The sequence below is a fragment of the Triturus cristatus genome, chromosome 7 (assembly GCF_964204655.1).
Source record: "Triturus cristatus chromosome 7, aTriCri1.1, whole genome shotgun sequence".
NCBI classification, from domain to species: domain Eukaryota; kingdom Metazoa; phylum Chordata; class Amphibia; order Caudata; family Salamandridae; genus Triturus; species Triturus cristatus.
This window is the reverse complement of record NC_140590.1, coordinates 673420813-673564991: the sequence shown is the minus strand read 5'-3', so window position 1 is coordinate 673564991 and position 144179 is coordinate 673420813. Positions and strand designations below refer to the sequence as shown.

The 144179-nt window shown below is 46.7% G+C and overlaps 1 long non-coding RNA gene across 2 annotated transcripts; it reads left to right on the top strand.

The window, feature by feature from the left end:
- Positions 1-54841: 54841 nt before the first annotated feature.
- LOC146810325 (uncharacterized) lies at positions 54842-134495 on the top strand. 2 transcript variants are annotated; one of them, XR_014965665.1, is made up of 5 exons: positions 54842-54931; positions 55215-55267; positions 122930-123016; positions 133652-133733; positions 134453-134495. It is a non-coding gene; the product is annotated as an uncharacterized LOC146810325 (long non-coding RNA). The 2 variants fall into 2 exon arrangements; XR_014965666.1 differs by lacking the exons at positions 122930-123016; positions 133652-133733; positions 134453-134495 and adding exons at positions 55576-55679; positions 56054-57518.
- The last annotated feature ends 9684 nt before the right edge of the window (positions 134496-144179 follow it).

Here is a 144179-nt window from a genome sequence, read left to right as displayed (position 1 = left end):
TAATGCTCAGTGAATTGCCGTGATATTCCCCTTGTGTCTTGGTAGAGAGCTCCGCTCAGTGCGCGTATCTCCAATATGTGTGAGACGCCCCTCGTAGGCCTAGTAATGCCCGCCAACGCTCGCCCCGGTCTTTCCCCCTCACAATATCGGCGGGCCCTCCAGTGCTTCCCTCTGAAATTGGCTTCTCTTTCCGCCTCTTTCTCATATTGCGACAGCTTGTCCCTAAACTCCTTGTGGGATGGGCCCATCGGCCCTCGGGCCATGGCAGATTCCAATTCCTTAAGTTCGGTCTACAGCTTGGCAAGAGTGCTACGTATCGACTTCAAAACTCCAAAGCTCTTGGAGATGTAAAACCCACGAATCGTGACTTTAAACGCTTCCCAGATAGTCTCAACACTGGCCACCGACCCCTTATTTCGTGGAAAAAATTCCGCTATCTCCTCCCCCAATTCCGTCTGAAACAGTGGATCCAATAATGCCGTGGGTTGCATACGCCATCGTGGCGTCGCTCTACCGTATCCCGGGATAGCCACCTGCACCAGCACCGGACAATGGTCCGAGTAGGACCGCGGCAAATGCACCACCCTGCCCAAATCAACCGCCAGTCAACGGGACAACAAGCAGTAGTCGAGTCTAGCCCAAGTGTTAGCGTACACCGTGAAGTGCGTTCCCTCACGGACTCCAGCATGCGCAAACCTCCAACTATCTATTAGGTCACCTTCCACCATTATGCCCGCCACCGCATCTCTCGCGTGTCTGTTATATTGGGGGCTACCATCCGATCTGTCCAGCCCAGGCGACAATGTGATGTTGAAATCCCCACCCCATATGACATGCATGGATCCAATATTCAGTATCTCGCCCCACAATTTGGTGTAAAACGCAGGCGAGTCCACATTAGGCCCATAACAATTGACAATTGTAAACGTATCAGTTCCCAGTCTGCCCCATAACACTACAAATCTCCCCTCATCATCCACTCGTTCACCCAGGCGTACAAACAGCACCGTTTTTTTAATCAGAATCACCGTACCCCTGGCATATGCAGAATATGAGGAGAAACATCGCACTGCCGCCCACCTATTTGCAAAGGTGTAAGTAGACCTGGGGCCAAGATGCGTTTCCTGCAACAGGGCGACCTGCACTTGATGCTGGTCCAAATAGGCCACCACCTTACGACATTTTCTCGCATCATTCAGCCCACGGACATTCCAGGACATAACCGTTAGTCTAGAGCTATGACTTTGTTCTGTCATCTCCGTTCAGCCATGCATGATCCAGCCCACCACCCCATCCCATCCCCATCGCCCGCCCGGGGGACCCGCCATACCACTCAGTCTCCCAGCTACTTCCCGCCAATGAGGCCACAAGGACCCTCGCCGCATCCGCACTGTACATTCCCAGCCTTTTCCCCTTCCATAACCGACCGACACCACACCATTTAGTTGCATTACTCTCAGTTCGCCATTGCCAATCATACAGACATACATTCCTACCCTGGTACCCCCCCCCCCCTCCCACTGTAGCAACCCCCAACCTGCCATCAGCGTTCCCTCCCCATCCCTCCCATATTTCCCCCAATAACTAGGGCTAAAACAACCCTCAATTTCAAAAACATGTGCTAGGGTACTTCCCATCGGGTAACGTATCTAGGCAGCACCACTATGACCCCTCGCATGACAGCCCGCCCGAGCCACATCACATGTAGCCCAGCCCGGCAGCCAGGAGGGGGCGTCCGGCGCTATAATCGGAGACAACCAGTGGAATACCGTCGACCCCCAATAATGTCCCTTTACCTGTCACAGAAATACAGTCCTGCATCGCATACTACGAGGGACCCCCCATCCTAGGGACCCCGGAAACAGCTTTTAGTACCCTATCCCCGTGTCCTCCCCCTCTACTATGCCCACCTGGAGATCCTTTCAAAGTCCATCAACATTAAGTTCGTATAACAGCTCTGGAGCAGTGCCCCATTCTTACCGATGAGTCAATATGTAGACACAGTACTGGCCACTCACGGTTCCCCCTCAGCCAGCCGCTCCTGACTAGGGGCCAGGTCCTCATCCGCCCCTGCGTCCAGCCTCCGAGTCCATTTGATCTGCTTGAGAAAATCCTCCACCTGCTGCGGGTTGGTAAAGAATTTCTGTCTCCCTTGGTGCGTGACCCGCAGCCGTGCGGGGTAGAGCAAAGCATAGTCTATTTGCTGGTTGCGCAGTTTAGTCTTGACTGCAAGGAATCTCCTCCGTTCCTCTTGGACAAGCGGGGTGAAGTCCGGGTACAACGTGAAGGAGTTGCCCTCATATGACAATGACCTCACACTTCGCGCCGCCCTTAAGGCCGCGTCCCGGTCCCGGTAATTCAGCATCCGGGCTATAATCGGCCAAGGCGTCGCCCCCGGCTTCGGTCTGGGTCCCAGGGCCCGATGCGCCCGCTCCACTATGAAGTGTGTAGAGAATATCTCTGATCCCATTGCCGCCACCAACATCTTCTCAACGTACTCCTCCATTTTACCCACGTTGGTCGTTTCCGGGATACCTACTATGCGTACGTTGTTTCGCCTACTCCTCGCTTCCAAATCCTCATTTTTAGCCGCGATGACACGTAGGAGGTTATCCATTCTGGAGAGCTGCGTCGAGTGTTGGGTAACCACATCCTCCGAGTCCGATATGCGTTGTTCCGCCTCCTTCAAGCGATTCTCGTGCGCATCCACCTTATGCACTACCGCATCCATACGCGACGAGAGTCGGTCTACCTTATCCGCGATGGTCGCGAAACCTTGGCGCACCTCGGAAAGTACTGCTTGCAGATTCAGCGCCGCGTCCGCCGCACTCCCTGATGTTTCCGCCGTCTCGTCCGGGGGATGCGACTTCTCTTCAGGCGCTATCACTTTTTTACCCGCCGCAAACGTGAGTTTGGGCTGTCTGGCATCCGTTTTGCCCATCGTTGGCACGGAGGCAGAGGCTTTCCACACCACCAGCACAGGCCCCGCCGCCCCGCGATCTGGCCTCGAGCGAGTCGCCCCCGCCGCTGCACCAGTGTCCCTTGCGCGTCGCAGGCCACGTGTGTTCAAGCTTCACAACCACACGATCAGGGGGAGCCAGCCGTATTCCTCAGATCCGGGGGGGCAGCATGCCCACAGCAGTGATACCTATCACCACGCTGCCTTCCCTCCGCCAGGCCCAGTGTCCATTCAGGAGTGTCTCTGCTGCGTCCAATGCGCTGCGTTGCAATGCCCTCCCGGCGACCAGGGGGGGAGGGGATCGATGCCCCCGCTGTCCCCGCTTCCAAAACTATTCCGGCCTCAGAGGGCCTTCCCCCGGCACCAGCAGCGCGAGGCCAGATTCGGGCACTCTGTCTCTGCGTTCACTTCGGGGGACAGGGGGGGGGAGGAGTCACCCCCGTTCGCTCTCACCCGGCTCTCTGGACGTCCGGTGTGCTCCGGCAAGCCCTCCGGGTCTCTACGGTGCCGGGGGTCCTGCCAAGTCGTCTCCGCCGCTCGCGGCCCTCTGCCTCGTTGCCAGCCGCGGCCTCGCCTGGCAGCCGGATCCGAGGTCCTCGCACAGCAGTTTCCGGCATCGCAGCCGCCGCAACTTTCGAAGCCTCGCGCTGCGATGTCCCAGCCGCTAGGAGCTTCCGCTCCCGTCCACACACTCTCGGCAGCTTCCTGGACCTTTGAGGGCACTGACGGCACCCAGGTGTGCCCGCTAACAGGATAAATGACCGGAGTAATGGCACCGGACAGCGGGAGCCTTACAAGAAGGCGTCCATTCGCTAGCGCGCCACCTAGCGTCCCCAAAAAATGTTACTCATGTTACAAAAAAAAAAATTCTCAGATCACTAGATGAACCTACCATAAAATGAGGTTAATGTAAAGATGTTTTTGAGAACTTGGCAGCAAAATTTGTAGAATTGGCATAAAGACACTGGACCTCCACTACTTCCCCAAAGCAGATACCATTTCAGAAAAAGACATCAAGAAGTGGGGTGGGCTTTGCAAGAACAGTGGTGTCGATGTGTTGCAGAGTCTTGTGGAAACCGATCTGCACAGCATAATGGTCATGAGCAACGTTGAGGACAGATAAGATGCAACAGTGGAAGGGTGAACCTGCCTCTCGGTGGATGGGTTGTGTCTAAAAGAATAAAGTTAATTTGATTTTAGATTATCTCCGAGTGCTAAGTGATACTTTACTTCAATGTGTCTTTATTATATATATTAATATAGATATTTAGTTTCAAATCCTTTCCACTTGAATTTTCGACACATTCGATACACTCTGTAAGTGAAATTTAACACTTTATTAAGACATTTTTAATTAGATCAGATTCTTACCATGATAAGCTAGTGATGTGCAGACATATTACTTTATTTGTACATTGACGAGATATATGCAATTTTTTCCTTTTTATTGAAAATACCCTGAATGTCCTGTGCGTGTGTGTTCATGCAGTGGTGTTTGTGTACCGCAAACGTAGCTGGTGAGTAACATTGTTTATTCAATTGTTTCTGTTCAATCAATGAGTCTGTCGATCTCTTTTGGTAGGGCTCATTTGAATATTTACACTGTCAGCCTTTACAAAAAATATACTATCATTATTTAGACAAGAACAAGGGATATCTTTTTCTTTTTTGTCGTCTTTTCAGGGTTGACACATGCATTAATTTTCGACGATGTAAAATTGTAACTTTTTTAAATGATCGCCGAATCATAAAAAAAAAGTTCCTGTTTAAAATGCTGTTCCTTGGTTGCTTTACCTTGAGTATCATCAGCTTTTCGGGCAGGAAATTATAATTTTCTGTTCGTGAACCTTTCCCATGGATAAGCTCAGTATAAAATTATAGAAGAAGTAATTGATTCAGGTCACGACGTAATCGTTTTTTTTATCCCATAAAAAAATAAAGGGAAATGTAACCTTTTCATTTGCAGACTGCTGCGAAGGTTTGCAATGGTTTGACGTCAATAAGCTCAGCTCTGCCTAGGCAGCACAATGTGGTTTGAAAATAGATATTACAGTGTACTCTCCGTGCGGAACCGGAGCTGCAAGTCCTCCGTGTGCAATGAAAAAGGAGTTGACTTTAGCCCACTAACATGCGCACAAAATGGGCGTGGCAGGAAGTTAGAATGGGTTGGAATGAGAGAGAGGCAGAACCTACAGTGCCTTCTTGTTTCATGTTGAGATGGTGAAACGGCAGCGCCAGTCCACTAATCTGCCAGATGCTTCTTCGGAAAGCTCTCAAAGATTGCTGACTGAAAATGTTGTGCAATTATTGTGCTGGGTCTCATTACGTCAATGCGCACAGGAAGGACATTTAATGATGTTATGGTATGGATATGATCTGTGAAGAGCTTCGGGCTGCCCAAAGTGCAGAGGCAGGTGGGGTCCATATCCAAAGGGAAAGAGAGATTAAACGTGGAGACAAGATGGGACAATGAGGACAGAGCTTTGTGGATGTAGTGGTTTGCCTCAAAGCACTGCTAGTGTGGCGCCTCTGGCATCAGATCACAGCTAAGGGTGGAGAAAGCGGGAAAAGTAATGGGGAAATAGAAGAGCAGGGAACGGGAGAGGCCAGGAGGCATGAATAGGGGAGGGGTGTATGGGTACACCCGCAATGTCTTTGCAAGAGTCTCATTGCTGCTCTGAACTCTTCCATGTATGCAACCTATTTCTAATGCATGAGGCCTCCTTGACCTTTGACCTGTGATGTATAACATTGATTCAAATATGTGACATATTCATTTCTAATTCAGTGCCTGGTCCTCGTCAGTACATGCCAGTAAGTTGCCCAGTAGAGTAGCCTGTGTATGGAGCCTGCCTGGATAATTGCCATGAGGACTCTGCAGGCAGGCGACACACACACAGGCCTCCCTACTGGGATGTTGCTTTCAAGAGTACTTTCAGAAATCTCTGCACTGTATTCATCTTAATGCAATTATCGTTAAGATAATTACATTTCCTGACTGCTCACAGTGCTCCTACAAGCAACCCTTATTTTACTCTGCAGCTGAAACAAGTATGGGCAATGTCAATAGGTCTGGCTTATGATGAACGTGCCTTCTGTGTCTCTGCTGGGTTTAGGCACTAAAGAAGTTATCATACATGTATTCTGTCTCTCTTATTTGCACTCATGCATCCATTCGTCCATCCACGAACTCATTCTTGCATCCACCCTCTCATACAACCGCAAAACAACCATGCAAACTCTAAAACATAAGCATGATAAATTAAAAGAATACCAGCATAGAAAAGATAACATGCTGCCGCCTAAACATGGCAGGCATAGGCTTGCAAGAACAAAACTAAACATAGCAGCAGGTGTCCATCTTGCTGAGGTATTGTAAATAATGTATCATAGTTTTAAAGTTCCAGCATGGCTTCCACATTTAGAACCAACGTATTGGCCATCTTGGGATAGTAAAACAATGATGCACTATAGACAATAGCATTCCATGATGGTCTCTGGTTTAGAGGAACTGGCCACAAGAGATGTGGGTTACTGCAGATGAAATGAGCAGCAAGCATGTGCCCCATGAGTGCTTCCTGGACAACTGTACTATCGTCTTAAGAAAAATAAAATAAAAAGAGGAGTGTTAGACCTGGCATCTTTTAGCGTGTTTCCCCTATCTTTTTGCTTTCTGTCCTCCCGGTATTGACACTTTCTCACTGCTGTTCAGCGTTAAAAAAGTGCACGTGCTTCTATTGTAAATTGTGTTATAGATTGATGTTTTCATGATTGGCATATTTGAGTTACTAGTAAGTTCCTAGTAAACTGCACTGAGGGTGCCAGGGTCTGTAAATCAAATGCTGCTAGTGGACCTGCAGCACCGGTTGTGCCACCCACACAAGCAGCCCTGTAAAGGGTTCTCAGACCAGCCACTACAGTATCTGCAATCAGTTTGTAACTGCAATGTCGACCTGGTAAGTGCACCCACTTGCCAGGCCCCAACCTCCCCTTTTCTTACGTGGAAGTCACCCCTACGGTAGGCCGAAGGTACCTCTGTGGGCAGGGTGCTGTGTATATTAAAGGTAGGACATGTATTGGTGTGTGTGACATGTCCTGGTAGTGAATTACAGTGTATTTCGTTTTTCACTATGGAAAGGCTATCTGTCCCATAGGATAGAATGGGAGTTTACTTATAACATCTTGTAAGCATATCTTCCCTTTGGGACAAGATAGGGAAATGGGGTTTAGTATTCTTGAGCTCAGAATATAAAAATGCATCTTTTAATAAAGATGATTTTTGTGTTCTGTGTTAGAAAATACCACTTTTAGAAAGTAGGTATTTTCTTGCTTAGCCATCCTGTGTGCCTCTGCTGGGTTTGTGGATTGACTGTCTGGCTTTGGAGTGACAGGGGCTGGGGATGTGCATTCTCTTCAGACAGCCACTGCGGGGGTCGAGGTGTGTCCTGTCTTTCCTGGATGAGTCGGGTGATTTCCTTGCACCTGAACCGGCCTGGTCTGCCTTGGACAATGCTTTCTCTACCTCCTGCTAGAAAGCGGGCCAGAGAGGATAGATCTGGTTTGGGCTGGGCATAGACACTCTCTTCCCAAAAGAACAAAGAGAAACTGAGTATAAATATTGGGGCCCAGACCTCCGAATTTTAGATCTCGCTGCAATCCAGGAACCTGCCAAGAAGAAGAGCTGTAAAAAATGCCAGGAGTACTGTCCTTTGCTGTGTTGTTGCTTTGCTGGGGTGGCTTGCAGTTGCTTCTTCTGCCTTGGGCAGTGAAAGGACTGGACTGAACTTGCTCACCTTGTTGCTGAGTATCTCCAAGTGCTTGAAGTATAACTTGCCTCCTGTTCTGTAGTCTCAGGGACTGCAAAGACTTAACCGAGCATCTTCTTGCACCATGGCTTGTGGGCCTCGCACTCCGCACTGCCTTGATTCACTTTGCTGCCCTGGTCTCACCAACACCGTTGCTGCCTACTGACTTCGACACCCGTGACCGCACCGTGGCTTGGGGGCACCGCTCCTAAGTCTCACGACACACTGCCCCATCTCACACCGCAGTCCGGACCGACCAGCCCCAGCTCTCCACAACCAGCTCTGTCGTCTGCACCGTGATCTGCCAGCACGGTAACGAGCACCGCCTTCACTCCGCACAGCCCTGGTCTCACCGACGCAGCTGGACGACTGTCACTGAGCCACTGCCTGTACCATGCCTTGAGGGCACCACACGCCGCACTGCTACACTTCACATCACAAACGCAACAGTTGCCATGACCGGCTCGCAAAAACGTGATTGGATACAATGAAAACGTTCTGTTTACGAGTCTGCCGGCACGACAACTGACGGGGTCAGACAGAACTGTTGGATTCTGTTGATTTCAGCACCTCTGTAGCACTAGACAGAGCCACCAGCTTAAAGGAACTGCATTTTTAAGGTTATTCTTGCAAAGTGCATATGTTTAAGTACTCTATGGTGGGTTTTTATCGTTTTGGTCTTGTTTTGAAAATATAAAGTATTGGATAGTTTTCTAAACTGGTGTGGTGCCCTTTTGTAGTGTTTTCGCTGTATTACTGTTGGTTATGTGCAAATGATTTACACACTGCCTCTGAGATAGCTTGACTTCTCGTGCCAAGCTACCAAGGGGGTGAGCAGGGGTATTTCAGGAGTGTATCCCCCTTATCATGATTAGGAAGAAGGATCCCTGCTTGGACAAATGTGCAAACCATTGTCAACTAGAGGCCCCCATTTCCAACATTGGTTGTCAGCGGTGAGGATAGGACTTGCATTTGCGCTTGACTTACAGTGATTGGTGAACACCACTACCATATCGCAGACCATTACGTACCACATACTGTTTTGTTTGTATTTTTGTGATCACATCATTTCGGAACTTAAAATTCCTACTGCATCATGCCTGATACAGCCGCATCATCAACTGCATCCCTAGAAGTGGCCTTTGAGGAGGAAAGGTTGGAAACCTACAACATGAAGGAGTTGAAGGCTATTTGTAAAAACCTAAAGGTCCAAGTCAGAGACCTCACCAGGAAGGAGGACCTACAAAAGGAGCTGACGACCTTGTTAGCAGCCAGACATGCCAGTGGGCAGTATGGATATTTTAGTTTGGAGGCAGAGGAGCCTGTTTCTAGGGAGGATGTGCTGTTGGGACAGGGGGTCCCTCCAGGCCAGGCAGCAGTGGTTTGTCCCCAGAGGAGCTGGAGGACAGACGGGAAGCTAGGAGGCATCAGATAGAGTTTCAGAGGCTCAAGATGGAATCACCAAAGGTGGTTTTAGACCATAAGTGTGGGCTCAAAGAGCTGGAGTTAAAATATAAATCCAGCACAGATGGTGGCAGTAATTCCACAGTACAATCAGACAGGATTGTGCACATTCCCAAGACTGTAGGCAAAGTATTTAACAAGCATTAAAAATGTAATAGCTCTCGCCTTTGATTAAGTTAAAGCCATTTGCTTTGTTAATGGTATTGTATAGCAAAGCAAATGGCTTTAACTTAATGAAAGGCGAGACCTATTGCATTTGTAATGCTTTAAAAAAAAAAAAAAAATCCATCTGCATGCATGGTACATGCCAAACCCAGCCGTATTCCTCAGAGAGTTGGTGAAACGGCTGCTGTCATTCCTTCTCATGAGGACGAAAGTGGCTTGCTGGTGACTACAGTGCACCGACGGGAGTATGGTAGTAAGAAGGGGGAAATAATCTGTAAAATGATGTGCCCTGTTGTGAAAGATTTTTACCCCAGAGTTGTTTTTTTTACAAGAATGCCATTACAGTGTAGCGCCAAGCACTGATGGAACGCACACAGGTACAGCACCAAGCACTCATGGTAATAACACACCATTTGTGTTAATTGCAAAGTGATGCAAAGTTTTATATTTACCAGTTGTCAGCCAATCCTTATCTTGAATATTTTGCAATAATGAACCGCCGAGCTTAGCAGTTCCATGGCCTGCATTTGTGTTACTCAAGATAAAACGTATAGAACGCAGGCTTTGAAAACAGTTTATCTTTCCATATGTACTCTCGAGAAGAGCCGCAATCTCTCCAACTTTTATCTCTTCAGTACAGAACTAATGCTGTAGTCTGATTGCACCAAGCTTCAATGTGCTCATCCATGTAAACGCCGTCATGCACAAAGGTGCGCTGGCTATATGTGTAGGGTGAATGTTTAACCTTCTGTATTGCACAACAAGCGTGGGGAATAAATGAGAGCTTATATCTAGGGAGTAGAAGAAACCTACAAAGAGAACCTAATTTCCTATCAACCATCTGCACAGAAAGTAACATCACTGGATTTCCGATCATCCATCGTAGAGGAAGTGACATAACTGGTTTCCGTTTCCCGCCCACGGCACCCCGCACTCCTCCTCTTTCCCACAAACTACTTAATGGCAGCTGCAAAATGGATGATGAAAGGATGCGTGCAGCAGGCACAGCTGCGTCTATCTGCACCTGCACCGTGTCCAGCACCAGGGACCCTGGTTCTGTCTCAAGCTCCACTACCATGCTGCACTCCTCTGTGGTTTCAGGCCTGGCTGCCGCTCACCGCACTCCAAACCAAAGGGGATGATGGACGGAGTGTTGAACATTGCAAGCCATCACCCCCAGTCAACTGATCTGGGTTTAATCCATCATCATTCTTTAGCTCACTCCTCCGCCCCAGTTCAGACATGGCCATATGTAAATCAGTCTGACCCTGTGCCTCATGGGAACAGTTCAACCCGAACTGCCAAGCCATGTCTTCCCTGGACCGGAAACAAGCACTGTCTCCTGCAAGTTCTTATGATCAACCACTCCTACGCCAACAGCATCCAGCAGCCCACTTGCCAATAGCTCAAACTTGCAAAATGCGAGACCTATTGCATTGCAAATGCTTGTTTTTTAAACTATGGGAATTACAGGAAATTAAAGAGAAGAACTTTTTAATTAAAAAGTTGTCAAGAAAAATACAATCTTCCTCTTCATCACCAAATTTGTTTGTAAAGCCCCAAGAGATACAGTGGAACAGATCTGCCACAAAGTACAATAACACATGCATTTGCAATGCAATTGGTCTCCCATTAGTGAAAGTTGGAGTTAATGGTGTTGTAAATGACAATGTCTTTTGTTGATGGAGTGGATGTATGTAGTGTGGAGTTTAATTATATGGATAGGATTGAACTTGTTTGTTGTGGAATTGTGTGGGGTGGAATAGTGTGTGTGTGTATTTGTGTAGTGGAATTATGTGGATAGTAATTATGTGATATTAAATTAGCTGGAATTATGTAGAATGGGATTGAGTGTTATGGAGTGTAAATATGTGTATTGGTATGTTGTCTTGTGGCATGGTATGTAGGGAATTTAAAAATGTTGTGAGCTGTTGAATTGTGTGACATGATGTTGAATTTTGAGTTGTGGATTGGATGCATTTGTTATGTAAGAGTGTTGATTTGAATTATGTGGTTTGTTGTTGAATTATGTGGTGCAGAATGGAAATGTGTGGAGCTGAATTGTGTGGCGAGGAACTGTGTGGTATTTTGAGTGAAATTATGCTGATGAGAATTATGTGGCATGGTGTGGAGTGTATTTGTATGGATGGTTGCTATCCGGTATAGTGGTTTTATGTGGGATGTATTTATCTGGTATTTAGTAGAGTCTAATTAGGTGGCAATGATTAATGTGCACATATGTGCAAAGGCTATATTGAATGCAATTTATTATCCTTTATGAATAACGGTAAAAACAGCTGCAGGAGGACTGTCAAAATTATATGTGTTTGAAGGGCCTGTTGTAGCCTTAGTAAGTTGTTGGATGTAAAGTTACCAGACAGAAACCGCCACAACATTTCCCAAAACTAAATAAACACAGATCCTGGAGATGCTGCCAGAAAGAGTACTTAAATGAAGGGTTTCAGGTGATATTGCAATTTGGATGAAGCACTTTAAACCATCCCTTGCCCAAGACTTGGAAAATAAATAACTTTTTAAACATAATTTAGGTAGCGAATGCAGATTTAATGAATAAAGCTTCAGCAGCATTTCACTGCCCTGGTGACATTACATGTGAAGTCTAATGGCTCACTGTAGGAGGGTGGAGTAGCAGACGCAGCCATAAATGTCGTCAGGGAGCTCATTTATGGAAAAGAGCCACCTAGCGAAGCTAAAAGGCCCAGCTCAGCAGGCGCTCATGTGAGAAAATACATAGCTGTTGTGTGTGAACAGTGTGGCAGAGCAAAAATAATACAGAGGAGCAGGACAGCATGCCAGGTCCGTCATGTGGGGGAAGTGCATGGAGCAGAGAGGCACAGTGGTGAGAGAGCCATAAAAGCACAGATGTGGGGGGAAGAGCAACAGAAGGGAGATCTCTGAAACAGCCCTGCCGCTGTGCATCGGGGTTGAACTAACACCAATTAAGTCATTTTCTCCTCATTCCAGCACAAAAATGAGAAACATTGAACAATAAATCTTACAGGCTATAAATGAATGAATAGTGCGTTAAACACAAAACATGTACAACAAAAAGCACCCGTAAATGGTGCCTGAAAATAAAGTGACCATTGCGTTTCAAAATCAGAATGTTTTTATTGTATTTTGCACAAGCACAGTGGCACACAATAATGGGTGCAGACTGCAAATAAACAGCGTGCTGAGTGGTGAAATTTTGAAGAATGAATACGAACCGCTGCAGTGCTGGGGCCAAGGGGCCCTCTGTTAGCCTCGGTCGGGGGCACACACGAGTGCACCATTAAAGACCCCAGCAGTGGGGTAGCAGAGGGGGCTGCGAGGATCTTCAGCAGTAACCTGAAAAGTGTGAGGAAGAGCAGCTACTTGCGCAAGCACACAAGAGGTTTTTCGTGCAGCTGGGGCAGGGAGAGACGCCTGAGGAGTCGGACAAAATACTAGGAGATTGAAAAGAAGTGGCACAGCAGGCCGCCCATGCGTAGCATTTCGCTCGACTCCTCTAAGTAACAAGATGAAAACAAATGCAAAACCATGATGGAGAAGTGTTTATTACAGTTTTATATAGTGCGAACTCCACACAAAGATATTGGATCACTGTGCATGAGCACTGGTTAAATTACACAAGATCACATTCATGTTTTGAGGCACGGGGAGAAATGATCTGCCCAGAATCACAGGATTTTGAGCACGCCGAGATTCAATCATGGTTCTCAAATTCCAAATTCTGCAGTTCTGGTTGTAACGCCACAGTCAACCCTGCAGCTGGACAGACATGGAGATTAAGACGCCATTAAATGGAGCCTTGCTGGTCGTCGTATACGACAACTTGTGTTTTGCTGCTTCTGTCATTGCATACAGATATATAATACTGATAAAGCAAGTAACATTACACCTACAACAAGCCAGGGTTATTGGCTTTGCCAATGGTTGTTGTTTGTGTAGGATAAATCAGCAACAGCTACGGCTTCCTTGTATATAACATTGAAAATGATTCTGTTCTGAAATGATGAGACTGAAAGAACTATAACGAGCCTCCTTGAAGTTACCTCAAAAGCAATGACGAGTGGCACTGCTGCAGAGGTAAGATTTTTCTTTTCAACCCCAGGGCAACAAGCGCGTCCGATTGTTATTGCAACACATTACACGAATGGGGAAAAAAGTGCTTAGCTAATAATTAAAGGAGTGTGTTTACTGCCGCCAGTAAAGATCCAGTCCCGGTGGGCGGGGCCAAAAGTGGACAGGGCGGCAACAAGGAGGTACTAAAAAGCCTCCTTAACAATAGAATGGCAGTGTTTAGCCTAAGCTATGACGCGTGCCAATGGGAAGAGGCGGCGGGGCATTAAGTCCCCTTCCTCAACCGTGCTGATTTCAAGAAGCTCTGAAATGCTGAGAGCAGCGCATGCGCGCTGCTATCCCCAGCCGAGACCTAAAAGGGTGATTACATACAAAGGTGGTTTCTGGGCTATGAGGCACGATACTCATGAATGGGGTCCCTGAAAAGCATTGAGGGACATGATTGTGGCCTCATTTCTCAGACAAAGGGACGGACACTTTGTTGGCTTTGGGAATAGGTACAACCTCACCTACACTGACATAAAGGAGGCCCTTCTCACAAGGTATGGTCTCACTCCTGATAAATCCGGGGATCAGTTTAGGTCTAGTAAGAAAACTGATTCCCAGACATGGTTGGAATGTGTGGATTATTTCGGCAGGGCAGTGGTTGTGAGCCCTACCATGCCTGTAGATTGTCTGCTAGGAAACGACCTGGAGCAGTCCTTATGGGAGAATGTTGAGCTCAAGTCTCACTTGGAGATGCTTGGATTGCCAGAGTGGGCATGTGTGACCACTCGGTCGATGGCAGCCGGGAAGAGTGATCAGAAGGACCTGGAGCCTGAAACAGTGGCCCAGGTTCTTGCCAAGAGAAAGGGCAGGGGTGTGGGAAACCCACCCCTGAGGTTCCCATGGTCCAGGATGAGGCTGACCTCGAGGGGGATGCCCCAGTACCTACAGGGGAGCAGGTAGATGAACTGGGGGACTTATCTGAGCTGACCCATTGGCTGCAAGAAGGTGGTCCCAACAGGGAGGAATTATGCATGGAAAAGAAGGAATGCCTTCTCTAGAGGGTTTGCAGCAGCAGGCTGCAAACCAGGCAGCTGGTGATTAGTCTGGATCACACTGGATTTACTGGGAGAATGGTTTCCTAAATAGCAAGCCTAAGGTCGCTGAGCTTGGATCAGCTTGTGTGCTGATGGTACCCCTGCGTTTCAGGACCTTCCTACAGGGTTTTGCTCATGACGTGCCTTTGGCAGGACATTTGGGGCAGAACAAGACCTTTGACAGGCTTGTCACCCATTTCTTTTGGCAAAAGCAGTCAGATGAACATTGCAGGTCTTGTCAAACTTGCCAGGCAAGTGGTAAGAGTGGGAGGAAGGGTAAAGCTCCTCTCCAACCTTTTCCAGTTGTAGGACCCCCTTTTAAATTTGTTGGGATGGTCAACGTGGGGTCACTAGATCCTAAAACAGCCATAGGCAACAGGTACATCCTGGTCATGGAGGACCATGCCACCCGGTACACAGAGGAAATCCCTCTAAGCACAACAACGGCACGAGTGGTAGGCCGGGCATTAATGGGGATGTTTTCCCATGTGAGTTTCCCCAGAAAGGTGGTTTCTGACCATGGAACCAATATCATATCCAAATATATGACATCCCTGTGGGAGGAGTGCATTGTGACTTACTAGTTCACCACTCCTTACCACCCACGAGGGAATGGTTTGGTGGAGAGATTCAACCAAACATTGAAGGGCATGATTAAGGGTCTAACAGAACCCATGAGGCATAAGTGGGATGTCCTCTTGCCATGCCTTCTCTTTGCATACGGGGAGGTACCACAGAAGTTATTAGGGTTCAGTCCCATTGAGCTTCTGTATGGGCACCCTGTGAGAGGACCCCTCAGTTTGGTCTAGGAAGGCTGGGAGACAGCTCCCAGGAAAACACCCCTAGATGTATATAGCTGCAAGCTGGCCTTCAGGAACCAAACTCCATGCTTCAGGAAACTCACTTGGGTGAACCTGGAAGCAAGCCGGGAAGAGATGAAACACTGGTAATTCCACTCTGGTAGAGTCTCAGCCCGGCCAGAAAGTGTGGTCATGGCCCCAGTTTAACCTTGTGCCTTGCAGGACAAGTGGACTGAGCCTTTTGAGGTGGTGGAGTGCAAAAGTAATGTCACCTACCTGGTGAATTTGCAGACTCCCAGGAACCCTTTGAGGATCCATCATGTGAACCCCGCCTCAAGCCTCACTTTGAGAAGTCCGAAGTGAGCATGCTCTTGGCGACAGAAGATGGGGTGGAAGAGGAGAGTAAACCTCTCCCTGACCTCCTGTCTGCCAACGAGCACAATGGGTCAGTGGAATGTGTGATCCTCTCCCCTACACTGATCCCAGAGCAGCAGAGTGATTGTCACCATTTGTTGGGGCAATTTGCCACATGGTTCTCCCTGACCCCCAGGTGTTATTCACTGGTGTACCCCTGACATGGACACTGGTGACAGCCCTCCTGTGAAACACAAGATTTACAGGTTGACTGACCGGGTCAAAGCCAGCATTAAAGATGAAGTTTCTAAAATGTTGGCTTTAGGGGTGATCGAGCACTCCAGCAGTCTGTGGGCCAGCCCTGGGATCTTGTCCCAAAGGCTGCTACACCCATTGCCACTCCTGAACTGCAGTTCTGTGTGGACGTTCATGAGCTCAATGCCATCACCAGGACTGATGTGCACCGCATTCCCAGAGCTGATGAGCTCATTGATCAGTTGAGAGCTCAGCATATTTGACTTGATGTCTGGGTACTGGCATAACCTTAACCGAGGGGGCAAAGGAGAGGTCACCATTTTCAACCGCAGAGGGGCACTACCAGTTTTGGGTGAAGCCCTTTGGGTTGAAGAATGCCCCTGCTCCTTTCAGAGGTTGGTCAACCAATTCGCAGTGCAGACTGACTCTTCAGAGCATGGTGTGGGAGCAGTGCTCTCACAACTGAACAATGAGGGACTAGAGCAGACTGTAGTCTTCCTTAGAAGGAGACTACTCCCCAGGAAACAGAGGTGGAGTGCCATAGAAAGGGAAGCTTTTGCTGTGGTTTGGGAACTGAACAAGCTAAGACCCTACCTGTTTGGGACTCACTTCCGAGTTCAAACAGACCACAGGCCCCTCAGATGGTTAATGCAGTTGAGAGGTGAGACCGCAAAACTGTTGAGGTGGTCCATCTCCCTACAGGGAATGGACGTTATGGTGGAACACCGCCCTGGAACAGAACACACCAACGCTGATGGTCTGTCCAGGCTCTTCTGCCTTAGTGAAGAGAACTCCCAGGTAGTCACGTAGGCTCAAGGTACCCCTGTGGGCAGGGTGTTCTGTATATTAAAGGTAGGACTTGTACTATTGTGTGTGACATGTCCTGGTAGTGAATTACAGTGTATTTCGTTTTTCACTATGGAAAGTCTATCCGTCTCATAGGATAGAATGGGAGTTTAAGTTCTAACATCTTATAAGCATATTTTCCCTTTGGGACAAGATAGGGAATTGGGGTTTAGTATGCCTGAACTCAGAATATAAAAATGCACCTTTTAGTAAAGATGATTTTTGTGTTCTGTGTTAGAAAATACCACTTTTAGGTAGTAGGTATTTTCTTGCTTAACCGTCCTATTTGCCTCTGCTGGGTTTGTGGATTGACTTTCTGGCTCTGGAGTGACAGGGACTCGGGATATGCATTCTCTTCAGATAGCCACTGGGGGGGTTGAGGTGTGTCCTGCCTTTCCTGGATGAGTCGGGGCTGTACTGAATAGAACTGGGCTGCATTTAGAGTTAGTGGGAGGAGATATCCTTGCACCTGAATGGGCCTGGTCTGCCTTGGGCAATGCTGTCACTACCTCCTGCCAGGAAGCTGGGCCAGAGAAGACAGAACTGGTTTGGGCTGGGTACAGACACTCTCTGCCCAAAATAACAAATATAAACTGAGGATAAATATTGGGGCCCAGACCCCAGAATTTTAGAACTTGCTGGAATCAAAGAACCTGCCAAGAAGAAGAGCTGGAAGAACTGCCAGGAGGAGTAATACCCCTTTCCTGTGTTGTTGCTTTGCTGGGTTGGCTTGCAGTTGCTGCTTCTGCCTTGGGCAGTGAAAGGACTGGACTGAACTTGCTAAACTTATTGATGAGTATCTCCAAGAGCTTGAAGTAGAGCTTGCCTCCTGCTCTGAAGTCCAAGGAAACGCAAAGACTTCACAGACCTCTGGGAACTGCCTCTGGATTGGAAACGTGGTTTCAGTTGCCACGGGGGGAGGTAAGCAACTCTGTTGCTGGCTCTGTGTCCTGAAGGCACCACAGAGGGCACCGCTGCATCTTGCACCGCATCTCTCATCTCACCGATGATGACGACCGCCGCAACTGAGCCACTGCTTGCACCCTGACCTGTGGGCACCGCACTCTGCTACGCCTCGCTTGACTTCACTGCCCTGGTCTGACCGACACTGTCGCCACCCGCTTACTTTGACACCCATGACCGCACGTTGCATGGGAGAACCAATCAGAAGTCTCACGATGCACCACACTGTAGTCTGGACCGACCCAACACCAGCTCCCCACAAGCAGCTCTGTCACCTGCACCGTGATCTGTCAGCACCACAACAAGCACTGCCTTCACTCAGCACTGCAGCCCTGGTCTCAGCAATGTCGCTGGACGACTGTCACCGCGCCTTCAGGGCATCACATGCTGCAACGCTATGCTTTACATCGCAACTGCAATGGTTGCCGCGAGTGGCCCACACCAACATGATCGTCCGCAACAAAAAGGTACTTTTTACGTATTTGCTGCCACCACGACTGACGCGTTGGACAGAACTGTTGGATTCTGTTGCTTTCAGCACCTCAGTAGCACCAGGCGGAGCTACCGACTTCAAGGAACTGCATTTTTAAGGTTATTCCTGCAAAGTGCATATTTTTAAGTACTTTATGGTGGATTTTTATCATTTTGGTCTTGTTTTGAATATATAAAGTATTGGATACTTTTCTAAACTGGTATTGTGTCCTTTCGTAGTGTTTAGAGGGGAGTCTTTTTGGAGAAAGTTAAGGCGTTGGTTTAGTTGGGGAGATTGTAGCAGTAATAGGCAAAGGAGGTCATCTAGATGTTGATGGATGTGGATCATCTGGACAAAACTGGCAGATGCACCTTCTAAAAACCTCGTCATTCCCATCCCTATTTAGAGGGAAGGCGACTGCTGGGTTTCTGCTTGTGAATCCTTAGCCAATTGTGACCAGTCGAAACCAATGACCAGGTAGTTCCTCCACCACTTGAAAACTGGGTTACAGTGATGCCACTAGATTTCTTTTACCACAATTCTATGCAAGCATGGTAGAACCAGGCAGCGAAAACAAACAATTGTCACAATTCATAGCTCACAAAACATCTTATCTTATTGATCGGAATACATATCATGTTACCATTAACACTTTCAATAAGACAACTTCGAACATGGTATTGTTCATTGATTTGAGTATGCGTTGTTAAATGACATTGGGGCAGATTTACAAGCCTTCTGCGCCTCATTTACGCTGCCGTTGCGTCACTTTTGTGATGCAGCGGCGGCGCAAATCCTGCGCTATGGTGCGGGGACCTTACAACGTGACGCATCTGGGAGATGCGTCACTTTGTAAAGCCCTGCGCCACATGTAGGTGTTCCTGCGCAGGGGGGGGGCGTTCCGGCGCAGGAACGCCTCCTAAAAGTGGCTGAGTGAAATCTACAAAATTTCACTCAGTCACTTTTAGGCCCATGCTGCGTCAAAGCCCTGCGCCTGCCTGAAGCAGGCGTAAGGATTGACGCTGCATTAGGAAGATAAGGCCCCCAGACCATTGCTGGAGCTGCGTCGCGCGTGCGACGCAACTCCAGCAATGCGCCACTTTTACGGCACAGATGCGTCACGCATCTGTGCCATTTCTGCCCCATGGTGCGCCGCATTGTAAATACAGCGCATCGATGGTGGCGGAGCTGTGGCGCACAATAACTGGCGCATCACTGCTGATATGCAGGGATGCGCCAGTTATTGTAAATATGCCCCATTGTATTTAACCCCTTCCCCGCTCATGACGGAACCAATCCGTCATGAGCCACGGGTGCGCTGTGCTCATGACGGAGTGGTTCCGTCATGCTGCGGCCGTTGGCGGCCGCTCCTCCCACGCGGCGCTAATTCCCCGCCTGTGCGGGTGATTAGCGCAGTGGGTGGAGTCAGGACGGAACCACGCCGTCATGTGCACAGCTCACCCGTGACTCATGACGGCGTGGTTCTGTCATGAGCACAGCGGCGCCGTCAACCCCCCCAAACCCCCCCAGCGCTGCGGCGGAATTTGTGCCGCAGCGAAGGGGTTAAGGTTTTGGAGAGACCCGAAGCATTATATTTGTTGTGTCACTTATATTTGCATGGCTGTTTTACTGGTTATGGATTGCATAGCCAAGCATAAATTAAGGTTATAGAACAATCCTTACCATATCTTTATTTGAACTGTAGATTTTTTCTGGTGAATTTCTGTATTTTTTGGTGACATATTGCATTCAACTTTTAAATAAGGTTGCAGTGGTAGTTGGCAGCAGAGCCTGCCCATAGACCAAGCCACATGGTCAACCTGCTGCAGCAGCCAACCTCACTCAGGGGTATATTTACAAGAACTGGGGCTAACTAGCGATAGCATCAGTTAGCAGCAGTTTTCTTAACGAAAGTGATGAAAAGTGACGAAAGGCTAATTAGAGGCAAAAATACTTTTCTGCCTCTAGATTCAAAAATACCCCATACGTCCACAACCAATGATAAAAATTAAATAAAAACAATGGCTGTGCAGGATGGAGCAGCCAGGGCTAAGATCAGTACAGGTAAACAACCCCCCTAAACCTCCCAATAGCCAGGATGACCAGCCAGAGTCCCAGGGGAAGGGGAGTGCAGATTCAGGGCTCTATTTATGTAAAGAAGTGCATCGCTGGGGAAAACCGGTGCTGCATCACTTTAAATAGCGCTTTTCCCGCAACACCATGGCTGCTGAGCCTTTAAGTGTGGGCAATCCCTGGAGGCCTCGCTGGGCCTGCGTCTGAGACCCAGAGTGGGAGGCGGAGGTGCTGTGGAGTTGCTGTGGCCTGACAGTGGAGGTGGGCTGCGTCGGGACCAAGCCCTTGGACTGTAGCAGTAGACATTGAGGCATCGGTGATCGCCCTTACCTGGTGTTCAAGTGTGGCATGCCATATGGAGACACGTTGCTGACCTGTGTGAGAAGACCGCCTGGCACCCCTTGGAGCTGTGATCGGTAGAGGCACTTATGCGCACCAATGTAGGGAGGTCTGCATCGAATAACACGCACCACCACTACACCGGGGTGCATGCAGGAGATTGCCAATGGTGGGCCCTGCCTCTCTACACCACAGGCTGGAGGATGTGGTGCTGCCCTGACGCTGTGGAGGGTGAGGCCCCTGAGCTGTGCCAGACTTGTGTGGTGGGAGCACTGCAACTTCATGTGTAAGGAAGCCCTGTTGCATCACCTGCATTGGGAGGTTCCCCAGTGGACTTGGTAGCGGCTGCTGTACCCAGGCTTGTGAAATCCCACCTGGCTGAGGCTCCTGCTGGCTGAGTCACAGATTTGGAAAGAGCGCAACAGATTGACCCCCGGTGTCAATGTCCAGGTGAGGAGACGATGGGATGGGGAGCGAAGGAGGCCTGAGGGGCATGTTGGACCCAGACCTTGCACCTGTGGGTGGCGCACACTGTGCGCTGAGTAATCCCTGCGCTACGGAGGATGCACATTGCTGAGGACACTGCACATGACTGGTGCAGGACTTCATTAACTGGCTCAAGTTGCTGAAATCGGCCATTGTTGGCAGCGGGTGCCGGTTTGGGCCTAGACACTTGGGTATGCATCTTGATCTTCCATTACTCGCTAGTGAACTGGGGAACATGGAATCTGGTTGCCACTGTTAGATCAGAAGAGGCAACCGGGTGGTGCTGCCTTTCGTCATCCCCTGGTAGTGAGCTTTTGGGTTTACAGAGGACTATCCCTAAGTGAACTTGCTCTTCCCACAGCACAGCACCATCTGGTAGCTGCTGCTGCTGTCCCCATCTCCTGCTGCTGGTTCCTCTGACCCAGAGGTCAGGTGTTTGAGGCCCTTCTCCCGCACAGGCTCCTGCCTGTGTCTCATCATTGGTGGTTCAGTGGTAGAGGGTCACTGGTGCGTCGAATGCACGCCAAAGTCAAGCCCGTCTGCGCTATCTGCGCATGTACTGTGTCCCGTGCCAAGGACCCTGCCTCCCAGTCACTACACCGATATAACGCTAGCACCCTCCTCGCCCTCAACCCTGTACGCCATGCCGCCTGCCATCTAGCATCACTGAAGAATATCCTTGTACCTTTCACCTGCCAAAACTGAAAACACACCTCTTACACATCAACACACCTGCGCCTCTTGCTGACCAGCAGCGCACCCGACCGGCTCAACTGCCTCCTCCTCAACGTGTGGTCCCCCCACAAACACGACGTCAACTCTTCAGACATCTGCTTCTTCACGTAATCCTGGACCAACCTCTGCTCCAGACCAGACTTCGCCATCCCCGATGGCTACATCACCCGCAGGGACCACCCTGACCGCCTAGGTGTAGGCTTTGCCATTGTCTACACAAGTACACTCTGACTGACCACGCACTCTAATGACCCAACGGCGACCATGGAACACCTCCACTTCCAGATCAGGACCAAGCCCAACACCACCCTCAGCAGTCACTCTTGTCTACAGGCCCCCTGGTCCATGACCCCCATTCACCAATGCAATTGTGGACTTTATCGCACCCCAGGATCTAGCATCTCTACAGCTTACTCAGGGACTTCAACTTCCACCTGGACATCCCCAGTGACCAGAACACTGCTACTCTCCTGGAGAACCTTACAACATTGGACTCAAGCAGCTAGTCACCACACCAACCCCCATAGTCAGACACACACTTGACCCTGTCTTATCCGCCGGCAGGAACATTCAACTACAGCCACACCACAAAACTCTCCTGGGCCGTCCATCATTGTATACATCACGCCTACACCACACCCGCCATACACCACCGTCATCATTGCCCCCTCCACGTTGCTGCTGGACCACGCCCAGAGAAGAACTTCTCGTCAACACCCTCAGCACAACCTCTCTGCCAATGCTTACAGAAACCAATGCCACAGTGACCAAGCTCCACCAATGGATCTCTAACTGCGCAGACACCCTGGCACCCCTCAATAAAATCCAGGCAAACAACACTCCATGAAGGCCAACTGGTTCACTCCCGCACTCCACTAGTCCAGCTGCACCTGCAGATGTCTCGAGAAGAGATGGAGCCACAACACCAGCTCCTCAACACAGTGGGGCAAGGGTGCCTGCGTTGGAGCATGGCAGCCATTGTGTGCCAACGTAGGGGAAAAAGACAGGGGACTTATTTATGAGCCCCTTCTGACTGTTTAACCCGCCGGGGCATCATTTTCTTGACGTACTTGCATCGTGAATATTGCACCACGTTGCTCTGTATTTACAAAGTGACGCATCTAGGTATATGCGTGACCTTGTGAAGCCCTGCACCACTTTATACCTGCGTCAGGTATGATGTATGCAGGGTGGATGTTCCCACGCAACAAAGCTTTGTTGGAGTGGTGCTGTGAAATCTATCAGATTTCACTGCAACAATCCTAGGTCGCCACTGCTTCAGAACCTTATGCTTGCCTCATGGCAGGCGTAAGGGTGACGCAGTGCCATAGGGATAGGCTGGCCCCATGCATTGCTGGAGTCACATCATACATGTGACACAACTGCAGCAATGCATGACTTTAGCGCGGACAGATACATCAGAATTCCAGACGTATCTGTCATTAATTGCGACACGGAGTGCTGTACAATAAATATGGCGCATCCATGGTTTCTCAAGAAGCGCGCAGAGAAAAGTGTTGCAACGTGTTTTGACGCATCGATGCAACACTTTTCATGAATGAGGCCCAGGAATGCGCCCTATTATATTGATAGTGTGCATTCCTGCCCTTTTGTTTTGTCGCAGGGCAGCACAGAAACATTCCTTGCAGGGCTGTCCAGCACCATAACCTCTGAAATGAGACCACAAATGTTTGACCCAATTTTAAGACCCGCTATATTCTGGTCTTTAAAACTGCCTCTAATTGGACTTAGCGGCAGTTTTGGGGGGTTATCGCCAGACAGAAATTTCATTGTAAATATCGTGAAGTGGGGTTAGCTGCAGTTTTTGAACGGGAACGCCCACCTTGCATCTCGTTTTTGTTAAGTCCCGCTAACAGAAGTGGTGAGCTTGAAAATTCATGTTTACGATGGAAAAGTGCTGCTAACTGTATTTAGCGGCAACTTGTAAAAAAGGCGATAAAAAAAGCTGTTGTAACATCAAAAAATTGACACTACGGTGGCGTTGAGTCCTTGTAAATATGCCCCTGAGTGTGGCCTTCAACTCTGCACAGTATGTGATGGCCAAAGCTCAGATAGCAAGGCACTTTACACAAATCACCACTGGGAGATAATGCCTGCTGTACAGCACGGTTAAACACACTGCAGGTGGCGAAGCATAGATTTATGATAGTGAGTTGGATTCCTTATAGACTTGTAGGACCTTGTTGGGCCTCCCATGTCCCAGTAGAAAGGTTTGTGAACCTTGGAGCCTACTGCCAACAAACGTGGCAAGGAGTCCTCAAACCCTTTGGCATGATGTCCTTTAAAAAGAAAAAATCAAAAACATTCCAACGAGCTAGAGATGCTTTCAGCCCTCTGTGGCTCTTCTCATGTTTTTTACAGGATGCAGGGACTGAGCTCCACGTTCTCTAATGGCAGCCTAAACATTATGTTGTGTTCAGCCAATCAGAGCCTTTAGTTCTACAGACCCATTCTTGTGGTCGTAAATCCAAAGTTAGTGACAGAAGCGAAAATATCTCTCATCCAATTCCACAGTAGGTTGAGAGTCTGTCCACAAATATCCACAGGTCTAAATATACGAGTAATTTCTAACCCTTTCAAGCACACCCATCATATTTTCTTTAATGTAAATTTAGTAACAAATACTGAATGGGTTTACACCATATTAAGCAAAGTCATTTGCTTGAGTAGCATGCAAGCTTAGGTCAAGTTTGATATAATATACATATATATTCTTTTTCATTCAAAAATATGACCATTTACATCATAAAAACAATTCATAAGCATAAAAACAGTTAAAATTACAATACCGTAATTCATTAAAAAAATTGTGTAATAAAACAGGCTTGCTCATTATCCAAAATAAATATAAAATATATAAATCCGTTTTCTGGGGCAAGGTTGGGATGTATTAAGAAGCTAAATTCTCAGAGGCAATCTTAATCATTTTTTACCTCTTTCACCAGGCAAAGAGCAGAAATCTCGAGATTGCAAATACGAGCCACCTTATAGTGTCTGACCTGAGAATACGTAGAGCTTCACTGGGACGAGTAAAAGATAATAAGCAGCACACTGGAGTTATCCAAGTTTTCCTAAGATCAACATAGGAGGGAGAACAAAAGAGAAAGTGATCAAGAGTCTCAGGAAAAGTGTGACATGTAGGGCACAGTGGTGTCACAGACACATTTTTCCAGGTGCTTCTTCTTGCAATTAAGGGGAAAGCTCTGTATCTGAATTGAATATACAGGGCTCTTGCCAGGGGGGTTCAATGTCATCCAGAAACATTTCAAAGCCAAACCCTCCTTTAAAATTTAAGAAACTCGCAGTTAAGGTGCCATGTGCAATACATTCTAGACTTTGTGAGTCCATATACTCCCAGTACCTTTTTTGAGAAGGGGAACCATTGATTTTAGAATGGACCCAGGCTCCTCCCAAAAGCACCCCAACCCTAATTTTAAGAACCACTCCTTGATCTTATTGAGCCACTTAATTCGACCTGTTTGTTTATGCATAGCAATCAGCTCTTCCAGGGCCTCCTTCACCGGGACCTGTGTGTAACTAGTCCATATCCTAATCCAGAACAGGAGTGCCCTGAGGATAGCAAAGTGGTCTATAGGTTTTAAACCAAGATCAAGTCTTAGTGGCAGTAGGGGAGTATTCACAGGCAAGTTCAGGATCGCTCTAATAAATTTATTTTCAGCAAGGACTAAATCCTTCAGATTTTCCAGCCCCATAACTCAGCCCCATGACGGGCTGCTCCTAGACCTTTTGCCCTGTGAAGTTCTAAAATAGGCGAAATCATCCGGTAAGGAGACACCCTGACCCTCTGAACTATTGTGCAATCAGCATGCTGGAGGGTCAGAGTGCTCTTCTCAATTTGTGATGTCCAAGCCAGCCTATCTCTAATACGTACTCCCAAGTAATCAAAAGACTTCACCTGCTCAAGGGATTGCGTGCCCAGCATGAGTTTACCCTTGTGGGATTTATAGGGATTAAAAGTCATGTATTTAGTCTTGGAGCAGTTTATTTCTAGCCCCCTCTCCTTACATGCTTTATCAAATGTATTCAAAAGGTTCTGGATCCCTTTAGGTGTTCTAGCAATAAGTAATGTGTTGTCTGCAAAAAGCAGGCATGGCACTACACTGCCTGCTAGTTACGGGGGCTCACCACCACAGTTATACAACTCTCCTATTAGGCCATTAATGTAGAGAGTTAATAATGTTGGGGCAAGGACACAACCTTGGTGAACACCTTTCCGAACCGATATGTCATTTGTAAGTCTACCATCAGAGTTCCTCCTGACCTTTGCGTATGTATCATGGTGTAGCCGGATCAGGATATTAAGTATGTAAGATGGGACTCCTAGTTCGCTCAGGGCTATCCAAAGTTGGGTATGATCTATAGAGTCAAAGGCCATTTTTAAGTCCACAAATACAACGCACAAGTGGCCTCCTCTGATGGACACTTCCTTTCAGATTAACAAGAGAAATCTAAAAACTTGGTCAGTAGTACTTGTGGAGGCCCTGAATCCTGCCTGTAAATTTGACAAAACGTTATTTTCCTCGATCCAGTTTTGGATCCTAGATAAAATGATTTTACAGAAGTTTTTTGGGAGACATCTATAAGGCTGATGTGTCTATAGTTTCCGGGAGACACTTTATCTCCCTTTTTACGGTTTGGAATAATCTCGGCAACCTGGATTTCGCCACCAGACATAATGGCGTTAAAAACCATTTGGAGCAGGGGTTCCCATATTGTTGGTTCAGCCTTGTACATGTCTCCTGGGAGCTTATCTAGGCCCGGGGTTTTCCCATTCTGTAATGAGTTTATAGCTAGGATGGTTTTGTCTAGAGTAATGGCAGTCTCCTCGATTATTACTGAATCTAAGTGTCTCGTTTGTGGGCCTGGGTCATATGGAACCCAATGTCCTGCATATACCTGCTCAAAATATTCCTCCCACACATGGGGCTGTGTATGGAAGTCAGTTTCTATTTCCATGTTGGGAGAGCCTTTTGACAGACGGTGCCAGAACAGTTGGCTATTCTTTTGCTTTGAGGCTTCTATAAGCATGCACCAGTTTTCTGACTCCCAGTCCCTTTTTGCCTTAGTTGTGCCAATTTGTATAGCTTCCTGTTATTTTTTATGTCTGTAGGAGACTTCAACTTCACCGCAACAATTAGGTCATCCTTGGCTTTTTTGCAAGCCTCGTTAAACCAAGGAACTATTTTCCGCGTAAGTCAATTACATTGTTTATAAAATAATGGTCTTATTGTGGTGGTCAGTTGCAGGAATGTGGCCCATGATGTCATCTATCCCAGAGGCAATATTACTCAAATCTGCTCTACCTCCGAATATATTTAAGGAGGAGCATTTGGATCAGCCAATATCATGTGCCATTTAACTATTTTGTTACTATTGCTAATGATTACTGGGGCGCTCTTAGGCCAAGGATGTTCGTACAATAAAGCTGTACCTGACAATGTGAGAATCAGAGCATTATGGTCGCTATCTACCCGGATTAAAACAGCCATACCTTTAACACTAGTCCAGAGTTCCAGGTCGACGAGGATATAATCAATCCTGGTCTTGGTTGCCCCCCTCTTGAACATGTGGCATGCTTCTCTGTCAGAATCTGTCCAGCCATGGCATGCTCGGACCCCAAAAGTAATAGTAAATGATAAAACCTGTTGCTCCACCCTACTGCATTTCATAATGGGTGGTGTCTGGAGCTTTGCAATCCCCCTGGCTTTATCTCCATCTGAAATAAGGTCTTGTATGTAGTCAACAGGTTCAAAGGTTGTATTGAAGTCATCTGCAACTATAAGTCGGTGATTGCCCTTGGCTAAATCAAGGTAGTTAGTTAGTATTGTTATTGTGCCAGATAACTTGTGGGGACTATTAAAGCGATTATAGATGTTGAATAACCTAACTTGAAAATTCCCTTTACAAGAGAATAATTCCAGCCCAAAAATTCCTCAGAGTCGAGGTGTAGGACCTTAATTTTGCAGGATAATGTGTTTTTGACCCAGATTAGGAGGACACCCGCAGGGCGGCCAATGGTTGACTGCTTGGCTTCAATGCTGTATGTAGTAAAACCCACCCTATGAATACGTCCTACCGCCCAGGTTTCTTGCAGTAGGCTTAGATGGAAATCATCCATTCGCTTGCACCAATCAGGATCAACTAACTTGGACTTTAAGCCTGCAACATTCCAAAATAAGGTTTTCAAATACTGGAGTTCTATATAGGTTCCTGAGTGTGTCCTGTGATGTTAGTTTCTCCCCCAGACTCTAGTTGGCGGTGGAAATTCTCAATTGCTGGGTCATCTGGGGAAAAAACTTTGTTAGTGTGGAACTCAGGGGTTTCATCAGACTGCAAGGCGGATGGTTCCTCAGGAGTGACGGATGGGAGTGAGGATACTTTGGGTAGTCAGTCTTGTGAATCTAGATCGCTCAGAGGATGGTATCTATTTCTTGTTTCCAGAAAGGGGAACTCCTGGTACATAGAGGGCATCCTACTAGGTGGCTTAGTGACCAGGGTGTTCGCCCCTCTGGATTCAAGATGCCTGTAAAAGAACCCAAGTGGTAGAATATAGATCCCAAGGCCCAACCTCTAGTTTATTGAGTATAGCCCCCTACCAAGCAGCCAACTAGCTAAGACTGGAGATCTGCAGTTTATGACGATACAGTCTCCAGAAAAGGACTTGCATAGCGGCCCAACACAACTAACCCGCCTTAGGAACAAAATGTAATGATAATTCGTGTTTAAAAAGTTTGTGTTCTGTAATAGCCAGTGGCAGACTCTGTTCTTCAACTGGGTCTGTGATTCAATTTGGTGATTCTGCAGCGGGGGAACATTGGTAAGAATTGCCACGTAAGGACAACACTCACGTGGAAGATGGAGAGTCACCTTGTCATCTCGATTAACTAAACCATTTTTGTGAGGGAATAATGAGGGTGTTTGTTGGTTGGAGCCAACAATGATCCGAGTAGTAGTTGTTGCGGGTGGGGGACTAGACCTACTTTTAATATGGGGCGAGCATGTTTTACCCTGGTGTCTAGTGCATGTGGGTCCTGGGTGCTTTATTCCTGTAACGCTGGTAGTATTTCTAGGAGGACAGGTTAAAAGATCGTCGCCTATTACTGAGGACTCTTCTACGGGGTTTGTACCCCCTCCATGATCTGGTCCCCCAACCGGCACTTTCCTTTTTGCCCCACCCCCTAGTGATAAATCAACAACCAAAGAATGCATTAGTTGCACAGTTGACTCCAGTTTATCAAGTCTGGCTAGGATAGGAAAAAAATCTTGGTGATTGTATCTTCTAAAAAGATGTTAGTGCCGCGGTGATTAGCGGGGTTAGTTCCTCGGGGTAAGAGGGCAATGGTGAGTTGGAGTCATTCGTGATGGGTGACCCTTGTAATGGTTCAACTGGGACTTCTGGGTTTGGGGCCTGAGTCTTTTTCCTGGATCTTGTCCGTGTACACCATGTGGGCTCCAAGTGTTTTACCTTTTTTTTCTTTTTGCCTAGCGTGTCATGTACTGGTGAAACTGGGGGTAGTGAACAAGGCTGCTGTGCAGGAGATGAAACAACTAGACCCCTCGTCGATGCATAGCTATTATGACCAGTATCATTCATTTGGGTAGCCTGTGCATCAGCCACAACAGGTAAGTCAATAATAGGGCCAGCAGAGCCCCCTCCCACAGATAACCATCGTTCTGCGACCTGGATCTCCTTATCAATGACCTTTGCCGCCCGAAGTAAAAAACAATCTACTGAAGAGTTAGACAGAGTTTTGGCGTGGCCGCCTCCCCCACAAGTGATATAATTCCATTCACCCTTTTTTGTACCGAAGAGTAAAAAGAATTTCACGGAGACTCATTAATCAACATGAAAGCTATTAGAACTTGAAAACACCCCCCTCCCTTTTCAGCTTTGATTTCCGTTGATGGATCAGCATGAAACTTCCCACACCCACAGAAAACTAAACAAATCTAAAAGTCTGTCAAATTGCATGTGAATTCGCCAATTGTCACCACAGTTATTAGCAAACGAACATTTGTTCAATCCCTGTTTTTAAGCATGCACACTTTATAGATCTTTATTCTTTTAATTCCTATGTATTCCTACTCCTAAATAATCCTACTAGTTCTGCCTCTTACTCATACTATTTACTTTCACATTTACTCCCACTTATACCAACACTTACTTCTACTTATGCCTCTTGTTACTCCTAACTACATCTGCTCTAACCTCTACTCTTCTACTTACTCCTACTGTTACTCTTGATCCTACTTGTTCCTAGTGTTCCCCTCACAATTACTCATACTTTTACTGCTGCTCCTACCTTACATCAATTTAAATCTACTGCTACTCCTATGCACACCTACTCATACTCCAACTCTTACTTTTAATTACTCTTCCTTAGTTGTAGTTCTCTTTCTCCATCTTACTCCTATTCGTATTTCTGCATATATATATTCACTTATAAAACCATAGGTTTCAGGGGTGTTATAGTTAGCTGGACTTTTCACTTGTACAAAACCATTGAAATTCCCCCGTTATAGTTAGTTCAGCTAACTATAACTCGCGCGCCCGCAATGCACTGCTGATGACGTCACATATTACATCACTCATGACATGGTCAGTGACATCACTCATGACATCACTGATGACATCTCAAATGACATCACTGATGACATCACTGATGACATCATCCAGTGAATGTGTGTTTTTCTGAAAATTAAATATGTTTTATATATGTATATCTCAAGGTCGATGGAAGAATAAATGGGTATATAAGTGTCTAAATGGATGATTTGTTTTTGAAAAATTGATTGTGTAACTGACTGATTAAGTGTATCATAGTGAATACATGGCTTAGTGAGTAATGTTTAAATATGTAAATATCTGTATCAGTCTCTCACTTTGTGTATAAGTGGCTGCATGGGTTGGTGAGTAGCTACATGGGTGTCTATATAGGTTATTAGTTGGTTTTTTGAGTATCAGTCTGAGTGACTGCATGGTTCGGTGGGGGGGTATTACGTAGTGCATAGGTGCATGAATGAGTGACTCACTGTTTGTATGGTTTGAACACAGCATGTGTGCAGGACTGTATGGGTGGATGAGTGTGTGTATGGGTGTGTTAGTGAGTGAATGACTGTCTCAATAGTGTCTTTATGAGTAACTACATATGTTTTAAACTAGTATATGTGACTATTGGTGTATATATGTGAGTATATGTGAGAGTGAGAGATTGAAAGAGTTCCTGTATGAATAAGTATGTGTTTCTATAAGTGATTGTTTAAAAGACTAAGTATGTGTAAGTTTCCGTAGAAGTAAGTATGGTGGTGTGTGTATAACTGTATATGCAAGTAAATGTATGTTTGATTCTTTATTAGCATGAGTGACTATGTGTGTGAGTAACTCTATGGATGAGTGGCATTTGTAACAGGATGTATAGGTGTATGAGTACATATGATGAGTGAGTACATGTATGAGTGACTGTATAGGACTGTTGGTGAATGAGTGGATGTGTATGTGGATCTTAGAATTACTGAAGAGGTTGTTGTAACTGGTATTGGTATGTCCATTGTTTTGAAAATTGTAGTCTCTATTTTTGAATGTGTGTATCAAAGGTTATATTAGGGTGAGAGGAGGTCTGCCACTCTATCACAAGGATGATGTCATAAGTGATGTCATCAGTGATGTCATTTGAGATGTCATCAGTGATGTCATGAGTGATGTCACTGACCATGTCATGAGTGATGTAATATGTGACGTCATCAGCAGTGCATTGCGGGCGCGCGAGTTATAGTTAGCTGAACTAACTATAACGGGGGAATTTCAATGGTTTTGTACAAGTGAAAAGTCCAGCTAACTATAACACCCCTGAAACCTATGGTTTTTTCAGTGAATTTCTGAGGTTTTTTAAATGCTAATTCCTAACTATAACGTGCCTGAAACCTATGGTTTTTTCTGTGAATTTCAAAGGTTTTTTAAATGCTAATTTCTAACTATGCCTACAGAGATAGGACATGTGAAGAAAGAAGAAAAAATGCACAGAAAGAAACAAAAGAAGTGCAGAAAGAAGCAACAGAAGTCCTCAAATACGAAGATAAGTGCAGGAAGAAGGATAACGTGCAGAAAGAACAAAAAGAAGAGCAGAAAGAAGCCTTGTTGCAAAATCATCCTGTACCCTCAACTTTTTCAGACGGATACTGGTGGTAACTGAGTCTGACTAACCAGTCCTAGAGCCAGTGCTATGTTAAAAGACACTTAGAATACAGTGAAAACACCTACATACACTAGGGAACATTATGCGTTGGGGTCCCCCTGTGATTAGCATGACCTCCTCTGTAAGCCCCTAGTATATAATAGGGCATGGGGATTAAAACTACCTCTTAAAACAGGCCACAGGGCGTTTTTGCACACGTTAACTCAGGCCCCGTCCCCTCCATTCACCACTGTGTAAACACGCCCTGTGTCCATTTTTAGTTGGGAGATTAAGTTCATTTGAATCCTGAGGGTCCCTAGGGTCCAACTAGCCCACTAGGTACCTCCAGTAAGTGCCACAGAGCTGCGTTGCAGAGAGGTGTAAAAAGTGGCACGGCCTGGACCACCTCTCTGCAATGCAGCTCAGTGGCGCTTACTGGAAGCACTTGGTGGGCTAGTTAGCCCCCAGGGGCCCTCAGTATTGAAGGGAAATTATATCCCCAATTTAAAACGTGCCATAGTGCGTGTTTGCACACGTCACCTCAGGCACCGTCCCCTCCCTTCACCACTGTGTAAACGCGCCCTGTGGCTGTTCTAAGTTGAGAGATTAAGTCCCCTTGAATCCTAAGGGTCCCTAGGGTCAAACTAGACCACTAGGTACCTCCAGTAAGCGCCACAGAGCTGCGTTGCAGAGAGGTGTAAAAAGGGGCTTGGCCTCAGAACACCTGGCTGCAGCGCAGCTCCCTGGCACATACTGGAGATGCCTGTTGGGGGCGCGTTTGCAGAGTGCTGCACGGAGGGGGCATGGCCTCCGGCACGATGCCAGTCTTTTATTTATTTTAGTTTTTTAAGAAGGGGGGCTGTTTGGTTCCCCTTCTTATTCTAATTTATTGGCCCTGATGACCCCATCCCCCAGGGCCAGTCTCCTAATTATATTTTTTTGACCCCAATCCCCAGGGCCGGCCACTGTCTTTTATTATTTTTAAAAAATATATATTCATAGACACACCTAGGACATGCTGGACAAACCGTACGTACCTATCACCATGACGATTTGCGTGATATTCATTAAAAGGCGACTATGCATGCAATGAATCCACGTGGAATGTATTTACACCACTAGTGAAGCTCTGACATGTCTGATGCCCTACCGTGCCTAATCCTGGTAGACACCCTTGTCGTTTATTTATACAAACATGGGTAGCTATTGACGGGCACATTTAATACACATGCACACCAAGCCATTCAAAGGGGATTCGACAAAAATTCGACCAAAACTATGCAAGAAACCCCCCTCACGGTTAATAAAACACACATCCACTGCCGGATGTGTAATACTTTTTATTTTACTCTCTGCAAAGGGGACGAACATCACTTGAGAGTCACAGCGTGCTCCTGACAGAGCCCAATGCTGTGTTACACCCACCATTGCCTGCCGAGTGCCACACACCTCTGTGTTGTATTCCACTAGCTAGTGCATATGCTATGACACTCTCTAGCCCATGTGCACTGTAACACCACCCCGTGAATATGTCATGCCACACTTGTCTTCGCACGGGTTATATTGCCCCATCTAACGTGCCTTTCTCGATGCCTATGTTATAACGCACAGTGCTATGCCATACATATTACAATCTGGGATCCATATCTTTGTCACAGTGCATATGCAACGTTACACTCCCCAGCACATATTTTATATTACAACTTTAGAGACTAGTTAGGTTACACAACACTGCCCTGTGCATATTACACTCCAAGGCGCATATCGCATAGCACGCGCTAGTGCCTGTGCTATCTCGCGCTCTCCAATGAATCTGTCATTGCGCACAATGTATTGCATATTATATTTCACGCCCGGTTCATCTTATATCACACTTTTTGGTGCATAGTTTATACCATACACTATATCTAGTTTTCATTTTCAATCGTGCTCTCAGGACTATGTTCTATATAACACTGTGTTCACCTACCCTTTTCACGGGCATTACATTTTGCGATAGGGGTAGAGGGTCAGGGGGTGTTTCTGCCAAGTGAGCCCGGAGTCACAGTCACAAACGTCCTCTTCTTCCTGAATAAAAGTGAGATTATGCTGCATACTTGTTCATATTTTAAGTAGTTCGCTCAGACACAATGTTTTAAAAACAATAAAGTTCCTAATACCCGCCTTCTCTGAACAGTTAGCTTGCTGCCCCATCCCCTTCCTCCCTATCCTCTGTTGTGTGAATCCATGGACTAGCCTCCTCCCTCCTGCCATGCATGGTCTGATGTGCTGCCACTGCCCTCAATTTATTATGATGTACCAGTCCACTCCTCCTGCCCTCCATTGCCCAATTCTATGCCCTATCATTGACCTCCTGCTTAAACTCTGTGCTTAGCTTGCTGCCCCTATTCTCCTTCCCCCTGCCCTCCGATGTCTTTGTGCATGCCCCTGCTCCATCCTTTTTGCCCACCATGTGACCTGCCACTCCTATCTACTCTGAGTGTTCTGTTGAGCTGCCACTCCCCTCCCACCTGCCTAGCATTGTCAGATGACTGTAACCTGTCCCTGCCACCTCCACCCTGCCTGTCCACATGCCATGCCCCTATCCTCTTCCTCCTGTCCTACATGGTCCATTGTACTGCCACACCCTTCTGCCCTCCCTGGTCTGTTGTGCTGCAACTGCTCCTCCTGCCTGCCCCGTGTGGTCTGTTGTGAGGTCCCTTCCCCTGAACTTTCTTGTCTGTGCACAGGTCCTGACCCTCCCTTCTATCCTCCATCGTCCTTTGTGCATGCCCCTCCACCCTCCTTCTTGCCCATCATAGCCATTGTGCTGCCACTAACCCTCCCACTTGCCATGCATGGTCTTCTGTGCTGCCATAGCCCCTCCCACCTTCCCTGTGTGGTCAGTTAGCTGCCCCTGACCCCCTCCCACCTTCCCTCCATGGTCTGTGTGTATGCCATCACAGTCTCACTGTTGCTCTTCATGGTGTGTCTTGCCTCTAGTGCCCATCCTGCCTGACCTCCATGGCTATCTTGCTGCTCCTGCCCTGCCCCCTTGCCCCCAGCCCTACTCCCTCCCTCCTGGCTTGTCTGTTCCATTGTAATGCCCCTGATCCGTCCCTCCTGCTCTGTTATGCTGCAGCTTTCTCTCCTGTCTGTCCATTATGGTCAGCTAGCTACCATTGCCTCTTGCCCCTCTGTTCTCTGTTGTCCATGTGCATGGTCCTGTCCCCTCCCTCTTGCTTTCTATGGATTGTTGTGCTGCACTCCCGTCCTGCATGCCCTGTGTGGTGTATTGTGCTGCTGCAAACCCTGATGCCTGCCCTGCAGGGTCAGTTTGGTGCACCTCTCCATGTCCCTCCTGTCCTCTGTTATCCAAGTCCATGTCCCTATCCCATTTCCTTCCATGATCCAATGTACCATACTTGCGAACATTTTGAACTTGGTAAGAGGGAGATTTTGAAAAAAAACTGGGGTATTGATTTTCCCCTTTGAGTTACATTGAAAAAGAGGATATTGTAGACAGGAGACAGATCAAATAAAACCCATTTGAGCTTAAAAACATTGGACGTTTCCTGGCTGAATCGGGTCTGTTGGCATGTATGGTTGTACTACCATTGCCTCTTCCTTCTGCCCACAATGGTCTATTACATTGCCACAGCCTTGAAGGAGGGTAGATTTTGTATCACAGGGGGCCCCTGGCCCGTTCTGTCCACACCTGAAGTATGAGACCCTTGTCCTTGCCCTGCCAGCTGCATTTGTAGGCCGTATTAAATTGACCAGCGGGTCCTGTGTTGCTATATAATTATCCTGAGACATCCTTACCACTCAGCCAGCATAAAACCCCTGTGTAGGCCCTTCTGTTCAATATGTAGGCCTCTTTGTTAAATTGACCATAGCTCTGCAATTTTAGTGTATAGCAGTCTGAAGGCAGGTCTGCGAGGCCTTCTGATCCAAACTAGTAGCCCCCACCCTACCCGAGTGCTCCGTGCTCGGTATCAAAGTTCAACATCCCCCTGAAGCTGTCGACATACAGTAGGCTGCATCCTGGACTGGTACTTGCTTCCTGGGCAGGTTTCCCGCTTTTAAGGAAGTGGCAACCGCAGAGCGTCAAGTTAGGAGAACTGAGGAGATTTTATACATGAATATATTGAATTCCCGTACAATACCCATTATTTTCTGCTTGCTCTATGGAACTTACGATAAGCGATTGGCCTGAGAGACTGACCTTTTCACCCAGTCCATTGTCAGCATTAAGTGGGTAAATGACGAAATGTCTGGTAAAATCTGCAGACGAAGCTTTTGGGTAGCATACGTAGGTAGATGTAGCGTGCAAAGGAGCCCACAAAATGATATAAAAAGGGAGCACCCACAGATATCGACGGACTACCTCGCCGTCTGTATGTAGGTTAACAGGCAGTGCAGGTTTTCCCCAAGAGCTGGGAGCTCTTGTCTTCCTTTGCTTAAAATGTCTTGCTCTGCTTTGCTTGAAGTATCTTATTCTATTTTACCTATATGAAATGTCATGTTATGTTTAACCATTGTTCTCTTTACTATTGCATTTAAAAGATTTTGTATTGTAATTGCAGGAATGCTTGCTCTAAGAGTAAACGTGAGTGTTCCTAGGTAACATTTTCCTTGGTGTAACTTGTTTCTCATGATGCATTTATAGATGTGTTTTCTCTCTCTCTCTGTCAGTACATTAATTGAGATACAGAGAATATTATGACAGCTGTATGATTATCTGGATTCTGTATTTTGTACTTTATGTCTCTATTCTGCGGTTTCTTTGAAGTTGCATCTTCTCATTAAACTGCCATTGTATTCTGCCTCCAATTCCATGTCTCATATGTCTGTTTTCTTCATTTTTGGAGCAAGCGTTCCTAGGCACCCCGGCTCAAATTAAGGTGCCCCTTTTGTCCCTGACTCACTCTCCTGCTCAGTTCTGTGGTGGCTCCCGGGGATCTGGGGACCGCCCCTAGCTTCCTTGACCCGTAATAGATCTTCCCTCCAACAGCCTCTCTTGCAAGTCCTGTATTGTTGGTTTGTTGCCCCTGCCCCCCTTTCCACTGCCCTCCATAGTCTGTTGTGCTTCCACGGCCCTTCCTGCCTGCTCAGTGTGGTTAAATTGTTGCCTTTGCACCCTCCTACCTGCCTTCAATTTTCAGAGTACGTGCCCCTGGCCTCTGCCTCTCAACAGTATCCTAATGAACAACTAGATTGCTAACATTCTATATTTATTACAAAAGTGTGGAACGCCTGACATCATCTTGATGTAATCAAAACTGTAATACCTAGAGCATTTCCTTTAGAAATTACATATATAAGAGGGTCTTATTGGCATCAAAATTATGGTTAGTGCTCTAAAAGACTAAAATAAGGACATATTTTCTGAGTTTTCAAATAGCGACAAAGCACTTTTAAATTATTTGTTATCTTTATGTTTTTTTATCCAGTTGACCACTTGATTAAATGTTGCACTTAGGGGAGAGGATGTGGTGTTACTTCCAGAACTGCAGACTTTGCAACTGGGGAACCAGGTTGCAGTTTCTGCTTCAGCTCGACATTCTGTGATTCTGGTCAAATCACTTAGTCTCCCCATGTCTACAACCAAAATGAATTTGTTCTTGTGTGATGTAACCAATGCTCATGTAAAGCACTCCAATACCTGACAAGTCTGCACTATATAACACTGCAAAAACACAAAATAATAAGTGTTTTACACACTTCTGTCATTGGGCTATATTTGGGCTACATCTGGGTGATTTTGGGCTACATTTGGGCTCTTTTGTCTCCGGTGGCCATCTTGGGAGATTTATTTGTTATGAAGTTTCCTAATTTTTTAATGAAATAGAAGAGGATTTGAGAAGTCACTCAAAATGTGCCCTCATTTTCTTTCTTCAGCATTAATCATAATTTCTATGGCAAAATGAACCTCCTCATTGTGTTCCTTTTTAAATTAAATGTTTTAAGTGTTACCAGTTTATTCCAATCAAGATGGCTTCAGGTGTGCCATACTTTTGTCATAATGAAGACAGTAAGCGCTCTAGTTGTTTTTAAGAACATTCTGGGACATTCTGTCATTGGGCTATACTTGGGCTACATCTGGGTGATATTTGGGCTACATTTGGGCTCTTTTGTCTCTGGTGGCCATCTTGGGAGACTTATTTGTTATGAAGTTTCCTAATTTCCTCATTTACTGCAGTCTCCTCAGTAGGAAATACTTTCAGTTTTTTACTTTGATTCCATCAAGAAGGCATTCAGATGTGTCACACATTTGCCATAAATTCAGAATGTTAGCACTCTTTTTGCTCATTAGATCACTGTAGTAAAGCTACTGCTCACCAGGGAAAACTGCTGCTGGTATTGAAAGTGCATGTTTCAGTCTGCATGTCAGAATTTTTTAATGAAATAGAAGAGGATTTGAGAAGTCACTCAAAATGTGCCCTAATTTTTCTTTCTGCAGCACTAATCATACTTTTTATGGAAAAATGAACCCCCTCATTTTGTTCCTTTTTAAATTAAATGTTTTAAGAGTTACCACTTTAATCCAAGCAAGATGGCTTCAGGTGTGCCATACGTTTATCATAAGTAGGACTGTTAGCGCTCTAGTAGTTCTTTGGAACACTCTGGGAAGCTGCAGTAGAACACAAAGGAATCAACTGACAGTCTCTGCCCTTGTTGGATGTACATGTTTTACTGAGAATGTCAGACTTCATTCTCACATGACTGAGAAAGATAATGTGAATTTACAGAAAATAAGCTCTCAGTTTAGCCTATAGATCACCTTCCAAACCTCTGTGGTAAAAGCATGAGAAAATATTTTTCTCTCAATCATGATATCCCAGCAGAAGGCTTTTTCACATGGTGAAATCACCTTAGAACATACCACAATTCCTAAAATGAGTATGGTACCATCAACAAATGATTTATAATGTAACTAAAGTCTTAAAACCTTCTATTAACTGCAATGCTTTTTAATGAGGTGCTATCATGTATATTGGTCCCAAGATGGCTGCCAACACTTCTTGGATGAAGTGCTCACAGCCAATCAGATCTCAGGATGAGATGTGTGGTTAGGCTCCGCCCACATATATATATGCTTTTAAATGCTATTTTCTCAGGAAATACTGAACAGATTTACACCAGACCTGCAAAAGGCACTTCCTTGACCTTATGGCTACCTCTCTGCCAAATTTCAAGTAATTCTGTTCAGCCGTTCGGGCTGTAGCTGTGTCTAAAGGTCCTATGGAAAAATGCATGGGGAAAACGCGTTTTGGGACCCCCCTTTTTTCTCGGCCCCTGCTTGACGAATCCCCCCGAGACTTTCAGGGTAGGAGCGGAGCGTAGCGCCCCACCTATTTTGAAAATTTTGCGAGGATTCGTCGACCGGCGCCAAAGTTATTCCAAATAGAATGTTGCGGATTTCCTATGGAAACAGGGTCCTAACTATAACTACCTACTGGCGACCGCCAGTAGGTAATATACATATATATATATATATATATATATATATATATATATATATATATTCACTGAAAAAAACATAGGTTTCAAGGGCGTTATAGTTAGCTGGACATTTCCCTCGTAAAAAACCCTAGAAATTCCCCTGTTATAGTTAGTTCAGCTAACTATAACTCGCCGCCCGCAATGCACTGCTGATGACGTCACATATTACATCACTCATGACATGGTCAGTGACATCACTGATGACATTTCAAATGACATCACTGGTTTTTCAGTGAATTTCAAAGGTTTTTTAAATGCTAATTCCTATCTATAACTTATCTCTAAAGATATCATGTTTAATGATTTTCATTGGATTTCTATATTTTTCAAATTCAGTGTGTCAATTTCATTAATTATGTTTTTTGAAATTCTTTTTTATCACCATTTTTTAAACTTATTTTTTCAATTATTTCTTTTAACAAATATTATTTGTTTTTATTGGGTATTTCAAACATATTTTTTTATATTTTTAAATATACTTTTTTAACTATATGTTCAAAACTTTATTTTATATATTTTTTTCCATGTTTCTTGGATCCGCGCACCCTATGTGCACCGTTCTCGATCCCTACGCGATAGCATCCACGCATGGTATGCGTTGGGTACGTGTTTAGTGCGCGATCGCAATGCGACCGGTACACGACTCCCAGCCTATACGCGACACTTTCGATGTACGTAACGCGACGTTTATGCGCTTCCGCGATGCGTCACCTGCATCTATGACGCAGTAGGTGCGCGGATCCCGCGAAATATTTAAAATTTAAAAAAACATATCTATGTATTTCATGTGAATATTAATTGAAGACAAACTCTAAACTAGTCTTAAAAGTAATATATTTTTACATTTAATCCTATTTTTGTTTTTAATTCAATTTCGCGGATGGGCGCTGGGTGCGTGATGCGTAAGCGCAGGGTGCGCAGATCCCATATGATCTGCAAAAAAAGAGATTTGATTGGTTCATTACACTTCCTGTTCTAACTATTGAAAGACCTCACCCAATTCAATCATTCTTCTTTGACCTTCTTTGGAGGAGCATCTCTTGGCAGAGAAGCAGATTTTTGGGACTAAGATTTCACTTAGCTCTAACTTTTTTCAACCAAAAATGGCTTCAGGGCAGCAGGCATCACCTGCATCTCCTCATACATCTGAGGATGATTTTTTGGAGGAGACACCACGCACACCATGTTTTTCATCTGTGGTGTGGACATTTTTGACTTTTCCCGTGGGGCAAACGAAGACCAATGCCACCTTGGTCACGTGCAAGATTTGCAAAAGAGTGCTGTCGTGAGGGGATCCTAACAAGAAATGCTCTTGCGGCACGGCAAGTATGATGAAGCACCTGAGGACCCTTCATCCGAACAATCTTGCACGAGAAGAATGCAGACGGATGAGAGACACTCCTGCTCCTGCGCCTTCCACCTCATCGCAGCCGAGCACTTCAAGAGTGCATCCATCAGCCCAAAATCTGGACATCCGTCCTCAATTTCAATTTTTAAAAATGCTCTGCACTAAGTGCAACGCGACTTTGTGCTACGGTGAGCAGTCGATCGATCTGATCTGCCGCCGCCAAGAAAGTTACAATTGCTAGGTTTTTTTTGTTGGTTTTTTTTGTTCCCTGAAGTTCATTGTTTGGTTCCTCCTGTTTTGTTTTTTGTTTTTTTTTTCCAGAAAAACCCCCAAAAATTGTTAGAAAACCCCCCCAAAAAATCTAGAAGAAGAAAGAAGAAAAACAAAAGTTCGTCTAAGAACTAACTTTCCTGGTTTAAAAAAAGAGCTACATTTCTTTGTTAGTGTGTGAAAGTTTAGATGAATGTATGTGTAGTACGTAATTGACTGAATGAATGCATTAGTAGCGTATGGTGAATGTATAAGTGCAGAACTATGAGGAAGTGCTGCAGCATCACACAGTAACCTCTTTAACTGCAGTGTGCTGTAGTACTTCCGAAGCACAGGGATGCAACATATGTACATAAATATGTTGCAAATCTATGCTTCTCTCTGCACGGCTGCTTAAACTGCAGCCATGTGGGGACACAGTCACCCTTGCACCATAGTGCAAGGATATCTGTGTCATATGCTGTTTGTTTTTCTGCAGGAAGACACACCTTCCTGCACAAAAACATTGAGAACATGCATTTTTCTCCTTCAATGTATGCTGAACATTTCAGCATGCATTAAAGATATAAAAATGTGGAGGAATGAAAACAATTCTCCTTGTTGTGCTTTCCTACGCCAATTTTAGAATGGTGCAGCATTCACACACTTATCGAGATTTATGATAAATCTAGACATGTGTCTTGTTCTATCAGTATTCAGTGCAATCATGCACAACAACACTTATAGAACACCCTTTAAATGTAAATTGATACTTGTATAGCGCACTACTCACCCACAAGGGTCTCAAGGTGCTTGTACGAATACCGCTGTGGAACCCATCCTGGCTTTCCCTGTGAGGCGTCCACTCCTGGGCACCCCCAAGGTGGAGGCCAGGCATCCTTAGCACTGTGGGGGCCGTTGTGGAGATTAAGCAAGCTATTGCCCAGAGTGGGACTCCATGATTGGAATGGCACCGGGGCGAGAATTATCAGGTCGGTGGAATTTTTGAGCCCAAGACCCACCGAGGCGTGGAATTAAACCCTGGTCCCGGGCTAGACCTCTGTATCAGGGTCTGCCGCTCTAATCATTGAGCCACACTCCTCCACCCTTTCCATGCAAAGTGGTGTGCATAATGACTGAGGTTGCATTTACATGGAGTATAAAAAGTGCACAGAGTGCCTTTTCCTCTCTTTGTAAATATGAAAGAGTGTCTTGCGCAACAACTATGTTACAAAAAGTGACATATTTCCAATTTTAAAATTCCTTGCAAATGATAGAAGGTAAGCACAGAGTTTTGTCTGCAGAGATGTTCAAAGAAGAATGATTGAAATGATTGTGGTCCTTCAATAGGTACATATTATGAAATATTATGAACCCCTCAAATCTCTTTTTTTGCAGGTCACATGATATCTGATTATGGTCAGATTTCAAAACTACATAGGTATAAACAGAGTGTTTTTAGAAACTTGTTTCAACTTTGTAGCTTCTTGCAGACCTCCTCATTCTGCATATTGAGACTTAGTTAAACTTACCTTCACAGTAATAGGAATAAAAAATGGTATACATTTTTTTCAGATTTTCATTGCAATCTAAATTCATATAAATTGCTTATTTTAAAATTTGGATCTGTCAACGTAAAGAAAAACAAATTATAAAATGTAATAATACATTTATTACAAACCAGCACAATTTCCACAAAGTAATTTGTTTGCCTTTTTTGCTGTTTTCAGAATATATTGAATTTCACTAGAAATAGTGATTTCAATCGTACTCCTCACTTAACAGCTGGCAAAAAAAAAACAATCAGAAAGATTGTTAAAAAAACCCTAACATGCTATTCTCAGTAAAATACCACAAGATACAAATCCCACATATAAAAAATGCTTATGGCTAACAAAATTTTATAAGTTTAACTTACAAAAACTGTAAATGTTGTCGCTTAAAAATATTCACCGAATCTAAGGATGAATTTTTGGAGGAGGCACCACGCCCACAACGCTCTTCTTCATTGGTGTGGAAATGTTTTACCTTTCCCGAGGGGCAAACAAAGACCAATGCCACCTTGGTCACGTGCAAGATTTGCAAAAGAGTGCTGTCGTGAGGGGATCCTAACATGAAATACTCGTGCGGCACGGAAAGTATGATGAAGCACCTAAGGACCCTTAATCCGAACAATCTTGAGCGAGAAGAGTGCAAACGGATGAGAAACATTCCTGCTCCTGCGCCTTTCTGAGTTTCTTTTCTTTTTTTTTTCTGCCATGATTTCTCTATTTTAACGTTGAAAAACAGTATCTGTAAAAAAGAACCCCACAAATAAATGTATACTAATAACTTTAAAATTTATACTATTCCATTACTGTTCAAACACATTTTATATAAAAACTGACTAAGAAACTATAGCCCTGAACCACAAGTGTGACGATGGTTAAAACACTACATGCATAGTGCATAGTACTTTGAAGCAGTTCATGCCCTAAAGCCTACCTCACTAAAAGACTACATGCTAACTGACTGAATGATTACAGTACTATAAGGAGACACACTGGGTGAGTAACAGGGTGTTTGCTAGAAGTGTATGAATACTGACTGGGGAATTGAAGGTGTGAAAGACAACTGTGTAGGTGGTTAAGAGGACTGCATACATAGTGGATAGGCGTTTGAAGCAGTCCATGTGTTAAGGCCTGGCTCACAGCATGAGTACTTGGGTACTGACTGAATGATTAGAGTACAGCAAGGAGAGTGCCTGGGTGAATTTATAAGTGGTTGGCTTTTGGCTCAGTGAATGGATTAGTACTTGGTACTGAATGGGTCACTAGAGGAGTGCAAAGGGAGTGACAGGATGTTTGCTGGACTGTATGGATACTGACTAGGGAATTGAAGGTGTGAAAGACAAGTGTATAGTATGTTAGAAGACTGCATGCACACTGCATAGACATTTGAAGCGGTCTATGTGGTAATGTATGGTTCACAACATGAGTACTTGGAAACTGACTAAATAATCAGACAACTGCTAGGACAGTGCCTTGGTAAAACTTTTACATTTTCAGTTCTGGCGTAGTGAAGAGAATAGTACATGGTACTGCACTTTAGTGTCAAACCCTGAATCAATTTATCAATGCAGAAGCAAAGTCTAGCATCTAATGCTACTAAAACTTGACAACATGACCGGTTTTAAAACAGTTATCTGTCAGCAAATACACAATGTTACCAAATGCTGCTCTCACAATCCTTACCCAAATGCACACAGACTCACAGTGTGATTTTAGACAAGCAACACTATCCTAGGAGTTTACTGAAACTCATTCACTAGTCTAGAAGAGGTAAAGGTACTGCACACAATCTACATATTTAGGTACTTCACTTTAGTGTCAAAGCCTGACTTATTTGCATCAATGCATAAACAAAGACTGGCTTCTAATGCTACTAAAACTTGACAACATGGCAGGTTTTAAAAGAGTTATCTGTCAGCAAATACACAATGTTACCAAATGCTTCTCTCACAGTGGTTCCGAAATTCTCACAGACTCACAGTGTGATTCTAGACAAGCACCACTATCCCTGGGAGTTTACCAAAACTCATTCACTACAGTGGAAGTGGTAAGGGAACTGCACACAACCTACATATTTCAGGACTGCACTTTTATGTCAAAGCCTGACTCATTTAATCAAAGCATAAGCAAAAACTGCCTTCTAATGCTACTAAAACTTGACAACAAGACAGGTTTTAAAACAGTTATCTGTCAGCAAATACACAATGTTACCAAATGCTTTTCTCACAGTGGTTCCCAAATGCACACAGACTCACAGTGTGATTCTAGACAAGCAACACTATCCTTAGCAGCTTACCAAAACTCATTCACTACTGTGCAAGGGGTAAGGAGACTTCACACAATCTACATATTAAAGTACAGCACATTAGTGTCGACGCATGACTCATTTTATCAATGCATAAGCAAAGACTGGCTTCTAATGCTACTAAAACTTGACAACATGACAGGTTTTAAAACAGTTATCTGTCAGCAAATACACAATGTTACCAAATGCTTCTCTCACAGTGGTTCCCAAATGCACACAGACTCACTGTGTGATTCTAGACAAACAACACTATCCCTTGCACTATACCAAAACACATTTCTTCATCTAGAAGGAGTACTACATTTTAGTGTAGAAACATAACTCATTTCACAAATTCATAAACAATGACTGGTTTCTAATGCTACCAAAATATAAAAACAGCACAGTTATCTGTCTGCAAACACATGAAAAACACAAATGCTTATCACAGAATGGTTTCTACATGCACACACACTGTCAACAAGATTGTAGAGAAAAAAAGTACTCCCTACACTTTAGCAGGAGAAATACATTAGTCTGATTAAAATCAAAATAGTCTACATACATCCCCTCACAATTAAATAACTCACCTTTCAAGTTGTTTTGTAGATTTAGAAGTATTTCAGTCACACACCAGATATCAGTCACACACCAGATTTTCTTATACAGAATCTCTGCACTGTGCACCTGTCAGCAGAACCAAAGAATGGCAACGTTTTTCTCTCTTTTTCCACACATATACATGTAAACATCAAATCACATTCCTTCCCACATAAATTCAAAAGCAAACACACATTTCTATTGGTTAAACATTTCAACCCTTTCCAAATGACATAAATTGGAACCCTTCCCCAATCTGCCTTCTGCCCGTTACCATAGAAACAGATCATGGAACACTGTACTGAGCACACAGGTCACAAGTTCAGCGCACAATGTTGCTAATCAAGACAGCAAGTGTGCTTGACTTTTCAACATATCAGCTTATCATATATAATGTTCCTTACAATCAGTTTTTGTCAACCAATAAGAATCATGCGTTTAAAAAACAGAAATATACACCCTACCTTTCAGTGTAGAAGGTTGTCAAACAACCAATGATTTCTTGTCTTTTTTCAAAACAGCATCTTAGCCACCATTTTAGAAACATCTTACTTTCCAAACTGCCATTTCATTTACAGAGACCATCTGAGTGCATCCAGACCTCCTTTCAAGATGCTTAGAGTGTGGATTGTGGGACACAGCTATCTTTTCTGGAGCCAAAGATATGCAGAAAAGAAAGGCATTCACAAAGACCTAGGTTTGCCAAATGTAGACATTAAATGGATTGGACAGAGAGGATTAAAGTGGCACCAATTGATGCCATTGGTGAAATCCTTCATGCATATCCAACACCCTGACCTCATAATAGTGCACTGTGGTGGCAATGACCTAGGCACTTTGACTGGGGTAGGTCTGGAAATCCTTATGAAGGACACCTTTGCCGAACTGATTTCACTTTTCCCCAAAACGGCATTTGTGTATTCTAACATATGCCAAAGGCAGAAATGGAACTGGTCCGATCATTTTTGTCCACAAATTGAGAAAGCTAGGAAACATGTGAATAAATCTGTTTCTGCTTTTCTCCGAGACTATAGAATGGGGTCCATTTACAATAACAATCTGCACTTTCATATGCAAGAGATGTATAGGAGAGATGGAATACACTTTACTGATGAAGGAAACAGAGTCTTCCTCAACAACTTTCGACTCTGTGTAGGTACTTACTTATAAGTACCAAAAACTCTCAATGAACTCAACGGCTCTTTTTAGAGCCACTTAAGAACAAAACACTTAAGCTTGATCTTTATCTCCCAAAAATGTCAATATTTTTTCCTTGGATCCGCGCACCCAATGCGAGAGAATCCGTACACCCAACGCGTTAGGATGCGCGCACCCTGCGCGCATTTTGCCGTTTTTTTATTTATAAAAAGGGGGCCCCCGGGGGTCCTTCTGGGAGCCCCTAAGCACCTCTAGAGGGTCAGAGTATTTCCACTCTGCCCCCTCTATATGTTTTACACACTTATTCCTCTTGCTTCTTCAGCCTCGCTTCTACCGAGGCAGAAAATGGCCGCCAACAGTTCCTGCTTTCGAATGTAGACAGACACTCGACAGCCAATTAGAATTCAGCATGCGATCGGGAGGGTGCGCGCTCGGTTCGGGAGGGTGCGCTTACGGTGCGGGTAGGGTGCGCAATCCTCCCCGGCCATAGATATCATTAACTTTTTTACCCTAATTTTCTCAGGAACTACTGAACAGATTCACACCATTTATGCAAAAGGCACGAGTCTGAACTGAGGACTGCCTCTTTGCCAAATTTGGTGTAATTCCGTTCAGCAGTTCGGGCTGTATCTGCGACAACAGATCCTATGGGAAAATGCATGGGAAAAACGTGTTTTGGACCCCCCTTTTTTCTCAGCCCCCACTTGACGAATCATCGCGAAACTTTCAGGGTAGGAGCGGAGCGGAGCTGGCAAAAAGTTTGGAAAATTTTGCAAACATTCGTCAACCGGCGCCAGACTTATTGGGAATAGAATGTTGCAGATTTCCTGTGGAAAATAGGTCCTAACTATAACTATCTACTGGCAACCGCCAGTAGATAATATATATATATATATATATATATATTTATATATATATATATATATATATATATATATATATATATATATATATATATATATATAGATATATATATATATATTTACTCCTACTCCTACTTATTCCTTATCATGCCACTTGTAATGCTATTGGCATTTATTGTTACACCTACTTACTCCTACATTTACTCCTACTTATGCTTACTATTTTAGCTACTTATTCATCTCTGCTTACTATTAATCCTCCCCTTATTCATGCATGCACCGACTCACCCTACCCTTGCTTGTACGTACCTCTATACGCACGTACTCCTTATCTTACACCTATAAAAGCTCACTTTTACTCATCCTTACTTCTCTAGTTACTACTTTGTTCTACTTATGCCTACCCACTCCTACTTACGTACTCTTTCTTACATCCCCATTCATCCATCACTCACCCACCATCCAAGCATGTATTCATCCACCCACACCCAAGTATTCATCCAAGAACCACCAATCAAACATTCATCATCCAACCTCATTCACATCCATCCAGCTATTCATCCACACCAACTTCATTCCAAAAGGCATGGTTCTAATATTGAACAACACCTCCTACCTGGCCCAAGGACAGGCATATACTTCTGTCTCTCTTTTAGCATACGCGAGGGTAGGGGTAGAATATTGCACAACAGCCCATCTGACTTGCTGAAATAGTAGGGTGGGTACATTTTACTACCCTCCAACCTTGACCTTTCCAAAAGAATTGGAGGGGCTTCTGTCTCTCTCAGCTTTCTAAAGGTCAGAAGGACTTTCATTTTCTTTATCTCTCCTGATGTTTGTCAACATTGTGAGCATTTCATACTTCCTGTCTTGCGGAATGACATGTGCGGCATTAAGTGCACTAACCCCTCAGCCTTGTCTAAGAGCAGGAGGTGAAATATAAAGTAACAACTCTGATTTTGCTCCGGGGCAGAAGGTTTTGTAAATGTCCTCAAACCCGCCTTGCCCAAAGCTGGAGTGGTCAATTTATCAACAAGCTCACCTTTCCCACGGACTGCCGGTTGAACTATACGAAAACTTCCACCATCACCTTACACAAGCGTGAAGCGGGACTCACATCACAAGCGTGAAGCGGGACTCACATCACAAGTGTGAAGCTGGACTCATATCACAAGTGTGAAGTGGGACTCACATCACAAGTATGAAGTGGGACTCACATCTTAAGTGTGAAGCGGGACTCGCATCACAAGTGTGAAGCGGGACTCGCATCACAAGTATGAGTCATCTAAGAGATGCCAGCTAGTCTGTGGAGTTTTTAACAGATCAGCGGAATAGCATTCAGCTCTCACTGCTCTCCTGCACCCTCATTTTAAATGTGAAGTGACAGAGGGACCGCAGTCAGCTGCACAGTGGACATGGGATGCGGACTCCTGACTGTTGGAAAGCTGGGGGCTTGGAATAAAATGTACATGACTTACAGGGAACCCAACTACATCGCAGAGGGTTACCCTCTACCTCGGTGCCCCACTGGCACTGGCTCTTAGTGGCCCTTGGCCCCCCAACTACACTGGATGCGGCAGCAGGTCTTGAAGCGACTCTCCCTTACCCTTCCTTCGCTTATGTTGTTCTCATTTTGTTGCACCCTATGTTCCTGGTTACGTTTGAACTGCACCATACCTGATGCTATGGACATTGTCAGTAGTGCTCTGCCTTTGTTGGGATATTGCCTTCCGTTCTGGTGTGCTCCTCATGCCTTTTCATCCCTGTTTTCCTGATACTGTTGGTTACTGTACATCATGTTAGTGGCAATCTCTTTTCTCTCCTTTCATACCCGCTATATGAGCGCTGATCTGACTGTATGCTTTCCTAATGAAGTGCAAAAGAAAAATGTTAATAAAAATGATTTAAACATAAATAAAATGTACATACATTCCCTTGAGCATTGCGGAGGCTGGTGGAATTCCGCTCCCAAAATTCAGTGTGACCGATACAAAATGAGTAATTGTGCCCTTCCCTTACGCAACTCATAGAAGCGTGCACATTTCCAATCATCGCCTTTCTGGGCGGCTGGGGAAGTTAAGCACAAATCACAATTGAACAAGATGGTGGGACTTGAAGGTAAAAAGGGAGCTGTGAGATGCCCACGCATTGTTTTGTAACTCCCTTTTCCATCAGCAAGAAGAATACAGGTTACAACTTTTAGCCTCCTCTGCACCATGCATGGCCTTGTGGAAGTTGGGGGGTAAGGAGAAGGGGGGAAGTAAAATGGTCCATTTTCATCAAAATTCCAAATGCGTTTTCAAAATGGACTTAGTGGTGTCACATGCCATATTCGATTGTGCGTACGGGTCAAAATAGGGTTTTTAATAAATTGGGACATTTTTGCAAGAACCAGGAAAGTACTAAAAAAGATGGAGTTATTTTAAGTTTCATCCTCTACTGTGGCAAATGGAGAAGGCATTAAAAGCTTTTGTCTACATCACTTCTGAATATTAAAACATAATCTTTCCCACTGTACTGCTTTATTGTTTTACTTACTTTTTTGGTTACCCCTTAGGGAGCGAAGAGAGTACACATTTTTGTAAAATGTGCTGCTCATAGTGAATTTTCTAATTTGTACACAGATATCGCAAGGAAAAATGTAATATACACCATTGCTAAATTAAATAATGTCAGGTTTTAAAACCCTCCTCAAAATGTTTGAAATGTTTAACCAATTTGGACAAAATTCTACACCCTTTAGGGTGAATTTTAATCCCTATTCTATCCATGTTAGTTGCAAATTCGTCGTATGTAGAAAAGGTATTAAGAGTACAAAAAGAGCATTGCTTCTGGAGAGAGGTCTCAACCTTAACCTTAGAGGTACTGCTGTGGCTATGTAATACATACACACGTACTTATATATGCTTGCTTTCATACATCATGACATTAGCTGCTGAGTAAATAAGTTCCTGTATCTTTAAGTGAGATGAAAAAGTGAAAAAGTGTGGCGGGGTCTCTAAACAGGGTTTGGCCTATGTAATTAACGCCATGCTTAATCACATAAACTTAATTTCTGTGATTCCCATAGTGTGTCAGCCTACCAGTATTTTGGTTCATCTGTACTTTGTTATTGCATCCAGAACTATAACAACTTACATACATCTAAAACCATTACCACATCAGAGAGCGAGAGACAATTCAACCAGTTGCACTCTCCCGCTGACAATACTCACACACAAGAGGAACTGATATTCTTAGAGAATTTCAAAAAAGGGCGGGGGGAGGAAGATCCCCCTCTACCTCAGGATATTAGTTTGCACCTCTTCATGGTAAACAGCCCCTATTACGAATCTGTCACCCCGCATGTTTTTACAACGCAGTTTTTACAACAACAGCGTTGTAACAACGGATACCATTACCCCGCAAGGTGTTTCAACGACTTGTGGATGGGGAAAAGGTGTTGGATTTAAAATCCAACACCTTTCCTACTGTCCGCATAGACTGGAGTTGGAATAGTAAATTATACTATTCCAACATCCAGCGCCCCCCTCCGCAAGTCATTGTTACTACTTGTGGGGTAATGGTATGCATTGTTACAACGAGGTCGTTGTAACGACCGTGTTGTAACAACATGCGCGGTGACGGCAAACGGAATAAAGAGGCATATTCCCTCTGCAGCATCCAAAGATATTGGAGTAGACGCCACACTCACTTATCGTGACATGCTTCATCAAACTTTTTTTTAAAGAAGCATATGTAAGACACTATATAGGTGTCCTGAATTAGTCATCACACGTCGCACAAGAAGCCTATCTGATTTGGACCCACATGCATACAACCGGGTAACAACCAAGTGTTATAGGAGATTAGAATAAAACCAAATATAAAAATCACTCCACACTGCACTTGGGAGCACCACAGTCACCGTTTTATAGGGATATAGTGTCAAAAGTGAGATATATAAACAGGTGGGTTTTACAGTGTCACAGGAATTTCAACACATAGATATGTTCCAGGCCTTGAACGTAATTCAGGATATACATAGCCCAGTAAAGGCCCGTGGTTTAAAGACTCAAGGTGTGCTAGGGTCTCCAAGGAGGGAGAGAAAGAGGAGCGCTGCTGAGTCCCTCGTTCTCCGCAAATGTAGAGAGCCCTTGCAGATGCGGACAGAAGCTCTGATGGGATTCTGAGTGATACGGCAACGCATGCTCGGCATCAGAGCGTCTGCATTTTGACAGGTAGAAGCAGCAGTGCTCCTCTTTCTCTCCCCCCTTGGAGACCCGGGCCCACCTTGCGTCTTTAAACCACGGGGAACATTTACTGGGCTACCACCAAAATAAAGATACCAACATGCCCTATGCTATGGATAACTTAAATCAGAAGAGCAAATCCTCAAGCCCTGATTCTAATACTACACCCTACAAGCAATTTCTGATCCATGTACTCTCTGATTACCACAAGGTTTCATATCGTACATGGCTACCTGATGAAGGCGTAGTGCCGAAACTTGCATAGGACTTCATTCCTAGCCATGACATATATGAATGTCCTTGCTTATCGTATGTAATTTCAGATGTCAAAAGATGTGACAATGTTTTGAATAGTTTATACTGTCTGTATATTTGATTAGACTGCTTTGATGGAACTAATTAATTAGAAAAATACTGATCATGTTTTATCCACAAACAGTTTTTGCATTGAAGAATAAACTTGCGATATTAGATAGACAAGTATGAATGCACAAGTATGTTTCAATTACATAGATTTGCTTCTGAATAATCATGTGATGGATATATATGTGAAAGTATAACTTTTTATAAAATAATTTCAAATTTTTTACAACATAATTAACTACTAAAAAATAATAATACAAATTTGACTTTTTGATACAGAACAATGTCTGGGTGCTTGCATATGTTTATATGTATATTTACAAGTTCACTTTTTATTATGTTTCCTAAATGTTTTTTCACATATGCTATGTAGACCCTAATTTAGGAAACGTTATTAGGGGTACCCCTTTTTTTGCAAGTTGAAGACCTTGGTCGCATCTAGGAAGACAGCAGCGGCCGAAGGGAGCGGTCTATTTCTTGCGTTGTCGCAAAGAAGGTGCAGAGATTATGAGATGTGCCCCTGCCAGGGACGAAGCCACAGTGGTCAGGCCTCAGTACCGCAGGCGGCAGAGGGGGCAGTCGGGTTGCCAATAGCTTTACAAGAATTTTATTATCGAGGTTAATCATCGATAACGGTCTGTAGGAGTCACATAACTGAGGGTCCTTTTCTGGCTTGAGAATAGTTACAATTAACGCCTCTCGGCGAGAGGAGGGGAGTGTGTCCAGCTCTAGTAATTCCTCATGCATGTCAAGGAGGTGGGGTACGAGAAGCAGCGCATATTCCTTGTAGAATGCAGATGTGAGTCTGTCCAGCCAGGGAGCCTTGTCAACTGGCATGGCCCGGATCACATCAGTCACCTCTTCTTCTGAGAACGGCTCGTCGACATTACTATGCTGGCCATCACTTAACCATGCTAGTTCAATCGATTCAAGGAAGGAGAGCAAATCCAGATGCACTTCTGATTGACACGCAGGATAAATCGAGGAGTAGAATGCAAGCATTTCTGCTTGTACAGCCTCCTGACCAGCAACTACTCCATTGTCACCTGTGCGCAGTTCGCTGATATATTCACTTGCCCATGGTTTTTTAAGGAGGGCTGCTAGCGTTTTTCCAGCTCGGTCTCCTTTGCCATAGTGGCGTGAGCGTGCTTCTATTCACAGATAGTGTGTCTCTCTGTGTGCTACCTCATCAAACTCCGCTATTTTGCCTTTAATTTGCCCCAGGTTTGATAATTGGTTAGACACGAAGTACTCCGATTCAAGCACCCGTATTTCCCCCTCAAGGCATTTGAGAACCCCTCTAACTGAGCACAGGACACCTACCTGCTTTACAATGCACTTGCCTCTAATATTAGATTTAAAAGCCTTCCACAGCGTGGAGGGGGAGTCTAATGTCCCAACAATTATCTCGAAATACTCTACTATGTCAGACCAGATCGCCTCCCGGAAGACCTGGTCCGGAAGTGCACCAGAGGGAAGCCTCCAGCTAAAGGCCCTATTCGTTGTATCAGGCAACAAGAGTTCAAGTAGCACCGGGACATGGTTGGAAAGGGTTCGAGCACGGCAGTATGCACCCATGTGTCTACATCACGTGACGTAAGCCTATAATCAATCCTGGACCAGGTTAGGCCCGCTGTAGGTAGACATGGCTCCTCCCTGCTGTGTAAGTGTCAACTACGCCAAACATCCACCAGTTTGTTGTATTCCATAAGGGCCTGCACCTGCTCCACTGCCCGTGGGTGGGGCTGGTGAAAGTCACCAGATCTGTCCATGGCTGTATCCAATATAAAATTGAAGTCCTCCCCCATAGAATGGCTCCGGGGCCCAGTGACTCCTCCAGCCACCAAACTTCACTGAAGAAATGCGGTCCACGTTCGGGTCATAAACCGATATTAAAGATGTTCCCGAGCAAGAAAAAGGCGGTTGAGCCTATACGCAACAGTTCTCATTAGCAATTACAAAAACAGTGATTCAGAGTCCGGTAAGTCAAACTACCTTCGCCCTCATGACATTTTTGAATTCAAGCGAGTATTATGTCTGACATTGACTTTATTGAAATGGCCTTATACTGGTTTTGTAAGGCTTTGATGGTCAGTTCTTGAAGTACTTTAATATGACGTGAAGGAAGTCGGGTTTTCCTAATTGTTAAATAGAGATAACATATCCGATTCAGTGCTATGTAGTAACTATCAGCTCACCTTTGGGATATAGGAGAGACTGATCATTTATCTGACTATTTTTAGTATCGTTTTTTTCCATTGAAATGAACTTAAGTATTAAGAAATATACACGCTGCAGACATTGCCTCAACCAAGATGGCGGCGACAAAGACGCGGTATTGACACTTAATACATAATAATCAAAAGATAAAAGTACTTTGACAGGCTGATTCCTGACTTGTAATTATAATTTTAATTTTGGGAACTATATGTGATAATTAGGACTAATAATGCCAGGGTTTCCCTACATGACGGTAGATTTCTCCGGTCATGACATATGGGGTACTTGCACGTTATAAGATGGCGGCCAATATAAATGTTAAAAGACTAGTCCCTTCTCTAAATTTCTGAAGGAGCCGCGTTTGCCGATTGGCGCGTGTATGTATAAATCGGAATCCAGGGGGGAGCTCGGCTTGATACATAAGCAAGACATCGGTGACGACTGGAGTGCTCTCCTTTCCCTACCTCTTCGTTTTTAGGTAAGCACTTGAGTAGAAACGCAAGCCTGTGATGGTGCTCATTGAAGTACCTTTTGGACACTGCAGTAACTCGTACGGCTTTCCTGTTTATTCATTGCCGACTATTAGGCTTGAATTTTATTCTAATACAGACACGTAGATATGGCGTGCCGGAATGATATGTCTTATTTGACTATAATTTTATATAGAACATGCGGGTCTTTTTAGTGAAATTAAACTTTTGGACTAATGGGACCAATTTGTGATAGATGTGGCTGACCTGTATTTTGTCTTTTATTTTTAGTACTAATTTCCCCTTCATGCGATATTTTGATCGGGACTGCAAAACCATTGAAGGTAATCTCTGCTTAATGGAATTTTTTAATATGACCAACACTCAATCCTTTTGAGTGAACTTTTAAGAATACTATTTGTTATAGGGTTTTTGCTGAATAATAAGGGCTTATTTTGGTCCTTTTTAATCGTTTCAATTATATTGACATCTCTAAAATGTTTAGAATATTATGCATCCACAATAAGGACTCGTCTTGCGTTAGAGTGCTGAATAGGGAAGTCGTACGTGTTTGGCTATGGTCGTGATCTTATCTGTGTGGAATAAGACACAATATGATGTCTTTTCTCATGTGGGTTTTCTTTCCCCTTAGACGTTTTATATACACGTATGAAAGTGTATGGATCCACACTAGAAAAATATATTATAAGTGTGGCGGATTAGAGATATATACCTCGCCTGAGTTTTACTTTCATGGTGAGTACTCCTTCAGGGAGATCCAATGGATATAATTGGAACTCACTTAACCCCCTTTTGTGTGACACATTAGGCCTGTTCTATTCTTTTTTCCTTTAATTTCACAACGTCGGGTAATTAATTAAACTCCTAGTATGGAGTTCTCTTTTGCTTTCAAGGTGGTCCTCTGTTGTGTGCTTTCTTCTTGGTTTTTCCGGTGCAGGGTAGCACTGGGTGGATATCTCTTTCTTTTACTCATGGTTGATTATTTCACTTTCACTTGAGTCACAATTGCACTAATTGCTTGGCCCCTGTTTGTACTTAGATTTTCTGACAATATCATGTAAAAGTGACAGATATTTTGAACAGAACAATTTTTATTGTTATTGTTGTAGCCCTGAGGAAGTCGCCGGGCAACTCACCCGAGACGAAACACGTGTTGGCTACTGGTCCTATTTTGGTGTTTCTAATGATGCAAATATGTCACTGTGGAAGATCTGAGAAAGAATAAAGAAGACTAAGGAAATAAAAGAAGAAATCTGATTGTTTGACTTACCAGACTCTGAATCACTGTTTTTGTAATTGCTAATGAGAACTGTTGCGTATAGGCTCAACTGCCTTGTTCTTGCTCGGGAATATCTTTTTGTTCTTTAGTTTTTTCCTTTTGTTACTTTGTGACAAAGGAACATTGGGGCATAGGTGGCTGTTCCCCTTGATGTTCCCTAGAGCACTTTCCAGATATAGATTTATATAATCGACAGGATATTGGATGTGCGCAAGATTGTAACCCTGCCATGGTCTGAAGTATTATTGTTACTATTTGGGTTCTTGCAGCAGTTCTAATTTCTCCTGTCTTTAATACTTTTGATATAATGAGTTCCAGATCAGACCGAGAAAAAGTTGCAGAGGATCTTTTTAATAATCTTCATGCTGGGTTACCTGTTAACAAAGCAGTGACTTAGGGTGCTGCCAGACCAAATGAGGGTCTTAAAGCCAAATTCATTAGATTAGAGAGATTAAGGAAATTCGAAATCTCTAAATGGTGGGACGGCGCAACCCTCAAGCAATACATCAAGCTAAATAGGATCCCGCGAGGGTTGCGCTCACAGATTTTCCCTACGTACGATGACTTGGAAGAAGATTTGCTTCTTATATGGGAAAAAGAGCTTAACGACAATAGTTTCAGACTCATGAATATTCTGATAGAAAATGCTGAACGTAAGGTCAATAAAACATCCTTAGAAGTAGATTTATTGGAGAAGGAAATTGCAAACCTTAATATGGCTGAACCCACTAAAAATAATTATGCCATCCTAGATGAAGTCTTGACCAGATATGAAGAAGACATCAAACAACGTAAAGCTCGCAAATTGAGGCGTGATGAAATTGATTATACTAATGGCAGGGTTTTTACTTTTGCGAAAAAGTTTGATGAGATTATTAAGAAAGATCAACCCAAATCGGGTAACAAGACACCAACTGTCAGTGGTATTAGTGCTAGTTCATCCGGTAATGTCTCCAGCAGTGGGGATGAGGGTTCCGGTAGAGGACCCTTGGTAGCATTGCCTGATAATTCTTTTTTAAAGGAGGTCCAAAGAATCAGAATGGGAAACAAGGGGAACGAAATGAGAATGAACCAGGATGCCAAGGGAAGATGAGGAGAGGGAAAAGGGGTGGAAGAAGACACAAGAGAAAGAGAGAGGGTACATACGAGGTCATGGAACAAGAACAGATAAGGAATAATGGGGTGGGGAGGACGTACAGGTAGTTAATCTGTCTAGTAAGGCCTTATCCAAGGACTTGGTTTCAGCATTGCAAAAAGGGATGAATTATTGTCCGACTTGGATATATGATGTGACGGATGTCAAGATTGATGTTTTCAAATTTGTCAGACATTTGAAATTAAAAAAGTATTTTGAGAACAATCCTAAGCCTATTTTAAATAAGAGATGTGATCAAATTACTGGTGATATGTCGATTCATGATGCAAAAAATGTGACTATGTTGTTGTCATTGGATGAGGACATTAATGTACCAGTGAATGTGCTTGATGTGGCTTCTGATCTACAACATCACACAAATTTGAGTGTGGATAGTGGACTTAAGAACAAGTCCCGTTGGACTCCCCAATTGGCACCAGGGAATAATATCGATCTCTTTCATAAAATGGTTAACATAGAAATAGACAAGTGGGATAGACATATGATCAATAATAAATTTACCCCGGGGTCACGCAATCTGACCTTTAAAGAATGAGAGGCCCTTAACGATCTATCTAAGGACTCTGACCTTATAGTAAGAGAGGCTGACAAGGGGGGCAATATGGTCGTAATGGACAAAATTAAATATGATTTGGAAATTTTGTCACAACTTAATAATCCTACCTGGTACAGAAAGATCGATAACAACCCTATGTTTGCTATAGTGAAAGACATCAATTTTAAACTAACTAACTGGTATGAACAAGGCCTTTTGTCACCGTAAGAGTTTGCTTATCTAAAGATAGACAAGCCACGATATCCCTGTATGTACACCCTCCCAAAAATTCACAAAAGCATGATCGCACCTCCGGGTAGGCCCATAATATCCGGAATTGGAGGACCTACAGAACAAATTGCTGAATTTGTAGATACATTTCTACAAACTTATGTGAATAACCTCCCCTCCTACATTAAGGATTCTAAACATGTGCTCAATATCCTCAACGACCTCACATGGGACCATGGCATGAGATTTGTTACGATGGACGTTGTTTCATTATATACGAACATCATGCATGAATATGGTATACAAGCCTTAAAACACTTTCTATACCGAGGACCTATAGAGTTATTGGAACACTCAGAAATGCTGATTGAGATGTCACTCCTTATTTTAAGGAACAATGCCTTCCTCTTTAATGAAGAATGGTACCTGCAGATCTGTGGTACTGCGATGAGTTCTAGATTTGCTCCGTCTTTTGCATGTCTCTTCATGGGATGCTTTGAGGCGGGGCACATCTGGGGCCCATCGGGAGCGAGATGGCATGAATACATTCTGTATTTTGGACGATATATCGATGACTGTCTGCTTATATGGACAGGCAACGATGAGGACCTTAGGGAGTTCTTTGTACATATGAACAACAATACCCACAATATGTCATTCACTATGACGTCGGATTTGGAGAAGATCATTTTTCTTGACCTAGAACTTTTCCATCATGAGGGTAAAATACAGAGCAGAATGTATAGGAAATCCACTGCGTGCAATTCTCTACTGCATGCCAGGAGTGCACACCCAAAGAGCCAAATTAGGGCAATTCCTTTTGGGGAAATGTTGAGAGCACGTAGAAACTGTAGTAGAGAGGAGGATTTTAACAAGAATTTGAGGGATATTGAGACCAGGTTCCTTGTCAGAGGATATTCAAATGATACGACCTGTAAGGCTAAAAAGAGAGCCATGCGACTCCAGCGATCAGACACTTTGAGTAACATTCATAAGAAAACAAAGAAACTAGATATGAATGTGAGATTGGTGACTAACTATCATCCTTGGTCCCATAAACTGTATGGAATATTTAAGAAAAACTGGCCATTGCTAACTGCCGATAGTACCTTGTAACAGTACATCACCAAATCTCCCAATATTGTATACAGAAAAGGCAGAACCATTCAGAGTCTCATCAGCCCCAGTTATCCAAAACAACTGTCAAATAAAATCTCCTGGCTGAGACAGATGAATATTGGATCCTTTGCTTGTGGTACTTGTAATATGTGCAGATTGGCCATAAGAGGTATAAAAACATTTGATTACAATGGCTCACGCAAATATCAGATTTATGACCACATAGATTGTTTAACGAAATATGTGGTTTATGTTATTCAGTGTAAGTGCAAGAAAATATATGTGGGCAGCACCATTCGCCCCCTTAAAGAACGGATGGCTGAACACTTCCGTGTACTAAACAATCTGGATGTTAGATATCCTTTAGGTTATCATGCATCTATCTGCCCCAACCAGGATAAATCACTGGGCTTCCACTTTCATGGTATAGAGACTGTCAAGTTTGACTCTCGGGCGGCAATAGGGAGCTAAGATTACGCCAGTGTGAGGCCCGATGGATTCTTAAATTACGGGCGGTGGAATGTGGGATTAATGTTGACCATGAATTACATTATTTTCTTCATGACTAAACACATATTGTCCTGTGTTCCCAATATATGTACCTGTTTACAGCTATTTGTTCTTATTCCACAGCTGGTGTTATGCGGGTACAAATATATGCACTTATTGACTGTAATACTTATTAGAGGCATTACTATATATATTTATCAATACTTATTTTACCTTTTTCTGATGTAAACCTCAATTTCTCGCGGTTGATTGTAATTGACTCAATGAATTATTTTATACAAGAGATTTTGATCCTTTTACTCATCTCTGGGGTCTTTTGGTCTCTCGAATCCTTTTTACATAACTCAAATACTGCTTCATGGCACTATTATTTCCGGTTGTTTTTTTTATGTGGGTGCTATCACCTATCTTGTATTCCCACTCGTGAATCTGTCCAACTTCCTTCCCCTTCCTACCTTCGCCCTCCTGACATTTTTGAATTCAATCGAGTATTATGTCTGACATTGACTTTATTGAAATGGCCTTATAATGGTTTTGTAAGGCTTTGATGGTCAGTTCTTGAAGTACTTTAATATGACGTGAAGGAAGTCGGGTTTTCCTAATTGTTAAATAGAGATAACATATCCGATTCAGTGCTATGTAGTAACTATCAGCTCACCTTTGGGATATAGGAGAGGCTGATCATTTATCTGACTATTTTTAGTGTCGGTTTTTTCCATAGAAATGAACTTAAGTATTAAGAAATATACACGCTGCAGACATTGCCTCAACCAAGATGGCGGCGACAAAGATGCGGTATTGTCACTTAATACATAATAATCAAAAGATAAAAGTACTTTGACAGGCTGATTCCTGACTTGTAATTATAATTTTAATTTTGGGAACTATATTTGATAATTAGGACTAATAATGCCAGGGTTTCCCTACATGACGGTAGATTTCTCCGGTCGTGACATATGGGGTACTTGCACGTTATAAGATGGCGGCCAATATAAATGTTAAAAGACTAGTCCCTTCTCTAAATTTCTGAAGGAGCCGCGTTTGCCGATTGGCGCGTGTATGTATAAATCGGAATCCAGGGGGGAGCTCGGCTTGATACATAAGCAAGACATCGGTGACGACTGGAGTACTATCCTTTCCCTACCTCTTCGTTTTTAGGTAAGCACTTGAGTAGAAACGCAAGCCTGTGATGGTGCTCATTGAAGTACCTTTTGGACACTGCAGTAACTCATACGGCTTTCCTGTTTATTCATTGCCGACTATTAGGCTTGAATTTTATTCTAATACAGACACGTAGATATGGCGTGCAGGAATGATATGTCTTATTTGACTATAATTTTATATAGAACATGCGGGTCTTTTTAGTGAAATGAAACTTTTGGTATATTTACGTTTACGAATTTCTGTCTTGGACTAATGGGACCAATTTGTGATAGATGTGTCTGACCTATATTTGGTCTTTTATTTTTAGAAATACTAATTTCCCCTTCATGCGATATTTTGATCGGGACTGCAAAACCATTGAAGGTAATCTCTGCTTAATGGAATTTTTTATTATGACCAACACTCAATCCTTTTGAGTGAACTTTTAAGAATACTATTTGTTATAGGGTTTTTGCTGACTAATAAGGGCTTATTTTGGTCCTTTTTAATCGTTTCAATTATATTGACATCTCTAAAATGTTTAGAATATTATGCATCCACAATAAGGACTCGTCTTGCTTTAGAGTGCTGATTAGGGAAGTCGTACGTGTTTGGCTAAGGTCGTGATCTTATCTGTGTGGAATAAGACACAATATGATGTATTTTCTCATGTGGGTTTTCTTTCCCCTTAGACGTTTTATATACACGTATGAAAGTGTATGGATCCACACTAGAAAAATATATTATAAGTGTGGCGGATTAGAGATATATACCCCGCCTGAGTTTTACTTTCATGGTGAGTACTCCTTCAGGGAGATCCAATGGATATAATTGGAACTCACTTAACCCCCTTTTGTGTGACACATTAGGCCTGTTCTATTCTTTTTTCCTTTATTTCACAACGTCGGGTAATTAATTAAACTCCTAGTATGGAGTTCTCTTTTGCTTTCAAGGTGGTCCTCTGTTGTGTTCTTTCTTCTTGGTTTTTCCGGTGCAGGGTAGCACTGGGTGGATATCTCTTTCTTTTACTCATGGTTGATTATTTCACTTTCACTTGAGTCACAATTGCACTAATTGCTTGGCCCCTGTTTGTACTTAGATTTTGTGAGGATATCATGTAAAAGTGACAGATATTTTGAACAGAACAATTTTTATTGTTATTGTTGTAGCCCTGAGGAAGTCACCGGGCAACTCACCCGAGACGAAACACGTGTTGGCTACTGGTCCTATTTTGGTGTTTCTAATGATGCCAATATGTCACTGTGGAAGATCTGAGAAAGAATAAAGAAGACTAAGGAAATAAAAGAAGAAATCTGATTGTTTGACTTACCGGACTCTGAATCACTCTTTTTGTAATTGCTAATGAGAACTGTTGCGTATAGGCTCAACTGCCTTGTTCTTGCTCGGGAACATCTTTTTGTTCTTTAGTTTTTTCCTTCTGTTACTTTGTGACGAAGGAACATTGGGGCATAGGTGGCTGTTCCCCTTGATGTTCCCTAGAGCACTTTCCAGATATAGATTCATATAATCAACAGGATATTGGATGTGCACAAGATTGTAACCCTGCCATGGTCTGAAGTGTTATCATAAACCGATATTAGCCTGACCAGTTGTCCCCCCAACACCCTGGCAACCATTATGTATCTCCCTTAGAGGTCGCTTAGCGCGATGTGCGTGCGCCACGGTAGCCCCTCCTAAGAATGATAGCTGTGCCTCTGGCATAATTAGAGTAGCCTGCTATAAATTTCTCTCCCATAGAACCCTCCTGCAGGCGCACGCAGCTAGTCCCCGTCAGGTGCAGTTCCTGCAGGAAGCAGATGTCTGCACCATGTCGGTTGAGATACGCCGCAACCAGTCACTTCTTTCTGCAGTCATTCAAGCTACACACATTCCACGTTACTGCTTTAATTGTAGTCACGCTTTTAGCAGTCTCACCCGTGCCTGCAATCACACATTTCCTTGTGCGCCGGATTCACGGCGGCACCAAGCTGTTGTTGGGGGGAGGCCAGAGAGGAGAAGGGAAGGGAGGAGGAAATAGAAAAATGAGAACATTGCAACCAATCTAATCTGTTCCACAACCAGAACCCTCCCACCCACTACAGCCACTTAACATGGCTGATAGGTGCTACCCCTACCCCAAACAGGCCACAAGTGGGCAACTGTTAGAAAGAACATAGGACTCATCCCAGAGGGTGGCACTAGGGGCTCGGCAAATCCCAGCGATTGGATGCTGGGTGGCTGGATGAGGTGCACTCGAGAGGATGATCCTCTCAAGCATTCGGTCGAGTTCCTGAGCACTTCGTATGAAAAGGAAAGTCAACCTGAAGAAAAAAGTCTGTAAGAAAACTTATCTCCGCTAAGCCATTAATAGCACACCGCTGCAGGCGTTTTGTTGGTTGCACCAAGTTCACAGTCATTTTCTTTGAGAGGGTTGTCTCCCGCTGGGCTTCCATTAGCGAGTGCGGTCGATGTAGAATGCTTTAGAATATGTACAAATTTGACAGCGAGTTTGGGATCTGTGAAGAACATGGTTTAGCCGGAGTGAAATTTTGCAGGGTAAAGAAGAGAGTACTTGATGTCCTGCTGCTGCAGCAACCTCTTTATCAGCACAAACTCTCTCCTGGAGGCCTGAACTTTTTAAGGTGAAATCGGGAAAGAATGAGAGCACATTGCCCTAATATCTCATGTCCTGCTGGTCCCTGGCTCTGCACAGTACAACATCACGGTCCCTATAGTTTAACAGACGTGCGAATATTGGTCTGGTCGGGGCTCTCGGAGGAGGTCTCGGGCCATCGATATGTGAGCCCGCTCAACTATGCAGACCGCTGAGAGGAAGTCTCCAAACAAGGACCGAAGCAACTCCTCAACATAATCCACAACACAGGTCATTGCTGTGGTCTCTGGGATTCTGATAATTTGCAGATTGTATTATCGCGACCTAGCTTTGAGGTCTTCATTCTTACTTCTTATAACTTCCAGTACTTTTTCCAAGCGGAGCAATTTCTCGTGAGTTGCAGTTCCCTCCACTTCTAACTCAGAGCTACATTGCTCGACCTCCGTGATACCTTTGCTATGGTTCGAGACCTTATCTCTGAGCTGGTCCAGGCGGTCTGGAATCAATTTTTAGATCTATGGTCGAAAGAGATTGCTTTAGGTCCGTGAACATTTCGCAGATATTTGGTTCTGACGCCGATGTGGAATTCATGGTTACTTCTGACTACTCTTCTTCTGGGGGAGACTTCCCCGGGGGGTCTTGCGCTGTTCAAAAGAGATCTTTGGTTGTCTGGCGTCTGCCTTGCCCATGTGCACAGTCGTTCCCACGTCCCAGAGAGGGTGCTTTCCAAAGGCAGCTGTGTCCGTGATGGTGCCTCAGTCTTGCGGGATGCGAGTCACCTAGGGGCTTCCCCACGCAAGCAGTGTCCCCTTCGGGGCGATGACCATGTGGTTGGCAGGGCTGTTATAATGTCCAACGTGGCCTCGTCCCCCACGAGGCCAAAGACCAAGTGACAGGGGCACCCCATCTACAGGAGCACACAACTCTGGTCACCCTCTCAGTGTGCTATGCCCCCCATCATGGATCGCCAGCAGTTCAGACACCCTCCTGCAGTGGCCAGCTGAGCCCAATTCCATTGGGTCACTCTTCCTTTCTGGGTCCATTTGGAGGCCCGCACCAGCAGCACCCCCTCCTCTCAAGCAGGGTCCGTCTCACATCAACAGTTTCCAGTGGGGTAGCAGGCTCTCTGCTGGTATGTTTAGTGCAGGGGGATGTGCCCACAACTGTTGTCTCTTCCCCCCCACCACCACTCCTATCATGCTTGAGGTGTGCGCAGGGCCTCTCGTGGGCTCTCCGCTGTAGGCTCCAGTTGGTCAGGCCCCCCCGAGCAGGAGGGGGGATTAGCAGGGCCAAGCCCGGAGAGGCCGCGTTACTTTGAGCTCCATTGCGTCTCCCCGGTTGCAGGCGCTCGCCACTATAGGCAGGCCCTCAGCCAACCGTGCTTTGCCTGGACCGCCCTCCCACGGAGCACCACCCGGAGCTGGGCGACCTCCAAGCCGATCTCTCTCCGCAGGTCCGTCTCGTCTTCTCACCGCCAAGGAGAGGAAGTTGGGCTCAGCCACCCGATCATTCCGGCTCCACCTGGTGCAGATCTCAGCCCAGCGGGGTTCAGCAGGCCATCCCTTGCCATGAGGGTCCAGAATGGGGCCAGCTTCAAGACCACCCACTGCGGGCTGTCAGCAGGTGATGGCGCTGAGCCACACCTCTCGTCTCTTCCCCAATTAGTTGTGGAGTTGCGGTTCAAGTGGACCGCTGGCTGCTTTCCAGCAGCCACGCAGAGCCAATGGATCAGCCGCACTTGCACCATCTCCTCCACCACCCAGACCGAGCGGTCGTGATCCTCCAGAACACAGTTGCTCACTGTCTCAGGTATCGAGAGTCAATTTCCCCTGTTTAGGGCCAATAATGTTCGCCCGAACTGCTGGATAATGCCGGATCGTCCGTCCAGTCTGCAGAGCCTCACTATGTGGCAGCCATCTTGCAGCTGGAACTCTAGTGCCCCCCCTTTTCTGACTATACTTTGAAAGTACTTGTCATCAAAGTGCATCCTTCCTGGCAGTGAAAAAACACATGTGAGAACTAGACCTCAAATACGGCATGCTGTTCTTAGGCCATTTGAAAAATGGCGGCTCCTATGCTCTGGGTGAGGAGCATCGCCCCACTGCTATTCAGCAGAGTAAATAAAGGACAAATAAAATGATAATAACTCAATGTTATTATCATTTTTTTATTTCCTGCTGCAGTAGCTTTGCGGGGCAGGTGGGGCTGCTCTGCTGACAGAGCAGGGGGATGAGTGGTGGGCCCTCTGCAAGTGCGTATGAATATTTGACAAGCCGTCTCGGGCCGGCCAAACTGTAATGCGCACTTTGCATGTGCTATGAGAAAATGCCAAGGCTTCCAGTCACTATCTGAGTGCCGAACTACAGCGCTCAGGCCAATCACAATGCTGTACTGAAGCGCTGTGATTGCCTATGGGGAGCCTGGGTGCTTCCTGTTCCGGCCCGACGCGGAGGAGAGACAGAGGAGAGCCGAGGTGATAAGGTATGTTTCTTCTTCTACACACCCTTACCATGCTGTTCCCCGCTCGCCACTCCCTATCCGTGCAAACTGCCACTAAATTTGAAAGCAGTAATAGGGCAACAGTCCCACTTCTTTATAGAACCTGAGGTCACATGGCTAATGATTGAACAACACTAAACAGAAGGAGGAAACTGCAGAGTGGCAACGGAACTGCAAGATGGCAGCCTATGTCGAAGAGACTATAGTGCAAGTGTTGGACAGGCCACACGAAGGGCTTGCTCCCTCCCTGCACGACAGGGCCCAAGCTCCGGCCCGCCAGGCGTGACCCACGAAAAGCACCTGCACCCCGTCTCCCGACGGAACTTCTGCCCTCGGACCTCCATGCATCACGGGCCCCAGCCCCACCGGCTTCCCCGGCCGGGTCAAGCCGCCATCTTGGGCCCTGCACCACGAGGCCGCGTGGCCTCCCCCCGACCCTAACCCTGGGCCTGGCCGGCCCCGACATCCCGGCACCACCATCCACCCAGGAGGTGAGCGGACCACTTGGCAGGTCGATGGGAGAACGAAGCGTCAAGAGCTCTTCCCCCGCCAGGTGCCGATCGCCTCCAGCTCCCCCCAGGCGCTGGCTCCACCCCCTGCTGGGTGTCTGGACACCTTCATCCCGGACCCTCCGACCTCCAAGTGCGAGGGCCCGGACATCAAAGGGCGCCTGCCCTATAACTGGAGCAGCTCCGGAGCAGGGTGGCAGTTGTATCCTGGAGTCGAGAGACACCGAGAGAACTCAGCCTTGACGGACTACTGGCGCTGCCGTAGCCCTATCTTGCGAACTACCGTCCTGCCTGCTGCCGCTGCCGCGGCCTTCTGCAACATCCATCCTCGTCGGGACCTGCTGGCGCTGCCGCGGCCCGTTGTAACGACCATCCTCACCGGGACCTGCTGGCGCTGCCGCGGACCGTACATCGACCATCTTCACTGGGACCTGCTGGCGCTGCCGCGGACCGTGTATCGACCATCTCTACCGGGACCTGCTGGCGCTGCCGTGGCCCGTACCAGCTACACCACCAAGCTCGAGGATTGTGAGCTAACCATCATCTCATCCGAACTACCGGACTGGTAAACAGACTGTCCCGCTACCCCTTCCCTATCCTAAGAGACCTAGATCGAGGGGACCCCTGAGTCCAGACCTCCTTGTACTATTTCATCGTACCTTAAGAAGTGCATATAAAGAACGCTAAATCTTATCCTTGTGTGGTGTCTGTCTGTGGGGGGGGAAGTTACTTGTCTGTACGATCGCTGGAGACGGCTCTCCCCGGAGACCTCTCCCCCTGACCTCGGCCGACCCTCCCGGTCCGTCTAACATTGGTGGCCAGCGGCGCGATCCGAATCAACGCGTAATCGTACAGAGAGTAGCTCACCCCACGACAAAACCACGATGTCAGCCAAAGATAGCGGTTCCACTGAAAAATTCCAAATGGATAAGTTAGAAGAATACAGCCACCGCGAACTGAAACAATTCTGCATGGAACTAGGCATTGCTACCACCGGCCTGAGTACCAAAGGTGATTTGAAGCACGCCCTTGAGTCGTGGACAGAAACTGAGATCGCCGGGCCCTCCGACCGAAACAGTGTCGCACCAGAGGGGAACGCCACGGCTCCCGAGGAGCGGGGAACGGGCCTCTCGCAGGAGGAGATCCAGGAAAGAGAAAGAACCAGATTACACGAGTTGGAAATGGCACGGCTCAAGATGGACGGTGAACTCAAGTTAGCCGAGCAGAAACTAAATCTAGAGCATCTGCGGCTCCGAGAAGAACGAGAAGAAAAGCAGAGACAGAGAGAGCTTGAGGAAAAACGAATAACACTCGAACACGAGCGCAAACTGGCGGAAATAGAACTTCGGAAACAGAATAAAGAACCGGGGGTGCCTGAGCGACCGCACACCCCGGGGCCAACCGAGAAAAAAGTACACATCCCCAAGGATGTTGTCCGAGAGTATGTCCGAGAAGACGACATACAACAGTGGTTCAAAGCCTACGAGATCGCCATGACCTCCCACCGGATCGACCGGAGTGATTGGGGAGCCGGACTATGGGGGAGGTTCGTCAACGAAGGTCGCGATGCCCTGCTACAGCTCCCAGATCACCAAATGTCGTCCTACGACCACATGAAGGCTGCCCTCCTCACCCGCTACGGCCTCACACCCGAGATGTACCGCCAGAGGTTCAGAGATTGCACCCGGATCCCGGGCACAACTTGGGTGGAGTACGTTAACTATTTCAGCCGTGCCTTCGAGGGTTGGATCAAGGGGAGCCATGTCACGACCTACGAGCAACTCTTTAACCTTATGGTATGGGAGCACCTGTCGAACAACTGTTTCGTCGAGCTCAGGCAGCACCTCCTCGACAGCAAGCTGACTGACCCCCGGCAGCTCGCCGCCGAAGCTGACCGATGGGAAAGCACCCGATTGGGCCGGAGAGGGCCACACGAGCAGAACCGAAGCAACCAAGGCCAGCACCGTCCTCGGGGAGGAGGAGGAGGCCAGGGGCGAGGGAGAGACGCCTTGCCGGCCACACCCGTGGCCAGCACCCCGCCTCCGGCCGGCCGGGGCAACCCCCCGATGCGTCCTGGGTTCCGAGCCAACGTCACGTGCCACCGATGCCAGCGAGTCGGCCACCACGCCAATGACCCGCAGAACCAAACACCCAAGCCCCGCCAGGTAGCTGCCGCCGCCCTGGGGAAAGAGCGATTATCGGAGGAACAGGAAGAGTATGAGCCGGCCCAGCAAGAGTGGGAACCGGCCGCCATGGTCCTGGCGTGCCTAGGGGGAAGAGACATGGTCCCGCGGGCTCCCCTACCCGCTAACACCAGGAAATACGGTCAGTGGGTGACCATTAACGGACATCGGGCCGAGGCCTTGCGAGACACAGGCGCCAGTGTGACGGCCGTCCGCTGTCACCTGGTGAAGCCCGAGCAGATCCTGCCAAACATTCTCTGCCCCGTCCGCTCAGCCGACAATTCTGAAAGTATGTGTCAAATGGCCTGCGTCCCATTCGAATGGGGAGGGGTCTCCCGCCTGTTGAAGGTGACGGTCCGGGACGATGCCCCCGTGGACTGCCTCCTGGGGAATGACCTCGAAAGTTCCCCGTGGGCCACCGTCGAGAGAAGAGAGCACCTGGGGATGCTGGGCCACCCGGACTGGGCCTGCATAACCACCCGATCCATGGCCGCCCATGCCGTCCCCCGATCAGAAGAACCGGAATGGCCAGCACCTCCGCCCCCGGTCGCCCCAGTAGAAGACACCGACGAGGCCAGCCCCCCAGAACCAATGACCGAAGGGGACGCGCAACCCCAGGACTTTCCCGGCCTGGCTCAGTGGCGTCAAGAAGGGGGGCCCACCCAAGACCAGTTCCGCCAGGAACAAAAGACCTGCCCCTCCCTCGAGGGACTCCGCCAACAAGCCAGCGCCCAGAACGCAGGGGACTCCACCGGATCTCACTGGGTCTACTGGGATAACGACCTGCTGTACAGCGAACAAAGAATCGCAGAGCTAGGGGCCGGTCGAGTGCTGGTGGTACCTCTCTGCTTCAGAGACTTCCTACTCAACCTGGCCCACGATGTCCCCCTGGCTGGACACCTGGGCCAGGACAAAACTTACAGTCGCCTAGTGACCCACTTTTTCTGGCCGAAAATGAGGAACGACGTCCTGAACCACTGCCGGTCCTGCCCCACATGCCAAGCCAGCGGGAAGAGTGGTCGGACGCTGAAAGCCCCTCTGCAACCCTTCCCTGTGGTCACCACCCCGTTCGAAAGGGTAGGAATAGACATTGTGGGGCCTCTGGACCCCCGCACGGCACAAGGACACAGGTTCATCCTGGTACTGGTGGACCATGCCACCCGCTACCCCGAGGCGGTGCCCCTACGGACCGTGACAGCTCCGGTGGTTGGCCGGGCCCTAATGGGGATCTTCTCCCGGGTGGGCTTCCCCCGAGAAGTCGTCAGCGACCGAGGCACGAACTTTATCTCCAAGTACATGAAGTCCCTCTGGCAACAATGCGGGGTCACCTACAGATTCACGACCCCCTATCACCCCCAAGGGAACGGACTAGTGGAGCGTTTTAACCGCACTCTCAAGGGGATGATTGGGGGATTGGAAGAGCCCCTCCGTCGCCAGTGGGATGTACTACTCCCGTGCCTCCTCTTCGCCTACCGAGAAGTCCCCCAGAAGTCCCTCGGCTTTAGCCCTTTCGAACTCCTGTACGGGCACCCTGTCCGAGGGCCCCTCAGCCTAGTCAAGGAAGGTTGGGAGATGGCCCCCCTAAAGACCCCTCCAGACGTCTTCAAATACCTCCTGGCCCTACACAATCAGACCCGGCGCTTCAGAGAGATGGCCAAGGCGAACCTCGAGGCCAGCCAGGAGGACATGAAGAGATGGTATGATCACAATGCCTCCTCCGTTGAGTTCGAGCCTGGTCAACAAGTGTGGGTGATGTCCCCCACCGAACCATGTGCCTTGCAAGATAAGTGGACGGGGCCCTTCAAAGTGGTCGAGCCCAAAAGCCCCGTCACTTACCTCATCGACATGGGGACCTCCCGAAACCCCCTTCGGGTCCTCCACACCAACCGACTCAAACCACACTTTGTGCGCTCAGAACTCAGCCTCCTGATGGCTACGGACAGTGGGGCAGAGGAAGACTCCGAACCCCTCCCGGATCTCCTGAAGACTCAGGAGAATGACGGCTCCGTGGACGGGGTCCGGCTCTCTGACGCCCTCACCTCGGAGCAACGCCAGGGCTGCCGGAACCTCCTGCTGCGGTTCGCTACACTGTTCTCCCTCACCCCCGGGGTCACCCCTTGGTGTTTGCACGACGTGGACACCGGGGACAGTCCCCCTATTCGACACCGGGCCTACCGCGTACCAGATCGAGTACGGGCCTGCATACAGGAGGAAGTGGCCAAAATGCTCACGATCGGGGTCATCGAGCCCTCGGACAGTCCCTGGGCCAGCCCGGTTGTATTGGTTCCCAAAGCCGCTGCCCCCGGCACCACACCTGAACTGAGATTCTGCGTCGACTACCGGGGCTTGAACGCTGTCACCCGGACCGACGCTCATCCGATTCCCCGAGCGGACGAACTGATCGACCGGCTGGGGGCCGCCCGCTACCTCAGTATCTTCGATCTAACAGCGGGCTACTGGCAGATCGGTCTCACACCCCGGGCTCAGGAACGGTCAGCCTTCTCTACCCCCGATGGCCACTACCAATTCAAGGTCATGCCCTTCGGCATGAAGAATGCCCCCGCCACGTTTCAACGCCTTGTGAACCAGGTCTTGGCAGGGCTCGAAGAGTTCAGCGCTGCCTACCTGGACGATATCGCTGTATACAGCCGCCACTGGTCCGACCACCTCCTCCACCTCCAAGAGGTCCTACAGGCCCTCCAGCGGGCCGGCCTCACAATTAAGGCCGGCAAATGCCAAATTGGCCAAGGGTCCGTGACCTACCTTGGGCACCACGTGGGAAGCGGGCTGGTGGCCCCGCTGCAACTTAAGATTGCTGCCATCCAGTCCTGGCAGCCCCCCGTCACCCAGACCGAGGTCCGCGCCTTCTTGGGGCTCACCGGCTACTACCGGCGGTTCGTGAAGGACTACGGCAGCATCGTGGGGCCCCTCACGGGTCTCACGTCCAAGAACCAACCAAAGCGGATTAACTGGACCCCCGATTGTCAAGCGGCCTTCGAGAAGCTGAAGGCCGCCCTGTGCACCGCCCCTGTGCTCCAGGCCCGCGATTACAGTCGGGAATTCGTGGTACAGACAGACGCCTCCGACCACGGTATCGGGCCGTTCTTTCTCAATTAAACCCCGAGGGTCATGACCAGCCGGTGGCCTTCATCAGTCGACGTCTCCTGGCCCGAGAACAGCGCTGGAGCACCATCGAGAGGGAGGCCTTCGCAGTGGTGTGGGCCCTCAAAAAGCTCCGGCCCTATCTCTTCGGTACCCACTTCCGGGTACAAACCGATCATCGACCCCTGCAGTGGCTGATGCAGATGCGGGGGGAGAACCCAAAACTATTGCGCTGGTCCATTTCCTTGCAGGGAATGGACTTCACCGTGGAGCACCGACCGGGCCAAGACCACGCCAACGCGGATGGCCTGTCACGATTTTTCCGCCTCGACGAGGAGAGTCCCCAAGAAGATGGGTGACTCTCCCCGCCTTCAGCTGGGGGGGACGCATGTTGGACAGGCCACACGAAGGGCTTGCTCCCTCCCCGCACGACAGGGCCCAAGCTCCGGCCCGCCAGGCGTGACCCACGAAAAGCACCTGCACCCCGTCTCCCGACGGAACTTCTGCCCTCGGACCTCCATGCATCACGGGCCCCAGCCCCACCGGCTTCCCCGGCCGGGTCAAGCCGCCATCTTGGGCCCTGCACCACGAGGCCGCGTGGCCTCCCCCCGACCCTAACCCTGGGCCTGGCCGGCCCTGACATCCCGGCACCACCATCCACCCAGGAGGTGAGCGGACCACTTGGCAGGTCGATGGGAGAACGAAGCGTCAAGAGCTCTTCCCCCGCCAGGTGCCGATCGCCTCCAGCTCCCCCCAGGCGCTGGCTCCACCCCCTGCTGGGTGTCTGGACACCTTCATCCCGGACCCTCCGACCTCCAAGTGCGAGGGCCCGGACATCAAAGGGCGCCTGCCCTATAACTGGAGCAGCTCCGGAGCAGGGTGGCAGTTGTATCCTGGAGTCGAGAGACACCGAGAGAACTCAGCCTTGACGGACTACTGGCGCTGCCGTAGCCCTATCTTGCGAACTACCGTCCTGCCTGCTGGCGCTGCCGCGGCCTTCTGCAACATCCATCCTCGTCGGGACCTGCTGGCGCTGCCGCGGCCCGTTGTAACGACCATCCTCACCGGGACCTGCTGGCGCTGCCGCGGACCGTACATCGACCATCTTCACTGGGACCTGCTGGCACTGCCGCGGACCGTGGATCGACCATCTCTACCGGGACCTGCTGGCGCTGCCGCGGCCCGTACCAGCTACACCACCAAGCTCGAGGATTGTGAGCTAACCATCATCTCATCCGAACTACCGGACTGGTAAACAGACTGTCCCGCTACCCCTTCCCTATCCTAAGAGACCTAGATCGAGGGGACCCCTGAGTCCAGACCTCCTTGTACTATTTCATCGTACCTTAAGAAGTGCATATAAAGAACGCTAAATCTTATCCTTGTGTGGTGTCTGTCTGTGGGGGGGGAAGTTACTTGTCTGTACGATCGCTGGAGACGGCTCTCCCCGGAGACCTCTCCCCCTGACCTCGGCCGACCCTCCCGGTCCGTCTAACAGCAAGTATAGACAAGGACAAGCGCTGAGACCGTCAGTACCCTCTTTGTCACAAATGCAAGAAGATCACCAATCACCCTGTTGGAAATTACCCTTTTTGCAGGGTTATCCCCAAACCGTTTGCTTCTCGTTCCTATCTTTTTTCCTATGTGAAAGGTAGGACATGTACTAGAATGGGTAACATTTCCTGATAGTGAAATACTGCCAATTTTGTTTTTCACTATTGAAAGGTTATCTTGCCCATACGACAGAATGGGGAATGCTATTTAACATGTTTATCTGCATATCTTCCCATAGAAATTTGGAATCTGGTATTCCTGAACTCATAATTTAATAACACATCTTTTAGGAATGATGGTTTTTAAATTCAGTGTTTGAAAACAGCACTTTTAGAAAGTGGCTATTTTCTTGTTCAACCTTTCTGTGTGCCTCTGCCTGTTTGTGGATTGACTGTCTGGTTTGAGAGTGACAGGGGATGGGGTGGCTCCAGGAGGCTGGGTGAGTCAGCACTAGGCTGAATAGACCTATCTGCATTTGGAGTGGTGGGAGGAGTAGCACCTGGACCTGAATAGGGCTGTGCCTGCCTTCCACAATGCTGGATCCACCTCCTGCAGTGCGTCTGATGACCCTGGCCCGCACTGATAAAGGAAGAAGTTGTGCACTGGCAGAGTGCACCCAGAACTGGTTTGGACTGAGTCCAGGACCCCTCACATATAAAGAACAAAGATGTTTGGGGTATAAATATGAGAGCTGAAACCCCTGAAAGTTAGACTATTACTTTGTGATCAAGAGGAATCCCTGCCAAAGAAGATCAGCTGAAGAGACTGAGGAGAAGTACTGCCCTTGCTGTGTGTCTGGGTTGGCCTGCAGTTTGCTGTTTCTACTAAGAAGAGATCTTAAGGAATTTGCTGTGTGTTGTGTCCCCTGCTTGAAGAAGGACTTTGCTGTGTGCCTCTGAAGAAAATTCTCCAAGGGCCTGAGAAGAGCTGGCCTCCTGTTTCTGAAGTCCCAGGCACAAAAGGACTTCAACCCCAACTCCCTGAACTTCCTTGCTGGGAGTTCCAGTCTGCCAGAAGGGCCTGTAGCTGTGTGTCATTCCATTTTGTTGTTGGGAGCTGGAAGCGCGATGCAATGAGAGAGAAGTGTGACGCTGCCGCAGCAGCCGCTGTCGCCTCATCGAGGAAGCGTGACGCCACTGCCACTGTTTGCCGTCGCATCACTGGAGAAGCATGCCGCCGCATCACCGGAGAAGCGGGTCGCAGGGCCGTCGCATCGCTGAGGAAGCGCGCCGCCGCTGATCTCAGCCGCCACACCGGAGAAGCGTGTCGCCGTCACCGAGGGTGACCTCGCATCACAGGAGAAGCTTGTGGCAGGGCCTGTCACGGCTCAGAAAACCACCGAGTTCACTGCACGGCCGTCAGGCATGCACGCATCGCCTCTACATTGTCGCATCGCAACAAAGATGCCACTTTGTCGCATCGCACCGGAACATCGCAACACATCGAGGCGCCATCTTGTCGCATCGGAACCGGAGCACAGGAAGACCTGACGCATCGCCTTCCCTGCACCCCTTTTGGTTGTTTTGCTTTATACATCCAAGGTACTTTGATACTGAGTGTCGCATTTGATCATCTACAATTTTATTTTTGCAACAACTTTTTTAAAGACATTCTACTGAGTTTCTGTATGTTGGATTTTTGTCGTTTTGGTCTTGTTTAGTTTAGATAAAGATACTATATTTTACTAAACTAGTGTGGTGTCCATTTGGGGTGTTTTCACTGTGTTACTGTGAGAGTTGGTACAAATACTTTACACATTGCCTTTGGGATAAGTCTGTCTGCTCGTGCCACGCTACCAAGGAGGTGAACAGGGGTTATCTAAAGTGTGTATCCCCCTTACCCTGACTAGAAGAAAGGGTCCCTATTTAGTCAAAGGTACCTACCTCTGCCAACTAGAGACCCCCATTTCTAACATTGGTGGCAGCGGTGGGATTTGAACTTGTATTTGTACCCACAGTGATTGGTGTACGTCACTAGTTTAGGGTAGACCACTACACAACCACATACCGTGTTTTATTTTTTGGTTCTTTTTTTGATCTGATCCTTGAGTCATCCACGCTTCACATCTCAAAATGGTAAAGCAGCAAGTGAGAAGGCCGAATTGGAGTTTCACATTGAGGATTTGTATTCCTACAAAGTAGATCAACTCAAACAATTTTGCAAAAAGTTCGGATGTCCCAGGAGGAGCAGCTCTAAGAAGGAGGAGCTGCAGAAGGCCTTAAGGTCCTGGTGGAAAGCCAAAGAGGCTGAGGAGACAGAGGATGCAGAAGTGGATGAGGATGCAGAAGGGGATGGTTTCAGGTCACAGGATCTGCCTGTGTCAAGAGCAGCCTCTAGGGCTGGCAGCAACCATTCCGCTAGAGGTTTTTCCCCAGAGGATTTGGAGGAAAACCAAAGGGTTAGAGACCATGAGTTGGAAGTCCTGAAGCTCCAGGCCAAGTTGGAAGAAATTAAATTGACCTTGGCCCATGAGTTAAGAATGAGGGAGCTTGATGTGGCACTCGAGAGGCTTGAGGCCATGAGTGCCTCAGCCCAGCAAAAAGAGATGTGTGTAGCTCAGGAAGTGTAGATTTTCTGAGTTGGAGGTGGAGAGCAGCTCATATGGTGGCAGCAAGATTATGTTATCCAGTGTTAAGGGAGGAGTACACAAACCCAGAGATGTGGCGCCTGACTTGAGGGAGGGGGTTAACATACACCAGAGGGTTCAAGTTCATGAGGTAGCTCCAGTGGTGTGCAGTGTCCCTGAAGTAGATTGGGGAACTGACACAGGGGATCATATTCCTAGTGGTGGAAGGGACACTCTACTGACTCTAGATGAGAGGTGCAGGGAGAGGGGTTCCCCCATGGTAGAAGTCCTGGTGTGTGAGTGTGGAGACCGCCCAGAAGAGCGTGGGTTGAGAGACTGTCAGACACTGTCTTGCCAATCTCAGGAGAGTGGTGTGGGGTACTTGTGTGAGGCACTGGATGGTGAGTCAAAGGGTAGCTTGGTTAACAACTGTGGGGGGCTGTGTGATTCATTTGTTGGAGAGCATATTGTAAGTCCCTGTTTTCCAGAGCTATGCCAACACCCGGTAGAGTGTGAGTTCTCTGATTCCAGGGCGCTTGCATTGGAGGAAGACCTCTTGGTGGATTCCAGAGGGTCTGAAGAGGCATTGGGGAGTGAGCCTAAAAGGAGTGGCTGAGGTATCTTCCGGTCCTGTGTGGTGGAAGAGGTTTCGAGTAGCACAGCTAGGTTCCGGTGTAGTGAGAGGGCTGAAGGGGCTCATGTCCTGTCTCAGTGGAGAAGGAGTGAGTGTGGGACTGTGTGTCCCAAGGTGCCCGAAACCCTGCCTCAGGGCCTGGAGGGTTCCCCAAGGGAACGCCAGGTCGGTTGCCTAGACTGTACTAGTAGACCATGTGAGGGGGATCGCCTAATGTCAGGAGAACCTGGAGCATCTGTAGACGGAGCAAAAGTGGTTCTGGTGTCTGGCAGTGCCGCTCCTAAGTGGAGGGTGCAGAAGTCCAGAGTGAAGGGTGAAAGGGGTATTTGTTCCCCAGTTGTAGAACCAGTGGGTCAGGGGCCAGCCAGAAGGGCTGGGTCTCCTAGGAGTGACCATGGTGACACCACTTCTGTCCTGGGGGATCTTCGCGCACTGTCAGAGGGACAGGGGTCAGGAGATCTGCACCAGGCAGACTGCCACACGTCACATGAGTCATGTGTTACCCTCGGGGGGGATACTGTGTGAGTCCCCAGAAGTCCTGGTGCGCCAGGCAAGTGTTTAACCGCAGGGTTTAGCACCAAGGTTGGAAGGGCAGGTTCAGGTTCTGCCTGACCTGGAGGGAGGGACATCTATTACCAGTGTCCTGACCGGTTTTGCTTCTAGGGGTACCACTCCAGGTAGGAGGGTGCAGAACTCTGTAAGGGGGTGCAGAGGGAGGGAGTCCTCGCCTCTGACCCCGGTTCAACCTGAGGGTTTAGATCCTAGGTTGGGCGACCAATTGCAGGAGAGAGGTCCTGGACTGGTGGGAGAGTTGTGTTCTGAGGATGCCTCTCCTGGGAGGAGAGTGCGGGGCCCCAGAAGGAGAGGCAGTGGGAAAAGAGCCTCGCCCGTGACCTCTGGTCAGCCTGAGTGTACGGACCCTGGGCTGGTGGGCCAGTGTCAGGATGCCATACCTGACTTGGCAGGATGGAGAGTGGAGAAAAGGTGCCAAGAACCTGGGGCTACTGCCCCCCACTTTCTGATGCCACAGAGGTTATAGAGGCCTGAACACATGAGGCCTGGCTCTCATCGCTGGACTGTCCCCATGAGGCACAGGGTCAGACTGATTTGCATATGGCCATGTCTGAACTGGGGTGGCAGAGTGGGCTAAAGAACGGTGATGGATGAAACCCAGATCTGTTGACTGGGTGTGAGTGTTTGATTGGTTCTGATGCTCCGTCCATCACCACCCCCTTTTGTACCGCTTTGTTCGCCATAAGTTGGCAGGGTATGCTCAGACGTGAGTCCCTTGCTCACTTTGCCACTGGATTCAAGCAAGCCTGGCTGAAGACGGCTGAAATGCCAGAAACCGGTCCTAGGAAGCTTGTTTCCGGTCCAGGGAAAGCATGGCTTGGCATTTCGGACTGGACTGTTCCCATGAGGCACAGGGTCAGACTGATTTGCATTTGGCCATGTCTGAACTGGGGTGGCAGAGTGGGCTAAAGAACGGTGATGGATGAAACCAGATCTGTTGACTGGGTGTGAGTGTTTGATTGGCTCTGATGCTCCGTCCATCACCACCCCCTTTTGTACCGCTTTGTTCGCCATAAGTTGGCAGGGTATGCTCAGACGTGAGTCCCTTGCTCACTTTGCCACTGGATTCAAGCAAGCCTGGCTGAAGACGGGTGAAATGCCAGAAACCAGTCCTAGGAAGCTTGTTTCCGGTCCAGGGGAAGCATGGCTTGGCATTTCGGCCTGGACTGTTCCCATGAGGCACAGGGTCAGACTGATTTGCATATGGCCATGTCTGAACTGGGGTGGCAGAGTGGGCTAAAGAACGGTGATGGATGAAACCAGATCTGTTGACTGGGTGTGAGTGTTTGATTGGCTCTGATGCTCCGTCCATCACCACTCCCTTTTGTACCGCTTTGTTCGCCATAAGTTGGCAGGATATGCTCAGACGTGAGTCCCTTGCTCACTTTGCCATTGGATTTAAGCAAGCCTGGCTGAAGACGGCTGAAATGCCAGAAACCGGTCCTAGGAAGCTTGTTTCCGGTCCAGGGAAAGCATGGCTTGGCATTTCGGCCTGGACTGTTCCCATGAGGCACAGGGTCAGACTGATTTGCATATGGCCATGTCTGAACTGGGGTGGCAGAGTGGGCTAAAGAAAGGTGATGGATGAAACCCAGATCTGTTGACTGGGTGTGAGTGTTTGATTGGTTCTGATGCTCCGTCCATCACCACCCCCTTTTGTACCGCTTGGCTCTCATCACTGACAGCTGTCAGTGGCCACTGTGGCTAGTTGTTCTGGTGGACAGAGTTGCCCCTTGGAGAGGGGCTGGAGTCACACCCTGGGGGTCGACTGGGCCACACTACTGTTTTGGCCAGGTGGGTACTGTCTACCAGTGCGGACACATCTGTGAGCAAAGTAAGCTTAGGCGCTGCACAGATGGGGTCCCCAGGTGAGGAGAAGGGTCCCCCATTGGTTTGCCTGGTAGGCCCTGAGAGTATAGATAGAGGGATCCAATTGGGTTCAGGAAGGCATAAAACAGGAATAGGCCCCTGCTGTTTGGGCCAGTTTCCGTGTTCTATCGCCCCAAGCAGGGAATCCCATCGAGGAGTCGATTGGTCTACCCTGGCTTTAAGCTGGAAGGGGATTGTGTTGGAAATAGCCCTTTTTGCAGGGTTATCCTCAAACTTTTTGCTTCTCCCTCCTATTTTTTTTCCTGACCTGTGGTTGTTGGCTATAGGATTCTGGGCACGTTACCACTGCTGATCAGTGCTAAAGTGCATATGCTCTCTCTGTAATTTTTTTATGTGATTTGTTGACCATGACTGGCATATTTGTTTTACCAGTAGGTCCCTAGTAAAGTGCACTGAGTGTGCCTGGGTAGATAATTCAAATACTACTAGTGGGCTTGCAGCACTTATTGTGCCACCCACAGGAGTAGGCCTAAAAAGGTGTCTCAGGCCTGCCACTGCAGTGCCTGTGCGCAGTTTGTTAAACTGCCATGTTTTCCTGGCCAGTGTACACACTTGACAGGCTTGACCCTTCCCTTTTCTTACACATTGGACAACCCTATGGTAGTCCCAAGGTACCCCCTTGGGCAAGGTGCAGTGTATGTGAAAGGTAGGACATGTACTAATGTGAGTAACATGTCCTGATAGTGAAATACTGCCAATTTCGTTTTCGTTTTTCACTATTGAAAGGCTAACTTGCTCATAGGACAGAATGGGGAATAGTGTGTAACATATTTACCTGCATATCTTCCCATAAAAGCAGGATAGTAATTTGGAATCTGGTATCCCTGAACTCAGAATTTAATAACACATCTTTTAAGAATGATGGTTTTTAAATTCAGTGTTTGAAAATAGACTTTTAGAAAGTGGCTATTTTCTTGTTCAACCTCTGTGTGCCTCTGCCTGTTTGTGGATTGACTGTCTGGTTTGAGAGTGACAGGGGCTGGGGTGGCTCCAGGAGGCTGGGTGAGTCAGCACTAGGTTGAATAGACCTATCTACATTTGGAGTGGTGGGAGGAGTAGCACCTGGGCCTGAATAGGGCAGTGCCTGCCTTCCACAATGGTGGCTCCACCTCCTGCAGTGCATCTGATGACCCTGGCCCACACTGAAAAAGGAAAAAGTTGTGCACTGGCAGAGTGCACCCAGAACTGGTTTGGACTGGGTCCAGGACCCCTCACACATAAAGAACAAAGACTTCTGGGGTATAAATATGAGAGCTGAAACCCCTGAAAGTTAGACTACTACTTCGTGATCAAGAGGAATCCCTGCCACAGAAGATCAGCTGAAGAGACTGAGGGAAAGTACTGCCCTTGCTGTGTCTCTGGGTTTGGCCTGCAGTTTGCTGTTTCTACTAAGGAGAGATCTTAAGGACTTTGCTGTGTGTTGTGTTCCCTTCTTGAAGAAGGACTGTGCTGTGTGCTGTGTGCCTCTGTAGAAAAGTCTCCAAGGGCCTGAGGAGAGCTGGCCTCCTGTTTCTGAAGCCCTGGGCACAAAAGGACTTCAACCCCAACTCCCTGAACTTCTTTGCTGGGGGTTCCAGTCTGCCAGGAGAGCCTGTAACTGTGTGTGAGGTCTTTTTGATGTTGGGAGCTGGAAACGCGACGTAACGAGAGAGAAGTGTGATGCCGCCGCAGCAGCCGCTGTCGCCTCATCGAGAAAGCGTGTCGCCGCTACCACTGTTTGTCGTCGCATCACCGGAGAAGCGTGCAACCGCATAGAGGGGCCGTCGCATCGCTGAGGAAGCGCGCCGCCGCTGATCGCTTGTCGCCATCACAGAGGATGTCATCACAGCACCGGAGAAGCGTGTTGCAGCGCCTGTCACGGCTCAGAAAACCACTGTGTTCGCCGCACGGCCTTCAGGCGTGCACGCATCGCCTCAACATTGTTGCATCGCAACAAAGACGCCATTTTGTCGCATCGCACCGGATTGTCGCAACGTATCGAGGCGCCATCTTGTCGCATTGGAAGTGGAGCCTTCTCTGCGCCCCTTTTGGTTGTTTTGCGTTTCGCATCCCAGGTACTTTGAGACTGAGTGTCAAATTTGGTCATCTACAAGTTTATTTTTGCAACCACCTTTTTAAAGACATTCTACTGAGTTTCTGTATGTTGGATTTTTGTTGTTTTGTTCTTGTTTAGTTTAGATAAAGATACCTTTTTTTCTAAACTGGTGTGGTGTTCATTTGTGGTGTTTTCACTGTGTTACTGTGAGTGTTGGTACAAATTCTTTACACATTGCCTGTGAGATAAGCCTGTCTGCTTGTGCCAAGCTACCAAGGGGATGAGCAGGGGTTATCTAAAGTGTGTATCCCCCTTACCCTGACTAGAAGCAGGGGTCCCTATTTGGTCGAAGGTACCTACCTCTGCCAACTAGAGACACCCATTTCTAACACACCCATTAATCTAGCAGCAGTATTACATCCAACAGATGCTTGTTTGCCTGCTGGAGGATGATGCAGGTGAGGACTCTGCAAATAATAGTGCCATTGATGACTCATGCATCTTACTCCACAAATTGCTGATTATATCCTTTAAAATGATATGATTGTATAATTACAATGATACTGTCAATAACTACTGAGTGTCATGTTCCTAGACTATATCACTAGAATGAGGTTCAAGAATCAAGGTCCCTCAGTATGTTGCTGGCTGTGACTACATACTGCGGAACAGCCTCTAAAACTTACAGCTGTCTGTTATAGCCAGAAATTACATTTCAGCTCTGATTGTAATTTCAATAGCACGATTGCATAATTGACTGGACCCTTTTAATGGTGATCCCTATGGAAATAGGCTATAATGACTAGGCAATGTATAGCCATGACCACCATGTGACATTGTATGCATTGACTCACACGATGATCAGTAGTAGAAGCTGTGAGCATTTCCCTCACCTGCACACTGGCACTTGCATATGTAGGAAGCTGGCTTTTTATGTAGTGTACCAATGCAGGGGTACAATATGCAAAAAGTCCAGATGACCCTTATTAGTGTACAGGGGCTTACTTTAATAATCCCAAGTGCTCTATTTGTGGTAGTGTGATTGAGCAGTTTAGGCTTGGGGAGTGTTGAGCATTTGTTGTACACACAGAATTAATAAATGAAACACACACTCAAAAAGAAATTCAATACGAAGTTAGAAAAATATCACAGATTTTTATATATTTTTAGACACCAAGATCATCGTAGATAGAATTTTCACAGTAAAATGGCAAAATGTTCAAATAACTTTTTGAGGCATGAGCCTTGAACACATTAATGTTATCCTATGGGAGAAACATACACTGCATACATATATTTGTGAGCATTTCTTGAGTGTGCCTTTTGGGCCTCAAGGTGCTTAGGGGCCATGGTCCAAGAAACAAACCAGCAGTTCGGTTTTACCTGCCCTGTTGAGTCCAGGGGTAGAGGTGCTGGTGGTATTGGTAGCCCTAAGTGCTACACGTTAAAGTCAATGGCATGGTACCTGTAAAAGAATCCTTCAAGTGGGGACTTGGGGACAAGTCCAGCTGAACCAAAAGGGGGCTCAGATCTTGAGGGTCTCTGGGACAAGTGGACACTGCTGGTTTACGTGAACTAGGGCTGTGGGGTTTGGGGTGCAGAGGTGTTTTGTCCGATGGGTTACTTGCGTTGGAGGCTCTCACTTTACTTGGGTGACCTGGAAAGGGAATGAAAACAGACCAGCAGGGCCACTCCCAGTGTAGGTCTCATTGATCTACACTGGGATCCATGAGGTCCCTTGTCGGCAGGTAGGCCTTGGCATCAGTGGAGTCTTGGCTGGACACTCAATAAGCCTTGATCACGGGAAATTCTCCGGTGTCCAAGGTATTGGTGCTGTGAGGCTCATGGAGGGTCTAGCATCTCCAAAATCATAGAACCATAGTGATCTCCTCCTGGTGAGATGCTCCCTCGGTGGGCCCGGTGGTCAGCAAAACGGAGTACTGGACAAGTGCAGTCAGTGCCTGCAGATACAACAGAATGGCTCCTCAACCCCAAGGGAGATGCTGCTTTGTTGTTGAAGTACTGGACAGTCCTCCAAGGATTTAGGGAGGTTGTTCAGCTTCTGGACGAGTTGGTCTGTGTGATTGTCACAGGGCAAGCAGCCAGGCACGTTTGGCGCCAATTTTAATGCAGGCCCTTTGTTCTCACATCTTCGGCTCTTCTTTATCCTTCTTCTGCTCTCTGGTACACAAATCTGAATTCCTGGTGTCAGAGGGACCCCAAAATAATGAATATACGGGTGTTTAGGGGAGTGTTGGGTAGTAGCCAATGGGCTACCTACTCCTGGGATGACTACACCCCCCTATGGAGAGGAGGCCTAATCCTGACCCAGAGTTCCTAGTTTAACCAAATTCTAAATGGTGAATCCCTTTCTTAGCTGTCCACTTCAAGTGACCCACCTTAGGTGTGTGGCTAGCCTGAAGGTGCAACCGACCCACTGACTATTTAATTTCCCACCTGCTCTGGTGCCAAATGGGCCAATGGGCTTGGCATTCCCAGAAATCTGGGGAACCCGCTGTTGCATATCAAAGGCGGCAGAGGCTTTGAAGCCTCTGGCCTTAATATGCTAATTTACTAGCCAGCCTGCTAACTGAGGTGTGATCACCTTCCACCAGAGCAGGCATTGTTTCTGACCTCTGAGAGTGCACTCTCGTGTACAGGGGGTCAGAAGTGTGTCTGTGGTGTCACACAGGACAATGCCAGTCAGTCAGCACATTAGAGAACTAGTACAGTTTCAGGGGACACCTCTAAGGTGCCCTCTTGGTGAATGTCATAATAAATCTAGGACTGGCAGCAGTACAGATTTATTAAATCAAGGTGTTTGATACCACATGTCGCTGGTTTCAGTGAAACCATAATGTAGCTCATTAACTCGTAATGACCAATGCCCAGTATATGTCCTTAAGATGGCTGTCTGATCACTTGCAATATCTAGCAATGGAACGAAACATCACAGGGGCCCATCTGCTCATGCAGATGGGACCTCACATATAATATAACGCACCCTGCCTTAGAGCTCCAAGGCCTGCTGTAGGGGTGACTTACATAACATATAGTATATCCAATGTAGCTTGGCATGGCACACAGTGAGTGTGCCATGTTGTGTTTTCAGAATAGTTTGCACCATTTCACACTGTCTGCAATGGCAGACTGCATGCTGTTTGGGTGTGGGTCCCTTAGAGTGGCAGAATACATTCAGCAGCCTTGGGGACACTCTTTAGTAACCATGCCCTAGTTCCAGGGGTACCATTTACTAGGGACTTACAGGGGTACTACCGTCCTTACCAATTGGGTTACAATAAGACATTTACCTTGTTTTAAGGAAAAGAACACTGGCACTGGGGGTCTGGTTAGCCGGCACCCGTGCACTTTTAGTTACAAAGCATCCGTACTAGGGCAAAAAGTCAGGGAAACCATGTCAAAAAGGGCATTTTCCTACAGCATAATGATCAATCAGCCTTTGGGCGAGAGTATCATACAGTGACTTGACTCATCTAGTCAGTACCCCTGGGCATGGGTTGAAATTACATAAAAACTCATAGTAGCAGGACAAATATCAGCGCACCATCCCAAACAGTTCATCAGAGATGAGTGGTGCCACCGTCCCCACTCAAGCTCCACATTAGTAATATTATGAACTCAATCACACCACAGTCTGTGTCATTTTATTATAAGTTTGAGAGTTTTTGGTCTGGCAACAGTTCCATAGCTGAATAGAAGTTGAAGGAAGGGTCATTATACTCCTTGAGAGAAATTATACAGAGAACCATAAGATGGTTCCCCGCCCCGATAAGATGGACTTACCTTCAGATGCTGTGTTACGCAAAAATGTACACATTTCTAATTAACAATGGATCCAAGGAATAAGATTATACTTCACACATGGAATTTTATGGGTATGGCCATAGCAAACAAGCGTTATGAAATACATGCTCAATTAAAGAGAAGGATTACAAAAATAGCGTTTCTTCAAAAAACATTTAATGACTGGGAAATGCCCGCTGGCCAGTTTCTCTAACAGCCCAAGTTGGTACATGACCGTAAACAGTGACGGAATATTCTTTGGGACGAGTCTCCAACGCAGGTAGTCATTCAGGCAATTTTTACAACGGGGCGAGGTCGCAAGATGACATTCTGGCTATATAAATCTCTACTAGAACACAAGGAGACATTAAGGTACAAATGGGAAATTGTGATGGAAGGGGATTTCCATGACAAGGAATAGGAATGCTGCATTGGACTACCCAAGAAAAGTGTCCCACAATGCACGATTCAGGTATATTCATTTTACCATATTAGATAGAATATACCTCACCCCACATAGGATTAGCTGAATATATCCAGACACATGTGTTACCCGCCCCTGGTGCAAACCTGGCATGGCCAGTCTCCAGCACATGCTCTAGAATTGTCCAGCACTACACAATTATTGGCAAGCTCTCATAGAAGGCAACACCAAAGAGGATAATGGATGGAGTGTTGAACATTGCAAGCACTCACCCCAAGTCAACTGATCTGAGTTTAATCCATCATCATTCTTTAGCTCACTCTGCCACCCCAGTTCAGACATGCCATATGCAAATCAGTCTGACCCTGTGACTCACGTCTGAGCATATCCTGCCAACTTATGGCGAACAAAGCGGTACAAAAGGGAGTGGTGATGGACGGAGCATCAGAGCCAATCAAACACTCACACCCAGTCAACAGATCTGGTTTCATCCATCACCGTTCTTTAGCCCACTCTGCCACCCCAGTTCAGACATGGCCATATGCAAATCAGTCTGACCCTGTGCCTCATGGGAACAGTCCAGCCCGAACTGCCAAGCCATGTCTTCCCTGGACCGGAAACAAGCATCCTGGGACCAGTTTCTGGCCAATCAGCCGTCATCAGCCAGGCTAGCTTGAATCCAGTGGCAAAGTGAGCAAGGGATCCACGTCTGGGCATACCCTGCCAACTTAGAGCGAACAAAGCAAAACCAAAGGAGATGATGGACGGAGTGTTGAACATTGCAAGCACTCACCCCCAGTCAACTGATCTGGGTTTAATTCTTCATCATTCTTTAGCTCACTCCGCCACCCCAGTTCAGACATGGCCATATGCAAATCAGTCTACCTATGCCTCATGAGAACAGTCCAGTCCGAACTGCCAAGCCATGTCTTCCCTGGACCAGAAACAAGCATCCTGGGACCGGTTTCTGGCTAATCAGCCGTCATCAGGCAGGCTAGCTTGAATCCAGTGGCAAAGTGAGCAAGGGACCCACGTCTGGACATACCCTGCCAACTTAGGGCGAACAAAGCAAAACCAAAGGGAATGATGGACGGAGTGTTGAACATTGCAAGCACTCACCCCCAGTCAACTGATCTGGGTTTAATCCATCATCATTCTTTAGCTCACTCCGCCACCCCAGTTCAGACATGGCCATATGCAAATCAGTCTGACCCTGTGCCTCATGGAAATAGTCCAGCCCCATCTGCCAAGCCATGTCTTCCCTGGGCTGGAAACAAGCATCCTGGGACCGGTTTCCGGCTAATCAGCCGTCATCAGCCAGGCTAGCTTGAATCCAGTGGCAAAGTGAGCAAGGGACCCACGTCTGGGCATACCCTGCCAACTTAGGGCAAACAAAGCAAAACCAAAGGGGATGATGGACGGAGTGTTGAACATTGCAAGCACTCACCCCCAGTCAACTGATCTGGGTTTAATCCATCATCATTCTTTAGCTCACTCCGCCACCCCAGTTCAGACATGGCCATATGCAAATCAGTCTGACCCTGTGCCTCATGGAAATAGTCCAGCCCCATCTGCCAAGCCATGTCTTCCCTGGGCTGGAAACAAGCATCCTGGGACCGGTTTCCGGCTAATCAGCCGTCATCAGCCAGGCTAGCTTGAATCCAGTGGCAAAGTGAGCAAGGGACCCACGTCTGGGCATACCCTGCCAACTTAGGGCAAACAAAGCAAAACCAAAGGGGATGATGGACGGAGTGTTGAACATTGCAAGCACTCACCCCCAGTCAACTGATCTGGGTTTAATCCATCAGTCCGTTGAGTGCTTGCATTGTTCTACACTCCGTCCATCATCCCCTTTGGTTTTGCTAAGCTCTCATAGAAATCATAAGCCATGTCACTGGCAGAAAAGACATGACAAGTATAGCGTGTTGACTGTTGGGGATGCACTCACAGCCCAAGAAATACAAAACAGCCACCAAATGTTCGTACTTAGCACTACTAATAGCTAAACAGCACATTGCTAAGAGATCGAAATCTACTGCTCTTCCTATACTTGAGAGACGGAAAGGGGAGCTATTAAACTGGGCTGAAGCAGAAAGCAGGGTGCTTCCTAGAGAGGAATGGAATATATTGTGTAAATAAAATACAATTGCAGGGCAATGGGACGTGCTGGTATACTGTGCAGAGAATGTTGAGACACTGATTACAGACCACCCTTACAGTAGTAATGCCAAATCATTTAGCTACACTGCATACTGTACATATCACGTGGAGGAGAATGAGCTACTCACTATAGCTGAGTAGTTCTCCACACCAAACAAGTAGAGATACCTCGATACATAGTAATTTTGCAATGGCATCCTGCTGTGTTTTATGCCACCCACAATATCACCCATGATGTTTTCAATACCACTCGGTATGGCTATCATTGTCCTCAGGGACAGATTGCTCACCAACCATGATATTCTACAAATGGCAAATACGTAATGAGATAATGAATGACTGGCCATTTTCCTCCGAGGGTGCACAGTGGGAGGGGTGAAATGGTATTACCCCCTCATTGGTCCTCCTCCCCAGTCAATACAATGTGAGAGGGCTTCGTCCTCCACAGGTCTTTACTATGCTTCCAAAGAAGAGTCCTTCCTTTTTGTCCATGACCTACACACAGCTCCCCTGGCTTGTGTTTTTTCCTGTCTTCGAAAGTTAAGTGCTACGCTTCTGTGTTTCTTTAATCAAATGTTTCTTTATATGTGTGTCTTACTTGTCGGAGCATGGTGGGTGTACTGCCGGCCTCTTCAGAACTGCTTAGGGTCTCCTGACCCCTGCAGGGTGCACAAGCCCGTGCTTTGTCAGGGAAGGCTGCAGGCTGGTTTTCAAGGGACTGCTTCCAGTATATCATGAGATTTGATTGCTGGGAAACGGGTATAAATAGGAAAATGTAGCTGGGCTCACATTTCTTCCTTCGGCAATGGAGTCAGTGGCTCAGGGAAGAGGACTACGAAGCTCCACAATATCGAGACTATGGAGGAGGAGAATACTCTCCAGATGTCAAAGGCAGACTTACAAGCACCAATCAAAGTGGCAGGGTATGAGGCGGTTAATCACCCTCAGTTAAGGAGACATCTGGATAATGAGGATGATGTTGATGTTTCATCTAAAGGAAAAAAATATATACAACGGAAAGCTCTGACTGAAATGCTCTCTCACATCCAAAAGGTGCTGGGCTTCAAGAAAATGTTGGGGTTTGTGCTAGTTCATATGCAGCATATGCATTCCAGGTCCTTCTTAAGGATTTCCAAAGTCTGTTTAATTATCTCCAAGATAATGCAAATCTGACAGTAATAGTGTCCCATAGGGCAGTGCTTTCTCAGTTTCTGTCATATGTCTCTTTGGGCAATTTGTGGGTGTCGTCTTCAGCGACTGGGGTTGCTTTATCAGGGAAATGTACACTTTGGATGAAACCCTTAAAATTAGAGTATGATCAGACCAGAGTATTTTGGTGCAGAAACGTCTGTTACCTGGATCCACACTTTTTGGAGAACAGCTCTAAGATATGCTTGCAAAATCCGCATAGGGAAAGAAGATTTTGACATGTTTTAAACTCTACCAAAGGAAGAAGTCATCTGTACGTAAAGAGGCTCAGCAGTGGCCAAAATTAAGACATCCCTTTCCCTTTCACAGCTGTGCTCGTGGTTAGGGAGCCACATTTGCCAATAAATGTTGGCCTAAAGGACAGTCCGACAGACATTCTGGTCACGAGTGGCTATTTGGCAGTAGGAGCCAAATTTAGACATTTCCTTCCTCAATGGAGGGCTGAAGTGATGTATCTTTGGGTGTTTTCAGTTATTCTAGAGGGACACAGAATACCCTTTCGAGAACCCCCTTCTCTTCCACTGTTCCGATCTACACTGCTGTCCAGCGACGCTATGAAGAGGGATGTTAAGCTATTGCGCATAAAAAATATTCTGTCAACATTTTCCTTTAGTCACCCATTTGAGTAGGAAAGGTCTCATGCCCACCCCCCGTTTAGAATATCTCATATGAGGAGGTTGAAATCTATCCCTTCCCCCATGGCCACCAAGCCTAATAGCTATCCTAGCCCAGGTCCCTGGGATGCCTTGTCGCATTCTCAGTCAACTCTAAGGGACCTAGAAGCACTGTGTCAACAACCAGTCAGAATATCCCTGAACATCCATAACGCGATTCTCTAAATGAAGAGCATCTTACACCTCACTGATAACTCTCTCACTAAACTCAAACGCATCCAAAAAGCAGCACTCATCCTACAATGCAAGCTCTTCCGTCAACCCATGTCACTAGCAAATAGGTAAAATTGCATCCGTAAACAGCTTAACTATTTATCAGAGGATGAAACACTAGCTCTCCTTCTATCCTATGAGCCGACTCTTGATCCTGCCAGTCTCACTGACAAGGAAGATGGAAACAAAATTCGAACTGTCACAATTAATGCAAATAGAACATCCACAATCAGAAACAGAAGGGAAACAGCAATAACCTTGCGAGAGTATTCTTCATCACCTCATGCCACAATACAAACCCGGGGAACTCAGTGACATCGCGAGCAGGACTTCTACTCAACTCCCGTTCAGCAGTGAAGCATGCCTCTGACTTCATCCTTAGCCAAGAAGTTGATGTGGCGATCTTATCGGAATTTTGTTTCAACAAAGCCTCAACGCCCTACATGGATCTACTGGTCCCTCCAAACTACATCGTGACACTAGACAGACAAGTGAAAAACGGGGGAAGTATGGCCTGCATTCACCGCTCCGACGGCGCCATTACTCAACTTCACTCAGAACCTCTTGATTCTTGCGAATATCTCATATTTTCCATTAGGAACTAATCTAACTAACTATGCACACTGGACACCTTTGACCACCCCCTGGGTAAAAATGACCCTTTCATTGACCACCTCATGGAATCATCACGCTCAAACGTCGCCCCCCACTCCAAGGATATCTTCCTGGGGGATTTCAATCTACATTGGAATGACCTTAACGATAGTCAGATCAACATCCTTAAAGATTTCCTAGCAGACTAATCTCTTACTCAAGCCTCCACTTTGCCAAGCCACACGAAAGGTTCTACGTTGGATTGGATTATCTCAAAGTAAAAGGCCATCATGTTATCTTGGATTGCTCCCTATGACTGGTCTGACGACCACCACATTATCACCTTCTGTATACAGGGCACAATCAAGAAATGTCCTGCGCAATCAATGAAACTGAAACACTGGATCAGGGATACAAAAAGCTTAAACCATGAGAAATTGGCAGCATGATGCAAGATGGAACTTCCCCCGCCCGATAATCTCTCAAATGTTAGCGAACTTACAGTACACTACAACTCAACAATGTCAGATATAATTGACTCTCTAGCCCCAGTAAAATTGAAAATAATCCAGGTGAAAGACAATAATCCTAGGTTTAATGGATCCATAAACTTGGAAAGGAAAAATCTTAGTTTAGCAGAACAGAAATGGAGACAACACCCCTCATCCCTCCAGCTAGAACTTCTTAGAAAGACCACAAAGGCATACAACAAAAACATTCTCTATTAAAAAAAAGAGTTATTTAGACTGGACCTGGAGAACGCTAAAAATAGGCATCGTAAGCTCTTTGAAATTGTTAAACAACAATCGAACAAATTGGCCAAATGCTCTAACAACCAAACCCTTAATAAACTGTGATGAGTTCTCATCCTTCTTCTCAGCCAAAATCAATGCATTGGAAATAGATATGAGATCTGCCACTGTAGATTTGTCTTATCTGCCGGTGCTACATATCAATGCAACTACACACCCTCATTTGAAAATACCTAAAAATGAAGTTCCCTGTTCTAGCTTCAATCTTTATGATGACTCCAACATCTCCAAAATCCTTGCGTCCATAAAACCAAACAATCACTTCAATGACCTGCTTCCCTCTAGCTGTCTTTCCTCAGCTAGCAAAGTTATCATTCCAATCTTTACCACAATAATCAACGAGTCCTTAACACAAGGTTGCATACCTGACTCTCTAAAATTGGGCCAAGTGATCCCCATTCAAAAAAATCTGACAATGAACCCTGCTGTGCCGGGCAATTTCAGGCCTATATCCAATATTCCACTTCTAGCGAAAGTGCTTGAAAAATGCATGCAACAACAACTCAGCAAACACATCATGAAATGTAATCTGCTTGATAGATGTCAATCGGGCTTCAGGCAAAATCACAGTACTGAAACCACAATACTCCATATTGTGGATGACGCCATACAAGCACTAGACCTAGACAAAATGCGCCTCTTAATTCTTCAGGGCCTATCGTCGGCGTTTGACACAGTTAACCATGAGAAATTACTAGACCTACTCGAAAACAGGATTGGTTTAGGAGGAACCGTTCTCGAATGGTGTAAATCCTTTCTGCGGAACCGCTCTCTAAGTGTATTAGTTAATATAAGCCTATCTCCTCCCTCCCCAATTGCGATTGGACTTCCGAAAGGCTCAACTTTCTCCCCTACTCTTTTCAACCTATATCTGGAACCCCTATCGGTGATCCTGCGTAGAGCCAATATCTCCTTCCATATGTACGGAGATGACACACAGATCTACATCAAAGTCTCATCCCTTGAGGAGATCAAGATAATAAATGAAGCACTAAAGCTGACTATGCAATGGTTAGCCAGTAACCAAGTCAAACTTAATGCTCAAAAAACAGAATTCTTACTAATGTCCCCTCCTAAAGTTCCACTGACATTTTAGAATGGACAAAGTCAATCACCACGATGAACTGCACCCCGATCATAGTTGACTCTGTCAAATCACTAGGAGTTACGCTGGACAAGAATCTGAACATGCGGTCCCACATTAACACTCTCACCAAAACCGCCAGGTTTCACCTGAGCTACCTTAGAATACTCAAACAACTCCTAGATACCTCAGACCTTAAAGTGGCAGTACAGGCATTAGTCATCTCCGGGATAGAATAAGAATGTACTACTTTCTCAGGACTGCCCAAAATCTCAACCACTCCTCTAAAAGCCTGTCTCAGCACAGCCGCTAGACTCCTCACAGGTTCAAAAAAATTCGACCACATCACTCCCCACCTGAAGGCACTGAATTGGCTTCCCTATTAAGCCAGACTCAACTCAAACTGACCTGTATTCCATACAAAGCGCTGCAAGCTAAGTTTCCTTCATACCTAGCTCAGAAAATAGCGTTATCTGGAGGAGGCAGGCACTCCCGTAGCACCAGGGACCTGGTGCTGAAACCACCTTTCTTCTGGAAGAGGAAAACCTACAACAGAGTCCGCACCTAGTGTCTGGAACTCGCTGCCTCCAAACATTAGAAGAATCCCAAACTTGTCCAGATTTAAGAAGGAAGCCAAGATTTTTCTAATGGGCAAATTCCTGCCATATCACTCTCCCAGAGCACTCACTGAACTGTGGCCTAGCTTACTTATTAACTCTCGTCAGGGCATAACCTCGCAAACGTACCCCCTCCCTGAGAGCCTGACCACTGATCGACCTGGCTGTACCAAATTTGTTATTTATAACTTATACTCTCTTGTTTGTTGTCTAGGATGTTGCAAAATGTGTACTTCAGTGTAACCTTAGAGGGCAGATGTAGAGGTAGTCACCTTTGCTCTGCAACTACTCTATTTTTTGCCTCTGCTTCTCTCTCTGATGTTAGTTATGATTGCTTGCTCTTTTTCACTGAAAGTTTTTACTTCTCTGTGAAGCGCTCTGATACCCTAATCGGGCCATGTTCACACTCTATAAAACTCTAAATAAATATATATGATTATTCCTGTCTCACCTCATCAGGAGGGTTAGGGTTTCTACTCCACTTTATTTCTGGTGCTGAAACCCAATGGATCATATCAACCCATTCTAAATCTGAAGCCATTGAACAAGTGAGTTCTCTTGGACCACTTCCAAATGGTCTCCTTACAGATGATAATTCCCTTGGTTCAGATTGGAGATTTTCTGGTGACTCTGGATTTGGAACATGCATACCTCCATGTGCCCATTCATCCCGCCAGCCAACCTTTTCTCTGGTGCTGTGCGCAGAGAAGACATTTATAATTTCAAGCACTGCCTTTCAGATTGTTGACTGCTCCGAGAACCTTCAGAAAAAGGTATTAGTTCCATTTGACGTTCTTTAACAACTTCTTGGATTTTCTTTCTTACCCTACCTGGATGAATGGCTAATATGCACTTCCTCTCTTTCAAGGGCTCAAGAGTCAGTCTTTACATCATCAGAGCCTCTCCGTATTTGGATTCAGTCCAGATCATCCAGTCCATAGGGGCAATCCTCAATACCTAGAGAAGGTCTGAGTTTCTCCCTCCAGACTGGATTGTGTCTCTACAAAAGCATCTTCAGACACTATTATCCCATCCCTCTGCCTCAGCCTGGTCATGGTTGTGATCCCAGGGCCCGATGACATCAAAAATGGCAGTGGTACCATATTCACAGTTCCACCCGAAGCACTTAGTGAATCCTCTTCTGAGTCATTGGGATCCTGCATCACTGGATTACAAACCTCAGATTCTGGTAACTCCAGTGGTGATTCAGGCTCTGGTTGGCAGCTGCACACTACAAATTTGGAGAGGAGTATCCCTTTTCGGATGCCTCTTCCATGTCTACTGATGACAGATGCAAGTTTGTGGGAATGAGGGACAACCCTTCTGGATTGGGAGAGCAAGGGGCAATGGTCAGCGGAGGGCAGGTGTCATTCCTCCAACTGGAGAGAACTGACTGTTGTCTTGAAGGCATTCCAGTTTTTTCAGCTCGGTTGTAGGAGAAATGCCTTCTAGTCTGGACAATCAGGTAGCTTGATCCTAGTTGAATCGTCAAAGGGGCACGAAATGTCTGCATCTGAATCAGCTGATGATCGAAATCTGTACCTAGGCGTTGGCTCATTTATTATCCATGAAGGTAGTGTACATTAGATGGCTCTGAATTTTCATTTAGACCGCCTAATCTGCAATGCCTCATAGACTTGAAGATTTGTTTCACAGTGTCTCCGCATGAACGTTGTCAAAGTTGTGAAGTTGTGAAATTCATTATAGTTTGGATTTCCTGGATAAAAGTGGTTCTCTTCTTCTGATCGTGTGTTCAGGCAGTGTGCCTCAGCACGCATGGGTTCCATACGCACCAGTTGGTTTTGGAACTCCACCAGATATGCAACCTCTTTGGCTATCCCTGGATAGACCTACTTGCGTCTCTCCAGAAATCAATGCTCCCAGTATTTTGCACAGAGATTGTTTGTCCACAGGCCTGGACAGTCGATGCCTTGTCAATACCCTGGCCACAGGGTCTTCTATATGCCTTCCCCCATTTTCTGTTACTTCTTTGTGTTCTTCAGAAGATTAGAGGGGAGGGTATATCAGTGATTCTGGTGGCATCTTTTTGGGCCAGACGCTCATGGCTTTCTCTTCTGATGGCTCTAGCCAAGGATCTGTTTTTCAAGTTCATGACATTCCCATCCCCCTTTCAATTTCTAGAAATTAGTTGCTCCATCTCAGTCTAACTGCTTTGAACTTGAGTAATTGTGTCTGGTTTCCCTGGGCTGTTTTTTCGTGATGGTGGAGCAGATTCAGCACTCTAGGAAGAATTCTACCAGGGCTTCTTATAAAAGCATTCAAATTCTTTTCCCATTGACGTTCTTCTAAGTCCTTTGATCCTGTTTCTTTTGATCATTCCATGCTTTGGATTTCTTGAGAGAAGGTTTTCTGACGAAGCTTCCTCCTTCAACTCTCTCTGCTCAGTGGGCTACTTTCAGATCATGTAGAGGTGTCAGGGGTGATTTGTCTGCTGTTACTCCCTTGCTGTACTGTTTATTAGAAGAGTTTTCAGTTACAGACCCCTGTTTCCTCAATTAAAGTTCCGTCTTGGGATTTGCCTATTGTTTTGATGGGTTTGTAATGTGAACCCTTTGAGCTTTTGGATTTCGCTGACCGCTAAATTGGTGTTTCTTTTAGCCATCACAGCGGCTAGATGGATTGGGGAGTTGGGTTCTCTGTAACCCCGGGCCTAGTACTCCGCTTCGCCCACGGAATGTACGTAGCGCTGCCTGCTTCGCGGTTTACAAAGTAGGCGTAGCAGGCAGCTCTAAGCACACGCCAGGGTGAAGCAGAGCTGCCTGCCGCCGGCCGCCCGCCTCCCGCCCGCCCTCCTTTTAAAATAAGGTAAACTATGAAAGAAGTTCTAGTCAACGAGGAAGAGGGAGCCCCGGGACGCCGCGCTGCAGGTAAGGCATTTTATTTTATTTTTTTATCATAGTTTAACTTATTTTAAAAGGAGGGCGGGCGGGAGGCGGGCGGCGCGTAGTGGGGCTACGCGGAGCGCGCAAGTGTGCTGAGATTTGGCCACACTACGCGATGCTCCACGTAGCCCCACTACGCCCACTACGCCCAGGGTTAGTTCTCTGGTCATTACTTACCCATATCTGAGGATTTTACCAGATAGAGTAATTCTTTGTCCTGATCCCAGTTTTATTCTTAAGAATAATGATAAACTTCATGCTGATCAAGAGTTGATTCTGCCTGTATTACATGGTCATGATGCAGCCATATCGTTCCTCCCTTGATGTCAGATGTACTCTTTTTTGTTATTTAGATTGCACTAAAGAATTCAGAGTTTCATATTCCCTCTTTGTTGCTTTTGGGAGAGTTAACAAAGGTAATCAGGTGTCTATTTCTACTTTCAGCGATGGATTTGACAGACTATTTCTCAGGCCTATAAGTCAGTTGGAGAGTCTCCTCCTTCTCAGATTCAAGGTGGTTCCACTAGGTCAGTCTTGTCTTTCTAGGTTGAGGTTGGTGGGGTGTTTAATCAGGAGATATGCCGGAATGCTACCTGGGCATCCCATCTAACGTTTGTTAAATATTACAGGTTGGAGGTGTTTGACTGACACTCCTGTTAATTTTGGTTTACATGTTGTAAAAATGGCAATGCAGTAATTGTTGCTACTGTATAACAATTATTTTTATTGACATCGTAAATTGGTGGAGTTTAATTTGTTCACTGCTTGTGAAGGGGTAATGAAACCATATCTTACAGGCAACCCTCGTTATTGTTATCCCAATTAAGGACCCACTCTTCCCAGTCAGAGCCCCTCCCTCTCTGTTGAGTAGTTCTGCACCTCATTTCTCTTGTGTCTTGATACTCACAGAATTGGTGGGGGAAGCCTTAAGTCTATGTAGGTTATAGACATAAAGGAAGGACTCTTCTTTAGAAGCATGGTGAAGACCTGTGGCGGGCGGGGCCATTTCACATTGTATTGACTGGGTGGAGGGGGATCTTATTCATTATAGGTTACCGGATGGTATTGGTTTCATTTCCAATTGTTAGAAATAAAGTTGGACAAGTGGACCTGTGTCTTCCATTGTTACACCCGCACACATTACACACGAGGAATTAATATATAGCGCTGTATTGCACTATAGGCATAATAAGTGCTTTCCTGGTAATGTGAAGATGAAGCTGTATTGTGATGTGAAATGGTTAACTGTCATTAATGAAAACTGGAAATGAAGTTTCTTTAAAATAAAAAAATGACTGCAGAGAGGAGTTTGTAAATGTTCATAATCATACACATTTGTGGGTATTCTAAAACTTTCCAGGCAAATAATTTCTTGATTCAACTACTCTTCACTCCCTATCGCTATTTTCTTAGCAAACAATGCACCCTCCTGTCTAAAATGGACCTGAGGATGCATTTTACACTAAGACCATAACACCCCAAGTTTTAACTGAAAAAATGCTATCTCAGTTGCATTTGCTTCAGCCTGTTAAGTCAACGAACTTACAGAACTTATGGCATTTCACAGTACATGTCTCCCACGACATCCTAAAGCCTCTCCGGGATTCATAGCAGACACAGTAATCTGAAATTCATTCTGTATCTTGTCTTTTATTATTTCGTAATGTTTCAACCGGTATTGGGGATCAGTAAGTGAACTCTCTTCTTCCCGAAATCAGATCAAACCCTTCACCCTACTCATTCAAGAAACAAGCCAAAGGGTTATTACTGAATAACCAGTTGCAACAATCAACCTGAAGACACCATGACTGCTTTTGTTGCTTGTCGACAACATGGGTCTCTCATGCAATGTTGCAATTTTGTCACTTAACCGGTACCACGTTTGGTTGGCTCTTTTTTGTGCATGTGCTTGTTAACTTATCTTATGTTTATTATGTATGCTTTTACTTGCCAATCTTGTCTGCTTCTTTTTACAGCGCTCTGATACCCTTATGGGTCATGTTCACGCAATATAAAACTTTTCAAATAAATAAGTAAGAAAATATTGCTAAATAGAACAGAACATGAAAAGCAGGAGCCAGCAGCCACTTGCACTTGGTAAATTCTTTGTTCCAGTAATCCTGCTGTAGGATTTTTGTGCCAGATAACTCGTAATTACATGAACGTTCCTATTCACATAATTTTGGGAAATTTCAAAAGAGTAGGACAAAATTACCAAAATTACTCCAATAACCCTGGCATTATTAAAATTTCACCAAGGGCTAGTTGTTTTAATGGTTTGAAGTTGTAGCTAAAAATGTGGCTAGTGGTGTTGAATGACCACTAATAACATGCATTGACAATGTTAAATGGAGATGACCGCGCACACATTAAAAAATGCATTGTAACAGATTGATCCTATTTGTATACTGACAGAGTTATTATAAAATGAATAATTTTATTTAAAAATAATGCAGAAAATGAAAGAATTATGTAAACTACTATTTTCCAATTAGCCAGCTAAGAACCAAGGGGTATATTTACAAGAACTGCCACTAACTTGCATTAGGTAGTTTTTCTAACACTGGCCATTGCTGAAAACAATCGCCCTGTTAGAGATGTATTCACAATACATCGCTACATGGTGATAGTTTCAGGTAACCGCTGTGAAAACTGCTGCTAACACAAGCGTGAAGGAGATAGAAATTCTGATGTTAGCTGGCGAAAACTGACGAAAGGCCAATTTGGGGGGAAAAAACTCATGTTATTCAGCAGAACACCTTTTTTTCCTCTAGAGGCAAAAATAAACAATAACTTCACCTCCAATGAAAACAATAAAAGAAAAACAATGGAGTACAGAGTGGAGCAGACAGGGACAAGTGCAGCAGAGATCAACAACCTCCCCAAACCACCCAATAGTCAGGATGACCAGACAGAGTCTCAGGGGAAGAGGAAATGCAGAATCAGGGCTACAAAATATGAAAGGAGGAGCATCGCTGGGGAAAACCTGTGATGCATCACATTTCATAGCGCCCGCCTTGCAACACCATGGGCCGTGCTGGTATACATAGAGGCGTCGGCGATCGCCCTTATCTGGTGGTGAAGTCTGCCAGGTCGCATGGAGACACATTGCTGACCTGTGTCAGAAGACCGCCTGGTGCCCCTTGGAGCTTTGAACAGTAGAGGCACTCCTGTGGACCAACGTAGGGAGGTCTGCATCGCATACCATGAGCCACCACTACACCTGGGTACACAGAGGGGATTACCAATGGTGGGCCGCACCTCTCTGCATCACAGGCCAGAGGATGTTGTGCTGGCTGGATGCTGTGGAGGGGAGGCCCCTGAGCTGTGCTGAACTCGTATGGTGGGAGCACTGCTACATCATGCAGGTGATTCTAAGGGGGACCTGTTGCATCAGCTGCATCGGGAGGTTCCCCAGTAGACGTGGCAGCGACTGCTGTACCAGGCTTTTGAAATCCCACCTGGCTGAGGGTCTTGCTGGCTGGGTCACAGATTTGGAGAGAGTGCAGTGGATTGCGCCACGGTGTCAATGTCCATGTGAGGAGCAGGTGGGGCGCATAGCAGAGGCCCAGGGGTCGAGTCGGGCCCAGGTCTAGCGCCTGTGGGTGACGCACTCCCAGTGGCGGCTCCTTCGCTATGGCGGAAGAGCGTCACCCCACTGCTCTCAAGCAGTGGAAGAAGAGGAAACATAACATGATAATAACTTTCTGATATTCTCATGCTATGTTTCCTCTGCGGGCGGGATGGTGGGTGGGGCTGCTCTACTCACGGAGCAGGGCAGAGTGGTATACCCACTCAAGGACGCAATGACTGCATTGTCGGCCCTCTCAGGCCACCCAAAGCAGTCATGCACACTTCCCTGTTCACAATGCAGACTGCATTACAGCCTACATGGAGAACATGCCATCCCCTCCAGCCCATGGCTGAACACTCTCCCCCTGTGCCCCCGCCCCTTCCTGCATCCTTTCCTGCATTTCCCGCCTCCCAGCTGTCCACTCCCCGCCACAGCACTACTTAATGGCGGCCTCTCTGACACCATGCGCAGCAGGCGTACCACTGCTGTGCCAGAGGCAAGCCCGTCTGCCGCTGGACCGCCCCCAGCACCAAGAACCCTTCCTTTCGGACACTCCACCGCTACGACACCAGAATCCTCCTCACCATCAACCCTAGATGCCACACCGCCTGCCATCTAGCTTCACTGTAGTATTCCCTTGCACCCTGCGCCTGCCAAAACTGCAAAGACACCTTCTGCCACATCAGCACACCAGTGCCTCCTGCCGCCCAGCTGACCAACAGCGCAGCCAGCCGGCTCAACTGCATCCTTCTCAACATCCATCATCTCCCCCTCAGCCGCAGCTGGATCAAGGCCATCAAAGATCTCTTTAGCAGCAACCTCAGTACCACCACTCCGCTAACGCTTACAGATGCCAGCACCACAGTGGGCAAACTCCACCGATAGAGCTCCAACTGCGCCAACAATGTGGCTGCTACTCTGTGTCAGTGGACCGAGCATCTGGGGGTCGCTGGCACCGTGAAGGTGACAGCAGACACCCTTGATGCTTAACTAGACTCTGTAGAAAGTGACTCATCTAGGCATATGTGTAACCTTGTGATCCCCTATGCCACATAATACCTGCGTTAGGTAGGATGTATGTAGGGTGGGCGTTCCTACTTAACAAAGCCTCGTAGGAGTGGTGACAATTCTAGGACACCACTGCGTCAAAACAGTATGCCTGCCTCATGGCGGGCCTAAGGGTGACCTAGTGCCATAGGGAAAGTCCTGCCACATGCATTACTGGAGTTGCGTCTTGCTTGCGACAAAATTGCAGCAGTGCGTGATTTTAGCGCTGACAGATACGTCAGGAATACTGACATATCTGTAGATCTTTGCGACATGGAGCGCCATTCAGAAAATACAGTGCATCCATGGTGTCGCAAGGAGGGCACAGTGAAAAGTGTGTCAATACTGTTTTGTTGCAGCGATACAACACTTTTGTTGAATGAGGCCCAGGATTGCACCCTATCTTATTGTGGGGCGCATTCGGAGCTTATTTTTGGCGCAGGGCAGCACAGCAATATACTTTGCTGCGCAGTCCAGCACTAAAACCTCTGAAATGAGGCCCCAAGTGTTTGCACCAGTTTAAGACTAGCCTTAAATACTGCCTCTAACTGAACTTAGAGGCAGTTTGGGGGGCTTTGCACCATACAAGTAATTCCTTGTAAATATTGCAAAGTGGGGTTAGCAGCAGTTTTTTCACAGAAACGCCAACCTTGCGTCTCATTTTCATTAACTCTCGCTACCATAAGTGGCGATCTTTAAAATTCACGTTTTTGCCGAAAAAGTGGCGCTAAGTCCAGTTAGTGGCAACTTGTAAATACGGCGATAAAAAAAAAGCTGTTGTAACGTAAAATAATTGAAGCTACGGTGGTGTATGGGCCCTCGAGTACGGCAGCATTGATCCTGTTATTGGCGCCAAGTATCAAGTATCCCTGGTCTCATAAGTAATTTGAATCCCATCACCGCATGATGTGACCCTCGCACCGCGTCACTTCCTGCACCATTTGACGCCATCTACAGTTGCCACTGAATGGAAGCCATGGCACGCACACGCTCGGTTTGACCTCGCACACCCTTTGATGCCGTTGTTAGAACTCTGGGCACGACTCTCTCGGATCTGCTCAGTCTCTCTTGGTTCCTGTGTGATTTTTGGACAGAGCTGAATGAAAGCTGTGCTCGGCATGACGAAGGACTGCTTGCATGTACAGAGGGCAGCGGCCCAAATCTAGAGGGCTGTCTGAGTCTTCTGCTGACCCGGCAGGATGAACAGCAACTGTTTTTTCCCTAAATCCGAATGTCTGACCTTGCCCCAAACCACAATTATTTGCTGACAAAAGCTTCATATTGTAAACTTTGATTGTTTTGCCTTCCACCGGAACACATGATTTTTATTTCCTTGCGTTTCCATTCCTCCTGCCACCTGTTCAAAGATTAGAGGCGCCCATATACGGAGTTTGATCTCCTTTCCAGAAACAATCATACCGGGCCGTGGATATTTGCAGATGCAGTCAATAACACCTCGGCGTGACAATATTAACAGCCTTGGGAGACGCATTTAAAAGACACGGCGCAGTTGCATTGCCCACTGCATACAAACTTCAACTTGTCACATTTAATACTACCAGTATAATGTGACTAGACGTTAATAAACCTTAAGGCGATTTAACAAATCACCGTCTGGCTGGCACAGTTCACATTACACTGACTGCCTCATTCTGAGCCCCGCAGTGAAATCGCACTCCCTAACCTTCTTTTCAAATACCGTCTGACACCTCATTGTACAGATTTTGCACTCATTCCACGCTTTGGTCTGTAAAATGGGGATTAAAATGCATCAATGAGCACGCCCCAAAGTCTGAGTGGAAGTTAAATGAAAGGATTGTTTATTTAGCCTGTATATTTATTTGTTGAGTTTTATATAGCGCGAACTTGACCCGAAGGGGCTCTGCATCACAACATATGCATGCTTGTGAATTGTGGTTTACATATTGGAGTAGACATAAAGGCAAAGTGGAAGTATGAGAGAGAAACATATGAAGACATAACGCTCAGAATGTATACATTGTTTTGGTAGATACAGCATATACAATATAGATATTATTTTAACAGTGCATAATAGCAGTACAGATTGAGGTAGGCATAAAGATATAATGGCAGATGAAATATATGAATGAAGGCATTAGGATCAGTAGCTGATACATTTTTCAGGTACAAACAGAACATATATATAAATATTGTTTTAGCAGCGGATAATTACATTTGAACAGGGCTGACACGTGGAATCTGTAAACATACATAGCACCAAATAATAACAGCGGGCTGCGGCATGCAGTTGAGAGGAAGGGCGACATAGTCCCTGGGTGGCTAGTGAGGGACCTGTTGGAAGTGGGGGATGGGTAGGGCGTAGGCATTTACACCTTAGATTTGAATTTGTGGGTGGCAGCATGGGCGAGTCAGAAACTTTAGGCTGGTGGGTTCAAATATTTGTTGAGGAGGAGGAGTTTCAAATTGGTCGTGAAGTGGGGGAAGGATTGATTGTCATGTAAGTCTTGAGGTAAATCATTCCAGTATCGAGAGGCCTTTCCAGAGAAGGAGCAGGTGCAGGATTTCTCTTTCTTGAACTTTGGCGGGATCAGGAGATGGATGTAGAGGTCCTTTTGGTACAACTTTTAATAGTTTATTTGAGAGGTAGATTGTTTCTTCTGTGTGTACAGCCTTATGAGTTATGCATGCAGTTTTGAATATGACTTTTGCCTCTATTGGAAGCCAGTTGAGCTGCTTGAGAGTGGGAGTGATGTGGTCACGTCACCTCTCTCCTGATAGAAGCCTGGCCACCTCGTGGAGTGCTGCTTTCAGCGGGGCTATGTATACATTCGGGGCGCCCGTGATTGTAGTGTTACCATAGTCCAGCTTGAGGAGAACGACGGCTTGCACCGCAGTCTTTAGGTCATTACTGGGTATGAAGGGTTTAACTTTTTTTAGGTGCTTCAGTGAGTAGAGGGCACTTTTTGCACAGGCGTTATTATGCTCCTTCATGCTTAGGTGACGGTCGAGAGTGATTTCCAGGGATTCACACAGAGTCAGAGATGACCAGGTTGCAGTTTAGTGCATTGATGTTGTTGAGCCAGTTAGCTATGGGAAAGGATTTTTCCTTGGGTTGGATGAGGAGGAGTTCTGTTTTTTGGGGGTTGAGTTTGAGGTAGTTGCTGGTTAGCCGGAATTAAACATTGTATAGAGTGCTATTTAGGTGCTGGATGTTACTGACCGACAACAATTTAATGTAGAGTTGAGTGTCATCCTGTTCTGCTTGGGTTTTCGGATCAGATAGAACCCGCTCATCAGAGCCTCACTAACCCAGCCAGAACGTTACCCCCTCCCTAGAACCTATTTACAATAATGCAACCACATATATATCTACCACCTAAGGACAGGGGATTCCTACTATACATACCAAGACCTCTTATAATCGGCGGCCTCGCGATCCCATACGGATCCAGACCTCTCTACCCAGACGGCAGTCTCAGCACAAGTGGCGGCCTCGCGATTCCATACAAATCCAGACCTCTCTACACAGACGGCAGTCTCAGCACAATCGGCGGCCTCGCAATCCCCTACGAATCCAGACCTCTCTGCCCATACGACAGTATCACAAGTGGCGGCCTCGCGATCCCACACAAATCCAGACCTCTCTACCCAGACGGCAGTCTCAGCACAATCGGCGGCCTCGCGATCCCCTACGAATCCAGACCTCTCTGCCCATACGACAGTATCACAAGTGGCGGCCTCGCGATCCCACACGGATCCAGACCTCTCTACCCAGACGGCAGTCTCAGCACAAGTGGCGGCCTCGCGATTCCATACGAATCCAGACCTCTCTACCCAGACGGCAGTCTCAGCACAATCGGCGGCCTCGCGATCCCCTACGAATCCAGACCTCTCTGCCCATACGACAGTATCACAAGTGGCGGCCTCGCGATCCCCTACGAATCCAGACCTCTCTGCCCATACGACAGTATCACAAGTGGCGGCCTCGCGATCCTATACGAATCCAGACCTCTCTACCTAGACGGCAGTCTCATACGACAGTTCATCCTATGATCACCATAACATACAAAAAGGGAATCAGTCTCACTATTCATCAGATCACACAAGGATTGCCAGTTCGAGCATAGCCTGTTCTCAGGTTCGAGGGGCTCCTCTTTCCCTTATTCAGTTACCACTTACCTGATCAGGGTTAACATCTGTTCATGTAGCCGCAGCTGACTAGAAGAATAGACTACCCTCTCATACAAGAACACGCAGCACATGTTGGTTCACTACAAACTGGGTACTTTATTACTCATTACATACACAATCACATAACATTACGATATAACACATAACCTGCAAAGAAAAGTGAAAGATTAAGTTGTACACTCTAATAAGAAAGGGTCGACATCACCTTAGTAGTATGTAGCCTGCACTCAGTGGTCATCTAGGTTCCCTTCTCGTCTGTGCATCGGCTCGCCTGGAATCACCCTTCTCCGAGTCACTGGGACCTCTTCCTTATCGGCTACTCTCTCCTCTCTGGCTATTCTGCTAGGAGAGCATCTGTCTCTCGGTTCTTCTCCGCCTTCAAGATGGCGTCTGTCTTCCCTGGAATAAGTAGTAGCTTTACTGCTAACGGCTAGATGCCGCCTACGGACTGAACATGTAACTGCCTCAGACTTTCACTAATATAGAGGTGCGTTTCCTCATGGAAAATTCCGGCCCGTAACCTGCCGCCCACCAAATTCTTGTACCTCCCCGTACCAAGGACACGTTCCCAGCCGGCCGGCCTGATGTAGTGTCTTCGGCATGAAGAAAAATACAATCCTTCGATAAGGGCCGGCCTGAACCGGTTCTCTCCAAGCGAATAACACCTCATAACTAAAACATTACATTTGACCTAGAAGCATCCCAAGCTGCCGGAGCAGAAAGAAAGATGGAGTCTCTCCCGTTTGAGGCCTACCAGGCCTGAATTCAGCACAGCTCCATGAAATACCCTCACTACAGGACAGGTTATCCCTAATACTAACAAATCTATCCCCTAGGCTATGTGTGCAAGCCCTGATCTATGGGGAAGAGCACAGAATCATGTCAAAGTGCCTAGTAAATAGGCTCCATTCACTACTCTAACCCTTAGACTTGAATGATAAGAGACTGAAGTCACATTCCATCATTGTTCCTCACAAGAAGGCCGGGAAAATCGAGCAGAACATTTCACCCTTGACTTCAGTCTATTATACATTCATTAAACAGAACTAATATCTGTGGAAGAATAATATGAAACAAGACTAACTGATCTATGTCTAGTACCAGGTGTGCAGAATTGAAGTAGTGAAGGAATACACTGAATAAAGCAACAGATAGAAATCAAAATGCCGATAGCAATCAGAATACCTCCTAATATCTGACGTAACATATGCAAATCAGGTAACCAATTAAAGAGCCAGTCAAACCAGCCCTGGTCAATGTGTTTTCTAACTTCTGTCAAGTCATGTAGTTTATCAATGTGAGCTTGAATGGATTTTGTATGATCCGACAAGTTAAAACAACAAAGACCCTCAAAATCAGAACAATCGTGTCCATGTTTAAGCAAAAGATAATCAATGGCCGCTCGATTTTGCAAGATAGCCCTACGTTCACCCTGGGCGTCTAATAGCATGTCAGACAGGACTGTAGAAGTATGATTGATGGATTTCACCATCCAGCAGGCCATTTTCCCAATAGATTTGGCATTATAAACTGCCAAAGCAGGAACACCAACAATTGAAATAGCTAGGCTAAGGTATTCAGACTTGGAATATAAATGCAAAGATGAGTCACAGTCCTCCTGTAACCTCACTGTATCTCGAATCACACGAGAGTTGGCATTCGGATGTGGAGAAAACATTAACAAGCTCAGTCTAGTAATGGCACAAGGGCCTCCAGAAATATTTGCGGGAATATATGGCCAGGAAGTATTACCACATGAGAAAAGCCATCCGGCAGGTAGTAACATCGTGCGATAATGACTGGGGGTAACTACCAAACTCTTGCAAGTCATGTTATTCTGAACAGAAGTACATGTTTTCGGTGTCCTTTGAAGGCACAAAGTTCGTTCATGAGCGGAGGATGAAGTGGCACCTTTCAATCTTAAACGCATACATTCAGAAATCGCACTAGGATCACAAGTAAGGAAAAAACACAAATCACCTTGTGTGATATTATAGGTAACTATTTGGGACTGGATGGGGGGTATCGGGTCTGACAGTACAGTACACAAGGGGCAATACTCATGGGCAGCGAAATCGCCCAGAAGAACATTGGGGCGAGCATTTGATATATTAAAAATAGGAGTCAAAGTCTCCAATGAAGCAGGGACAGCAACTAAACAAGTCGCTAGAATGTCCGTCACCGATCTCATCGGTGTCAAGCAGAAATGAGGGGCTTTAGTCACTTGTTTTGCTAATGTAATCCAAAAGTTCGACGACGAATCCCACGCAGCGAAGGAACGCGACACTCGGGTTCTCAACTCAGCCCGGGTTGATGGGATCCCTCCTCTCTCGTCGTACCAGCCCAAAAGGAGTCCAACGCCGACACATCCTGCAGCAACAGTCCAAAGAATGATCTGAAAGAGAATCAAATACAGGCATTATTCATTCTCGTAAGTAACATTTGTCAGCCGGGACTGCTTCCCAGCTATCTTTCCCTGGTCTCATAACTAAAATGGTGTTGTCTTGACCGGTTGCAATGACTTCTGCTTGTTCAGGGGGATTCTTAGGCGACTGCACCCAAACTCTGGCCCCAGGATTATCTGTGGAGCCAAAACCTTTCTGGCCTCGTACAGTTAGCAACGTTGGGGCAGTGCCTTTTGTGATCTCACCACTGAAAACAGGCATTATTAGCAATTGAGCCACTCGGTCAGTTTGATGTATCAGTAAGTCAACCTCACTGCTATTCAGCAGGAGCACCTTAATCTCTCCCTGATAATCACTATCAATGATTCCTCCAAGCACCTGAATGCCTTTTACAGCCAGCCCCGATCTAGGGGCGATTAATCCGAAATTTCCAGTTGGTATATGAACACCAACACCAGTTTCAATGATGACTCGATCCTTACTTTTTATAACGGTGTCATCCATGGCATGCAAGTCTAAACCTGCTGACCCTGGGGTCGCTCTACATGGAGCCAAAGCTCCGGGAGTAATCTCCCAGTACATCACAGTCTCTCTGATTTCATTGGGCTTAGCATCAACATTCGGAGGAAACAAACGCATAAGTGGGGATTCAGCATTTAGAAAAGGACGGTTATTCAAAATCAATAACGCTTGAGGCAAAAAGTCTCGCCAATTCTTATACTTGTCATCTGTTAATTTACGTAATTGGTCTTTTAGCAGGCCATTCAACCTCTCCACAAGACCCGAGGCCTGTGGATAATATGGTATATGAAACACCCATTCAATATTGTTTTCCACACAGAATTCCTGTACCAATCTTCCACGAAAATGGGATGCATTATCAGATTGAATTTGGAATGGCACACCATAATACATCATAATCAATTCCAATGTTTTAATAGTATTCAATTGGGTAGCTTGCTTACAGGGAAGGGCCACCAACAGGCCACTGTATGTATCAACAATAGTGCAAACATATTGACAATTCCTACTCATAGGAAGTGGACCAATGTAATCAATCTGCCAAATTTGAGCGGGCAATTTCCCGCGATGTAAATGACCTTTAACAATTTGGGGCACTTTGCGCTGCCTGATATGCTGACAAATGGGACAATGTAGAATAACATTTTTAATTAAATCTAGGGGAATATAAATTCCTCGATCAGCAGCCCACCTGCTAGTGGCTTTCTCTCCAAAGTGTCCTGCTTTCTGGTGGGCCCATTTCGCCAATCCCGCAATATCAGAATCTTGCCTGTCCACCACTGCCTCAGCAATTTTAGATTTCTCCTCTGCAATGTTATGAAAGAATTTGTCAAGAGAGTCTATCGGGGTATGAGCATCCACATGGAAGATTGTAACAGTACTCTGTGGGAGCATTTCCCAAATCTCCTGCCATAATTATTTTCCCCACAGTTCTTTTGAATGGATTTTCCAACTATGGGAATGCCAAGTCGGTAACCAAACTGCCAATCCATTGGCAGTAGACCAAGAATCGGTGAAAATATGACATGTGCCAGGTAACTCTTGTTTCAGAACTTGATAAACAGCATAGAGTTCAGCAAATTGACTGCTCTTACCCTCACCAGTTGTACTCAGCAATTTTTGTGTGATCGGATTATAGGACACCGCCTTCCAATGCCGCTTCGTCCCTATGAACCTTGCTGAACCATCCGTAAACCAGACATGGTTTCTGTCCTCTGCGGACAAATCATCAAAAGGTCTACCCCACTTAACAGGAGACTCCTGTACTAAAGGTACGGAACATTCACTCTCAGTCTCAGTTGATGGCGCCCGTGCCACCTGCTCATGCAAAGATGCAACTCCTTTTTGTCCCACACGTGCCCTGTCTTGTATATACCATTTCCATTTAATCACACTCGCCTCTTGAGCGTGTCCAATTCGGTGAGTTTTCGGCGAACTCATAACCCACTGCATGACAGGAATCTCAGGTCGCAAAACTATATCATGTCCCAAAGTCAATTGCTCGGTATCCACCAGAGCCCAATAACATGCAAGTAACTGTTTCTCAAAAGGTGTATAACGCTCACCAGCATCAGGTAACTTTTTGGTCCAGAAACCTAACGGTACTCTACTCCTGCCTTGTTTCTGCCACAAACTCCAATTCGCATAAAGGCCTTGTACAGACACATTCAAATCCACATCACCATCACATACAGGCCATAAATCCAGAGCATGCTGAATTGCTTCTTTTGCCAGACTGAACGCATCTTGCTGTGGTTTATCCAATTCAAATGCATTCTTTTTACGAGTGACCTGGTACAAAGGGGCCAATATTTGACTTAAATGAGGAATATGCTGGCGCCAAAAACCAAACAAGCCAATGAAGCTTTGGGCTTCTTTCCTATTCCTCGGAACTGCAAAATCAAGAATTTTCTGTTTAACCTGAGGGATCACTTCTCGGTGCCCCTCATGCCAATTAATGCCCAAAAATTTCACAGCCTGGGACGGACCTTGTAATTTATCCGGGTTGATTTCCCAACCTTTCTCACGCAAGCACTCAATGACTCTATCCAATTGGGTCTGAACTTCCTCTTGTGTTTTGCCTTGGATCAAAATATCATCAATATAGTGACATATCTGAATTTGCGGATGAACCGGTACCTCAGCCAAATGCTCTGCCACCAGCCGGTGACATATCGTAGGACTATGCACATAGCCCTGGGGAAGACTTCTAAACGTCATCTGACGCCCGTTCCACGTAAAACTGAATTGTTCCTGACACTCAGGGGCAATCGGAATCGAAAAGAAAGCATTAGCAATATCAATGGACGCATACCATGTACCTGGATGTTTTTGGATTCTTTCAATTAGGGTAATAACATCCGGTACTGCAACAGTCAAAGAGGGTGTGTGTCTATTTAATTCTCGATAATCAACAGTCATGCGCCAAGAATTATCACTCTTACGTACAGGCCAAACAGGATTATTCCAAGCAGAAGTAACTGGGGTTATAACTCCTGCATCCACCAACTCCTGAATAGTGGTACTAATCTCTTCATGACCACCTGGAATACGATACTGCTTCTGACGAACCACTTTTGTCGCCTGGGGAACTTTTATGGGGGGCAATCTTAAACGACCAACCCGTACAGGCCTGGACGATATATAATGTTTAGTTCCAAATTGGTAACATCCATCATCTAAGTGCAAAGTCATTCCTTTCAAAATATCAATTCCAATTATGAATTCTAAGAGTGGCACCACTAATACAGAGTATTCTTTTCTAGGAATTCTACCTATTCTCATTTCAAGTAAAGTTTGAACTGCGGGAGTTTCCTTTCCACCTAATCCGGTAATTGTAAAAGACTGACCTTTAAACTTCTTTGATTTTCCATGAATAAGAGTGGCCTCCACTCCTGTATCTACCAATGCTCGGGCCCTTTGGATATTACGATGTCTCCAATAAATATCAATATCTACATAGGGTCTATTATCTCTGTGAGCCCATCTGTGTACTGGAGCTTGACCTATTTCCTAGTCATCTTTACTGCGTTCTGTGTACCAGGATAAATCAGGATAAAGACTCTCACGTTTCCCAGGTATCGATACCTCCTGTTCATATCCATCTCCATTACGAAATGGATTCCTGTTCTCTGCATTGTACTGCGGGTTTCAATCGGCCAATATGTGTCGATCCTCTCTCCTTCTCAACTCAGGGGATTGATCCCTATCATCTCTACGTCTGCTGTTAACATAATCATCTCTCCCTCTCTCTCTTTCCCCCTCTCTCTCCCTGTCTCTCACACGACGGGGGGACAAATCACGTACATAACGTCGATCATCACGATGATCAGAGCGCCCACGGCGGTCGTCATCACCGCTACCGTCAGAAAAACCACGATCACACTCAGTTGTCCGAACACACCGGGCACCCTCCTTTCGATCCAAGCCACGTTTGCGAAACATTTCCCACAAACGAGAAGTAGTCTCACCATCAATGTCCTCCTTCCGCACACCATCGGCCATAAGACCAAAAAACATATCACGTCTAGTAAGTTTATTGTCACCAGGAGTACGAGTTTCAGGCCGGGACTGCCGTTCAGGTTTAAACCACTCACCCAACTCACCGAGTTGGCGTACCGATTCCAGCACCACAGATAACATGTTACCAGTCTGATTAATCAATAAAGTCATCATGACCTGCTTATAAGCAACAGGGGAAGAACGAATAATACGATTCCGCACAGAAGATGTCAAGAAACCATCAAGCAACCTGTCAGCAGTATTTAGAAAAATTGCCGTTTTCATCACCTCCTCTTTGAGACGTTGTGCAGCATCGCGCAAAGTATACCACGGTTTGTCATTCACAGGCCAGTCAGACTCAGTAGGATATTTTTGATTACAACCCTCAGTCGCCAATTGAAGCAAAGAAATTTGACCACCAGCATTAAAGTTACGAAAATGATCCTGTACAGTAGAATCCGAACTCAAGGAACAAAACTTCAAACAATCGCCAGTATCCAACATAATGCCAGCAGCGCCCAGTTCATAAAGGCGCACCATCCATGTGAGTAAGGCCTCACCAGCTCGCTGCCGAAATCGCTGCAAAATATCACTAATTTCTTGTTGAGTAAAATCCTCCAAAGAGTCTAAAGCAATACCATTCGGAGCACCGGGAGCCTGCTGCAACTTCCGCCAAAAAACTGGATGCACCGAGACCGCGGGACGAGCATCACAAGGAGCTCGACCAGTACACGTAGAGGAACAATCAGTGTAAGAAGCATCGACCCCACTCGAAGGACGAGCGCAATCACGGGGTGCACAATCAGAGGCGCAAGAAGCAGACTTACAATCACGGCCGGAGCGAGAGGACTCGCGCTTGGCAGACTCCTCACCCGAGGAAGGAGAATCACTCGAGTTCCAGATATTACCATCCCATTCATCAGGATTCCAATCCAGTCCGGCTTTCGCCACGACCAGACGCACCTTTCGCGTCGAAACCCGACCACGCCGATTCTTGTATTTATAACGAGCAATTCGCACAGCCGCCCTTTCGGCAATAGTTTGGTACGTCTCAAGTTTGTCAGCAAGCAACTTATTTTGACACCGCAACAAAGTATGAGCATTCTGAATCTCAACAAAGTTCGCTTCCAAATCCTTATGCAAGTTCCGTAACTTCAACAACCTCTCATGCAGAATCCTGTACGCAGACAGAACAATCCAACCTCTTCGCCCCAAAACGGGAAGCTCATCACCCTTAGATACCGGCGCCTTCTGTAAACAAGTAATCACATTAGCCGGCTCCGCCAGCTCCAAAAAAGAATTCCAATTCTCACTCAAACCAGTAGAATCAGCCCACTCACGGGCTAAGGCTTCATAAGGCGTTGAATCCCAGCCGGGAATATCAACGGGCAACTTAAAAGTAGATTTCGACTTTCTAGAAAACATCTCGGAAAAGAAAGAAAAAGAGAAAAAGAGAAAGAAGAAAGAGAAAAGAAAACTACACACAAGTATATACAAATAATATACAAACAAAACCACGCACGCGCCGAAAGCAAACACGATACAACCACAACGCACACAGGTTTCGTAAACGGTTCGTGACGCCAAATGTTCTGCTTGGGTTTTCGGATCAGATAGAACCCGCTCATCAGAGCCTCACTAACCCAGCCAGAACGTTACCCCCTCCCTAGAACCTATTTACAATAATGCAACCACATATATATCTACCACCTAAGGACAGGGGATTCCTACTATACATACCAAGACCTCTTATAATCGGCGGCCTCGCGATCCCATACGGATCCAGACCTCTCTACCCAGACGGCAGTCTCAGCACAAGTGGCGGCCTCGCGATTCCATACGAATCCAGACCTCTCTACCCAGACGGCAGTCTCAGCACAATCGGCGGCCTCGCGATCCCCTACGAATCCAGACCTCTCTGCCCATACGACAGTATCACAAGTGGCGGCCTCGCGATCCCACACGAATCCAGACCTCTCTACCCAGACGGCAGTCTCAGCACAATCGGCGGCCTCGCGATCCCCTACGAATCCAGACCTCTCTGCCCATACGACAGTATCACAAGTGGCGGCCTCGCGATCCCACACGGATCCAGACCTCTCTACCCAGACGGCAGTCTCAGCACAAGTGGCGGCCTCGCGATTCCATACGAATCCAGACCTCTCTACCCAGACGGCAGTCTCAGCACAATCGGCGGCCTCGCGATCCCCTACGAATCCAGACCTCTCTGCCCATACGACAGTATCACAAGTGGCGGCCTCGCGATCCCCTACGAATCCAGACCTCTCTGCCCATACGACAGTATCACAAGTGGCGGCCTCGCGATCCTATACGAATCCAGACCTCTCTACCTAGACGGCAGTCTCATACGACAGTTCATCCTATGATCACCATAACATACAAAAAGGGAATCAGTCTCACTATTCATCAGATCACACAAGGATTGCCAGTTCGAGCATAGCCTGTTCTCAGGTTCGAGGGGCTCCTCTTTCCCTTATTCAGTTACCACTTACCTAATCAGGGTTAACATCTGTTCATGTAGCCGCAGCTGACTAGAAGAATAGACTACCCTCTCAAACAAGAACACGCAGCACATGTTGGTTCACTACAAACTGGGTACTTTATTACTCATTACATACACAATCACATAACATTACGATATAACACATAACCTGCAAAGAAAAGTTAAAGATTAAGTTGTACACTCTAATAAGAAAGGGTCGACATCACCTTAGTAGTATGTAGCCTGCACTCAGTGGTCATCTAGGTTCCCTTCTCGTCTGTGCCTCGGCTCGCCTGGAATCACCCTTCTCCGAGTCACTGGGACCTCTTCCTTATCGGCTACTCTCTCCTCTCTGGCTATTCTGCTAGGAGAGCATCTGTCTCTCGGTTCTTCTCCGCCTTCAAGATGGCGTCTGTCTTCCCTGGAATAAGTAGTAGCTTTACTGCTAACGGCTAGATGCCGCCTACGGACTGAACATGTAACTGCCTCAGACTTTCACTAATATAGAGGTGCGTTTCCTCATGGAAAATTCCGGCCCGTAACCTGCCGCCCACCAAATTCTTGTACCTCCCCGTACCAAGGACACGTTCCCAGCCGGCCGGCCTGATGTAGTGTCTTCGGCATGAAGAAAAATACAATCCTTCGATAAGGGCCGGCCTGAACCGGTTCTCTCCAAGCGAATAACACCTCATAACTAAAACATTACATTTGACCTAGAAGCATCCCAAGCTGCCGGAGCAGAATGAAAGATGGAGTCTCTCCCGTTTGAGGCCTACCAGGCCTGAATTCAGCACAGCTCCATGAAATACCCTCACTACAGGACAGGTTATCCCTAATACTAACGAATCTATCCCCTAGGCTATGTGTGCAAGCCCTGATCTATGGGGAAGAGCACAGAATCATGTCGAAGTGCCTAGTAAATAGGCTCCATTCACTACTCTAACCCTTAGACTTGAATGATAAGAGACTGAAGTCACATTCCATCATTGTTCCTCACAAGAAGGCCGGGAAAATCGAGCAGAACACATCCACATAGAGGTGGTAGGCAATTCTATCTTGTTCAGGATCAACGTGAGAGGTTACATAGAGAGGTTGAATAAGACAGGAGACAGGATTGACCCTTCCAGGACACCTTGTGAGACTGACGTTGAATTGGAGATTTCATTGTTGAATTTGATTAACTGAGTGCTCGGGCTTAGGAAAGAGGCCAACCACTAACGGTCAGTTCCTTTGATGCCTGCTCTCTTCGAGACGGTGTTTACGAGGATGTCAAGGTTGACAGTGTCGAAGGTGGCTGATAGGTCCAGTAGGACCTATCAGCCACTCTGAGATATTCAACTCCGAGATATTCAAAGGAGCGGTAGTTGGTGGTGTGGAAGTGTGTAAGGCAAAGATTATTTTTGAGTATAACAAGTACTCCGCCCACCCTGCAAACCTGGCGATCACTGCAAATGATTGAGAAGCCCTGTGGGATGAGGAGGTCGATGTCAATGGATGAATGATTTGTTAGCCAAGTTTCAGTGAGTAAGCATGTTGTGTTGTACGATAGAGTCCGCTATATCATTGGTGTGTCTGACTGTAGATTGGCAGTTCAGGAGCAGGCAATGGGTCACAGGTGGCAAATTTCACATAGGTTGACTACGCTGGATAAAATTTAAATGTATGGGTGGCCTGGATAGGTGAGTGGGGTACAGGGTCCGGTTTGAGGTGAGGATGACCAGGATCTTACCATGGCCTAGGTGGTTAGGGGCATTGTAAGAGGTGTTGCTCAGCAATTCTGCAACTAGTTGCGGCAATCCCACCATCCTCTATCTGTTATTAGGGGGGTTGGAACATGTAGGGGTAGATTCATTGGTGTGAGCTATGGGATCAGGACGAGTGAAAGATAAATGCCGATCTTCGGCCTAGACGCCAGGGGTAGAGGCATTGAGTGATTAGTACTAGTATCAATGCAAAGCAATTACATTTCTTCTAGGATATTGTGGATTTTAAGTTCTATACGGGCTAGTATGGGGAGCAGTTGAGAGGCAGCTAGAGTTTCTGTAGGAAGGAGGGGAGTTGACACTCATTGGTGTCTGGGGTGGGTGTTGTGGAAAGACCCAGCCAGTTGGGATTAGTAGGCTTAGCGGGGGTGGGTGTGGGGGATAGGTCTGGATGGGCAGTAGATGTGCACCATGGGGAGGTAATTCTGTCAGTGGAGCTGCAGCATCAGGGCATCCGGTGATGTGGGGAGCTGTAAGGGACAAGTCAAGGTTGCCAGTGTGATGGATAGAGGGAGCAGAGGGTTGCCCCGGGCAATGCGGGTGCACGGATCCTATCTCTGGCTAAGGGGAGGGGTGTTGGTTCTTTTGAGTAGGGGAGGGGGCTGGGTGTGGGACCAGTTGGCATTGTGGGGGTTTATGTTCTGGGGGAAGAGGGGTGGTGGTGGGGCCGGATGGCAGTGTCAAGGGTAGCTCTCTGTGGCAGGGGAGAGGAGGGGAGTGGAGCTAGGAAGAGGGGTTGGTTCTCTATGAGAAGGGAGGGGGTTGGAAGTGGGAGCGAGGCCCGACAGCAAGGATGTACAGAGCATGGGGAAGTGATGGTCAAAGATGGCTAGAGTTTGTTCAGAGGATTGGATTAGGATGTTCCCAGGTTTATTTTTATTGCACTCACATTGGCAGGTGGCTACTACAAAGCACTGGGCAACGAAGGCGAACTGAGGTTATATGAAAATAGGATAGAAATATATCAAGTCCTCTGTACTATCATGTAATATTGGTAATTTGCACCACTCAAACAGTCAGATTTGAGATAATCCAAATGCATGTTTGAATGAATGAGTCTTCAGGGATCTCATTGATCTCAGGAAGGTAAATGCCTATCAGAAGTGGGTTCCAGAAGAAAGCGTTTTGTAAACAGATGTTGTACCCCAGAAACAGCTGTGTCTTTCTGGACAAGCAGACAGTTTGCTTTGGGTGTCCAACATTAGATGTCTAGTTAGCCTGTAGGGTGTCAACAGCTTGGAGGTGTAGGCGATTGCCCATCTCTGAAAAAGCCTTGTACACAAATCAAAGGAGTTTTCAATTGATCCCGTTGTTTGGTTGTGGGCCAAAGGAAAGATAAATGAGTGAGAGAGCTAAAAACATCTAAATGTTAACTCTTGAATTCCACTGCCGTAATCAGTTCTAGAGGTGAGCACTTCCAAGGCATTGGTGATCTGCTGAGGCTGAAATAGCACCAGGAGTGTGTGGAAGAAAGCACTTTGGAAATGTTGTTCATGTGACCCATTAGTCATAAATTCAAGTCTAAGGTGATTACCAGGTTGTGTATTTTGAGTAAAGAAGGCAACAGAAGACCAAGGTGGACAAACCAAAGAGAGTGAGTCTGAGTCACTCACACTGTTGCAGGACCTGTTTTGGAGGCATTCAGACATAGTCAGTTCTAAGGATGCTACAATATTTGTAGTGTGATCGACAGTTCACGATGAGTTGTCTGATCCCAGGAACGTTTGTTACCCTTTTCCAAGTGCTTTAGTGCCATCTGTTTATATGTGATAGTCTAGCTGTCAAAGAAATTGGACAGGAATACCATGTATGCCCCGTGTATGTATTGAAGAGGGATCAAGAACAATGAGACTCTTGAGTACTTTGCAGGTAATGTACATGGGTGATGATTTGAAGGATTGTAGTATTACCTGGTAAAACCAGTCATAAAAAAAGTAAGAGACCCTTTAGAGGACTGTGCTGCAAAATACTCACCTTAACTGCTGAGTCCTGGTCCACATCGCCACCGCCAAGAGTCAAGGGGGTGCCCGACTCCCGCAACCTCAATTTGCCGCGTCGCCGCCCTGGGTCTCCAAATCCCGGCTGCCTCAGCGGCGGCGCGCTACTAAAACGCAGCGCCAGCGCCAGGAGGTGCCTATAACTTTCGCTGCGGCCGGCGGAGCGGGGGGAGCAGCAAAATACTCACCTTAACTGCTGAGTCCTGGTCCACATCGCCACCGCCAAGAGTCAAGGGGGTGCCCGACTCCCGCAACCTCAATTTGCCACGTCGCCGCCCCGGGACTCCAAATCCCGGCTGCCTCAGCGGCGGCGCGCTACTGAAACGCCTATAACTTTTGCTGCGGCCCGCTTCGCGGGACGCGCGCGGGACATGCCGGGCAAAGCCCGGGCCAAGGGCGGGCCCGTTTTAGCCCGTTCGAGACCGGACAAGGCCGGGACGGGCCTGGACTCTTTCATTCACCATTGAAGATAAAGGTCAGTTGACGCATTTATTATTGAGCGATTCTGATGAACTCTAATAGTCATCGCTAGGTCAGGCACAAGAGAACAGTTATAATGGCTGTATCACCGTCATTGTGCTCTGCCAAAGATACAAGAAAGACCACAGGGGCAGCATTAATGGGCACATTGGATAGTTTCTTGGTTAGAGTGTCCTCTGCCCTCGCCAAAGATATTGAACTTACGGAAAAGAGACTATCCCTCGAAGTCGCTTTTGAGAAAAGGTCCTCTATGGGCAGACTAGCGGAAGCGCAATCACCGATTGTAATCAGGAATGAGATTTCTGACTCTTCGTCATTATTGCCACTTGCTGAGGAGGGGGTGACGAGTCAGCAAGACCTATGATTACTGAGTCTCTTGGTATTACTAACGGCCCGGCAAAATCTTTGGATAAGATTAGCTCTGATGTAAGAGAAGGTACACGTTATGATAAAATTACAACTCGCTCTACTGTTAATTCCAAGACGGTGCCTTCTAAAGATGTTCAGAATCCTCCATCCAAACGATGCCGCACTAAAAATAAGGCCCAGACCCCAGGAAAGAACAAAAAACCCACTAAAATTCATCCTGTTAATAAATCTGTGATCCAACACGGAAGTATTAGCCATGCCTGTGATGATTTAGCTAAAGCGCTCCCTGGTGATCAAGTCATCTCAAATGAAATGAGTTCAGTCTTTTGGACTAAAATGGAACATTTGATTAAGGAATCCTGGGCACCTCTTAGTGACCGGTTGAACTCTATTGACTCCAGACTTACTTGCATCGAACTGTTGTTAGCTTCATCCCGAGGAAGGGAAGGAAGGGAAGGAAATCATGTTACTGAGGCGGGTAATATTCATGTTGGGATTGGGAGTGTAGGGCCTACATTAACTAGGGATGCAGGAGTATTACCTTCTGCCCCCCGGGTGACAGCCCCAGGAGGTAATTTGGTGGTACCCCTGCCAATCCCAACGGAACCTGTCTCTAATAACCCAACATCGGTAGCGTACTTAGGCGCAGGGGGTCCGATGCCACAAAGAGAGCCTGGCATGCTGGTTAACCGTAATAATAATTACAATATAGCTCCAAACACACAGATCAAAGACCTTAGTGTAACTCCCCTACCCACCATTCAACTCCCACCAGAGGCTGCACCTTATGTAGTGGTCCTGGCGGGGTCCCCACCATTAGACAAGGGAAGGAGGGAATCACATCAGGAGCTGAAGAACAAGTGTATACACTGGCTCAACAAGAATCGCACCCTCCCACCATACGTCTCAGCTGAAATTCTCCACGTCAGAAGAGTGGGATGGCTGGGGAATAAACCAAAGACAGTAGGGGGGGATTGCATTATCATTAACTTTAGGGATAAGAGAACAATGGAATATATCTGTGATTGGGTTCAAAATGATTTTACATTAACCATCCACCCCCTTCCCCTTTCCTACTTCTATGTGGTGGTGCCCTTAGATAGGGGCTTTATCCAGCATTATGGAGGACAAAATTTGCGGAGGCCAGGGGAAAATTTAGAGCTATATAACAGGTTTGAAGTGCTCTCTGGTCTGGAGGATTGCGACTGACTTCATGGGCCTGATTTCAGTCAGGAGGAAACCCATATACCCCCTAGTTGCCCAGAGATGGCTACCACAAATAGTGCAACTGTTTTAGACAATCCAGAGATTAACACTGTCCCCCACACTTCTATCTGTAAGATCCTGAGCTGGAATATAGAGGGATTGAGAAGTAAATGCAGGGACAAAATCTGGTTGGAAGAGATAAGGCTTTATGATATTCTGGCATTCCAGGAAACGTGGGACACATATCATAATTTTTATATAGATGGGTATGCACACTTTTTTATTTCTGCTAAACAGGCACATTATGGTAGGGCACAGGGAGGTCTATTAATGTGTTTTTCCCTAAATGTGCGTGGCTCATTAAAACAAATTGATGCAAACTGCCATAACTGTTTGGCAGTAGAACTATCTCCCCCACATGCAGGGAAAATTTTATTGGTCAATTTTTATAATTCTCCCAATAGTGTTAGCACTAATAAATTTTTACTCAACCTAGAGGAGTTTCTGACTGCTTATCAAGTAGATAACCCGCAAGCTGAGATTATTGTTATGGGAGATTTTAACATTCACCCCTGCGATAAAAACGGTATCTTTGATAACCTAGATGGTCCCCAATACTCTGCACCGGTACACTTTGAACATACGGAGCAAGGTGAGTCCCTCGAGAAGCTTATGGCCGCCTTAAACCTCTATGAATCGGGGTGTGTTAAGAGCAGCCCGAGGGTAGCCACCTTTAAAGGAACAGCCATCGGAACTATCATAGATCATATTTTTATGTCCGCTGCAGTCTTAAGTAGTGTTATCTCATATAAGGTTGGGTTTTCTGTTTTTAGTGATCATAACCCCGTTATTTTAGAAATGGCCCAGGGGGCACAATTATTAACCATAGCGTCTGACCATAGGGTTATCAGTCGAGAGGTGATAACAACTGACCAAGGAAGGAGATTAAAATGGATGAAAGTGATCCCAGAAATCTTTGTTGGGGAAGTTCTGTCCAACGCAGAGAAGGAAGTTAATACCTGTTTGGACACTGACGCGTCAAATACACTGATTATAGATGCTTTTGAAAGTATCTGTAAGCAAATCTGTAGTAAATTGACGAAGCAAACGCCCTCAGATCCCAGCATCAGAGGGAAAAGATGGTTCAACAAAGATTGTACCAGGGCCCACTCTGCCCTTTTAAAAGCACTAAAGCAGATCCCTAGAAACAGGGAGCACATAACTAGGCTGAGGAAATCCTATAAACAAGCTATCTGGATAAGAAAAAAACAGATTAAGGATGAGGCATGGGATAAACTTACGTCCCCGGAGATCTTGAGGGACAGTGGAAAGTTCTGGAAAACCATCAATGATCCCTACTCCTCCAGTGAGGATAACTCTCATCTGGATTGTATTATCCAAGATGAAGTATGGATTGCCCACTTTGAGCAAATATACGGCAGGGAGGGGACTGAGAGTTCGCTAGATCATATCTATAACTCAGATTCATCGTTAGGATTGGTCTTCCAGGAGAAAGAAGTACTAAAAGCAATAACGGAGACCAAGATTAATAAGGCACCAGGACCAGATGGGGTCCCGGCGGACCTTTATAAAAGCTTTCCTAAATTCTGGGCAAGGCTATTGACTAACATCTTCAACGCTTTAGGCCCAAAAACTATGCCAACATCCTGGTCAAAGTCCATTATCATCCCGGTATTTAAAAAAGGACAGAGGGATGATCCAGCTTGTTACAGGCCAATCTCCCTGATAGATTCTGCTGTAAAGATTTTGGGCAGAGTTATTTTAGATAGACTGACAGACTATTTTGAGGGTAGAGGGATCCTCTCTAACGCTCAATACGGATTTAGAGCAAAAAGGAGCACATTAAATCAATGTCTTAATCTACAACTCCTTATCAGTAAATATACTGTGGCCAAAAAGGGTTCCCTCTACCTGGGTTTTATGGACCTCTCAACTGCATTTGATTTAGTTAATAGGTCTAAGCTTTGGCAAATTTTTTATTGATATGGGGATCGATCACACCTTGGTCAAATTTCTTGCTGATCTACATTGTGGTTTGATCGCCTCTATAAGAGTTACCCAAGATGGCAGATGCACAAGGTATCAGAAAGAGGTGTCAGGCAGGGATGCATTTTGGCCCCCCTGCTCTTTACACTATATATTAACGCTTTAGAACCTGCTCTGAAGAGAGCCACATTAGATGTCCCGAGAGTAGGAGACACAACCATACCAGTTCTCCTCCATGCTGACGATGCAGTTCTTCTTGCACGCACAGGCATTGGGCTAAACAAACTATTAATGAAATTTAACACTTTCATGGAATCTCTTGATTTGAAAACAAATGCCAAGAAATCACACGTTATGATAGTGGGGGAACAAAGTAAAAAGAAAAATACATTGACATTCCTCGGTGGTAAAGACGTGGTTAGCAGGGTCCCTGCTTTCACATATTTAGGAATTTTATTTGATGAGAAGGGGACCTGGGGCCCGCAAATGAAACACAAAAGAAATGTATTTGCAAGATCCTCATCAGCTCTCATGGGTTTCTCAAAACGCTTAGGAGCCAGACCCATGGAAGCTATTATAAAGGTTTACAAGGCAAAATGCCTTGCAATAGCTACTTACGGCTCTGAGATATGGGGGTATGCCACTGAAACCCAGCAGATTCAAGTGGTGGAAAATACTTTTCTTAGATCCTTACTTTCAGTGCCACAGTCAACCCCCACCTTTTCGATCCACGTGGAGATGGGGCTGGAATATGTTTTAGATAAAGTAAAAATGGCCCCAATAATATGTTGGCTCAAGACCTGGCTTAACGATGAGATCTCTTTAAACCATATGATTCTTAAAGATTGTCTGGCCTTAGATTTAGCCAGTAAAATCCCTTGGTTAGCTTATATTAAAACAACCCTTAATAAACTCGGTAGGCCAGAGATTTTCTCGACTCCAGAATCCATTAAGAAAGCAGACCTGGGTTTGATAAAAACTGCCATGATAAATTTCCAACTTGCAGAAAGAGAAGAACTAGAGTTGAAGAAACCTTTAGTAAGATTGCATTTTGGGCTAGTGAGCCTACCTGGTCCGGAACCCTATCTGAAGTTAGTAACACGCCCCTATCATCGTTTTCTGTTAATCAGATTTCGATTTAACTTAATTCATTTTTTATTGGGTGACCTCCCCAAATGGGGCCTTCCTGATAAAGCGGAGTCCTGCAAGTGTGATAACTTATCCTCACAAGATACCTTACACTTCGTTTTGTTTTGTAGGTTTTACTCTGATATCAGGAAAAAGTATTTATTACCGCTGCTCAAAGAAATAGGGTTTACTCAGGTTAGACCAGCGCTTGTATATCTACAATCAATGAGTAATGTCCGGACAATTTTTCATGTTGCTATCTTCTTAGTTGCTGCTGTTCGTATTAACAATAAGAAAAAGAACAGAAAAGCAGGCGCAGGATTAGACACACTCTGATCTGATATGATGCTGTAGTTTTTATTGGGTTTTTAATAGGAGGTTATGATTCTTAATATGTTCTTAAACCTTAATATTTATCAATGATTTTAACTGTCTAGAATTTTTATGTATACCCCTGTATGAATTTGTTGGGACTGTGTCTCTTGTCCCTGTTTATTGCCTCTATAATGATAACTATTGATGCCATGTCTGTGCTCCTTTTTTATTGATGTAATATTTCTGTGAATGTCTCTTTTTATGATATTAATTTTATCGATTAAAAGTATTTTGACTGACTGACTGTGCTTCAGACCCTGCTTGATGTTGATAGCCATTCACAAACTATTTTTGCCCTGACCATATCAGACTCAGCTGAGATGTTTAGCAGGACTATGGAGCTTCCTTCAAACCGTGACAAGTGCATCCAGAACTTGCTCTAATATGCTAATTAAGGTAATTTCAATCCACACGAGCAAGTGTAAATCCTATCAAAAGTCTCTGAACAGATAATTCTGCTCAGGATATGTATCGAATTGTGATTTTACCACCACCTTAAACACCTTGAGAGAGGAGTATGGCGTTAAATCTGTAATTGCGCAAGCTCTCAAAATCAGAACTTTGGCTTCCTGAGAAATGGTGTTATCCTAGCTTGTTAGAGCCACAGGGAACACCACTTTTTGTCAATGATGCATTGATAAACTTTAGGAAGCATTCCCACAATTGTGTACTCCTTCCATTGCTGATTTTAAAGGGGAGTGGATCTAGTGGATTTAACACAGTGATGATCTTAGACGTATTAGCCTCACTAACAGCAGTGAATTCACAGAATGTTGTTTGTAAGGGATCATACTAAAGATGGTAAAAGGGTGCAAGGTATTTTAGCAGAACTGATGACCAAAAAGACAATATGGCACTCATAAGCACCTAACTTCATTTAATGATGTCATAATAAGCTTTTTTTTTCTAAAGACCCTAAATATGTGAATAGTTCACAGACTTTAAATCGAGTTTGAGGCATCTATGATCTATGAGCTCTCTAAGGATTCTACAAACTAGGGCAGGGCATCCAACATGTGTCCACGAGTTTTATAATTTGTTAACTCTCTACAGTATATATGAACTATGGCAGGGCCCTTCATGGGTCCAGAATTGTTAGAGTTCTCAGTCCCAGTACAAAGTCTTAAACGTTTAGAAACTATTTTATGGGAGATCCTGTCGAGGTTTGTGAGCTCCACCTGGAGTTTATGGACCCCGTTATCCCAAAAGTTTTTTTTATTTTTAAAATTTGGGAACCTGTTGTAACTTTATATAGTGCATTATATCCAATTTATTCTCTTCATGTTTAAAAGATCATTTATTTTGCTCCCCATGTGTGTTCATCCACCCTTCCCTGTGCCCCCTTTGGTGTAGGTATTTGCTAACATTACAATGACAGTTGCAGGTTTTGTGAGAGAGATTTCCCGAACAGCTGTTGTGGCTAGGAGCCTGTCGCAGTATCAATAATAAAGTATTTGTTAAACCTTTGTAGGGTGTTTGCACTTTATATTGGGACCTTTTAGGGGTCCTCCCACCAATGACATATGGTGTTAGTAAATCGCATGAAATTGATGGATTTGAATCCATTGCGAAGTTCTTACTAGAAGTGGGTTTTTATTGAGCCTGTTAACAGTTTTCACTGCAGCGAAAACAGGACAAATACTAGGGTTTCCTTTCACATTAAAACTGTCCAATACTTTAAAGCAATTTGATCACCGAGAAGATAGTTTAAGGCACGCTTTGATTCCAAACTGCCCAGCACCAAAGGCATAACAAATTAATTATTATTTACCCTGCTGTCTGAGAAAAACTATGGTAAATGGACCTAGCCACTTAAATGTTTTCGTAACATGCTGATTCCAATGAATCAATGCAAGATGAGCCCCACTATATGAAACACTTAAGAACAATCCGAAACTAAGGGGCATATTTGCAAGCCATAGTCGCCAGCAAAACTTCACTTTTAGTGATGTTGTGCTGGCGATAGGGACTTCACCTTATTTACAAGGCAGCCTTAAGCTACTTAACGTAGCTTAACGCTGCCTTGTAAATAAGGCACCCTTTCACGCTGTACTTAGCGTGAAAGGGGAGAGCAATGGGGGCTGCTGTGGGAGTTCCACCGCAACACCCATTGATTTTGACGCTGCCCCCTAATTACAAAGGTGGTGCAAATAGGAGGCAGCGCCAAAATTAAGACCAGGGAAAACCTGGCCTTAAACAGGCAAAATGAGGAGAAATGCTTTATTTCTCCTCGTTTTTGCTGTTCCCATGTGTGCTGCTTTGAGCAGCACACATGGAAACAGCAAAATGCCAACAATTGTTTATGTGCAGGATGGTCATCCTTCCTACACATAAACAATAATTTTTAAAAATGACATTACGCAGCACACATAAACGTTCTAAAACACAATTGCAAGATTGTTTATGTGCAGGAAGGGTGACCTTCCTGCACATAAACAATCTTTCCCTCAACGCAGGCAACCTTGCACTATAGTGCAAAGCTGCCTGTGTTGGCGCTAGGCTGCGCAATCTAGCGCCAGCGCGGGGAGAAATGCAGAGCTGCACCATATTCTTGTATAGATGGTGCAGCCCTGCATTTCTTAACCCCTTCGATGCTCATGACGGAACGGTTCCGTCATGAGCATCGGTTGAGCTGTGCTCATGACGGAACCGTTCCGTCATGGCCCCGCCCGCGCTAGAACCCTTCAGCACCGCGGGGGAATCCGCGCAGCGCTGAAGGGGTTAAGTGACAGAGCATGTTGTTATCCTTCTTGGCTTAACAACACGCTTCACCACTTTATTGTAAATATGCCCCTAAGTTTCAAACCTTTGACAAGCATAAACATCCAGCTGTGCAATACTTTCAGTCAGAGTTAACCTCAGATGTAACAGGCACCACGTATTGTCAGTGAGTGCACTAGTGGCCCGAGCTTCCCAGACCAAAGCATATAGAAATGGCAGGCAAACTACAGCAACACCTACCTTCCTTAATGGAGACTGTAGGAAGCGCTTCAACCTAGTGCCCTGTGCTGACCAATATGAACACGTTTTAGTTGACAGTCTCAACAAGAGAGACACAGTCAGTAAAATAAATCATCAGCTGTGAGGGCCCAATAGCAGTTTTTGAGGAGCTGTGAGGCCCTTACAAAACATTATTATTATTTTTTTTTAAAAGGACCCTTTGGCCTACGAGCGCCCAGCACATTGTGCAAAGGCAAAATGCAGTCCCTCACAGTGAAGAGACCCAATGGCTTAAGTGGGCTGCCTTGTTGTTCTATAGTGTATGCTGTGGTAGGCAGAACCAAAATGCGAATACCAGCTGAAAAGACCAATAGATGAAGAGGGCTGATTGAAAGCTCTTTTATGCATGTAGGATGTATTTTTTGTATATTTTTGAGAAAGACAAAAGGTCTTGGCTGATGCCAGACCTAAAAATAGCTTTTCAATGGAAACGCTGGCCTAGCTGTAACTAGAGTCGCTATCAGTGACTCATATATATTAAGGGATTTACAAATCGCATAATAATAATGTGGTAATCAGCATGACAAACTTAGGGGTATATTCACAAGAACGTGTTCTAAACATCACCAAAAAATGTTAACGGAACTTTACACATTGCAGCCTATCGCGGCAAAATAACCTTGTCTCAACGTCGAATTCACAACAATGAAGCCCCATGCGATAGTTTGCTGAAACCGCGGCCAATGCCCGCGATACAACTGCCCCCCCTCTGCCGCCTCTCGGTCCTCCTTTGACGCGGCCTGTGCCTGCCCCGCTGCCTGCTCTGCCACTTCCTGTCCCCATGCCACCGGTACACTTTTACTGTATTGTGCGTCTCTTTTAGCTTTTCACTGCATTACCGTAATAGCATGTCCCCTTTTGCTTTTTGTATTACCGTATTATTGTGCCCCTTTTCACTGTACTTTGTGCCTTTGTTCCTCCACTTGCTGTTGCCCTAATTTGTACCCTTGCCCCCCGTTTTGCCTTCTGTATCCCCCCTCCCGCTCCTCTCCCTCGCATTCTCGCATTCTCCCGCCGCTGCGTCCCTGCGGCCCCCTGCAAGCCCATTCGCCGCCCCGCTCCCACCTCCCAGCTGCTCCTCCCTCCCACTGCCCTTCTTATGGAGGCCGTGAAGCAGTGAAGGGAGCGACCCTTGACCCTGAGTTCAGGTAGGTCGCCCCCCCTCTGCCGCCTCACGGTCCTCCTGTGACACAGCCTGAGCCTGCCCCGCTGCCTGCTCTGCCGCTTCCTGCCCCCGTGCCACCGGTACACTTTTACTGTATTGTGCGTCTCTTTTAGCTTTTCACTGCATTACCGTAATAGCGTGTTCCCTTTTGCTTTTTGTATCACCGTATTATTGTGCCCCTTTTCACTGTACTTTGTGTCTTTGTTCCTCCACTTGCTGTTGCCCTAATTTGCACCCCTGCCCCCATTTTGCCTTCTGTATCCCCCCCGCTCCCCTCCCTCGCATTCTCACGTTCTCCCGCCGCTGCGTCCCTGCGGCCCCGCCCCCCTGCAAGCCCATTCGCCACCCCGCTCCCGCCTCCCAGCTGCTCCTCCCACTGCCCTTCTTATGGAGGCCGCGAAGCGGTGAAGGGAGCGACCCTTGACCCTGAGTTCAGGTAGGTCGCCCCCCTTCTGCCGCCTCACGGTCCTCCTGTGACGAGGCCTGTGCCTGCTCCGCTGCCTGCTCTGCCGCTTCCTGCCCCCGCCCTTCTTATGGAGGCCGCAAAGCGGGCGCGCGCAGCGGGCGCGCCGCCGGCTCGCCGAAGGCGCGCCAAAGGCAAGCCCGTCTGCGCCTATCCGCGCCTGGACCGCGCCCAGCACCAGAACCCCCGGCCCCCACAGGAACCAGAAGCCCCGCCTGAGATACAACACCGCCGCCCTCCACGCACTCAATGCCGGCCGAACACCCACCTGCCATCAAGCCACCCCAAAACGCACCCAAGGACCCTTCACCTGCCAAGCCTGCAAATTCACCTGCCTCCGAACCTGCACACGCACCCCAGACCAGGCGCCAACAACAACCACCTCAAGTGCATCCTGCTCAACACCCGCTCCGTCCACAAACACGCCGTCGAACTCTGGGACCTCCTCGACACAACAGCACCAGACGTCGCCTTCCTCACGGAAACCTGGATGAACGCCTCCTCGGCCCCCGACATCGCCATAGCCATCCCGGACGGCTACAAGATCACCCGGAAGGACCGCTCCAACCAAACCGGAGGAGGCATCGCCATCGTCTACAAGAACACCATCAACATCATGACCAACTCCGAGGACACCCTCACCGCCGCCGAACACCTGCACTTCCAGATACACACCGACCCCAAAACCACCCTCCGAGGCACTCTCATCTACAGACCCCCAGGGCCACGCACACAATTCAGCGAAGCTATTGCGGACTTCATCAGCCCGCATGCCCTCGCCTCCTCTGACTACATCCTCCTGGGGGACCTGAACTTCCACCTTCGAGAACAACAATGACAACAACTCCACCACCCTGCTAGACAACCTCACCAACCTCGGACTCAAGCAACTGGTAGACAGCCCCACCCACTAAGCCGGCCACACGCTGGACCCCGTCTTCTCCTCCAGCAACCTCGTCACCTACAGCCACTCGACCGGACTACACTGGACCGACCACAGCTGCGTCCATTTCAACTACAGAAGGACCACGACCCTCCACCACGCGCAACAGGCTCCCCAAAGATGCTGGAGCAAGATCACCACCGACCTGCTTACCACTGCCCTCAGCCAAAACTCCCCTACCTATACCACTGACACCAACGACGCAGCTAGCAACCTCGCACAATGGATCTCCAACTGCGCCGACAACCTGGCACCACTGAAGAACCCTCGGAGCAAACCTGGCAGCAGGAAAGCCCCTTGGTTCACCGACGACCTCAAAGACTCAAAGAAATCCTGCTGCACCCTCGAGAAAGCCTGGTGCCACGAACAGACTGCAGACAACCTGACTGCCCTCAAGAACGCCACCCGAAAACACCACCAGCTGATCCGCGCAACCAAAAGGACATCGTTCAGCGAACGACTGGACAACAACACCCACAACAACAAGGAACTCTTTAACATCGTCAAAGAGCTCTCCAACCCCAGCGCCAGCAACAACGACATCATACCTTCGCAAGACCTCTGCAACTCACTCGCCACGTTCTTCCACCGCAAGATCGTCGATATTCACGACAGCTTCGGCACCCAGCCCACGTACCCCACCACCGCACCAACGCCCCCTACCACCACCCTCTGCGCCTGGCCCCCCGTCAGCACTGAAGACACCACCCATGTGATGAACACCATCCACTCTGGCTCCCCTGCCGTCCCCTGCCCCCACCACATATTCAACAAAGCCGACTCCATCATCGCACCCCAACTCCGGAACATCATCAACAACTCTTTCGCATCCGCCACCTTCCCGGAGAGCTGGAAGCACGCAGAGATCAGCGCCCTCCTGAAGAAACCCACCGCGGACTCCACAGACCTCAAGAACTTCCGGCACATCTCGCTCCTCCCGTTCCCCGCAAAAGTCATCGAGAAGATCGTCAACAAACAACTGACCGCCTTCCTCGATACAAACAACTCCCTCGACCCATCGCAGTCCGGCGTCCGAGTGAACAACAGCACCGAGACCGCCCCCATCGCAGCCACCGACGACATCAGGACCCTGCTCGACAACGGGGAAACTGCCGCCCTCATCCTCCTCGACCTATCGGCTGCGTTCGATATCGTCTGCCACCACACCCTAACAACCTGCCTCCACCACGCCGGGATCCAAGGAAAGGAGCTGGAATGGATCACCTCCTTCCTCTCCGACAGAACCCAGAGTCCGTCTCCCACCCTTCTGTGCCGCGGCCACCAAGATCATCTGTGGCGTACCCCAGGGCTCCTCGCTCAGCCCCACCCTCTTCAATGTCTACATGAGCCCCCTCGCAGCCATCGCTCGCAACCACAACGTCAACATCATCTGCTATGCTGATGACACCCAGCTGATCCTCTCCCTCACCAATGACCCCGCCACCACCAAAACCAGTCTCCAGGAAGGAATGAAAGACGTCGCGGAATGGATGAAGATCAGCCGTCTGAAACTGAACTCAGACAAGACGGAGGTCTTGATCCTCGGACCTACCCCCTCCGCCTGGGACGACTCCTGGTGGCCCCCTGCCCTGGGCTCCGCCCCCAAGCCCACGGACCACGCACGCAACCTGGGCTTCATCCTTGACTCCTCCCTCATGATGACCAAGCAAGTCAACGGAGTCTCATCCTCATGCTTCAACACCCTTCGCATGCTCCGAAAGATCTTCTGGTGGATACCCACCGAAACCAGAAAGGTGGTCACCCAGGCCCTCGTCACCAGCCGGCTGGACTACGGGAACGCTCTCGACACCGGAACCACAGCCAAGCTACAGAAGAGACTCCAACACAAACAGAACGCATCTGCACGACTCATCCTGGACATCCCCCGTCCCTCCCACATCTCCGCCCACCTGAGAGACCTGCACTGGCTCCCCGTCAGCAACAGGATCACGTTCAGGCTCCTCACCCACGCACACAAAGCTCTCCACAACAGTGGCCCCGAATACCTCAACAACCACCTTACATTCTACTCGCCATCCCGCCAGCTCCACTCCGCCAGCCTCGCCCTCGCCTCCGTCCCACGGATTAGAAGATCCACCACCGGAGGAAGATCCTTCTTCTACCTGGCTGCCAAGACGTGGAACTCCCTCCCCACCCAACTTCGACTGACCCAGGACCACCTCTCCTTCAGGAAGCACCTCAAGACCTGGCTCTTCGAGCAGTAGCAGCCCCCCCCCCCCCAGCGCCTTGAGACCCGCTCGGGCGAGTAGCGCGCTCTACAAATTTCGTGATTGATTGACCCCGACGGAGATAAAAACACAAACCCCAACGCTAAATAACCTGCGAGAGGCCAAAGCACGATAAGGAAATCAGCAATAAGCAGCGCCAGACCTGCAACACACACCTGGCAGATGGGAAAAATCACCATAAAAGTAGAAAAAACACCCAAACGCAAACTGACCAACACCCAAGCACCATGGAGGGCAGCTGGAGCAGGCGCAGAGGAGAAGTGCAACCCCACAAGCACCCCAGACGACCAGCCAGGGACCTCGGGGACAGGGAAGTGCAAGGACAAGAAGAAGAGGAAGACGAAGTTCAGTCCGCAGGCGAACAGGATCATAGTCACGGAGGTGATGGAACACCATCAACAACTGTTCATCACCTCCAAAGTGTCATTGGGCACCAAAACTGGAAAATGGCGGGACATCGTGGACGAGGTGAATGCCGTCAGAGAGCACAAGATGACAATGGACGAGGTCAAGAGGTGATGGAATGACATCAAGCGAAAGACGAAGGAGGAACCTCGCAGCCAACCAGAAGGCAGCAATGCAGACTGGAGGTGGGGGCCCAGTGCCACAGCTTGTGCTGGATGACCTGGAGGAGCTGGTGTCTACAGTCATCATTGTGGATACTGTGGCCGGAGTCGGGGGACCGGATATTGCTCGACAGGACACAACACAACTGCAACAGGGTGAGGGACCACCAGGTACTTGGGGGATGGGTGGAGATGGCTATGATGGCACACATGCATAATCAAGCAGAGCACAGTGCACACCCTCAATGACTCTAGGTCATCACCCAGATCTATAGACTGTCACAATGTACAATGACATGCTGTCTGAATGTCAATATGTCCCATGAGGCTACATACATGTGGACACATTGCAATACACCATCTCCCCTTCACATTGCAGGGCCACCATCAACACCCCCTGCAGAGCAGTCCCAGTCACTCTTCACTGATGATGAGGAGGACAACCCCAGCATCGAAGCACAAGCCCTCCTAGACATCATTGACATCATCCGCGACTCACCTCCAAGATCAGGGCGGCCCAGCTGCATCGAGGAGACCCCACCAACCACCCAAACCACCCAGCAGGAGGCACCCATGGCCCGGCAGTCCAAGACCCCAAGGAACAACACACGGCCTTCCAGCACCGTGTGCTGTAGGGCCAGAGGCAGATGGCTGAGCAGGAACAGGTGGGGTTCGACCTCATGGCTACCAAACTGGACGCAATCCATGGGTGTCTAGGCCCGCTCCATAGTCTCTAACAAGCCCTGACTGACATCGCTGGAGTCATGACGTGGAGAGACGAACACCTCTCCACTCAGAGGGGCTCCAGTGATACCAGCCGTGAGCTGGCACACATGTGGAGGCTCATGGAGGACATGGTGCGGATGGAGGGGGAAAGGATGGCAGCCACCGCTGCACACCAGTGAAATGTAGCTGGGATCTACCATGCCCTGCAAATCCTCATCATGGCATTGCTGCCACCAGGCGTGGCGATGATGAATGCTGCTGCCCCCACACCATCCACATCTCAGCCCCCTGGTGTGCCATTGCCTCACAGTGCGGCAGACGTATCCACTCCGGCACCTGATGTGTCAGTGGCACACAGTGCCTCAGCCGGTACTGCAACACCTACAGTTGGGGCAGAGCACACATCCGGGGATGAGGACGTGGATGGGTTTGTGATCAGGAGGCACTGGCATTAATTTTCACCACCTGGCCTGTTTCTGCTTGTGCTGCTCATGGCCCCATGACCTTCCACTGACCCCTGATACACTCTGATGCACTCACCTTGGACAGTGACATGGACTGCCACATCCTGTTAGCTGACCAATGACACGGCGACCAGACTGCGGACTGTACCCTTCCTCTTCCGCAGTACTTGTCATCCCCAGATGCACTCTGGCTGGCCCTCCACGGGTCCATATTGTGTAGTGTGCTTGGCATTGCCCTGTACCGCTCCAGCTGCAAAACTGCACTGGATGTGCAATAAACATCCAGTAAGGCACTGCTGTGTTATGTCTTTTATCATTCATATATGAATGTGTGGATGAATGTAGGGACAGTGATTTCTCTTGCATCAATGATGCTCATCCTGTGGGATGCCAGTCAGAGGGTGCTACATTGGGTATTGTATTCCGGGTGCGACGGACACTACAAAAGGGACCACGCATCAGTCACTTCCATGTCCGGACATGGATTGAACCATGCCCAGAGTCCACGAGTCATTGTTGCAAGCCCTGCGCTGGTCCGGCGTACGGCAGGCCAGACCACTCTGCTTACACTCCGAGGGGGGCCATCATTGCTACCCATAGCGGGCATACTCACTGGTGGTGTGAAGGTCACTGGTCTAGTTTTCAGCATGTCACAGCAATTCCCTGAGGCCAGGTGTGCACACACACCACACCCATCCGGCACAGGCGTCACAGGCCATGTGACTCTGCCAACATAAGGGGCCGACAAAGTCACATTCCGCTCTGCCAGTGGTGACTGGATGACGGATGCTGCATGGTTCTCAATCATAAAGAGCCCATGAGTTGTTACGCACAGGGTTAGTGGCACCCGATGCTTTGTGGCCGGCACAGGCACCCCACCATGGGACGGTGACTTTGGGTGCACTGAGGTAGGGCCACCTTAAGAGCTGAGCGGGTGTGCAGCCTGCTATGATGCCCCATCCCAGCGGTCCAGACAGCTCAGGTTTTGTGTGCCCTACTGGACCGCAGTGTAGGCCAGAGCCAGCGGGCAGCGCGGGCCTACCACCACATGGCGCCGCTTCCGGGATCACAGAATTAGTGGCACCTATTGGGCTGAGCGGATGTGCAGCCTGCGATGAGGCCAGGTGCACTGGTATGTCCTCTGCTATGGAGTAATCAAGACCCAGCACCAAATGTGAGACCTGGTGGCCTGCTGAGCGAGGCTGCATGATGTGAAGGGTGCCATGTCCACGGGCCCTTGGCTTGTGGCTTGCAGGAGCACGTGGTGTGACCTCCTGTCTGCACGCCGGTGGAGGAAGGTGAGCAGTGAGGCCTGGGTGTGCATCGGCGGGCATGCTCTGATGGGCGGCGGTAGGGGCTAGGGAGCCTCTGCCTGGGTGTGCATGGGCGGGAAGGCGATGTTTTATTGTACAATTGTGTGTACTGTGCCAATCATGAATCTGGACTCTGTTTCAGATGACGGGGCTGTCTAAGATGTGTGGCCTGGTGAGCTGCAATACATACCGGCAAGTGGTTGGAGACACACCAGTGGCAGCAGGTGAGCAGTGTGGCCTTGGTGCACAGGGGCAGCACTCTCTCTTTCTCTCCCTCCCCCTCTCTTGTTATCTCTCTCTTTCCCCCTCTCTTCTTCTCTCTCTCTCTCTCGTCCTCTCTTCTTATCTCTCTCTCCCTCTCTTCTCTCTCTCTCTCTCCCCCTCTCGTCTTCTCCCTCTCTCCCCCTCTCTTCTTCTCTCTCTCCCCCTCTCTTCTTATCTCTCTCTCCCCCTCTCTTCTTATCTCTCTCTCCCCCCTCTTCTTCTCTCTCTCTCTCTCTCTCTCCCCCTCTTCTCTCTCTCTCCCCCTCTCTTCTTATCTCTCTCTACCCCTCTCTCTCTCTCTCTCTCTCTCTCTCTCTCGGTCTCTCTCTCTCTCTCCCCCTCTCTTCGTATCTCTCTCCCCCTCTCTTCTTCTCTCTCTCCCCCTCTCTTCTTATCCCTCTCTTCCCCTCTCTTCTCTCTCTCTTCTCTCTCTCTCCCCCCTCTTTTCTTCTCTCTCTCTCCCCCTCTCTTCTTCTATTGCTCTCTCTCCCCTCTCTTCTTATCTCTCTCTCCCCCTCTCTTCTTCTCTCTCTCTCTCTCTCCCCCTCTCTTCTTATCTCTCTTTCCCCCTCTCTTCTTCTTTCTCTCTTCCCCTCTCTTCTTCTCTCTCCCCTTCGCTCTCTCTCGGTCCTTTGATGTGCGCAGGACACACCTTCTCATCATGATTTTTGTCTTGCAGGCTGTGATCTACAGATTGTCCTGAAGGGGAGCCGCCATGTGTCTTAATTTCAGTTCAGTGTTAATGTTAATAAAGTTTCATTTGTCGCTTCGAAAGTGAATGTGCGATGCTCATTTTTGTGACGACACATGCATGTCACCAGTTGTGATTGTGCGACATCATGGGGATTATTTTGTACATATGTAGGTGTAGCTGATGTGGCTTATCTTGGTCCGGGGGTGCCGGGGAGGGGGGGTCCTGGAGGTGGTGGCGGTGGGTGTTGTTGCCCTTTCGGCCCTCTGGGCTGCATGTTCAGTTACCCGGGTGCATCTGTTGTTCTTCAGATGTGGCTGTGACTGGGCTCCGTTTTGTGGTGCAGGCTGCCGTCCGACTTTGCACCAGATCAGAGCAGGTGTTATTTTCCTGCTGCTAACGCGCCTTATCACCTGTTTTGTGTTCTTATTGCAGATCTTGCTGGTCATTGAGTATGTTGTTGAGTGGTGTTGTCACGGATTTTGGCACGGGAACGCCTAGTCTGCATCTCATTAGATATAGTTGCAGGGGTCATCTGTGGCGATGTTTTTTGCGGCTGCTATCACGGGTAAACTGGCGCTGTGGGATGTGAACACCAGCTTGTGATTGGGGCGATAACATTATCGCTACTTTGGCTGCGATAAAGTGCCTTTGACTCGGCGATAGATCCTTGTGAATATGCCCCTTAATTGTTTAAGCATAGTGAAATTTCTAATGTTGTACGCAACCCATGGAGTAGTGTACTTCCTGTACGCAGTGCACTTCAGCACCTCAATAGACTAGTAAACAACATATAAATACTAATTCAATGCAACTCATTTATGACTTACCAACTTCAAATGTATGGACATTTTTTGGGACAAATTTACAACAAAGTGGCCCACTTTCTCTGTGTTGTATCAAAGCGAGAGAGCAGAACAGAGTCATATCTGCTAAGGTATGCAAGGCACTAGTTCTTTCTTTCCCTCCATTGGCACACTTTTTCCAACACACACATCATACACCATGCACCATAAAGCAGGGGTGTATGTGTGTGATGCCAAGCATGTAAGTTGTACTGGAAGGGCAACTTTCCAGTGACAAAGTACTATGCTTAGACATGGGTTAGTATTTTTTCATCTTTGTATGTGGACTATACTGTACAGCACACAAGCAAAATTGGAAAAGTTTGTGGAAAATAAAACTTTACTACAAAGCTACTCCAGCCTCTAGCAGATGTAATTTTTGTATGCAAATTCCTGTCTACCAATGTTAGAAAATGGGAATTTGCATCACAACCCATAGGTGCTTGCACGGGTGGTATGCCCCATTGACATAAAGTACTACAGAGTAGCCAATACCTCAACTTTTAATTACTTTAGGACTACTATAGGGTACACAATAAGTTTTACGCTTTAAAGTAAATCCCAATTCAGCATTTTGTGCCAGGAATATGTTAGTTTTGTGTTGCAAATTCAGTGCAAAGTGTTAGTAAATCTGGACCAGAGTTTGTCTCCAGCCGATTCGTTCAGTAACTTTTACATGCATTAAACATAGTCTCAAAAACAATATAAGTAGGGCCACTGGAATTATGCAATTGTGAGGCCACTGCATTTTTCACATAATTATGCATTTGCATATTTACCACATAATCCATCATCTGTTACATACCCTGCTGATTTCTTTTTTTTTTTTAAATTATTTTTCTTTCCACCATCGGTAGGGTACATTCATTTAAAAGTATCCATGACAAGATAAATACCAAAAAGAAGCATTCTTAACAGAAATAGATAATTGACAAATAAGAACAGATCACTATGGATAGCTTACCCCAACAGCCTTCGGTCATTAAGTCGTGCCTAGAGTGGGTTCGATTCTAGTTTTCCAAACGATTATGGGACCCCAAATAAGATTTCCTAGTTTCCTATCCTTCCACCCTTTCCTCTCGTATAGACCCTTTTCCAGATTATACATAGCTAATAGTCGTGTAAGCCATTGTTGAAATGTGGAGGGTTTAGGATCCACCCAAGCAGATGCTATACAAATTCTGACCACAGCTGTTGGGAATGGCCCTTTTTGCAGGGTTATCCCCAAACTTTTAGCTTTTTCCTCCTATTTTTCCCTGACCTGTTTGTGTTGGTTTTAGGACTCTGGGCACTTTGCCACTGCTAATCAGTGCTAAAGTGCATATGCTCTCTGTGTAAATTGTGTTATGGATTGGTGTTTCCATGATTGGAGATTTGATTTACCTGTTAGCCCCTAGTAAAGTGCACTGTGTGTGCCAGGGCCAGTGAATCAAATGCTACCCGGGGGCCTGCAGCACTGGTTGTGCCACCCCTGTGAGTAGCCCTGAAAACGGTAACTCAGACCTACCATTGCAGAGTCTGCGCGCAGCTTGTAACTGCCATGTCGACTAGGCCAGTGCACACACTGGCCGGTCCCTAACCTTCTTTTTTCTTACATGTCAGACATCCCTCAGGTAGGCCCAAGGTACTCCTGTGGGCAGGGTGCAATGTATGTGAAAGGTAGGACATGCCCTGGTGTATGTGGCATGTCCAAATAGTGAATTAGTGCAAAATTCGTTTTACACTATTGCAAGGTTACCAGTTACCCATGGGATAGAATGGCAGGTTTGTTTATAACATCTTATAAACAAAACTGGCCCAGGGAAATCAGTAAAAAAAAAAAAAAGTATGCCTGAACTCAGAATCTAAAGATGCATCTTTTAGTGAAGGGGAATTTTACATTCTGAGTTTGAAGATACCACTTTTAGAAAGTGGGTATTTTATTGCTCAGTCCTCCCGTGTGCCTCTGCTGGAATGTGGATTGCCTGTCTGAGTTTTGAATGACAGAAGGCTTGGACCGGAGGGGCTCCAGATAGTCTAGGTAGGTCAGGAAAGGGTTGAATAGACCTGGGCTACGATGGGGGGAGGGGGAGGAGATTTCCTTGCACCTCAAAGGGCTTGGTCTGCCTCCTGCCAGGAATTCACACCAGAGAAGGCCCAACTGGTTCTGACCGGGCCCAGACACCCTCTGCCTGAAAGATCAATGGATTTGTGGACATAAATACTGGGTCCCAGACCCCTGAACTTTAGAACTCATCTGGAACAAGAAGACTGCCAAGAAGAAGAGCCGGAGAAGCTGTGAAAAGGAACAACTGCTTTGCTGGGCTGACCTGCAGTGGCTGCTTCTGTCTTGGGCAGTAAAAGGCCTGGACTGGATTTTCTGCAACCTAATTTGTGAGTCTCTCCAAGGGCTTGAGGTAGAGCTTGCCCCCTGTTCACGAAGTCTCAGGAACAGCAAAGACTTCAAGTTCTTCGACCCGCAGCACTGGGGACTGTGTGTTTTGTGCTGCAACCCGAAGAACACCAACTCAACAATGACTACGACGCCGCTGCCGGCACCGCAACCCTGGTCTCACTGATGACGCCTGTTGACGCCGCCACTGAGCCACTGCTTGCAACGTGATCTGTGGGCACCGCACTCCACAGCGCCTCGCTTCACGCCTCGCTTTGGCACCGCAGTGGGCACAGCCGCAATGCCGCACCGCAACCCTGGTCTCACCAACGATGCCTGTTGATGCTCCCACCGAGCCACTGCTTGCACCGCGACCTGTGTGCACTGCACTCCGCACCGCCTCACTTCATACCGAAGCTTTGGCATTACAGAGAGCACCGCCGCCACACTGCACCGTGACCCTCGTCTCACCGACGAAGCCTGTTGATGCCGCCACCGAGCCGCTGCTCGCACCATGACCTGTGGGCACCGCACTCCGCACTGCCTTGCTTCACGAGGACGCCTTGGCCTTCCTTATGCCACCACTTCCCACCGAGATCGATGCCGCTGCTTGCACCATGGTTCGGGGGCACCGCTCGTAAGTTACACAACGCCCCGCCCTCATCCCACACAACAGCCTTGGCCCACCGACGCTGGTACCATTGACTCCCGTTTGTCAGCTGACGACAGCGCTTCAGCAACGACTATGCCACTGCTTGCACCACGACCTGCTAGCACTGCGACGATCACCGCCTTCATCTCGCACCGCAACCCTGGTCTCACCGGCTACTTCATCTGACGCCACCACCGAGCCGCTGCTTGCACAGTGACCTGGGGGCACCGCACGCCGCACTGCTTCCCTTCGCACCGCAGCACCCGACGCCTGTTGGCGCCAGAGCTCCTGATCCCATCAGAAAGGAGTTTGACCTGCAACGCGAGTGACTTCAAGGGCCCCATCGCCCTGCATCTCTGAAAGGTACTGTTTGCGGGTCTTCCTGACACCATAGCTGGCTTGCGACCCAGCGGTCAGCCAGAACCATTTTTGGAATTGTGTGTTCACGACGCCGTGGTAGCCCGGACGGAGCTATCCACACCAGGAACTCTTTTTAATCAACGTATTTTTGAACTGTGAACTTTTAAGTATAGTATTGTGGATTTTTATCATTTTTGGCCTTGTTTTAATTATATAACATATTGGACATTTTTCTAAACTGGTGTGGTGTCCATTTGTAGTGCGTACACTGTATTACAGTTGGTTATGTGGAAATGCTTTACACACTGCCTCTAAGATAAGCCTGGCTGCTTGTGCCAAGCTACCAAGGGGGTGAACAGGGGTTATTTTAGAAGTGCAATTCCCTTATCCTGACTAGAGTGGTGGTTTTGCCTGGCTTTGGCCCAAGCCCTAGCCTACCAAAAATCCCATTTCTAACAACATCCATTGCTAGAAATACAAATTTGAGCTGAACCAACGGTGTTCCATTCCGAGCCACACCTAATATCATCAGCTCGGCTGTCAGCTTTATTTGGATCCTCAAGAGTTTGCCCAAGAAATTGTTCTATAGATCCTTCTAAAGGGTCAAGCAACGGACAGGAGGAAAACATTTGAACTATATCTGCTTCATCCCCCTGACAGCGGGGGCATCAAATACCTTCCGTTCCTCCCCATTGAGCAATCTTAGCTGGTGAATAATAGAGTGAGAAGATTGTTTTAAAGTGTTGTGCTTGAAGGTTAGCCACTCTCAAAACAGTATAGCCAAGCTTGAGTGACAGTATAAATTCATCCCCTTCGATTTTTATATTTTACTGCCACTTCTCACGATGCTTGTCCAGGTTGTCAGACAATAGTTGGCTCAGCCCGACATAAATATGGGTGACAGTACACCCATCTGGGTTCCTAACAGCTTCCATAACTGGGTTTTAGAGAAAGCATTCCCTGCCCCTTTCTTCTTTATGATGGAGGAACGAATCTGGAGGTATTTAAAAAATTCCTTACGATCTAAATTAAAGAGGTTTTGAGCTTTCTCAAATGAGATTATACCATCTGAATCGAAATGATCCTCCATCTTCTTTGTCCCTAGCGAGTCCCAACGCTGCATAACTCCATCATGAAATACCTCGGGGAGCGACCGATTTCCGAATAAAGTGGTGTAGAAATTCATTCTCCCTAGCCCCAGTTTGTTTCTAACCCCAGTCCAAACTGCTGCTGCTGCACCTAATGTCTTAAATTTCACTTTTTTCTAATAGCTGGCTTCACTAAATCTCAGAAGCCAATTGGGAGCCTCTCTCTCTAGCAATAATTCATATACATCCGGAGGAGCATCATTCCTCCACTGATCCATAACCTTCCCACCCAATAACTCTTGGAGGTATTGGATTGCTGTGGCCCAATAATAATTTTTAAATCTGGGACCGCCAACCCTCCTCTTTCCCTAACTAGGGACATATATCTAAAGGCTCTTCTAGATTTACCCTGTGCCCATATGACTTGATTCATCAGCCTCTCCATTTCGTTAAACCAATGGTTCTCAAACTTTAAAGGTATCGTCCTAAATAAATACCTAAATAAATACAGTATTTTTGGAAGAAATATGATTTTAATGATATTACAACGTCCCACAATTGAAAGATGCAGATTTTCAAATCTGTCAAAATCTCTTTTGGACTTTTGGATCACAGGGGCAAGATTTTTCTCCAATACTTTACTTAGATCTGAAGTTATGGTGATCCCAAGATACGTGGCGGACTCCATTACCCGTGGATCCGACTGAAACACCCTACTACTCACTACTATTTGCGTTTTTTCCCGATTAAGCCAATACCCTGAGATCCCCCAAAGCATTCATCCTCATGTTCTACTTCCATTAAAGCCACCCTCAGATTTGCAGCAGTTATTGCCAAATCGTCTGCATATCCTAAAATTTTAGTTTCAATTCCAATACTCTGTTGATTTCAACAAAATTAAATTGTTTTTAGCTCAAATGGTTGAGGCGCAGCAACGGATGTTGCAGTGCAGTAAAAGGCCCTCTGCATAGGTTGACTTGTCACCTTTCTGTTGCTTTTTGCAAAATTTGAGTGTTAAACTAATACTAATGAGGTGAACTTAGACCCAGTGTTAACTAGTATCACAGGCATTGGCAAAGCCATTAGGTCTGACGTTGGCCATCAGCTTTTTGACAAGTCTTATTTTTTATGTCATGGCTTTTGCAAAAAATTATTGTTAATGTTTGGAAAGCTGCAGAGCCCTCATTAAATCTAAACCAAAACAATGGCTAAAGGCGAAAGTGTTTTTCTGGTCTCAAAAAAGTGCCCATTACCCTGGTACACCCAGCAGTGAAGGGAAACTCCTTGTGTGTGGATGTGATCCTTGTGAAAGGGCAGCATGCTGTAATTCATAGTGAAGTCAGTCAATGGTTGAAGTGGGCTAACATTGTAACTTGATACATGTCCGTGTGGGTGGATGGAAAATGTGAATGACACAATCACAGGCTAATGGATAATGTCTGGCTGAAAACCCCTAGAAAATACTATGGTATATATACTTTTAGTAAAAGCAAAAAGTCTTGGCTAACATAGACATAAAAAAGACATCCATCTGGTATTATCTGCTAGCCTCGCCTTTGAGAAAGAAGGTAAAAATGAAGGGAGGAAAGGAAGGAAAAAGTCAGACAAAACAAATTCAGACAAAAAAAGAAGGAAAAAGGGCAAAAAAGGAAGGACGGAAGGAAAAAGGGATGGAAGGAAGGGAGGGAAACAAAACAGGAAGGCAAGAAGGCAAAGAGAATGAAATGAGGAAAGAATGCAAAAAGAAGGAAGAAGGAAAGAAATAAGGAAATAAATCAAGAAAGAAGGCAAGAAAAAATAAAGAAAAAAGGCAAAAATGGAAAAACGAAAAGAGGGCAAAACAAAAGAAAAAATAAAAGAAGGAAAAAAGGCAAAAGAAAAAAAGAAGGAAAAAAGCAAAAAAGGCAAACAAGAAAGAAAAAGAAAGAAAGTATTAAACAAAGAAGGCAAAACAGAAAGAAAGAAGGAAAGAAAGAAAGAAAGAAAGCAAAAAGAAAGAACAAAGGAAAGAACAGCTAAAGGGAAATGAAGAAAAGAAAGAGGAATGAAAGAAGAAAACAAGGAAATAAGAAAGAAAGAAGGAAAGAAAGAAGGAAGGAAAGAAAGGCAAAAAAAGGCAAAAAAGAAAGAAGACAAAAAAGTAAGATGGGAAGAAGGAAAGAAAAGGGGAAATGTAAAGAAGGCAAGAAAAAAGGTGCAAAAAAGGAAAGGGAAGAAAAAGGAATGAAAGCAAAAACAAAAGAGAGAAAAAAGGAATGGAGGCAAAAGAGAAGAAAAGAAAAAATGAAAGTAGGGAACAAAGAAAGAAGGAAAGTAAGAATAAAAGAAGGCAAACATGAAAGAAAGAAGGAAAACCAAAAAAGAGGAAAAAAGTAGTGCAGCATTAGGGAAAGAAGGAATGAAGAAAAGAAAAAAAGAAAGGAAAGAAAAGAAAAGAAAAGAAAAAAGAAAAGGGATAGAAGGCAAATAGAAAACAAAACTATGAAATAAGGAACGAAGGTAAAAAAGAAAGAAACGAAGAAAGGAAAGAAAAAAGGAAAGGAGAAAGAAGGCAAAAAAGAATGAAAGAAATAAGAAAAAAGGAAAGGCAAAAAATAAAAAAGAAGTAAAGTAGGAACAAAAGATGGAAAGTGGGCAAAAAGAAAGAAATAAGGAAAAGAAGGCAAAAAAGAAATACAGAGGATGGAAAGAAGGAACGAAAGAGGGTTTCCAGTATAAAATATTGGATTCTAAAACCCAGATTACCCCACTCCTATGTTTAAATAATACTGTTACAAGTGTGCTGCTAATTAAACACCATAAAGTTTTGTTTTTTTTCCTTGGCAATGTTTATCAAAGAACTATTGGTGGAACGGAATCAATTAAGGGGTACCGTATGCTGTGAAATAGCAGCAGTCCACTTCATATTGAATTTACTGCGGCATTGGTAGGAGACAGGAACGGATAAAGTTTAAATGTCCCTTATACTCACTTCAGATGTGTCCTTCTATCATATCAGGCAACACTAGGACTAAAGGGAACTTCTTGTGAGTGGATGTGCACCATGTGGAAGAGCAAAATTCAGCCACTCAAAGTGAGTTTAACCAGAGGCTTAAGTATGCTCACCCACTGCCCCATGGTGTATGCTGTGTGGGTGGAAGCAAAATGGGAATGACACAACATCAGACCAATGTGTGAAGAGAGGTGGCTGAATGCCCTTTTTTCTAAGTATATTATGCATATTATTTTAGTAAAATCAAAATATCTTGGCTAACGCCAGACCTACAAAAGTCAAAATAATGAAATAATGCTACCACAAAATGTGACACATTATGCAGCATAAATTGCTTTTTTGTGCTGCATAATTTAGTAAAACCTGTAGCATAATTTGTCCCTCCCCTGCAGCTTAAGTCCAGTCGCCCTGAATATAAATTTGCTCTGTGAATCTCATACCACTCCTTTTAAAGGCTGTAGCTAAAACTATGCTTAGAAAATTCTATTTTCAAAATTTATTTCTGATACCATGCCATGTTCCGCCTGTAACATCCACCTTCACCACCCGTCCCTTCTTGTCATGAGGATGATAGACAAGCATCGTCATCAAATGCATATTTTAAAATGTACTACTTTTCAATCTGACTTTTCAGAAAGTCTGCCACTTGACTCCATTTTTAGGTCTCGGCTCTAGACGGAGCGAATGCGCTGTCTCAAACCGAATCATGCTCTATCTGCTTGTGGGCTTACAGCACAGCCGATAGGCTTTCCATTGGCTGGCACCCTTGTCATTCCATTTTGCCTTCTCGCAATTTGTCAAGGGACATGCAACGTCATGCCTCTTCGGGTTTTTAGCCCTCCCCACCCTCTTCAATAGCACCAGCCAACTACTGCTAAACATCCATAGAGGCCATTTTTGTGCATTGTTGTGGCACTACTCTTTAATTCCATCATGAGCCAACCTCATACCATCTAAATGTTCTTATGTACTTCCTAAATATTAGTTAATGGCCTTATTGGTCAGATAGAGTAAGCCATTGCGCTTTCCTTCATTTTGTGACCTCATCTTGGGTTATGCCCATCATTAAGGAGTGAGTGATTAACAGCGATACCTCTCCCAACAGAGGCGTGAACGTCTGTTCATGTCCTCTGTCAGTCAAAGGCAATATCAGGTTTTTGTTATTGTTACTATTACTAGACAACTGGACTGCTCCTGTGTGCTGCCAACGGCACAGCAAATCTCGCCTGCTGCAGGTGTGTAAGCACGTACCCTCTTCAGGCATTTTGGCAGTCCTACCACTCTGCAGAAACTTGAAACAACCTCTCTCTGCCTAAAGAAGATATGAACAGGCTGCAGCTGAAGGAGCTATCACAGTCTGGAGGAGGAGGCAGGACTGGCCGACACAGCTTAGGACTCAACGGTCTT